Source organism: Carassius gibelio, chromosome B16 (assembly GCF_023724105.1).
Source record: "Carassius gibelio isolate Cgi1373 ecotype wild population from Czech Republic chromosome B16, carGib1.2-hapl.c, whole genome shotgun sequence".
NCBI lineage: Eukaryota > Metazoa > Chordata > Actinopteri > Cypriniformes > Cyprinidae > Carassius > Carassius gibelio.
Genome location: NC_068411.1, coordinates 8,027,354 through 8,159,726, shown reverse-complemented (window position 1 = coordinate 8,159,726; position 132,373 = coordinate 8,027,354). Strand labels below are relative to the sequence as shown.

Here is a 132,373-nt window from a genome sequence, read left to right as displayed (position 1 = left end):
CAGTAATGTACCCAAAACTATGTAGACTATAAACAATTAAAAAAATTATAAAAATACTGATTTACTGTGCTATTTATTATCAAAAATCTTTTTTTAGGGACAGTTTTTCCTCAGTAGGGTAATGCATGTAGAACCATATTCCAGTGTTTACAGAACAACATTCTTCATCTTTAAAGTTTTGCAAAGTTACGAGGATTCAGATTACGATAATGCGTTACTGGCTAGATTTCCTGCAGTCTCCACAAATAATTTGTTTGTTCAAAAAGCGTCTTAACAGATCATTTGATCATATTATCCACATTTTATCATTGCTATCATCTACCTGTTGTGTTCTGAGGAAGGATAATGATAAATATGACAAAATACTGCTACTTATAAAGCACTTAGTACGTCTAGTTTCTCACTGTTTGATCTTCTATCATGCCAGAATCTGGTACACTCATAGTTACAAAATCTTCTCTGGAACAATCTGGAAATGTCTGGGACTCACACTTACTTTCCAGACTCTAGATTATTTTTTTCTTTTTTTTTTTCTTAATCTTGTAGTTAGATTCCATTAGATCTGAGGAATCACTATAAAAATAATTATCACTCCTGCAACATTCACATCTCTTTTCTTCTTATGCCTTTGAATATCCATACCAATATTCATAATACTGTGTTAGCCAGGTGTGCACAAACACACAAGGAATTTTTTAAGGTGCTCCTGGAACATACATACATGCATACACATCTGACATGAGGACAGACAAAAACAACAACAACATTTACATAGTAAGACTTAACAATAAATTATGTGTACGAATCTGGAACAGTAGTAGGTCCATATATTAATTTTTTTTAATGTGAAGTAAAAGCATGTACTGTATGAAACCTGTTAGAAAATAGAATAATTTGTATATATTAACATATCTTGAACATACAAATACTTGTGTAATATGTACATGTATATCCATCTTAAAACCCAGTAAAACATGTTGATTTATAAATGATAAACATTTGTATTTAAAAATGATTTAAAAATATAATATAATAGTAGAAGAATTCATTGTGTAGCATATTGTCGATTATTAACATATAGGCTTACAATGTATGTTATAAACTTATATCTCTTCAACTTTCCAGAGAATATGCGTATGCAAAAATTATATATCATCTTAAAGGTAACATACATGCAACTCCACTCCAGATATAGTTATTATTATTAAAATGTTTTTAACTTAGTTTATTTATTATTTGTAAACCCCTATTAGATAAATTATTTTAAAACCTATGGGTAGATCTTACGGCACCCATAGCAAATCAGCCTTTTGGGGTTTGACATAATGGCTGCAGCATTCTACATTTGCAAGAATGTATTTTAAAGTAAACTGGTCTGATTAGGGAATGTTTTTGAGTTGAACAAACTAGTCCTCCTAACCCATTTAATGTAAGCAGAGCTGTACGGTTGGCACAAATGGCACAAGAGCCCTCAACCCACTGTCAAGTACTGCACTGATAGCAACATGCTCTGGCCACATTTCTAGGGTCCTGTGCGTCATGTCATGTATTTAAGATTTCTATTTTAAATTGAACTTGACTGCATGAGACCAACACATTAACCTTTAAAGTGTGATAGTACAGTACATGGCGTTTCAGCGAGAATCAGATCCTGTGGAGGTGCATTTATAAAAAAACACTGCCTTTTGTCTTTAATTTACAAAATTGAGCTACAGTCTTTAAGTATACATGATATGACGCGTTACCAGGTTTTGAAGAATTGTGCGTCACCTCTGTCTTTTATTGTTAATGCACAGCACCAAGGCAAGTTGTAGTCTGATTACCATGTATATGAGCCTACAATCACATTATTCCTGTGAAGTGCTGTCAAACAATTATTTGTGATTAATCTCATCTAAAATAAATATTTTTGTTTAAATAATGTGTGTCTACTGTGTATATTAATTCCGTGTATGTATGTGTGTGTGTGTGTGTGTGTGTGTGTGTGTGTGCTGGTCATATAATTAGAATATCATCAAAATGTTGATTTATTTCACTAATTCCATTCAGAAAGTAAAACTGTTATATTATATTAATTCATTACACACAGAATGATATATTTCAAATGTTTATTTCTTTAAATTATCTTTATAACTAACAACTAAGGAAAATCCCAAATTCAGTATCTCAGAAAATTAGAATATTGTGAAAAGGTTGAAGATTGAAGACACCTGGTGCCACACTCTAATCAGCTAATTAACTCAAAACACCTGCAAAGCCTTTAAATGGTCTCTCAGTCTCGTTCTGTAGGCTACACAATCATGGGGAAGACTGCTGACTTGACAGTTGTCCAAAAGACGACCATTGACACCTTGCACAAGGAGGGCAAGACACAAAAGGACTTTGCAAAAGAGGCTGGCTGTTCACAGAGCTCAGTGTCCAAGCACATGAATAGAGGCGAAGGGAAGGAAAAGTGTACAAGCAATAGGGATAACCGCACCCTGGAGAGGATTGTGAAACAAAACCCATTCAAAAATGTGGGGGAGATTCACAAAGAGTGGACTGCAGTTGGAGTCAGTGCTTCAAGAACCACTACACACAGACGTGTGAAAGACATGGGTTTCAGCTTCGCACTCCTTGTGTCAATCCACTCTTGAACAACAGACAGCGTCAGAAACGTCTCTCTTGCTGGACTGGACTGCTGCTGAGTGGTCCACAGTTGTGTTCTCTGATGAAAGTAAATTTTGCATTTCCTTTGCAAGTCAGGTTCCCAGAGTCTGAAGGAAGAGAGGAGAGGCACACAATCCACGTTGCTTGAGGTCCAGTGTAAAGTTTCCACAGTCAGTGATGGTTTGCGGTGCCATGTCATCTGCTGGTGTTGTTCCACTGTGTTTTCTGAGGTCCAAGGTCAACACAGCCCTATACCAGGAAGCTTTAGAGCACTTCATGCTTCCTGCTGCTGACCAACTTTATGGAGATGAAGATTTCATTTTCACACCGCACACAGTGCCAAATCTTTCAGTATCTGGTTTAAGGACAATGGTATCCCTGTTCTTAATTGGCCAGCAAACTCAGCTGACCTTAACCCCATAGAAAATCTATGCGGTATTGTGAAGATACCGTCAGACCCAAGAATGCAGAAGAGCTGAAGGCCACTATCAGAGCAACCTGGGCTCTCACAACACCTGAACAGTGCCACAGACTGATCGACTCCATGCCACGCCGCATTGCTGCAGTAATTCAGACAAAAGGAGCCCAAATTATGTATTGAGTGCTGTGCATTCTCATACTTTTCATTTTTATACTTTTTAGTTGGCCAAGATTTCTAAAAATCATTTCTTAAGTTATATTGTAATTTTCTGAGATACTGAATTTGGTATTTTCCTTAATTGTCAGTTATAATCATCAAAATTTAAAAGAAATAAACATTTGAAATATACCAGTCTGTGTGTAATGAATTTATATAATATGTTTACATTTTTGAATGGAATTGGTGAAATAAAAATCAACTTTTTGATGATATTATAATTATATGACCAGTACCTGTATTATGTAAACAAAACTTTTTTTTGGATGCGATTAATCTTTTGACAGCACTACATGTTAGTTAGACAGTGACTGATATCATTTCAGTATAAAAGGGTAAATGTTTACCAATTAAATTGTCTTCACACAAAGCTATTGTATGACTCAGAAAACATGAAATATAGCGATGAGGACAAATTTAAAGTCTGATTTGGAGTTTGACAAAATAAATCAGGATCCACTTTCTTTAAATGAAAAAAAGCAGCTCTAACTCTGTCATGAAACAGTAACTTCTCTTGCATTAGACTTTGTCCGTATTTCCCCACTGCCGCAACAGTAACTTCTCTTTCATTAGACTTTGTCCATATTTCCCCACTGCCCAACAGTAACTTCTCTTGCATTAGACTTTGTCCATATTTCCCCACTGCCACAGCAGTGACTGCTCCCAAAGGAGCCTTTGTCTGTATTTCCCCACTGGCACAACAGTGTCTGCTCCCGCAGGATACTTTTTCTGTATTTCCCCACTGCCACAGCAGTGACTGCTCCCAAAGGAGCCTTTGTCTCTATTTCCCCACTGCTGCAAAAGTAACTTCTCCCACAGGAGCCTTTGTCTGTATTTCCGCACTGACACAACAGTGTCTGCTCCCGCAGGAGACTTTGTCTGTGTTTCCGCACTGGCACAACAGTGTCTGCTCCCGCAGGAGACTTTGTCTGTATTTCCGCACTGGCACAACAGTGTCTGCTCCCGCAGGAGACTTTTTCTGTATTTCCCCACTGCCACAGCAGTGACTGCTCCCACAGGAGCCTTTGTCTGTATTTCCGCACTGGCACAGCAGTGACTGCTCCCACAGGAGCCTTTGTCTGTATTTCCGCACTGGCACAGCAGTGACTGCTCCCACAGGAGCCTTTGTCTGTATTTACCCACTGCCGCAAAAGTAACTTCTCCCACAGGAGCCTTTGTCTGTATTTCCGCACTGGCACAACAGTGTCTGTTCCCGCAACAGCCATCAATCACTTAATTAACGCTCGCATTGAGTTCCTCAATGGGGTTCAAATTATATTAGATACACCAGCACAACAAATATCTGGGAATACATTGCCTTGGTTTTCTGTGAAAGGGACTCCCGTTGAAAGGGGTATCCCGGTGTCGCTGATTGGGTGGAAGTTCAGTGGTCGCTTAAGTGACGTCTTGGGAAGCCCGTGGTTGTTGGGCGTTGGCTGAATCTGAGTTGTGTGGCTGGTTGGCGTTGAAACGCGCAGACGAGGTCGACGTTACAAAACTTAACTCCGAACACGAAACTCTCAAACGGAAAAGAAAAGAAATAAAGTTTTACGAGACAAGGTTGTGTTCCTTCTCATCGTGGCTAAGTAGCAGCAGGCTTGCAGACCAAAGCACGCTGGAACCGCACTCAAAGAACAGTGATGACTAAACAGCATGGCTAGAAGCTACAAGCTAGCAGCAGCATAGCTAGAGACTAAAAGCCAGATTTTATGGTGTCCAAAGTATTTAAGTGGCCTGTTGGCCACACCTCAAATGTTGTCTTGACCAATCAGATATTGTCTTGGCTCGGGGGTATCATAAAGCATATGTTTATCTTACCAAGCATGTGGTCCGAATTTTCCTGCTCTTGCAGGGTATAATTTTGGACATGATTCCTTTAACACGAATATGATACATGTGACAAATAAATGATTGTCAGGGCTATTTCAATCAAGTAGATTCAATCACACACATACCAGACATGACTATGTATCCTTCAGCTATCCTATAGTTATTAAAAAAACATACACAAAAAGTGATTATAACATGATAGTCAAATGTGTGGGTTACACATACATGAATATGGAGTGATGCGATGGACTGATTCATTTATAAGTCTTTTTGAATTCATTCTGGTCCATATGTATGTACAAAAGCAGTTTCTTTGCCATTCTCATGACAAAGACTTTTCTGTGAAGACAGAGGTTTAAAGCCCTTCCCCCCTTAGGAATTTCAGTCTGGTTCTGCTAGGTGGGGGGGGAAGTCAATGGAAGTGTTTAACTCATGGGTTTCCATGTGATGTTCAGCCTTACATTTCAATTACGGACAACAAATTTGACACCAAATTTCTCTTCTTCGAATTGAAATTATAAATAATTGTTCTAGTGGTGTTAATGTTGAAAGTTGTTGTGTGAACAAGTTGGTTGGTCATATTGCTTGGTTCTTGTGGCACTAGAACTGATTTATGACTTCCTGAGGAATTCGGCTCGTGTTTCAACGCACAGCTTTGATAGACTCTTTAATTTGTCTGGTTCGACTCATTTCTGTTACAGTACAGTACAGTACAAACACAAACTAAAACCCAGGCCTGGTCCTCTCCCATCCGTCACTGTCATCGCTCCAGTTTATATCCTTCCATCTCCTCCGTGGGACTCTAGACCGGTGGGTCGAGCAGGTGTCACTCATTTCCAATCACTCCACCGGCCTCGCTCCTGATCCCACGGCTCTCGGCCCTGACCCACTCGTCACAGGGGCTTAATGTGGGCTTGGCTTTCAAACAAAAAAGCAGATGACATTGAGTGTTTGTATGTGTAACCATGACTATTCCGTAACCAGAGATGGCCATAAATACATGGAAATGTATTTAAAATGCAAATACAAAATACTGTGTGGAAAAATGTATTTAAATACAAATACAAAATACTGTGTGGGAAAATGTATTTAAATACAAATACAGTATTTTGTAGTTTGAAAATACACAAAATACATGTGAAATTGAAGATTCAGTGCAGGTATCCCTATTAGGCTGAAATCTATCTGAATGCCAAAAAGCATTTAGATGCCAAAAGGCATTTAGATGTCTGCAACTGCTTAGAAACTTTCATTTTAATTTTATATACCTCTATCCTTCCCCTGCAGTGTAAGAAATCAAAAACTACAAAAAAAAAAAACTACAAAAGCTAACTTATTATGTTTTATCACCATCATTAAAAGGCAATGTGACAGACTGGCGTTCCAATGTGGCCCAGTTCTGTTTGTTTCACAATCTTAAAGTATCTGATATTGCTGACCTAACCCGCCCAGTTGAACTAGTTGATGGAATTTCGATGGGTGATATGACCAAGATCTTAATTTTACTTTACTGTAACAATATATGGCATGGTTTCACAATTATCAATATCAGTTTTGATACCACAGCAAAAACTGAATTTCATACTCTTTTGATGCTTTTTTTTTACGCAAGTCGTATAGTAACTTTTATATTTGTTTAATGTAAAGTTTATTTGTTTCTATATACATAATTAGAAAATATAAAGTTTATCTAAAATATATCTTTTTTTAAATTAGAAATCATTTGGCACAATTTTTTGGTGAACAATAAAACTAAAAGTGTGGTGTATCTTTCATCATTGTCCTCACAAATGCACACAATCACTACACTAAACTGATGTAGACAGACAATGATTAACCTAATTATTTCATCTCTACATAAACAAACATTTGCATAGGTAAACACAATCACAATTTGGAAATGTGTCCAGTTACATTTTCATAAAGCACCATGTTTGTAAAATGTACAATGATTACATTTACAAAATTAGCCTGCATAGCAGAAATAATGAATAAAGTAATGGTAGATGTTTAATACAATCGTTAATTGAAATAAAATAATAAATGAATTAAAAAACATATAACACAGTATTGTTTAATTTAGTGTTATACATATGTTATCATATTAATATGTTTTGTTCTAATGTCACAAATCAAAATTCAAGTTTACCGGTCTTAACTTGATTATTTGTTTAGGTTTAAGAAGTGTATTAAAAAACTTTTTATAAGAGTATAAGAGATGTTTGACAAATTATTCGGCAAACTGCTTCCTATCATCGCTGCTTTTTGGTGGTTTGGAGAACAATTACTCAGAGTCGCCTTGTGTCGTTTCACATAATTATACAGCGGAGAGCACGCCAAGCATAAATGCCTTGTAGGTTTGCTGAGGAGCGCACGCAGTAAGCAGGTTCATGGCTTAGAGCCATGCGAATTGCGAAATTATAAACAAGGCTTCAGCTGCACAAAGCTAAAGAGAAAGCGGAAAGTCCTATGTAAAAGATTTAGAAAAAGTTCCATCGATTCACAATTTATACCATCGCTACGAATCTACGATATTGTCATATGATATCACCCATCCCTAACAAGCAGTAACGTTAATGATTCAAACACATTTGACAAGCTACTTTAATCAACAAGTAGCACATCCTCACTTTATTCCAGAAAAGTTGCCGAATCAAGGCTGGGTTGTACAGCTGCGACGTGGATGAATGTTGGGGTTGGGGGGGAGGGGGGTGGGCGTGTCGGGTCTGAACTAGTTGATGCATGAAAACAGCACCCTGATAAAGAGGTTGACTGGCTCAAAGTATTTTATGTATTTTGAAAATACAAAAATACTCGTCTTAAATGTATTTAATTACAAATTACATTAGATTTTTTCCAAAGGCTTCAAAATACTAAATAATATTTTGTATTTCAAATACGTATTTTATATACATGTATCTGAAATACTGCCCATCCCTGTCCGTAACACTTGCATCCAAACAACTGCCATTTTAGTAAAACTGCAGAGATCCTAATCCCGTCCCAATCAGGACATCCGATGACAGGTTTCGTATGTTAACAATAAGCAAATGATTGTAAGTCAGGAGTTGAGTTGTGCTGAGTCAGTCTGTGGCAGCTGTGTTTTGTTGTGTTGGAGGAAGACTGATGCGCTGTGAAGTGTAACAACCGATAGTGACTGTGTGCTGGAGGAGAGAGAACATTGCCATCAATCTGTCCACTTACTGGCTGATTGAGGGTCTGTGATAGAAAGGGGATTCAGTGGGAGTTTTAGGGGATGTATTTCCAAACTAAGCCTCTGTTCCAAGATGTAGTGAGCTACACCTTTAGAGTCAGCATCTGACATAAAACCTCACAAGCGACTGATTTGATCACTGCAACAGCGTCATGCTAATAGCACTCTTCATGTCAAGGTTACTCGATTCGATTGATTTCAAGAGCATGTTGCTTAATGATGCAATACTATAATACGCATAAAAATACACAGCACACACAAATATTGAGAAAAAAAATTGGGTTTTATGTGGTTGCATTCTGCAATCGCCTTTGTAAACCATATATATGCTGCTGCATAATATCCTTTCAAACACCTGTGGAAACTTGTCTTACTGTTTAAATCACTAAATTATTATGACGCAATCCTGAGTATTTTCAAATCTTTATTCATTCATTCTGCGGCAGAAAACGGTTTCCATACACACACCCTTTAAAAAAAAAAGGAATTTGTTCTGCTAGAGATTTAACTTCTTTCTTCGTCAGTAAGAATTTAATTGAAACGGCTGAAAAAAGTGCTGGAAAAAATATTGAAAAACTTAACTAGAAACTTTACAGTTTTAGAGTGGTTTGAAATATTTTACACTAAAGACTTCCATCTTTTTTTCTTTTTTTTTTAAGCTTTGGGCAAAATAAATGTTGGCAGGGGACAAGTCAGGGGGAAAAGAAAGTCAATTTCATGCCTCATTATGCTAAAGCATGAAAGGATGATAAACACTGAATATTGCTTTTTCCATAAAAGTGAAAAACTATACAAATAATCACATTTAGGAGCAGCCCTGTGTGGCAATCCTGAGCCCACATTCACCATCGTCACACACATTCACAGTGCTGACAGGCTCAGAGAGACAGATAAGTCCTCCCTGCAAATACTTTCCTTTCATGTCCAAAGAAAAGCAGCTTATTTTACAATCTGGAAGTCACAGAAAGCCAAAATTAACAGTTAGGGTCATTAAACCTGGTCACAGTAAACAAAAAACAAAATATGTAAAATGTATGTATATGAAAAAGTATTGACCAGAAAACAAATAATGATTTAGTTTTTCTAGATAAGTTCCAAAATTTAGTTTTAGCCCCTGAATGCTGAGTGAATCTACTGGACATGAAAGTACACTGTATTTGCTTCTGTAGCAAACAAGGCCATACAGTAAACTTTGCACATGGGCACACAGCTCTCATTTTGAGCTCATTACTAGAGATGTAAATATCATGTATGGAGTGGGACCTACAGGTAAATGATGCCCTGACATGCTAACAGTTACTGATTTGTATACAGCAACAAAGAGCAAAATTCCAGATTTCATTATGTAATATTTTCCGTCTTTGCCTTTTAAAAAAAAATCACCATTCTGAGATTATAGTATTGTTCATAAGTGCAGTGCTTTGTGTAACTGCTGTATTTCTGCTTTTCCAAAAGAGTGAATTAGTATTTATTCCCATAATCAAACAGACGACAAACAATATTAACAGCAATTATTATGTTGCAATCAAACTTATAGCAAAATTTGGTAGTTTGGTGTGTTGTTTCAGGGTTGGCATCATCTGAGGTCCTCTGAGAGGTTGGCATCATCTCTTCTGAGGTGTTATGGATCCAGACTGGAGCTTGTGTAAATCCTAGCAAAACAGTGAAACAAATAGAGACATAATTAGTGTAGCTGCTCCAACCAAAATTAAAATTAATTTGTTTAACCCAAGATAAAGAATAATAATGTGCATTTGAACAAATACAACTGCAGTATAAGATTATGAGATTCATTATTTGAATGCTTGGCCAAAGAGATGTCTTTAAAGTAGATTTATACAGAGAGAGTGTGTCTGAACCCCCAACATTATCAGGAAGGCTATTCCAGAGTTTGGGAGCCAAATGCGAAAAAGCTCTACATTTAGTGGACTTTGCTATCCTAGGAACTACCAAAAGTCCAGAGTTTTGTGAACTTAGGGAGCATGATGGGTTGTAACGTGGATGAAAACTAGTTAGGTACACAGGAGCTAAACCATTTAGGGCCTTATAGGTAATTAACAATATTTTGTAACTGATACTATGTAGCCAGTGCAGAGACCGTAATATTGGGCTAATATGATATTATTTTATTATTATATTATTATATTTTCTTGACCTGGTAAAGACTCTAGCTGCTGCATTTTGGACTACCTGTAGCTTGTTTATTGGAGATGCAGGACAATCACCTAAAAGTGCATTACAATAGTCCAGTCTAGAGGTCATGAATGCATGAATTAGCTTTTCTGCATAAGAAACAGTTAACATGTTTCTAAGATGGAAGAATGCCGTTTTTGTAACTTGGGAAATATGGTTTTCAAAAGACAAGTTGCTGTCTAATATAACACCCAGATTTTTGACTGTAGGGGAAGTAACAGTACATCCATCTAGTTGCAAATTGTAATCTACGAGATTCTGTGTACAGTTTTTTGGTCCAATAAGTAATATCTCTGTCTTATCGGAAATTAATTGGAGAAAATTATTGGTCTTCCAATCTTCAAATTTTTTTACACACTCTGTTAGTTCAGATAATTTAGAAATTTCATCTGGTCTTGTTGATATATATATATATTGAAGTATCATCAGCATAACAGTGGAAAATAAACCCGTATTTTCTAATAATATTACCAAGAGGCAACATGTTTATTGAAAATAGCAGAGGACCTAGGATAGATCCTTGTGGCACTCCATATTTTACTGGTGTTAAATGAGATGACTCCCCATTTAAATAAACAAAATGGTAGCGATCGGACAGGTATGATCTAAACCATCTTAGAGCCTGCCCTTGAATACCTGTATAGTTTTGTAATCTATCTATGAGTTTCGGACAATTCGAAAAACTTCCAAGTTAGTTTTTCTCCATTTGCACTCAAGACTAGAGTTTCTTTCGTGAAAGAGTGAGTATTACTGTTGTACCATGGCACAGTACGTTTTTGTCTAACCTTTTTCAATTTGATGGGGGCAACCGCATCTAAAGTATTAGAGAAGATAGTGCCCATGTTGATAATCATTTAATCTAGTTCTTGTGTATTTATTGTTACACACAGCAGTTGAGATAAATCAGGCAGGTTATTTGTGAATCTCTCTTTGGTGGCTGGAACAATAGTTCTGCCTGGATGATAACACGGAGACATATAGTTAATATCAGTAATATGCAGCATGCTGCATACAAGGAAATGGTCAGTAACATCATCAGTTCTAGGTACGCTATCTATATCAGTAAGATCCATTCCATGAGATATAATTAAGTGTAGTCTAGCGTATGATTTAAACGATAAGTGGGCCTGGTGACATTTTGATTGACTTCAAAAGAGTTTATTAGGTCAGTAAATGCAAGTCCTAATGCATCATTTGTATTATCAACGTGAATGTTAAAATCTCTGACAATAAGCACTTTATCAACGATAACCAAAAAGTCTTAAAGGAAATCTGAAAAATCATTTACTAAGCTAAAATGTGAGATTTACACTTCATAAAACCTTTTTATTAGAACTGTGAAGTTGCTTATATCAGAGTTTTTACTTGAATGTAACTATTTTACGAGGTGAAAATTTATACTAAACAAAAATATAAATGCAACACTTTTGTTTTTGTCGCCATTTTTCATGAGCTAAACCCAAAAATCTAAGACTTTTTCTATTTACACAAAATTCCTATTTTTCTCAAATCTGTCTAAATCTCTGTTAGTGAGCACTTCTCCTTTTCCAAGATAATCCATCCACCTCACAGGTGTGGCATATCAAGATGCTGATTAGACAGCATGATTATTTCACAGGTGTGCCTTAGGCTGGCCACAATAAAAGGCCATTATAATTTTGTTCAGTGTAGAATGAATTTGTATGAGCTGAATTGTCCCTTACCTCTATACATAACCATCATTGGGATGTAGCAGATTGTATGGAAATTACAGATAAATTACAGATCAAACAAAGTAGCTACTAGTTCATAAAAACAAACAAATTGCAACGAGATTGAGTTGTTTTTACAGTCACTTTATAGTTCAGCATGATAGGTGGTGTTGTAGATAGCAAGTATGTTGCTATCTTAACAGCATTTAGTTATATTCTAATATCAGAATTTGCAACAGCTGATTCCAATATATTTTTTAAAGAAAAATTAAGTTTTGTAATGTTTGTTTGCTAACCATTTTAAACATAGTCAAAATATTGTAGTAGTAGTAAAGTCTGTCGCAACGTTTCATGCTGACTTCAAACAGTCTGTTTGCTGTTGTGCCTTTGATGGGCCTACTATTTTTAGATATATGTAGAAATTGCCATGCATTAATCACTTTCATGTGTGAACAGCTGTTAATTAAACTTCAAAGATAAGACCTTCCCTGACTTCCTATGTTTCCTATGAATGACTGTACACTGGATGTGAAGGACATTTTCTTAATCAAAAGGATGAGACATTTAGGTGTGCTATTCTGTGCTGTAATGTCAGCATGTTATGCAAAGAAAAGGGATTCATTTAAATTATAGTCTAAATATACATAACAATCAAACTATCACAATATGTGTGTACACTGCATGATGCCGGTGGATTGCAGAGGTGGTGCAAACATGATCAGGTGCTTTCTTAATGACTGCCTTCTCACCGATGTCATTTTTGTTGTGTTTATTTTGTTTTTGAGACGAAAGCATGCTGCACATATTTACAAATTTAATGGACAGCATCTAGATGTTCGTTAACAGTATATAGCTTTAAAAAGAATGTCATGAGTATATCAGTGCCTTGAATCACATTCAATCTCTCTTGTAAGTTACGTGCATGAGTGCACAAGCAACAACAGCCAGTGGTGTCGCTTATAACAAGGGTTTCTGATTTCTACATATAGTGTCTTTTAAGTCAAGTGCACTCTACAAGACTCAGCCTTTGATGTTTTCAGCTGCTGACTTGTGTGTTGTAGTGTGCACACTTATATAGTTAACTAATGGCAGATGTCATGACAGATTTCACCTGTTTGACGAATGCATGTTGCACAAGAGCACCAATGAACAGCAGCCAATAGGTGCAGGAGAAGAATTAATATAATTTACCATAATTGGAGGCTCACAGTCTGTGATTAGTAGTGTAGCATTTGCACCGACACAAAGATTTACAGGAGACTGTGAGTCTTTATATTTGTGCATGTGTTTTGGAATAACACTAGCAGTGTCTTATGTATCCACGTCCTCCTCACTATGACACATGGGCCACATTACTAAACGTGTAAATCTGGGTGCTCTATAGGTTAAAGTTTTAGATTTCTTATGTCAGAAAACAAAGAATGAGCCATAAAGTCACAATACATTTTTTTGGACTGTTCTGCGCTCTGAAAGTTGTTATTTTAAGGGGGACCTATTATGCCCCTTTTCACAAGATGTAAAATAAGTCTCTGAATTCCCCAGAGTGTGTATGTGAACTTTTTACTCAAAATACTTTACAGATATTTTTTTTTATAGCTTGTTAAAATTTACACTTTTATATTGTATGAGGCAAAACGCATCATTTTTGTGTCTTCATTTTAAATGCAAATGAGCTGGTGCTCTGGGCAAGAGGGCGGAGCTTCGAGAGCTCAACTCCAGCCATTCCAGTGCAAGCCTTTTCTAATAAACACTCTATTAGTACAAGCCTGTTAACTTTACAGAAAATGTGCTCGGTTTAAAAGTCAGTCATCTGATCGTACTGTGCATAAAAAAATTCACTTTATGGATATCACATATGGTAGTATGGTGCGATTAAGAAAAATAACTCATGGTGCGATTGCATGCTGTTACAAACTTAGACATAAACAAAATTCAGTAGTTGAGGGAGCATCTTCTTCAAAAACTAAATAAATCCACTTCAGATTTCGGGAGTAAATGGAGAGAGCTATGTGGACTCAAACATCCAGCTACAGAACAACTAAAGCACTTGGGAGATATTTCTCCTTAGTGCATCAATGACGGACTGTGTACAGCTCGCCGTGAACTTATGGAGGACTAAACCTGCAGAAATTAAAAATAAATAAATTAATATATAGATAAATACATGTAATAAAAGGAAAATAAATAAATAAATGATGTGATTTAAAAACAAAAATAGTTCATTTAGAATAAAATGTTATCCTGAATTTATATTTTAAATGACCTTTTTCCTTTATGTATTTATTTTACATTTATTTTAATTCTTTGTAACTTTTACTTATACTTTTTATATGTAATTTATTCATTTATTTATTATATGTATTTATTTATTCCCACATGTATTTATTTCCAGATTTATTTATTCATTTATTTATTTTTATTTATTGTGCAACATGGAAATGAGGGTTAAATAAATGGGAATCTGTGAAAATATATTGGATCTCTCCAGTCGATCTGGTACATCCAACTCTCAAACTCCGATCTTAGTTTAAAGGGTGGTGAAATGCTATTTCATGCATACTGAGTTTTTTTACGCTGTTAAAGAGTTGGATTCCCATGCTAAACAAGGACAAAGTTAAGTTGTACGTTTGAAGGTTTGTCACAAGTTTCGGAAAGTTTTTTTCGAGTATGGCTCTGTGTGACGTTAGATGGAGCGGAATTTCCTTATATGGGTCCTGAGGCACTTCTGCCGGAAGAGCGCGCGCTCCCGTATAGCAGAGCACTGAGAGCACAACAGACTTCACTGATCAGAGCGAGAGCGTCGCGAAAAGTCACAAAAGGAGTGTGTTTTTGGTTGCCAGGGCAAGACAACCCTGCACAGATTACCAAAAGAGAAACAGCATTAAGGGACCAGTGGATGGAGTTTATTTTTACAGAGCATCAACGGAGTTGTGCAAGTGTTTTTGTTTGTTCCCTGCATTTCGAAGATGCTTGTTTTACAAACAAGGCCCAGTTTGACACCGGATTTGCACATCCTTTATTTCTTAAGGATAATGCAGTCCCAACGAAAAAGGGTCACGATCGTGTGTTGGAACCGCAGGCGGTGAGTAAAACTGCTAAGTTGTTAACTTAGCTATCGGCGTGTAAGCACATCAAGTAAACAACATGCGATGTTGGCATCAAACTGCACTTTCCACATGTACAGCTTAAAAAAAAAAAAAAAAAAAAAAAGACGACATAAAGTGGAACTTAGTCATTTTCCAAAACCGCTAAGCAAATATATACAGTTTCAGTACATACCACATAGAGACGTCGTTTGCTGATGCTGCTCTTGTTAAATTTCAGCCTCTGGATCTGATTCTGGATCATAAATATACGCTGAATCTGACTGTTAGCCATGGTTTGTTTTGGATGATGATTTTTCCTCACGGTAATGTCACAGCTTCCACATGCTCTCAACGCAAAAGCCTACTGGCGCTCGTGATTCTTTAGCTCCGCCCACACGTCACGCCTCCAGCCGCTCGTGTTTTTCCGGGAAAAATCGGTACAGACTATCTTTCTCTTATAAATATAATAAAACTAAAGACTTTTTGGAGTTATGAAGGATGCAGTACTCAGTGGTGGACAGTAACGGAGTAGCTTTACTTCGTTACTGTACTTAAGTACATTTTTCAAGTATCTGAACTTTACTGGAGTAGTTTTATTTTGAGTAACTTTTACTTTTACTTCACTACATTCCAAAGCATAAGATCGTACTTTTAACTTCACTACATTTCATAAAACATATCGTTACTCCCTATAATATATCACGTGCTCCGACACGCAGAAGCGGTGTCTGATTCATCATGAATGAACTGAGTCTTTTCAAAATAAACTTTACTCAGATCGCGAATCGCACTAAACGATTCGTTTACGAATTAGAATGATCCGATTGCAGCTGTTCTGGAGTCGACCCCTCACTGATTCAAATGAACCGTGAAACTCATGCTTGTCCAAATTCCCCGCAACCGTAATATCAACAGTTTGGAAATGGAGTTATTTCTTACATTCTTTGGTCGAAGTTTTCAGATCGGCAATTCGGAGCCTGTTCGCGACTCCGTTGATTCAGATCGGCACTTCGGAGCCTGTTCGCGACTCGGTTGATTCAGATCGGGACTTCGGAGCCTGTTCGCGACTCGGTTGATTCAGATCGGGACTTCGGAGCCTGTTCGCGACTCGGTTGATTCAGATCGGGACTACGGAGACTGTTCGCGACTCGGTTGATTCAGATCGGCACTTCGGAGCCTGTTCGCGACTCGGTTGATTCAGATCGGGACTTCGGAGCCTGTTCGCGACTCGGTTGATTCAGATCGGCACTTCGGAGCCTGTTCGCGACTCGGTTGATTCAGATCGGCACTTCGGAGCCTGTTCGCGACTCGGTTGATTCAGATCGGGACTACGGAGACTGTTCGCGACTCGGTTGATTCAGATCGACACTTCGGAGCATGTTCGCGACTCGGTTGATTCTGATCGGGATATCGGAGCATGTTTGAGATTTTTTTTTATTCAGATCTGGACATCGAAGCAAGTTTGTCAAACGGTTAATTGGTGATAAATGAATATTTGGACTTGAGGCTTTTTTTACCTGTCGATTCAGCATGAACATGGACCCACACACAAAGGTGGACACACTCTAGACTTAACGTTAATCATCAGTAAAGCTCTAACTTTTTCATCCATTGTTATTAAGGACGTTATTCATAACCGCACTGAAAATAAGCAAATATTGTTAGCTGATGCTAACTGTCTAGCTAACAAGCTTGCTGGTGCTAACTTGAGGTAATTTTTATAAATAATGTCCAAATATTTTTATTCAACCACCTATATGTAGGGGACGTAGTCCATATCAACGTAGTCCATATCAACAACAAAAATATATCTTCACTCCATATAGTGGTTATTTTGGAAAAAATCCCAGGTATTTTGATCGGTAGGATTATAAAAAAAAGTGCTAATATAAAATTAAATTAGCCTATATAAAATTGCAAACATCTCTTTTTCAGTACTTTTTTACTTAAGTACATAAAGAATTTAGTACTTTTGTACTTTCACTTGAGTAAAATTGAAAAAGGAGTACTTTTACTTTTACTGGAGTAATATTTTATTATACGTATCTGTACTTTTACTCAAGTACTTGATTTGGGTACTTCGTCCACCACTGGCAGTACTACTCTATAGGTACTCAAGATTAACAGGATATTGAGTGAAAACGAGCATTTCACCCCCCCCCCCCCTTTAATCATAGGCTTCTGCGTGAGCTCTCAACCAATGATTCACCAGCGCTCCACAAGCACCGCCTCCCTCATTTCCAAGTTGCACACGGAAAAGTAAAAAGAAATAAATGAATCTAGAAATGAATACATGATAAATAAATGCATGAATAAATACATTTAAAATTAAATAAATGAATTAAATATAAAAATGAATGAAGGTATAAGTAAATAAATGTTAAAAATAAATGTTAAATAAATACAAAAAGAAAAAAATAGTAATTAAAATATAATTCAGGATTACATTTTATTTGAAATGAAATATTTTAGTTTTTATTACATTTATTTATTTATTTTTGTTTTATTAAATTTATGTGTTAATCTTTTATTTATTTATTTACTTTATTTACTCGCTCAGGGCAGTTCTATGTATGAATTGCAGTGTCTGTCAACTTTTGTGGGTGGGGCCTGTGACTAATGTGACGTCATATTAACAATTCAGAAAATTATTTACAGGGATTTAAAAAAGGGGGTAGGGTGTTGTGTACACACTGCCAACACACATTTGTCAACAGGTCCCCTTTAAAGAATGTAGTGTTATTTTAGTATCAATGAGATAGTAGTAAATTTTTAGTTTTTAGTAGTATTTGAATACGTTTTTATTTAATGTACTCCGTAATTTTAGCAGCTTATTTTGCTGTTTTTGTCTTTTTTTTTTTAGTTTTAGTTTTTTTAGTACATCAGTGTTGCTTTTGCAACTAGCTGAAATAAAACGTTTTTATTTTAGTCCATGTTAAGTAACATTTTTTGTATGGTTTTAGTTAACTGTACAACCCTGCTTTAAGTTAAACTTAAAAAAACGAGCTCTTAAAATGAAGCAGTTATTACATTGCAAGAGATGTTACATGCAAACAGACCAGTTATTACTATATTTGCTAGGCAAGTGCAAGTTAAAATTTTTGCCCTGCCTATAATGAATAACTACTAAGTGTAAAGGACAAATGTTTTGCACAAGAACAAATGAGCGTTGGTTGAACTCATAAAGAAAAGAGCATCTTTGGAGCGTCACGACACACATTATTAAACTTCTGGTAATAAGATGTGCATCAATGGTGCATGAGAGAGAGAGAATAATGATCACACACGGCCTGCACAAAGACACACACTTTTACATTACCACCACATATTAGACTTATTTTTCAAGATAGGTATGAGCTCTCAATGATGTTAACAGTGTGTGCTGCTCTCCCGCGTCTCTGTGCCCTCGAGACACACAGGTTTACTCAGCCTGACCCTGTCGATGGGGAAATAAAACAGTGTTCTTTGGGACACACAGTATGTGGGAGATTTATAACGAACTGCTTTTAATTACTTCATTGTACTGTTTACCTTCTGTTCTCAGGAGGAATGAACAAACAAGTTCCACTGTGCCACTTTACAGAGAAGAATACACACACTTGAATACCTGCTTACAGGTGTATCTCAATAAATTAGACTGTCGTGGACAATTTCATTTCAGTAATTCTACTCAAATTGTGAAACTTGTGTATGAAAGTCTTTGGTTCTTTTAATTGTGATGATTTTGGCTCACGTTTAACAAAAACCCTCCAAGTCACCATCTCAACAAATTAGAATACTTCATAAAACCAATAAAAAAATTTTTTTTTAGTGAATTGTTGGCCTTCTGGAAATTATGTTCATTTACTGTACATGTACTCAATACTTGGTAGTGGCTCCTTTTGCTTTAATTACTGCCTCAATTCGGTGTGGCATGGAGGTGATCAGTTTGAGGCACTGCTGAGGTGGTATGGAAGCCCATTTTTTGGTCTCTTGTTTCTCATTTTCCTCTTGACAATAGCCCATAGATTCTCTTTGGGGTTCAGGTCTGGTGAGTTTGCTGGCCAGTCAAGCACATCAACACCGTGGTCATTTAACCAACTTTTGCTGCTTTTGGCAGTGTGGCCAGGTGCCAAATCCTGCTGGAAAATTAAACCAGCATCTTCAAAAAGCTGGTCAGCAGAGGGAAGCATGAGCCCCTGCCTCAGTCCATTACTTGTGAAGTTCACTCAAATTCTTGAATCTATTTTTTTTTTTTTGACAATCCTCATAAGGCTGCAGTTCTCTTTGTTGGTTGTGAATCTTTTTCTTCCATACTTTTTCCTTTCACTCATCTTTCTCAGGGTTTCTGCTGGGCCATAAAAAGTCATAAATTTAACAATAAGAATTTAAGCCCAAAAAAAGTTATAAAAACATCCAGATTTTCCATACAAGGTCATAAAAAAGATTTAGCCACGTCTTAAATTGATATGCTAGTCCATTAATTTGTTCTTCCATCAAAATGCGCTCGCAGCGGCAATGGCATTCATTTGTTTCACCTGTTGTAGTTCTGTATGAGGAATCTGGGTGGTAACACACTGGTATCACAGCATTCCAGAACTACGAGGTCCATGCGGCAGCATGTTAGAAGGACTTTCACAGAAACCAGCGCGAACTTCGAACATACTGTATTATACTGAGTCACTGCTTAGCTTAATTGAAATCATCCTGGCTAGCACAATGGGAAAATTTACCTTTAACGATCTATGGCTCGGAGACGGTGCGCTCAAGCCCGTCGCTAACAATCGGTATCAAGCATCCAAACACGAGACACGGAAAAGCTGAACAGAGTAGCTGGTTACTCGCGAGCTGTGTTCAGTGCGGAGAGAGAGCCGCATGTAAGAATTGAAATGGGAAGGTTTAACTAAAGTTAGATAGTACGCAAGATCTCGCAAGCGTGAGGAAAAGAAAAAAAAGGGAAGACAGGGAGAGGGGAGGAGAAAGGATAGGAAGAGAAAAAAAAGAGCACGAGAAAATGTTAAAATAAACACTGAGTTCTGAGAAAAGAAGACTTGTCCTGACCCCTCTATCAAATGACCACGACAGATACAGCAAATAGCCAAGAACCCACGCGTAATACTCTGTAAGAACGAATTCCTCAAGACCCGCAAATCCGAGTATTACACTGGTGGCAACGGTGGTTGGCTATTTTTATCTTCCTGGGTTTTTTTTTTTTTTTGATATGGACATTTGCTGTTTGACTCGAACAATGTAAAATAACCACATCAACCTGCAGGCACGTTAGTATTACCCAAACATATTAGAATGCCCGTCCCCGCAAGCCTCAGGAGCCTCTCGAACTTTATGCAGCTGAGCTCACCAGTTTAGTGACAGAATCATTTCCTCAGTATGACGTCACTGCTTGAAATTGTGAAATTTTTCGTCAATTTGTTACTGGTTTAGATCCTGCACTTCAATTAAAAATACATGAGCATGGAGCTGTGGCCTTGGACAATGCTTTAAAAATAGCCAGTCAATGTGAACGTGCACAGTTGGCCATCAGCATAGCCAATCCAGCGGCTATAATGCCAGTGACTGTGCATCAGCAGCCTTTACCTGCCACAGCGGTAGAAGCCGCTTGTTTCCTTCCTCCGTCCTCACTACCCTCAATTCCCCAGCAGGAGAGTGAGATTGCAGTGCACTTGTGTCCGCAAAACGCTGCCACTGGGAGGAATAGACCGCATCTCCCATCCAAGGCCTGTAAGCTGTTGGCCACTCTCACTGCCAAGGCTTACAGTGCTGCAGACCAAACTGCCTCTGCCCTGCATGCCATGGCTATCCTGCAAACTCACCAAGCCAAGTCTTTAACAAATGCACAAGGGTAGAACCAACCCGAGGATGATACAGGAGCTGCGCACGGTGACTGACCTCACCCTTCCGGGCTACAGAAGTCACGACGCAGTCCCTTGAGAAGGCGATGTCCACTCTGGTGGTCCAGTAGTGCAGTCTCTGGTTAAGGCTGGTTGGTATGAGAGACGTTGACAAAGTGCACTTTCTCGACGCTCCCATCTCCCAGGCTGTCCTGTGCAGTGATGCTGTCGATGGCTGTGCCCAGCAGTCACTGACAGAACAACAGCAGGCTGAGGCCATACAGTGCATCTTGCCCCGACGTGATCCTCTGGCTGCCGCTGATCCAACGTGGGCCGTGCCTCAGCCTGTTCGTTGCGGTGGGCCCCCCCTTCGTTGTCCATATCAGCTGCGCCCTGTGGGAAATCCTCGGTTTACTTTTCTTTCTGTTCCGCCGCTGGTTGGCCGGCAGCACCCACTTTTTCAATAGAGGAGTTGTGCAGTCACAGCCTCCAGCACCTCAGTCAGTTGGGGCTTCAGGGCAACTAAGAGAAGAGCAAGCTCTCCCCAGTGAAGAGAATATCTTATCTTGGTATGGAGTTAGACTCGGTGAGTATGATGCCACATCTCACCAACGAGCGTTCCCAGTCAGTGCTGAACTGCCGGAGTTCCTTCAGAGGCATATGGCATCTGGGGCATATGTCATCTGCAGCCACAGTCACGCCGCTCGGATTGCTTCATATGAGGCCACTTCAGCACTGGTTGCACCCCCGAGTCCCGAGATGGGCATGGCGCCGCAGTACACATCGTGTCACCATCACACCGATGGGTCGTCACCTATTCAGCCGCTGGTCAGACCTTGCCTTTCTACGGGCTGGCGTGCCCTTAGAACAAGTGTCCCGACAGATGCCTCCAACACGGGCTGGGGTGCGACATGCAACGGGTAGGTAGCTTCAGGGTCCTGGACAGGACCTCGACTGCTTTGGCACATCAACTGTCTGGAGTTGCTGGCAGTGCATCTAGCATCTAGCTAGACAAGCATGTGTTGGTCAGCACGGACAACACTGCGGCTGTTTCGTACATCAACCGCCTGAGCAGTCTATGATCACGTCGCATGTCTGCATGACTGACCATACAAAAACAAGTCTTTAAGGCAGGTCCTCCTGGGAGTAAGGAAGGAACTACTGCCAGCAGAGACTGACAGATCAGGTCTGCTGAGGGAAGACATGGGTTCATGAATGGGAAACCTTACCATGGAAGAATACACATATGTGATTGTCCACAGGGAATCAAACATATGGACACCTAGACCTGAACATGGGCTGACCAGGACTACTGGGATGTTAACACAAGTTACTTGGCCTGGTGTCAGACAGCTCTGCCTAGTCTGACTGCCAAGGGTGCTGGAGGATACTTGACCCCAGGGTTCACCGTCCCAGTAACTCCACTGAGAGAAGAAAGGCACTTTCATCCCCATGTGAGAGGAAATGGTGCCACAAGCATGACACTGAGCCATTTGCCACTTACCTGTTACCTAACACACTGGAAGAGACTGGTTATACACAAATGTTGTAAAACCTTGCAAAGGTATTAGGTGTTGCCCAGGACAATGTGAGAGTAGGCTAGCCTGAACACAAGACACTCTTCTCTTGATGGAGGGGTGAGCACAATCAGGATCGCTGTCTTAATAGACAGATACTGTATTTCAGCTCAACTGATTCCAGCAGCTCAAAGGGACCCCTCTGAAGTCCAGCCAGGATGACAGAGAGATCCCAGGAGGGCCTAGGAGGATTTAACCTTCTGGAACCCCTTTGGAACCTAATTATCAAGTCATGTTTTCAGCAGTCCACTGAACTGTGATGTGCTGCGATAGCAGCAACATACATTATAAAGGTGGAGGGTGACGGCCTATGCTTCAAAGTCTTCTGCAAGACAGAAAGCATGAATCTAAGTGGGCATCTTTAGGGGTCTTTTCTGCGAAAAGAACACCAGTTTGCAAACATACTTCACTTCAAAGCAAACTCTATTCTGAGTTATAGTGTCTGCCACCGCCGATCACTTAGGTCTGCCACATCCCGTCCAATAGTCACACATGGATGTTCCAAAGATCTGGACGAGGGTGCCATGTGGTGCCCATCCCCAGAGAAAGAACACAGATGAAAATATACATAAATATAGCTATGTAAGAATGAAATAAAGGTATACAATAAAAATATATGAATAAAATATAAAAAAGATATTTATATATATATTTTATAATTAAATATAGAACGCAAAATAATGTGCATGAAAGTAAACTGTAGTCTTAAATATTAAGATACACAGGTATGTACAATATGCATATGTGAATTATACTGTAGTCTCAAATATTAAGATACACAGGAATGTACAAGAGGCAAATGTGCTACTGTCAGTATGTCAATGTGAGGTAGAGAATGATGAATATCTCTCCTTCACAGAGGGGAAAGCAGACCCGGAGATGCGCTCAACTAAGTTTACAACTCTCTGCAGGGCTTTGCAGTCTTGACTGGAGCTGTTCCCATACCACACTGAGATACACGGAGTCAATACACTTTCTATGGCCCCTGAATAGAAAGTTTTCAGGATTGCTGGTGAGACCCTGAATTTCCTCAGCTGTCGCAGATGGTACAGTCGTTGCCTGGCTTTATTTACCTGTGTTTGAATGTGAGTAGTCCAAGTCAGGTCCTCGGAGATGTTTACACCAAGGTACTTGAAGCTGCTCACCCTCTCCACAGGGGTCCCGCTGATCATAAGAGGAGTATAGGGCTGCTGCTGTCTCTTCCTGAAGTCCACAATCAGTTCTTTAGTTTTGCTCACATTCAGAGAGAGACAGTTGTCCTGGCACCATGATGTTAATTTCTCTACCTCATCCAAGTATGCGGTCTCATTGTTGTTGTGAATGAGGCCCAGAACCACAGTATCATCAGCAAATTTGATTATAGATGTGGAGCTGTGCGAAGACACGCAGTCATGTTCTTCTCAGAGTGAAGAATTCAGGCCGGGGTCTATGAGTTTAGAAGCTAGCTTTAAGGGGACTATAGTATTAAAATCTGAGCTATAGTCACTAAATAGCAGCCTTACGTAGTTTCTGTTATTGCTGTCAATGTGTGTGAGAGAAGAGTGCAGGATGTGAGAGATGGCATCATCAGTGGATCTGTTTGGGCGATAGGCAAACTGAAGAGGGTCCAAAGTATCTGGTATGGAGGAGCAGATGACGTTTTTAACCAGTCCCTCAAAGACCTTCATGACTATTGATGTGAGGGCAACTGGACGATAGTTATCCAGACAAGAGGGTTTATTATTCTTAGGCACAGAGATGATGACAGAGTTTTTGAATGAGGTGGAAACCACCGATGTAGCAAGAGACTCATTAAAAATGGATGTAAACAAACCAGCGAGCTGATCAGTGCAGGACCGCAGAACACGGCCAGAAATCCCATCAGGTCCAGCTGCTTTCCTTACATTCACTCGCTTTAGAGCCCTCCGAACCTCATCCTGCGACACGGTGATCACATGATGATCGCTGCTCTGACTGCAGAGGATTTATGTCCAAAGGCACAGATAGTCCTTAGTCCTTGCCACATGCGTCGGGAGTCATTTAGCTGGAAATGTGACTCTATGCATTCCCTGTATCTGTGTTTGGCGGTGCTTTGTACTCGCTCATGTTTCCTGACAGAAGACTGCCGTTGTAAGCAGCAGTGCATTTGTTTACTGCTGCACGGATTGATCTGTCCACCCACGGTCTCTGATTTGAGAATGTCCTTATAGTTATTGTATCCGTAGCTTGTTCGGCTAGCGTGTTTACAAAGATTAATGCTACATCCTTGAACTCGCTGACGTCAGATAAACTTGCGTGAAACATTTCCCAGTCTGCGTCATCAAGAGCAGCCTGTAGAGTTGCTTCTGATTGGGGGACCATCGCGTCACCACCCTCTGCACCGGGGGATCTTGAACGAGCCTTTGTTTATAATCCGGTTTGAGGAAAATGGCGGCATGGTCTGATTTGCCGAAAGGCGGTAGTGAGCGAGCTTTGTAGGCATTTTTAAACTGTGTGTAGCAATGATCCAGTGTATTCGGTCCTCTGGTTGGACAGGATATACATGTTGATAAAAAATTAAGCATAACTTGCCTGAGTTTTGCTTTATTAAAGTCCCCAGCGATGATAATAGCAGCGTCAGGATGTTTGTTGATGTAACCGCTGAGTAGGGATGTGCATCTCCATAACTGAGGCCGATGCGATACGCATCTCGATGCATAGCCAACGATACGATACATTAAAGATACATGAAGCAGCTAGCGATGCGATACGATACGATACACCTCTGTTACAATGCAGTGCGATCCGATTTCGATTCGATTCAACACGATTCGATGCGGTATGATGCAATGAAACAAATCATGATATGCATTTCATTATGTTACAGACATTATGTTTTATTTCTTTGTTTCAGACAACAAATCATAAATTAACTTAAGTGCCTTCTGATTTGTAGTGCATGACCCTTATACAAATAGGCTTTGGTAGTGCAAAAAAATATTAAATAAAACCAAATTTTTTTTCCTGTTTTGTCCCTACTTAAACTTTTAAAAGCTCAAACATTTAACAGTGAAACAATTTAAGGATGCTGCTCAGAGGTAAACTGAAGAAAAGTTCCATAACATGCTAGCAGATGAATGTGCTTTCAGCAGACAGGCTTACTCAGTGAACAGAAAACAGGTGCTATTTTGACATAACCAATAATAATATGAAGTACCAAAAAAAAAAAATTTGTCAGTTATTTCATAACTGTATTCAAATGTAAAAAAAAAAATAATGAAAATAAAATAAACTAGTATAGGCAGTCACAGGCTGCTGTAAACCAGACTCATCAGATTAAATTTAACTTAAATATGCTCTTTTAAGGTTTTTCTTAAGAAATATCAGTTGATCCGAGCAGAACTGTTAGGCAACTTCGATTGAAAAAAAGTTTTGATCGTTTGCTCACCCGGCGTCCCGCTAGCAGTGGCAGGTTCGGCTAAATCCGAGTGAGAGGAGGAGGAGGAGGAGGAGGCGGCCGGCGTCTCCAAACTCACACCGTGTCGGCGCTTCAGGTGTGTTGTCAGATTTGTCGTGCTGTATATTTTATAGCGGCACGACATATTTTACAAATTGCATGGGTTTTATCAAGATTTCCAGCTTTCTTATAAAAGCCAAAGTGTTTCCACACACTGGATTTGTAACTACTTGGTGGAGGATGCAACTGCTCTACCTCTGCCATGTTAATCTATGTGACTTTCTTGACACGCCCCGGTCTCTGTAGTGTTGTGAAAGGCTTACGTCATCACGCAACAGTGAAGAGAGACGTGCTTGAAAAACAGTTTAGAAGGGTGAAAACAATCTAAAAATATTATTCCTTTTCTAAATAATGAAAGTATAGTTATCTACTAATAATTATAAAGAAATAAATCTGGGTTTACCGATGCAGATATGTTAGAAACGATGCATCGCGATACAAAAGCCAATTTGAATCCGATGCACACTTTTTAAACCGATGCATCGCATCTTTAACTTTTTAAGCCGATGCACCGAGCGAATCGGGGAATCTTCCCATCCCTACCGCTGAGCGCATCGTGAAGCTCAGACAAAGCCAAACCAGTGTCTGCTTGTGGTGGGATGTAAACAGCAGTTATGATGATCGATGAAAACTCCCGTGGCAGATAGCATTGGCGGCAAATAATGGATAAATGTTCCAGATGAGGCGAGAAGGAGCGCGACAGTGTGGAGATATTCCTGGGGTTACACCATTTCTTGTTAATCATGAAGCACACTCCTCCGCCTTTGGATTTGCCGGCCTCGGCTGTTCTGTCCATCCGTAAAACAGAAGTTTTCAGACGGCCTTACAGCAGCGTCCGGGACCAAGGGCGTCAGCCATGTTTCAGACAAACAAAGGATGTTACAGTCCCTAATGTCTGGTTAGAAACTTATCCTGGCTCTAAGATCGTCCATCTTATTCTCCAGAGACTGGACATTGGCGAGCAGAATGCTTGGTAGAGGAGGACTGTGTGCTCTTTTCCTCAGTCTGTTGCGAATCCCAGCACGTTTCCCGCAATGTTTCTTGATCCATCGCCTCGGGTGGTTATTCAGGTGGCCATTGTTCATCTCGGCGTTCCGGAGAATCTCAGACTGCCACGATGGGTTGGAGGATAAAGTGTCCTGAAACAGGTCAGTGAAGCGGTGTCTAATGTCCAAAAGTGTTTCTTTGCTGTATATGATCAGTGCAGAGGTAATGTGTGTAAAAAGAGAAAGCAAAAGTAGGTAAAAAATTTTTTAAATAAAAACATAATCTAAGCGGAGCGACCTGGACGGCGACCGGACTCAGCGGCGCCATCTTGATAAAAAAAGATTAAAGAAACATCTCTTTGGCCAAGCATTCAAATAATGCATCTCATAATCTTATACTGCAGTTGTATCTGATCAAATACGCATTATTATTCTTTAGCTTGGGTTAAACTAATTAATTTTACTTTGTTGGAACAGCAGCTATGCTAATTATGTCTCTATTTGATCTTTGTTTTTACAACTAGGATTTAAACAAGCTTCAGTCTGGATCCAGAACATCTGAGAAGAGATGATGTCAACCCTTCAGAAGACCTCAGATGATGCCAACCTTGAAACAACAGAAGTGTGAACTGATGGCGTTAAAAGTTTCTGTATGACAATTTCAGTACATGCGATTGTTGTGTGTTGCCAGTGTGTAGGCAGGAGCTTTGGCTTTACAAGCTCCGCCCTCTTCTGAAAAGGGGGATTGGAGCATTTGCATTTAAAAGGACAAGGACAAAAACCACGCATTTTGGCTCAAACCCTAAAAGTGGCAACTTAAGCTATAGAAAATGACTTGTGGGGTATTTTGAGCCAATGCTTTACATACACACTCTGGGGACCTCAGTGACCTATTTTACATCTTGTAAAAAGGGGCATAATGGGTCCTCTTTAAGTTTCCAAGAAAATGATGACAGGATGGTCATTTTAGTTGAACGAGTCCATTAAAATGCTTTAGCAGTAAGTTCCCATCTCACGCTGATATAGGGACTGATAAAACGAGGGGCTCCAAAATGGTTTGCAACATAATCTTGTTAGGATGCTTTTAAGCGGGACTTGCGCTAAATGTAATGGAGTGTGTAGTACACGCCTGAGCTGTGGCATTACGATTAATGACTTCTGTCAAAATAAATCATGAGCTAGACTCATTCATTACTTTGCACTTGTTCAAGATGCTGTATTGAGTAAATGGATACCACTCTCTAAAAACCTCATTTATTTGTCATTGGATTTGATGGGGAGACTCCATGCAATCAGCATCTCTTCATTCAAGCTCTTTGCTTTTAACCATATAAAGCCAACTGTGTCATATTTGTTACGCATAGGCCACAAAATGATTGGCATGATCAAAACCGTGTCTACTGCATGCCTTCTGTCGTCTGATTGATAGTTTAGACTTTTAATTTAATTTAACAGACGCTTTTATCCAAAGCGACTTACAGTTCATTCAGGCTATCAATTTTTACCTATCATGTGTTCCCGGGGAATCGAACCCCCAACGCTTGATAGCACAATGCTCTACCAATTGAGCTACAGGAACACTTTTATCAGGTAAAAAGTTTTTTAGTATTATTGTACAAACATTCACCTTCAGCTTGTGCCTGTTTGCTGTCAAATCTTTACAGATTTTTATAAATTAAATGTATAACTTTGATATAGTTAGACATATTTCCAGATGGACACTTAATGGACTACTGAAGCAGCTTGGCTTTACTTCATTCTCCAGACATCAGTTTTTAGAAATATCATGTTCAAATGTATCAAGACAAAAATAGATATAGAGTGTCGACTGATGTATAATTTCGTGTAAGCATCTGCTCTATACCGCATCTATATGGTTTATAAAGATCTCATTGATTTATATTACAAGCCTCAGAATTTCTTTATGTAAATACAGTTTTAGCATCTGTAGCAAATTGTATATTAAAATAAAATGGTGGTGTTTTCCTCCATATTCTCACTATATCATATGAGCGATAAAAGCAAATATGATTAAAAAAATATGACATTCAAAAAATTAAATTATTGAAATAAATAGTGAGCAGATCTCCATTTTAAATCAGTGGATGTTTTTTTTATGAAGACAGCAAAGCTGTTCTCTACGGTTTGAAAAACAGTTAACTTAAACATAAAAACTTTGACATTTCTTCAGATGATAAAAACCCTAATTCCCCGTCCTGTTTGCACAGCATGTCATATTGATGTTTTAAAATGTTCTGGGTCTATAAAGCTCACAATCATCTGACAGGCATGTGTTTGATCAGGTGAGCCAATCCCCAGACTGCAGCTGAATGCATTTAAACTGTGTTTTGATATATTACCAGCCATCACCTGTTACAATCACACTGCCCTGCTGTAAATTGCTTCTTTTCAACACGTCTTGTTCAACACGTCCTGTGTGGCACAAAATAGTCTGTACTGAAGTGGTTCATTCTGTACGCTGATGTTAGAAACCCATATTCATTGACATGACTTCTACATGTCAACAACAACTAATCTTTGTGCTGAAACTATAGATTCTTTTATTAAAGGGGTGACTCACTGCTGGCAAGATGGACTTTTAATAAAACAGGAATAATTGGTGAACATGAGTAGAGAAAACAGAGAAAAAGGACTTTTGCCAAAAACTTCAATACCCATCATGCATTTAAGATGTTGATACTGCCCCCTGTCAATTTCCTGGTGTGGGAAAACAAAACCAGTTTGATCTATAGTTTTTCAAACCACTGGGACTGTCAAATATCCAACTGGATGACACAAAATGGATGCAAATAAGTGAGTAGATCTGTGTGCAGGTTACTCCGAGAGAAAGCAGACATACACTTGGTTGAAAAATCAGCAGACTTTTATTTTCTTCTGAAAATGCTAGTTATACAGACTTTGTTCACACAGGGCATAACAACTTCCCCCATAAAAAGAGATAATCAGAAGTTAAATCCGCAACTTTGGATGGAAACCCAGCTATATTGACAGTGTTGGGGGTAACATTACAAGCAATGTGAGTTACACAATCAGATTCCTTTTTCATAGCAAGTAGTAAAATATTACATTACTTTGAAACTTACAAGACTAAACTTGACTGAAGGATTGAACCTATCAAAAGACTAGAGAAAAATATCCTGATAAATAAAAAGAAAGAAAGAAAGAAACAAGGAGCTGGACTAAACAGGAAGATCCAAAGATTTGTTTGTATTTCTTAACGCGCCGATGTGCCATTTTCAAAAACATGCTGACATTTAAATACCTATATAATAAATTATATTATCATTAAATGGTAAACCACCATATTTGGGTCGTGCCGACAAATTAATATTTTGTGAAATTTGAACAGCCAAACACACACAAAAACTTCCTTGTTGCATGAATCATATAAGCTACATTTTGACTTCAAAATGACAAAATTGCTCCAAAAGGCAATTAATTTTAATAATGTTAATGCACAAAGAACCACTCAATGCAAAACAACCTGTTTAACTCTTGAGAAAGTGTGTAAAATTTTAAAAATCTAAATTATGGACTAGCATACAAAACTTTATTAACTTTTCATGTTGTCCTCAGGGGGGAGATCATCAGATAAGACTCCATTAATGAACATGCAGCAGTGTAATGTGTGCTTACAGAGAGCGGCCCGTCTGAAGCTTGCTCTAATTAAACAGTACATGCTGTCCTGTAACACACAATGTAATACTGCTGAAGTGTGCAGTAGAGATAGCAGATGTGTGGCGCTCAACCGGGACTCTTCCCTTCATCACGCCGCTGATGGAGACCATTACTACTTCTCTGGTTACACTGCCTTTCTGAGTGGAGGGGTGATTTTGATAAGAGCTCACTGATAAATGTAATGAGTGACCTGACAAAGTAATGGTACCAAAAGGGCAAGAAAGCAAGAAGCTCCACAAAAGTTGTCAATATGACTCTTGCACCGTACCTGTAGTCATATGATGACTTTGAGTGTGAAACAGACCCACTTTAAAGTCATTATTCACTGAGAGTCCCCCTCTGCTTTGAAAGGTCTGAAATAAATGTTGCACCCAGATTTAATCTATGTGATTTAAGAATTAATAATTTGGTTCCTTCTCGTACATGCATGTGAATGGAGCACTGAATCTACAGTGGAAAACATACAAGCTTAGTCTGATTCAGTGACAGATGAGTCTTATGATCCAGTTCTTTATTTGGTTTTGTTTCGTACTGCTGTTTAATTGATAAGGCCAATTACCGAATAACATTTTTGCCACCACTAAAAATTCTGTTTGTGTAAAATCACCTTTTACACTTCTACATATTTACATATTTTTAAACGATAACATCATTTGACAATTTAATTGTATTAATTTATTTCCAATATGTATTCCTTTAAAGCACTAAAAGAATCATGGAACAGTGAAGGAACTAGAATCATTACGATTCAAGTATCTCCAGATAGAAAGGGAAAGCTGTGATGGTGTTAATAGGGCCGTTTTCTCTTGTTTCCATTATTCTCCATTGTGCTGTTTTCCCCCTCCTCACCTTCAGCAGTTCACTGTGACGAGAGGATATGGACCATTTTACATACAAAGAGGAAAGAAAACCTTTCTTTGGCAAATGTGACAGGTGAACGGTCTAATTAGTGAATGCAGCAGAGAGAGAGAGAAAGAAAAGAGAGCTACAGAAGAATGGAGAGAGGGAGACACATCTGCTGTGTGTTAAATGCTTCGGTGTGCATAGAAATAAAACAGTGATGTCAGGAGGTGACAGAGGTTATTATAGTTAAATAAACCACAACCTAGAAACTAAACTAAAAAATAAAAATGGAGTTATCTCTATACTATTAACATTAATGGAAATAAACAATACGAACAAATATAAAAATGAACTGATTTTATTTAAATTAAAGGCCAAGACAACATTTTTAATTTCTCATGTACTAAAATAAATACATCTAAAACAAACTGACTAAAACTAAATTACTAAAACTTTAACAATATTTATACTGAAAACAGAAAAATGTAAAAAATTAAAACAAATTCAAAATATTACTAGAAACTGAAGAGTATCTCACTGTGTATAAAACTGTGCAGTGATGTAAGTGTACATCTAACACTAATAATTATTAATAATAATTTATGAAGAAATCTTTCATGTGTTTTATCTATGTCAGATTGTTTCTGCCTTGGGATATTATATATATTTAAAAATAAAATAGAAACTGAGTAATTGCAACTTCATACTTTGAACTTGTAATCCATATCCCAATTTCTAAAGTTAACACGACAATTGCATTGAGTTACTACAAATTCATATTTAAAGAAATTCATTAAACACAGATATTTGCATTTAAATTACATGCAATATTAAGTAAATGTAACGATCACCATTATTATATCGACAGAACTGCCACTTTATTTTAATATGTCCTAATTAATATGTCCCTAATCCTAAGAAGTTAATTGATATTACTCAGAACTTAAATGTATAATTACACTGTAACAAGGACACCTTAAAAATAGTGTAACCAAATATTCAATAAAAGAAAAATAATAATAAAAGAGATTATATATATATATATATATTATATTATATTATTTGCAACCATGCATTTATTTACGTGGGGGTAAAAGATCCCCTAAATCATTTTACAATCAGTTTTTCACTAAAAGACTTTTTAGCAACTATAAAATTAAAGTTAAGAAGAGCAGAATCTCTCAGTGAAGGCTTGGAAAATCATGACCATCACAACGAAGCAAAGACAACACTTTCAGTCTCTAGTCTCGTGTTTCATTAATAACTTCATATTTGTTGTTGATGAAACCCACGTACATGCAGAAATACAGAAAGAGAGGGAGAAAACTAGCTCACGGCCGCAGCTGAATCTTATCTGATGCAGAGCTCTCATGAAATAATCAAATGAGGGAGATATTGCTGCTGAGTCCTCGGGCTCTGTGTTCAACACAAAACAACTAATAATTCAGAGCTGAACTGTGGGGACAAACTCATTTTTCTGAAGATATTAAATCACACACAGCCGCTCGCAGAAAGCACTCAGGCCCTTAACTGTTTCCCTCATTTAATGAATTACAGATCCGTGTGTGAATCTCTCAGAGATGTTCACATTTCAAAGCTGAAACTCTGAATGATGTTAGTCTGACCTGAGTTCATCTGATGTTGTGTATCATCACTGCAGGGCTCACGTCTCTGTAGCATCCTCTGTTCAGGTGTGCTTTGTGTGACTGGGTGATTGCTCTCATGTCTTGGTCTGTGGGTGGGCTGCTGGCTGGGGGGTCTCCTGCTTAAATTGGGCTGTTTATCTTGTCCTGCCTTACTGTCCATCTATTATTCCCAGCTCCCCTGTGGAGGTCACCACAGCATGTTGTATAATTCTACTGACCCCTTGAGTACTGAAGAAAGCATGGTCTTTTTTGGAAATAGGTACACTATTATAATACTGCAGGTGTGCTGAATTATTGAAAAGCATCAATGCATGGAAGTCTGGATTACAGATGGGATTTATTTGTGTTGTTTTGTTTACAATCAAACCTGTTTATGCTCTTAACATGTCTACTAGAAAGGGTGCGTGAAATGGTGATTTTAAAGAAAATTGTGATGTCAATTTAACACATTCAATTATTTAAAAAACAATAAAACTCATAAAAAAGCACTAATGTGCAGTATCTCTCTCTATATAGGATTCCTTAATGTTTTTAAAAGAAGTCTATTCATCAAGACAATTATTCATTCATTATTTAATCAAAAATACAGTAAAATTCATAGGAAATGATTTCTATGTGAATACCACAGCTGAGTTTTTATTCATCATGCATGATTCCTCCAGTCTTCAATCAATCAATCACCTTTATTTATATTGCGCTTTAAACAAAATGCATTGCGTCAAAGCACTGAACAACATTCATTTGGAAAACAGTGTCTCAATAATGCAAAATGACAGTTAAAGACAGTTCATCATTAAATTCAGTTATCATTTATCATTGAATTCAGTTCAGTGTCACATGATCTTCAGAAATCAGAATAATATGATGATTTACTGCTCAAGAAACATTTCTGATTGTTATCAATGCTGAAAACAGTTGTGCCAGATTTTTTTTTTTTTTTCCTGGAAACCATGATACATTACATTTTCCAGGATTCACAGTTGAATAGAATCTTCAGCATTTATTTGAAATAGAAATAATTTGTAACATTATAAATGTCTTTACTGTCACTTTTGATCAATTTATTGCATCCTTGCTGAATTAAAGAATGAATTCAAAGCTAATCTCACTGACCCTGAAATATTTGTAGTGAATTTAATATGATTTTAATTAATTACTGTAATATTTTTTTTAATAAGGGTTTACTCAGCTGAAGGCCCTAAATTGTATTGCTCATGTGTTTCTGGGATGTGTCAGTGTGCTTCGTTTAAAAACCTGAAGATCTTCGCTTGTTACATTTCAATGCAAAATAAAGTCCTCTTCTTCAGACTGGTAAAAGCATAGAGTACAACAGAATTAGCTGAGGTCTGAGGGACTCTAGTATTATAGAAATCACTCTTTCTGCAGGTAGGTTTTATAAACTTTGTAAATCATTATTTGATCTTTCTTCACTGACAGTTCTTTCATTTTCTTTCCAAGCCGTTTTCTCTGGATGCACCGCAGACACCCGAAAGGCCTTTTACAGACAGATCACTGAAGCGCCCAGAGACAAAAACTTCTGCAAACTCATTCACATTATTTGCTGAAGTAAGAAAGAGGAAAGTTCTCACTACGGTGCTTCTGCGACCCGACCAGGACGACCGCTTCCACCGCAGGTTTGTTTCACTATCATATCTGTTAAAGAAACCATATCAAAACCTATGAGCTGCCCAGACAGCGTGATAAAACATCCAACATCACACAATACACGTCATACGTCTGCTAGATTAGAAGCCTTCTGCTCACCAAGGCTGTATTTATTTAATCAAAAATACAGTAAAGTCAGTAAAACTGTGAAATATTATTACAATCCTAAAGTGTCATCATTGTATTGCATTGCATTATGTGTTTTGATTATTTAATTATCATGAACGACATTATTAGCAATATAGAGTTATGACTGATGTTTCTATAATTTTATGGTAAGTATCTGCTATACTGTTATAAAGATCTCATTGATTTACATTACAGGCATCAGAAATTCATCTGACTTTTTCCATATAAATATCAGAATTTGTATCAAATTGCATATTTTTGCTCAGTTTAAGTCTCTGAATAAAAGAGACGTGTTTTTTCCTCACTGAGAATGAGCTCCAAATTCTCACTATATCATACTAAACAATAAAAGCCTGATGTAAGGTTCATTACATGCTCCCACTGTGTGTGTTTGTGTGTGTGTGTGTGTGACCACGGACCACAAAACTAGTCTTAAGTGTCAACATTTTTTAATAGAGATTTATACATCACATGAAATCTGGATTAATAATCTTTCCATCGATGTATGGTTTGTTGGGAGGACAATATTTTTCTGAGATGCAACTATTTGAAAATCTGGAATCTGAGGGAGCGAAAAAATTACATATTGAGAAAATCATCTTTAAATTTGTCCAAATGAAGTTTTTAGCAATGCATATCACTAATCAAAAATTAGGTTTTGATATATTTAAGGTAGGAAATTAACAAAATATGTTGATGGAATATGATCTTTACTTAATATCCTAATGATTTTTGGCATAAAAGAAAAAAAAGGTTTTATACTACTACCTCCAGCAAATAAGAGAGAAACATGCACACTGTTGTTTCTGAATCCAGTTGTTCTGTGCAGAGATGTACAGAGCAGCGGTCAGGTTTTTCTTTTTAATATGCTTTTACACATTTTATCAGAAGTAACACATCTGGTGGATGCATGTGAAAACTGAAACCAGGAGCAAACAAACCTGCTGTGGAGTGATATTCGTGAAGATTACATCACAATACACACTTACAGAGTATTGCAGGGATGATGTGTTTTTGTAATCCAAAACCCAGAAATGAGTTTCATTTGAACACTTCTTCTTGTGTTTATAACGACACTCTTGAAGCTATTCCAACTCAAACTTTCAGGAAAATAAAAAAACAATTACTGTAAACTAGTTCCCCGTGTATTTTGCAGGCGTCTGTTGGAAGCAGTAGGTTTGGCTCCAGGCTGTTATTTGTCAAACACAGTGAGGATGAGGACTAACTGTGTTCCTCTGTGGACCTGAAGCTTGTCCGGCTCCCGGCGGCCCACAGACAGCAGAGCGCGGTGATGGACTGCAGTCTGCTGGAAAATACAGTTTCCTCTAAATTAGGTGCTGAGTGAAGCGCTGCGGTGCCTTTGTGCAAGCGCTGGAAAAGGCCGGGGTGACAGTGGTCAACCAAAAATACAATAACCAGCACCAGAAATACATTTTTATGCCATTTTGCACTGCTCTGCACGATTCTAATGAGACGTTCATGCATTCTTCTGACATGTCTGAATGATGCGCAACACCTGGAATATAGCGCACTTGCAGAAAGACCTACTTTTGTGATAGTTTCATGCGGATTTGATCTTTTTTGAGCCTGATGATACAAATCAGCATCCACTGTCAATTTAAGGAAAGAAACTGCTCAGACATTCTGTAAAAAATAATTCATAACATGATTACCATTTTAGTAGCATGTTGCTAGCATGTTGCTAGCATGATTCTAGCACGATTAGCATGTTACAAAAAAAAAAAAAACCTGAATACCGCAAATAAACTTTTTTTTTTTTGAGGTAACGGTTTACAATAAGGTCTCATTTGTTAATCGTTTATATAAACTAATGATGAGCGTCACATTTTTTTTTTTAGAAATTATTAACCTTTCTTAACGTTAATCAAATATTTGTGTTTAAAAATGTTAAAAAGCTATTTTTTTTTGTTTACCGTATGTTCTGGACTATAAGTCGCACTATTTTTCATAGTTTGGCTGGTCCTGTGACTTATAGTCAGGTGCGACTTATTTATCAAAATTTATTTGACATGAACCGAGAGAAATGAACTAAGAGAAAACATTACCGTCTCCAGCCGCCAGAGGGCGCTCTATGCTGCTCAGTTCTCCTGTAGTCTACACTGTAATGTTTTCTCTTGGTTCTAAATAAATGCGACTTATAGTCCAGTGCAACTTATATATTTTTTTATTTTTTTTCTCATCATGAAGTATTTATGGGCTGATACTCAGGTGCGACTTATAGTCCGAAAAATACAGTATTTTGATTGATGACGTTAACATGTTGAGATTAAAATAAACTAAGATTAGTAAATGCATTAGAAGTAGTTTTCATTGCAAGTTCATAACTAATGTAGGTAACTCAAATTTACAAATGGAACAGTATTGTAGAGTAATACTAAATCAGACTTCAATTTTATTCTGTTTTCGGTTTAATTTTAATATATGTGTGTGTGTGTGTGTGTTTCTTTTTGCAAGAACAATTTACAATTATAAACTGTAAACTGACATTTCCAGAATCCCTTTGATGATATTTAATTTCTATAATTGCTTTTCTTCTTAATAGTTATTTTCTCTTTACCTCCCATGTTATTAATGGTGTTGTTAGCAAATGTTAAAGACACAAATCATGTTTGTAGCAGCAGAGTGTAAGTAAATAATCCAGATTTTCATTTCAACACTTAAAGATCATGGAAGCATCTGAAAGAAGAGTGACCGATCGATGCTATTTTCCTCATGTTCCTCAAGTTTCCTCATGTGAGTGTTCACCAGTGCGAATCAGAGTTCATCCATCTCCATCTTCAGACTGAAGGATCTACTTGAAGAAAGATGATCTTTAAGGATTGAGAGCTATGAAAGCGCTCAAGAAGAACCGAGCCAAACGCTTCCATTAAGTTCCTGATGTTTAATATCATCTTCTGGGGTCCTCCCATAATTTTATCCACTCTGTTTTTATTATGCTATATATTATGTCTTAATAAAATGTCAAAGAATAGTTTGTGCCATTTCTCCTACAATTAGTGAAGTAGGTCTGTTCACAGTTCACCAGCTCATGTGTTTATGAGCTTATTCATCCCTTCAGTGCCACAGCAGCCCTGTCCAAAATATCCCCTCACTGTACTTATAAATACACACACACACACACTCTCGGCTATCAGAAACATGTTTTAAGAGTGACTGGAGTTATATTTAATGTGCTTGATGGCTATTTAACCTTTTACAGATGGCTAGACAACACCTGTCATCAAAACCCCAGTTAGAAAGATACATGAGCCACTTCGTATAATATCCTGCAGACCTTGGTATACGGAGAAGAAGAAGAAAAAAACTCTTTCAGGCTTTTATATAAAAGTGTTTAATGTTTTCATATCTGACTTCTGTGCTGATGAACTGCTCCAGTGGTGTCTGAGCGCATCACATCGTCATGTAGGCCACCTGCAGAGAGAAGATGAACAGACTGTGTTTAGATCACTCTCACAAAGTCTGCAGTCAAATACAATATGTACACTGTGCAAAAAACCCATAGAAGATCTGTAGGACTTACTACATGTCAAAATATGAAGTATATAATATTAATATGCATGAAATACCGCAGTGCAATGTTCTCAACTAGGGTTTAGAATGAACTGGAATTAGTGTAACTCATTATTTCTCCTAATCCTTCATCTCAGTGGACTATTAAATGTTTTTTGTTTTTCCAAAATTGGTTTGAAAATGCATTGAAATGCAGTTATTGTCATGACAGTAGGTCTAAACCAGGGGTGTCAAGCCCAGCAGAGTTTAGATCCAAGCCTAATTAAACGCAGCTGATCCAGCGAATCAAGTCCGTCAGGCTCAACTGAAAGCATGGTTTGTGTGTTGGAGCAGGGTTGGAGCGAACTCTGCAGGGCTTCAGGACACCCCCGGTCTAAATTAGTGTACTACTGTTTGTCATGCAATGCACTGCATTGTTTCACACTAAGGTTGACAATAACATTAAGTATTTTTCATGCTTTTGAGGAGTCGTGTCACATACACTACCATTTAAATGTTTAAGATCAATAGGATTTTTTAAAATCTGCATTTGACAAAAAAATTAAAAAAAACTCATATTGTGAAATATTATTACAATTTAAAATAACTGATTCCCATTTCTATGTGAAAATATATTAAAATGTCATTTATTCCAGTGATCAAAGCTGTATCCAGTCTTCAGTGTCACATGATCTTCAGAAATCTATTTTTGTGGAAACCGTGATGCATTTTATTCTTTGATGAACAAAGTTCAAAAGAACAGCATTTATTTGCTAAATGCATACATTTAATTTTTTTTATTTTATTTAATTTGAAAAAGAAATGTAACATTATAAATGTCTTTACTGTCACTTTTGATCAATTTGATGCATCCTAGCTAAATCATAGCATACATTTCCATAAAAAATGAACCATTTCAAAATCTTACTGACCCCGAAGTCACCTCTCAGATGAGTTACATTTCACAAACAGCAGCATTATCATGTCCAACTGCTGAAGGATTGCTAATTCTGGGATCTTTTCATTTACAATAACAACCTGAAAATTAAAACAATAGCCACTTAACTTTAAAAATATAATGTAAAAATTGTGGCAAACAGACAGCAGCGACATTAACCAAATCAGCCTGGAGTCCTGTGACGGATGATAAACTCTGGCTCAAGGACTCGTCCCTGCTGTGATTCCTCACGGTCTTCAGTGAGCTCACTTCCACTAACTCATGCACAGCATCAAACAGACTGTCAGCCAGCAGTATTTCAATTACATACATTAGAGCTACTGATGAGAGGGTCCTACATCACTGGAGTTTATATACCCTAGCGTTCAAAGGTGCATGATCAGGATTTCCTTTCTTCTTTTTTTGGCAAGAAATTTATACTTTTATTCAGCAAGGATGCACTACACTACTCAAGAGTGACAGTAAAGACATTCATAATGTGACAAAAGACTTCTACTTCCATTCCAATAGGCTAAATGCAGTTCTTTTGAATCCTAAAACAATTAAATTTATGTATTTAACAATAGAATATTTTGTGGTACAATGGTTTCTAGCATTGATAATAATCAGAAATGTTTCTTGAGCAGCAAATCAATATATAACAATGATTTCTGACACTGAAGACTGGAGGAATGATGCTGAAAAATTGAATTACTATTTCACAGTAATATTGTTTTTAAAGTATTTGTAATGAAATAAATGCAGCGTGGTGAGCAGAATTTTTTTTTTTTCAAAAACATTTAATTAGGTTTAATTGGTTTAATTTGATGCAAACCAAACACTGTAACATATGTCAATTCTTCCATTACTTCTAAAACGGATCTCTATGCTCCGATTCGTTCAGATATTAGCTAGATCAACCTCCCACAAAACACTGGAAAACATCTGTTCATGTAAACCTGATCAACGATAACCTTTTATATCTATATAGGTCAGTTGTTTGCGTGTGTCTGCTTGCTCTCAGCACAATAAAGGCATAGAACGAGATGTACACAGCATTCCCAGAGGCATGTGTGCTTGACGATGCCTGTCTGCCCTTTTATCATCAGAGCACTACAAAAACTGGCAGGATGAGTGATAGTTTTCCACTTGATGGAGAAAGTTGCCTGCAACAGCAACGGCAGAGCAAACACATGTTGCTAGCGAGAAACAAGGTCAAAACAAACCACGACAACAAAAGAAGGACCAAAAAAGACGTTTGTTTAATGTGACGCAAAGCTTGCAGCATGTAAATCTCCTTATTAATGACCTGAGATGAACAGGCTTGCATTGTTAATTGAGTTGCTGCCTTTGTAGAGTGCTCCCAATTTATTAGGTTCTGTTTCAGTTAGAATGTTCTCTGTTACACTGTGTTGTTTTTTTGGTTTGTTTGTTTATGTATTTAATCATTCATATATATATATATATATATACACCCAGCAACATTCTTAATGAAAAATAACATAATAAGCGCTAATATATAAATAAAATAAAAAACTCCACGTGTAACACATAATTATTGATTATTAACAACTGTTGTCAGACTTGTTCCCTCACACCTCAAGTTTTGCAGACCCTACAGAAATCCAAGGAATTTCTGCACACCACTTGTAAAAGTTTCCTCTTTATCAGCTTATTTTTCTCTCAGTAATAATGTAAATGGAAATCTAGATTCTTTTGAAGAGGATAAAGCTGCACATCAGCATCAGCATTGGGTCAAGTCCTGAAACTCTTCACAGGGAGGTGGGGGGGGGGGGGAAGACTGCCAGGAGACAGCCGTTTTGCTTCCTTAATTGGGAGCAAATATGCTGGAGAAACAACAGAAACTGAGGCAAGAGTTTCAACCAGGCTATCTGCCTGATACCAATGCACATCTGCTTCAAAGAGATTCTTTTGCATGCAAAGGCATTTCAGTTTAAGCAATACGGAGAAGAGCTACTGATGTCAGCTTAGCTGAAGGTGGGCAATTAAAAATGCTGTCAAATAGGGTGATGGGAAACAAAACTTTCAGAAAAAAACATATGAAATATATAGAAGGTAGTAAGAAGAGCCTTGTTATAATCCATCCTTATTCTGCTGGATTCTTTAACATTGCAAACCACCAGATGTTTCTGTCTATCCTCCTGTCCATATCTTCACCATTATGGTCACAGCACTTGCTGGATGAAGTCTTGCCTCATAGTGAGATAATTCATAGTATTTTACTAGGAAGAGGCGTTTAAGTCAAATCAACTAGCCACTGAGGTACCTCAGGGCTCGGTATGTGGCCCCCTTTTTTTTCCTCAATGTTAATTTATGGGACATTCAGGAACATGGAATTGTCTACTGCTCTTACGCCAATGAAACACAGCTATACATCTTTACTGAGGCAACCAGTGACTGTATGGATCGCAGTTTAACAACTTAACCAGAATATTTGCTTTACTCTTACATCATTTAAGGACAACATGATCAAACTCACCTTTATCCACATTTTCCACTGTGGGAGTAATCTATTTTCTGCGAATGACTATTCACCATTTCCTGTGCAAGACTTTATATTAATTAGCAGCAGTAGGTTACTAAATAGAAACATTTTGTGTTCATTTTTTTTTTATTCTCAAAGACGGGCAGACGCTGACTTTAATTTTATGATTCACCAAGCACCACGGTTTCAGCTAACCTACATCCTGGATAGCCTACCTACATCTTTGATAGCCTGGGGGTGCGTAAATGAACAGCAAAATTTTATTTTGAGGTGAACTATCACTTTAAAATAAGGTGGATGGAATGCTTCGGTGATGGTATATTTTTTGAGGACCAAAACTCAGAAACAAGTTTGCATTTTTGAACTTCTGTTTAGTTAAACTTCTGGTTCTTTCAGAAGTCTATAGGTTTTTTAATGGTTTGTTTTTAAATACCTGAAATTATGAACGGGATTAACACAAGCTCACAATAATTTCATGCTGATTTGATGGCATAAAATACATCAGTATAAAATAGAAAAGTATCTTAATAAAGGTGGTTGCTATCAAATGTCTAAATGGGACTACAGAGGTTGCTGGACATTAAAAATCACACACTGAGCAGTTGCTTTTATAGCCTTATTGTGTTAAACATTGTGTTCATTTGTAAAGATTATCATAATAAACAAACCGTTTAACATTCATTAACCTTTGTTGGCTTCAGAGCTTATTTTCTGCAATAGGCTACTATAAAACTACTACAGCAATCACTACAGCACTCTATTATAGGGTTTCTTTACTGTGTCACACTTATAGTACATTTGTACCCTAGTCTGTTCTTTTCTAGACAATTTTGGAATTTTGTATCGTTTCTCATATTATTGTTGTATTAGATTTGGATGAAAGCATCTCCTAAATGAATAAATATAACTGAAAGAACAAGGAATAAAGAAGTCTAATGACTAAGCAGTCACATGTTCTGGCATGCGTGTGGTCAGAGCGGTATGTGACCTGATATGACTTCATGAAGCGCAGGAATGTAGGCAGTCTGGAGGTGCTGGACATCAGGAGCTTCTGGAGCTCCTCACATGAGCTCTGAGGGAGCGGCAGAGGATGAACACCAATGTCCTTCTCCCAGACATCCACCACACTAGAAACAGAGGAAGATGAATGAGAGAGGGAAATGAAGGCACACATTTCTCATACTGCTCTTGCCAGAATCATTTCTCAAATCTGAGCTGAATGAAGCTGGAGGCCATTTACATGTACATGGATTTTTAGGAAACAAACAAAGAGAGGGTTTCACTTGCATTATCATCAGAACAGTAAAATTAGCAATATCACTAATTCACTTATTATTACTCAATTAGTGATCTGAAATAGTCCACCATCTTAAATCGTTTTTATTTACCTGTTGTTTATTTTCAAGTTTAAAGAAGAAGAAAAATCCACATTTTCAAACTGGTTTCAAATTTTTAGGCACCATTGGATCATTTATTTATATTTTATATAAAAAAAGGAATAAATAAAAAACAAATGCATATCGTATAAACAATATTAATTACACACACACACACACACACACACACGTTTGTTTTTGTGTAAAGTGTGTTCATCCCATAGGTGTAATGGTTTTTATACTATACAAACTGTATATTCTATGTCCCTTCACCAACCCTACACCTAACCCTAACCCTCACAGGAAACTTTGTGCATTTTTACTTTCTCAAAAAAACTCATTCTGTATGATCAAAATCATACAGTCATTGTTGGAAAGGGTTCAAATACACAAAAATGCAGGAAAAACTAAGATTTTTGTGGGAGCTGAAGGATTTTTCTGAAGAACAGCAGACAGTTTAACTGACAAAAAGGTACTAAACAAACGAAACAAAAAAACCCCGCTGTGGATCATTCAGGTAACAACACACTGTTAAGAATCAACTTTTTGAATGGGGTCATTTTTTTAATAAATTTAATTATTATTTTACCTTGTGGACTATTTGTAAACATCTTTATGTGAAATATCTTATTCATGTCAGTACTAAATAAACAATAACATGATTTTGTATGACATTAAAAAAGTTAACAGCTTAAGTCATTTGTGGATTAATGCGTATTAGAGACGCAAACCGTTTAAAATGATTTAGTTTGATTTGGTGAACTGGTTCAAAAAGATCCGGTTACATCGAATGATTCGTTCATGAACCGGATATCCAGACTGCTTTGATTTGAACTCTCTCTCACACAGACACAGAAGAGAAGACAATGCTGAATAAAGTCATAGTTTTTGCTATTTTTGGACCAAAATGTATTTTCGATGCTTCAAAAAATTGTCACATGGACTACTTTGATGATGTTTTTCTTACCTTTCTGGACATGGACAGTAGACCGTACACACAGCTTCAATGGAGGGACAGAAAGCTCTCGGACTAAATCTAAAATATCTTAAACTGTGGAGGACTTACATGTTTGGAACGACATGAGGGTGAGTCATTAATGACATAATTTAGATTTTTGGATGAACTAACCCTTTAATAAAGGAATAAACTGTTCTGTATTATATTAGTTGACATTTTCTTTGCCCAAATGGCACAGTGAACAGCTCTGGTGTTTCTGTTCAGGCAGCTAAAGCCTCTGAACCAATAAAATTAGGTTTTGGTGAGCTAGAACAAATATTCTCAGGAACACGGACTGAAGGTGCAAACAGAAAGCGTTACTTCCTCTGTGCCACAACTCTGCACCCGCAGAAGCAGCTGGACCCGAACTGACAGTTTGAAACATTACTGTATTAATCATGTCACAGTAATCTGTCAATACGCTGCACTGCAGACAGCCGAGCGAGCGGAGAAACGGAGAGACTTATGTCCTGACACACATTATGGAGATGATCTATTCAGGACACTTCACTGACATTTACCCATCTGTGCTGCGACTCCACAGAAAGCGCACATGCAGCACAAACGCTGGAGAAGCCCAGAGAGACAAGCATCTTACACTACCACAAGCAGCGTTTTCCCTCAGTCAGACACTCTTTACTGTCAGTTGGTCAATTACACAACAGTAATTAATTCTGATGAGTACTTTTGATATCAGACACAATGTTCTACTTCAAAGTGCAATGGGAAGTCTGAGCTAAGACTGTGCCTCCAATGAAACGGTTGCTCGTTTACAAGATCTTCATGATTTAAGTCAGTCATCTCTTAAAGGATTAGTTCTCCCAAAAATGGAAATGAGCTTAAATTAAAATGCTTCTGGCTAAATCAAGTTCTCGGTTCCCTTCCTGAGAGAAATCTGCACAGACCAAGGACTTTTACAAGCAAAAACAGTCCAAAACAGCTCTAAACAAATATGCTGGGTGGATTTTGATGTTTGATCACAACATGGACTTATTCACTGGAGGAAACTTATTAGGATATTAGAGACGGATTGAAGTTAAAACATCCTGATGATGGATTGGTTTCTTACGAACATGCAGCTTTTGTCTTCTCCAGATGTTAACTGGAGGATCCAGTGCGGTGGATTATTGTGATGTTTTTATCAGCTGTTTGGATTCTGACGGCACCCATTCACTCCAGAGCATCCATTGATGCAATGCTACATTTCTCCAAATCTGATGAAGAATTTGGACAGCTTCTTCGATGGTAAATATCTGAAGCCAAACAATGACAAGGTTTCCCCCAAAATATCTGAACAGAGCAGTGTTCACACCAAAGGACAAATTTCTATTTCTAGCTTGGATCATAATTTATAAAGGTCCAGGCTCAGTCATGGCACAGAAGTGATGAAAAATCACACTGGAAGGACAGGAAAAATAAAATAAACATAAGTTAAATCACCTGTAAGGAAAACAACTAGCAAACTAAGCCTCAACCGTGCACTGTTTGTTGATTGGATGACGAGCTTGAAGTCAACTGTAAGAAAGGGGCGGAGTCAAAGTGCACTAAATTATTGGATATGTCCCATAGTCTTCACTAGAGAGAAGCCTGCCATTTCACATGAATTAAAATTTACATGCACAGATTAACTGTTTACAACAGCATGCAACAGCATACAGAGATAATATAGTGAATTTAGTGAATTTCCATTTCATATTAACTTCAAAATTTCCCAGGCTAATTACAATGAACAACTAGTCATTAAATTTCCCAAATTTCCCAAGGTCCATAGCATTAAATCTTTCACGGTTAGAGTAACTTAAATATTTAAATACATAACAGTGAAAGCTATAGTGGAAACTGTGCGATGTTTGTCAGAAAGTAGTGATTCTGCTTTACTTCTGATGTTATATAGTTCATAATCCGACACCAATTAGCTTTAAAAACCTGACAGCAATCAGCAAACTTGAACTTAACCGCCAAGCTGTGTCACGGATGAGCGTAAAGAGCTCTGCTGATTATAATGGGGGTAATTTAGTGTTTGTTGTGTTGTGATGTACTGCTGACATCCTGAACAGACGTTATGTGACTGTAGGTCGTTTGTGGTTGCTGTCCAATGTTGCAACTTGCTTTATATTTACACTGTTCAACTCACTGTGCTCATATGTGTGTTTCAGGTCCCACTTTAGATTGGGGACCAGTGCTCACTATTAACTTAACTATGACTTTTGCTTTAATAAACTCTTAATTTGCTGCTTAATTTGTAAAATAAAGAGATAAAGAGATCTAAAATATGGTTGTGCAGAATAAGGCATTAATATGTGCTTTATAAGTACTTACAAATAGTCTATATGCTAGTAATGCGCATGCTAAGTGTTACATATTTAATTTACTGGATGTTTTGCATCTTAAAAAACAGAAATTCTGCTGAGTTCCAAAAAAAGGCCTGATATTATCACGTTTGATTATACTGATGATAACAACTTTCAATCGTGTACAGTTTTTCACAAAATAAGAATGAACATATTTTATAATTACATTCATTAGCTTTAACATGGTTCAAAAATATCAAAACCAAAAATAAGTATTTAAAAATATATTATTCAACTTTTCAAAATAAGCTTTTGGTCCACAAAATATATAATTTTCTGTCATGCAGATGCAGCAGAACACATCTGGCTCATTTGTGCATTTTCTTCTGTCACTGGCCAACGTTTGAGTTTTGAAACCAGGATTAAGCATATAACATGGTATTATTTCATTCCTAATCCTGACATGTGAAAATGGGCAGTATTCTGGTTTAGATGAAGACAGGAACCATGTCTTTGTAGCCGTTCTTTCTGCTGATTAAGGTAGAATACAAGACTTCACCTTACAAATGACTGTCAAAAATGCTACGAAATGCATCATGTTTTCTGTGAAAGTGCGACTTGCTTTAGCAAAACAGAAACTATGTTTGGATTTTAAAATTCATTCAGCAAATATGATGCAGGTTGGTGTTATTTATTGCTGGATTATATACCATTAATATGGCATAAAAATGCTCTATTAGTTCATTTTTGTACATCAGTCAGTCACTTGCTGTCTAAATGAGCAGCTTCTGGTCAGACTGAACTGCAACGCCGAGCAGACATTATGTAAGCAGTCAAAAGTCTGGTTCCTGTAAGACTATCGTCTATTTAGCATAAAGGCTCGGGGCCTGTATATGAGCATCATGAATCATGTTTGATCCGCACCTCTACTTACAGCGAGGAGGAGAGACGATTCAGCGCAGGGAAGGAAAACAGCAGAATTAATGTACACTTGAAATAAAGGTGAGCGAGACGAGGTAAGAGGAGTAGAGAGTCGTGACGACCTTCTGGTGTCAGACACACAGTGAAGTGCAGAGCGCACACCCACAATCCCTCTGTGATCACAGCATCCTCAAGCTCTTAGCATGGGAACATTACACATCTCCAGGAGGGATCAGAGCACTTCTCTCAGCTTGTGCATTTACAGATCAACACTTTTTACAGCTGTACTTCCTTCAGTTTATTATTAATACTTCTTTCTGGTATTTTAAACATTTCTGTAAAGGCAAAAACAAAAACTATTTGTCTCAGATGCAACTATTTGAAAATCTGGAATCTGTGGTTGCAAAAAATCTAAATACTGAGAAAATCATCTTTAAAGTTGTCCAAATAAAGTTTTTAGCAATGCATATTGCTAATCAAAAATTAAGTTTTGATATATTTACAGTAGGAAATTTACAAAATATCTTCATGAAACATGATCTCTACTTAATATCCTAATGATTTTTGGCATAAAAGAAAAATCTATAATTTTGACCCATTCAATTTTTGGCTAATGCTACAAATATACTGATTTAAATATAAATATGCTCCAAGGTCACAAATAAGTATACTAGAGTTGTTCCGATTCCGATACTAGTATCGGAAATATCTCCGATACCACAACAAATTCTGGCATCGGCATCGGCGAGTACATGAACCCATATACCGATCCGATACCATTTTCTTAAAAAAGACCTAGTTATGACCGCAAGCTTTGCCTAACCGCTGCACGGTTCTTCTTCGCTGCTCAAAATGCATTGAAAACACAGGAAGTTGTGCTGTGTTGCCACAAGCAACCCCTGTTTAGAGCAGCGAAGAAGAAATGAAAACGCGTTAGCAGCCCTGATCTATATATGACTGGATCACTCATCACATTCTAAACTGCCAAAAGACAGTGAAGCCGCTTCTATATTATAGATCAGTGGTTAGCAGTATGTCTCTGTAGTACCGGTAGTTACAGACTCTCGAGTATATTCAGTACCGGCAACTGCGTTCAGTCGCTTCCGTGTAAGTCAAAACGCAGGGCTCCAGACAGTAGCCGAATATATACTAGTGTCTGTGAATATTAAACTGCAAAATACTATTTAAATATTACTCCCGCAAAATCTACATCTCTGTGGGTGACTGGCACAGATGCGCGAGAGCTCGCTGTTTTGTAGTCTCTGCTGTGTGTCATGAGGACACGAACGCATAAACCGTCACTTCATGAGAATTTACCGTTTCATTTGAGAATACTGTCATATCATAAACACAGACACTCAAAGATCTTCATGGCAGCCCATTAAAATAAATGTTTGGTTTACATGAGTAAATTGACAATATATAAAGCTACTGTTGTAGCCTACAGTAATAATAATACATCTCTATAATAATAATAATTATGCCTAGATGGTTGCTTGTTTTTTACTTGTTAGAGATTATCTGATTAATAGATCTTTTTTTATATTCCTAGACTTATTTGTTGCAGTTTTTTTATACAGTTATATTGTAAAACTTAAATACCTTTTTTAGTTTGCGGTGTTAGATTTTTGGCTGCATTTGAAGTTCTTTTTTGCATAAGAAAATAAATAATACTGTCAAATTCATGTTAGATAATAAAAATACTGTAATAAATACAGTAGTTCACCATGTATTTGTTCATGTTTTATTGAGGGATCTGTCTGAAGCACACCATAAAAAAATTCTAGCAATTTACACAGGGCTAGTAGTATATACAGCTGTATATACAGATATACACCCAGGTATCGGATCAGTACTCGGTATCGGCCGAAACCCTGAGCCCAGGTATCGGAATCGGTATCGGGAAGAGAAAAAGGGTATCGGAACATCTCTAAAGTATACCTTCATTTTTTTTATTCCATTGTGCAAACAGGCTTTCATACTACTCCAATACACTCTGATAAACCTAATAATGATTTTTATTTTATTTTAGATTGGATAGGAGTTACTTCTTTTATTCTCTAAAAAAAGACACTGAAAAAATATGTATTTTTCTTGTTTAAAGGCTAACTAACTTTAGAGGTGTTTATGCTTTATGTTGTCCCAGTATTATTTTACCAAGGTTTAAAAGTGGTCTACAAATATATTAACACAGGGCACATCTATTTCTAAATTAGACTACAACACCCATGAGATTTAATTTACATCCTGTGATGGAGTCTGATTAGATATGGACATTAATATGAGTGATAAGCGCAGATGTCAGGGTGAACTATGACTTACTCTTGGAGTTTGCTGTCAGAGCAGAGGATGTACAGCACTTTGACTGCTTGAGCGGCCCGACATGACTGATGCTCTCCGGGATGATCCTTGTCTGCGGATATGAAGCTGTCGCCCCCTGGAAATGAGGCGACCAGGGTGTCCGTGTTCAGAAGCCACAGCTGATAATTAAAAGAGAAAAGAAATTACCTGAAGAGCCGATTTGAAGGGGACATAATGAGTAAAATAAGTCTCCTGGTTTCAGAGTTTTCTCTTTTGGATCGACTGCTGTCGTGGCAGAGAAACGGTTCAGTTAAAGGTTAACAACAAACTTTGACGTCGGCTTGACAAAGCTGTTAGTAATAACTCCCGTTTGAAGATTTTACTTTAAGTCAATAAATTGTTATTAACGTGGTCTTACACAATGCAAAACTGTTTAAGAAAATTGCTAGCATTATTCAGCATGCTGCTAACATGTTTTAGCACAATTGCTAGCATAATTGAACATGGTATAACAAGTTTGGTGGCATGTTTCAACACATTGCAAGTATGTTTTAGCACACTGCTAGCATGTTTTTGCACATTAGTAGCATGTTTTAGCACATTGCTAACATGGAATAGCATGTTGCTACCCAGTTTTAACAGTTTGGTAGCATGTTTCAACACAATGCAAGCATGTTTTTAGCACACTGCTAGCATGATTTAGCACATTGCTAGCATGTTTTAACATTCTGTTAGCACATTTTATGTTTTAGCCCACTGCTAGCATGATTTTGCACATGAGTAGCATGTTTTAGCACATTGCTAACATGAAGTAGCATGTTGCTAGCCAGTTTTAACAGTTTGGTAGCATGTTTCAACACAATGCAAGTATGTTTTAGCACATTGCTAGCATGATTTAACTTGGCTTTGTCAAACCAACGTAAAGTTAGTTGACGTGCTGACACAGAGGGAAGGAAACTCCAGTATATTATTTAGCTGAAGCTCAAAAATATGGCGCAAAATGTTTAGCAAGGGATCCAGAATAACTCCGACTACGTTTACATGCACCTTAATACAATAACAATATTATAACATTAACCTCATGTCAATGCAATACTTTGATCAAATTGATAAGATTTAACTCCTATAGCAATCATAACTGCAGTTAAACAAGTAGTGTTTGCTGATTTTAACAGGCATGTTAACACTTTAATCGCTTCTATTCCACTGTGACAAAGTGTGCATGTGTTTGTAAGGTACACAGTACAAATTAGGCATTTTTTTATTTAATGCAGTAAACTGATCAAAACGGTTGCATTGGGATTTGTGAATACTAGCGGTAGAATAATGAAAGTTGCATGCAACAGGATGCTAAACATCTGTTAAGTCCCTGCTCTAATTATTGGAAATAATCACATTATTTTACACATGTAACAAAATTAACCTTTTTGTACATATACACGGAAACATTTTGAAAGGATTCACAGAAAAAAAAAGCTAGAAAACCATTTTTCATGAAGAAAATGGCTTGTAAATTTAAAAGATGCAAGACTGAAAAGGTATCTTCTAATTTATTATTATTATTATTATTTTATAAAGTGTATGAGGTTTTAATGTCTGTACCAAAATCACAGCTCTGTCATCTGGGTTCTGGATGGAAAAGCGAAATGTATTCTGTGCGGATGACAGCTCGACCAGCCGGGACGCTAGCGTTCGCTCCAGGAATCTCTGCCTGCATGAGACACAATCAAAACCTCTCTGACTCGATATGATCTACAGATGACAAAAACACCAATGAATCAAATGAACCCGCTTACCTTTCTGAATTAGGCTGGGACACTAAACTGAGCCGTGTTAGATCACACTTTCCATCTTCACGTGGCTTTACTAATATTTCAGTTATGTAAATCTTCAGCACCTCTGAAACACAAAAGACAGTCAAATATATTAAACACAGAAAATTGCACATTATCAACAGCTGGAGGTGCGAGATTATGAGAAATTACCTCTCGGATAGAAACACGTATTGCTTTCTTGTAATAAAGAACAAAGTTAAAATGTAATTCTGAGCTCAAGAATAGTTTTCCAGGCCAAATACTGTAGTCTGAATACATACAGTAAAGACAATGTTCTGATCTCAAGACAATTATTAATAGCCTACACAATAATAATTCTCTTCATTCACTCCTGTTTTGTCTAAACACAAGTATAAGTGTGTAACTAATCTACAATGCGGAGCTCAATTAACCTGATTTAACGTTCCTGATGTGGGTTTGTGAAGTGGTATCATTGCTCTTTTGTTGTATTTGATTACTTCCACTGTTCTCATCTGTAAGTCTCTTTGGATAAAAGCTTCTGCTAAATGAATAAATGTAATGTAAAATAATCAGACTATTTTTGCTTCAAAAGCACACACTTTTATAAATACCCAAGGTTCAATAACATAACGTTACGGAGCATATTAAAGCTGCTAATGTAAAAAAAGAATGGCCAATATACATCATGGTTAATGGACGACATCATGATTTATATATAGATAAGCTGTGGTTTTCTCCGTGTAGAGTGACTCAATGGTGTGTTCCCACATCATCGCTCACCTGCGGTCACTTCCTGTCCCAGCACCGCAGAGCAGCTCCTGCAGGACACCATCACACGCTTGCTGCTGCGCCCATGCTGCGGACACACACACACACACACACACACACACACACACACACACACACACGCACACACACACACACACACACGTGTCACAGGCTGCTCTATACAGCAGTGGTTACATGCTAACACATGACAGATGGAGTCAGTTCACTCCAGAGGCATATTCATAACACACTCAGCTATCTGAAGTGTGATTTAAACCTTTTCTATCGTCAGCTTCAGATGAAAACTTCAATGGAGTTATATCAACTTTTTCACCATTTGTAATTGTTTACTAGATTCCTACCATTCCAACATATTATGAAAGTTATTCTGAAAAAAAAAAAATTGTCTTTAAATTTACAGGAAATATAAACTATGGTTCAAAAGTTTGGGTTTCAGTAGGATATTTTGAACAAAATTACCATATTTTCCGGACTATAAGTCGCACTTTTTTTAATTTTTTGGCTGGTCCTGCGACTTATAGTCAGGTGCAACTTATTTATCAAAATTAATTTGACATGAACCAACAGAAATGAACCAATAGAAAACACTACTCTCTACAGCCGCCAGAGGGCGCTCTATGCTGCTCAGTGCTCCTGTAGTCTACACTGAAGACATAGAGCGCCCTCTCGCGGCTGGAGACGGTAATGTTTTATCTTGTTTCTAAATAAATGCGACTTATACTCAGGTGCGACTTATAGTCCGAAAAATATGGTAATTATTTTATTCACCAATGATGAATTTAAGGACATTTATAATCTTATATTAAAAAGATGTTCCAAAAGCAGAAAGCTGTTTTCAACATTGATAATATTTAGAAATGTTTCTTGAGCAGTAAATCATCATATTATTCTGATTTCTGAAGATCATGTGACACTGAAGACTGGAGAAATGATGCTGAAAATACAGCGGAGCATCACAGAAATAAATTACACTTTAACAGATATTCACAGAGAAAATAGTTATTTTTAACAGTAATAATATTTCTCAATATTGCTGTTTTTATTCAATTTTTGATCAAATAAATGCAGCCTTATGAGCAGAAGAGACTTAATTAAAAATTAAATAATCAATCTTACCGATTCTAAACTTTGAAATAAATAAAAGCTTAATTCGAAATGTCATTGGTTAGTTTATGAAGAACTGCAAACCCATTTTTGGGTGACAAAATAACTAGCCCAGCTTATTTTTTTTAAGTTAAATCTGCAGTCGTGTGACTTGCTATTTTGGAAAATTGCAGACCTCATGTAACACGAGCAGAAAATAAAACATTCTCATGTAATGCTTATTCTGACCTCCTGAGACTGAACGCTTCTTTTCACTAAGCATTTGTTTTAAAAACATGTTTCACACTCCTGCACAAAAACTGCAAGTCATTTTTCAACTTGTTTTCAAACTTCTGCTTCGACTGTAATATGCACTTTTTTTTAATGTTTTGATTAGATCAACAGGAAAGCCGACAACTGAAGTGGTGCTGAAGTCATTAAGGTTTGAGAAGTGCTGGAAAGTGTGTTTTTATCTCCTCGGCATGGCCTTGAGAAAGAGAATCAGTCCCTGTTAAAGACATGAGCGCTTCTCCTCCACAGCTCGACCGAGCGTAATGTTTTTAAGAGTGGATTTCCTCCCGCCTCTTCAGCCTTTATTGTGATGAAAGGAAGCCGTCCTCCTCCTCTGTCCCCCTCAGGCTGTGTAAGTCAGATCTGTGCACTTCTACAACTGTGTGAGTCTTCGTGTGAAGAGCTCAGGTGTTTAGCACCTAATTGAATCATGCATCTCTAAACCCCCACAGCTCACCTCTGCAGAGGCTTTCTGAAGCGTGCTCTCTTCCCGTACGAGGGTCTGCTCACAGCTGCTGTCCCGAGCCAGCAGAAGAAACGTGTCCCCGAGCAGACAGTCTCCGTCTCGCGGGAGCAGCTTCCTGTTGGCGAAGGGATCCGGGTGGCAGCACCAGTCGTCCACTAATGCATTCCAGTTTCCATTGGGCAGAGGAAGCACTCGCCCAAAAGCCCTGTAGGAGTCAGAAGATAGTCTGATGATAGCTGAACACCGTGCATCACTATCCTTCGATGCATTACTTCACCAAATCAATGGAAATAAGAAGGCATGAATAGTAACCTGTCTTGAAGCACCATGGAGCCACAAGACTGGCACAGGAAGGAGTACGTCTCAGCGACCCGCAGCTGTCCAATCACACTGCACGGAGCTTCTGCAGAGGAAACACACAACACACTGAACTGAACACATGATGCTGGTTTGGATCACCAATGATTCATCTGATGATACGGATTAGATCTGTAGAGAGCACAGTGTTCATTCAAATTAAAATATTTCTATTTGTACTCACTGATAATATAATTTTTGTAAATATTTATATTTAGCTTTAATTTGTTTTTATTTCATCTTCAGTAATGTTGGCACTCCCACTTAAAGGGTGCCTTCACACCTGCCTCATTTAGCCCGTGAATTCGTGTTGTTACGTGTGGTTTGCTGGTTTTTACTCTTATATTGGATATTCCCACACGTAAATTCTGACCAATTGAAAAGCAGTTAAGGAAATACGTCATGGCCAATGAGTGATGTGGATGTTGTCATGTGACTGCATTTTGGTTCGTTTAAACTAGATCGGACCAAAGCAATCAGTGTGGTGTGAAAAGGAACCAAAAAAAGCTGAAAAATGCTGCAATGTATAATTGTTTGCCCTTGGTTTGGACCAAATGAACCGAACTAGAGATGTGGAAGCACCCTAACACTGTATTTCAGTTACTAGCCAAGGCAACATTATTAATCTCTGTTTAGAAGCTTTTAGTGTTTTATCGGAAATGTATATTTAGTCTTATTTGAGCTTTATTTCAATTAACAATCAGTTTTGGTTAACAATAATAATAATAACGCTGTTATAGAGTATTGTAAAGATTGTCAGATATAATATAAACCATAAGGGAAAAAATGTTCTGACATAATATAATTTTTTTTCACATTTTAAATTAAAATAATTCTATTTAGCTTTATTTTCAGTTTTATTAATTTTAGTACTTCAACTTACACTTTTTTTTGTATACTGATCAATTCCTTGCATCATCATATGACAAAAACAGTATAAATAATGCTAAAACAGTCAGCTCATTTATTTTAATTTCAGTTTTAGCTTTAGTAATTTTAATACTTTCAGTGATTTGCCAAACACAATGTCAACATTTCTCATTTCCAGTGTTTTAGGTTTTCCATCTAATATCCATATTTTATTTTATGCAAGCTTCATTTAAACTAACATTTAGTTTCAGTTAACAATAACAACATTGCAGAGACTGTCAAATATAACACAGATAGTATTCCTGATAAAGTAAGTTGTAACTTAAACTGGTTTTCTGGGATCAAGAGGTTTGAGTCAGCTGACTCTGAGTTGTTCTGACATGAAGTAAAGCTCAGGCTCAGAGCATCAGCTCACGCTACTGGAGTTCACTTTGTTCTTCATTGTTCTCGGTGTGTGTGTGTGTGTGTGTGTGTCTGTCTGTGCATGCTTCATTAATACTTACATTCCTGAAGGAAATCCAATGAGAATCAAATAAGAGTGCAGTGCACACACACACACACAGAAAGTTTGGGAACAGAATGATTTTTAAATGTTTTTACAGGAGTTTCTTCTGCTCATCAAGGCTGCATTAATTTGTTAAAAAATGCAAGAATAAATGTAATATTGTGAAATATTATTATGATGTAAAATAATGTTTTTCTCTTTTAATATATATAAAAATGTAATTTATTTCTGTGATGTGCAGCTGTATTTTCAGCATCATTCCTCCAGTCTTCAGTGTCACATGATCTTCAGAAATCATTCTGATATGAGGATTTATTTATTATTAGTGTTGAAACTTTTGTGCTGCTTCAGGTTTTTGGGAACTGGTGATACTTTTTCCAGGATTCTTTTATGAATAAAAAGATAAAAAGGAGCATTTATTTAAAAAATAAATATTTTCTAACAATACACACTACGGTTCAAAAGTTTGGGGTCAGTAAATTTTTATTCTTTCTTTTTTCTGAAAGAAATTAAAACTTTTATTCAGCAAGGATGTGTTAAATTAAGAAGATGTCATAGCGGAGATTTATATTGTTAGAAAAGATTTCTATTTTGAATAAATTCTGTCTTTTTTAACTTTTTATTCATCAAACAATCCTAAAAAAAAGTATCACGGTTTCCAAATAAATATTTGTCAGCACTGTTTCCAACATTGATAACTCTAATAATAAATCATCATATTTTCATGATTTCTGAAGATCATGTGACACTGAAGACTGGAGGAATGATGCTGAAAATACAGCTGCACATCACATGAATAAATTACAGTTTACAGTATATTAAAAAAGAAACCATTATTTCATATTGTAAAAACATTTTGCAAGATTACAGTTTTATTTCTGTATTTTTGAGCAGAAGAGACTTCTTTAAAAACATTCCAAGTCTTACCGATCACAAACTTTTGAGCGGTGGTGTATATATACATTACTTGTATCATATCACAAAGCACAGTGTAGATCTTGTGTTAGAGCGGACTAAAGAGATCAGGATGTGGTTGTGGGTAACGATGCGTGTGTACCTGTGAGGCGCTCCACCCTGAGCCTCAGTCTGAACTGGGACTCGTGCTGAGTTTGTTCTGGACTCCTCTGACTCCACGTCTCCTCCAGACGCACAGCAGACGGCAGATGCACCTCGTAGCTCCTGGCAGGGGTCTGGACGCTCAGGAGCGAGTCTGCTTTACCCTCCACCCTCACATCTGCATCATCCCTGACTGCGTCACTGCTGAGGAGCACAGAGAGGACCACAGCGCTCAAACACTCATGATCAGAAGTCTGTCTCGATTCTGGGGAGAGGACAAGTGTCCACGCAAGCCTCTGTGATATTCTTCAGTCAACATTTAATTTAAGGTCTCCTTTAATAAGCGGGTATGCGTGTTTCTGTAACAATCAAACACTACCAGAAAAGATTCAGCATGAAAAAAAAAAAAAAGAAGAAGAAAAATTAACAAAAAATGGCTAATTTAAAAAGATACATTTCAACTGTACCACCTAATTGTCCACATTATTATATAATTATGCATGCACAGTTAAAAGGTTCATTTTAATGGGCAAATTACACAAAGCATTTATGTGTCTATAAATCTAGTTCTGACACGAGGACTTCTGGCAAAACAGAAAAACTAAAAAGTGAGCTGTGGCCAAAACAACTTTTTATTTGAACATTGTCCAACAGTGACATCTGCTGCTATACTCCTGCACTGCTGATTGAGTGTTCAACAGGACTGTAGTGAATACTCCTCCGATTATATGTTAACAAGGACAGTAAACCAGACATGATTATATTCATATTATTCTATTGCTGTTGTTGTTATGTGATCAATCTTAGCGTGCGCTCGGAACATATACATTACTGCCTAATTACCAGTGCAAAGACAGTAATCAGGCTTCGCTGCTAATCAATGTCCTGTCAGTAGTTTATGGCTGCTTCACTCATATTCTGTGATGAACCGCTGAAATCAACATTAATAACTGAACGAGTATGAATAGAGACATAAACCCGCACTTTACCGGATGAACAAGAGGCCGCTCTGCAGTTTCTGTCTGAGCTCCAAAAAGACGAGGTCTTGTTGCGCAGTCTTTTCCATTATATCCCTTACCAGAAAATAAATCTATATTACAGAACTAATTCATGTATCGACTCTACTGAAGAATCCCACGCGACACGAAAAAACAACGTGACATTAAATATCCGCGACACCGTCGTGACGTCAGGAGAAATACATTATTTCAAATTAAAAGTCTTCCATAAACCGTTTTCCAAAATACTGCGAAAACACTGTACGGTGTTATTTTATCTGTGTAAATAATACTAGATACAGAGTACATTATTATTAAATTAGTCATTTTATTGACATTTATTTAAAAATCACTGTCTACTCAGTATTTATCAAGAAAGACATATTAACTAACTAAATAAATAACAAAAAAATTGTCTAGAACACACAAGAAGGAGCATGAATACGTTTTATGTAATATAATAAAATATAATATAATATAACAAACGTATATAGTTAAAGAGTTCACGGAATTAAAGCGCTTAAACAAATCACCATACATTTTAGGCGTCTTTTATTAGTTTTAAAATATTTAAAGGGGTCAGAATATGTCTTTTGTTGAGGGAAAAAAGTTTTAGTTTTAAAAGAAAAAAGTAAATCTGTAATCTTCTGAAGGACTTTCGCGGTACTGCTGGTACGCGCGTGCGCACTTTCAGCGCGCGGACTTACTCGTGACGTCAAGCAGTGCGCGATCGGCAGTGGCGGGAGATTTTCCAGTGTGTTATCGATCAAGTTCGTGTTCCGGAGAAAAACATTAACGAATAAAATGTGGAACCAAGGTATTTGTTTCAGTAATGATCTGTGTTTATGTTTAACAAACGGTGGCTCCTAGCTTGCTGAGTTTTGCTAACTGCTAATTCAACTCTCTTGCATCGTGTTGTTGTCTGTTACTCGAGCTACAGTCCTGCTTCACTGTGAACATGTCGATGTCGGTTCACACATGCAGTGCTCTCGATGGAAATGTAAACTCTCTCTGTGTTTCTCAGGTAAATACGGTGAGGCCAATGTGTCTGGATACACTCAGTCTCCAGGAGGATTCGGGTCTCCAGCCGCCTCTCAGGGAGGAGACAAGAAAGGGGTCAGTATCTTCTGTCTCGACTGGATTATATATAACGTTAACTCAACAAAAGCAGAATAAGAATACAAATTATGAGTTCAGATATAAAAACCTCTAAGTGCCGTATGAAATGTTCTTCTAAAATGAGTTATTATTATTCTCATATTCAGTTATTTTACTTGAAGGGAAGACACTGCAGGTAAACAGTTTTTTCACGCACCTGTCAATTTTTTGATTTTGGGCTTTTTGGCTTTTCATAAAGTGTTTTTTCAGAGTAATGGAAAGAAACCCTACAAAAGACACCATCAAGTAGTTCTTATATAGCACTGTGTTGATAGATTTCAAGTACAATACATATTTTTAAAGACCGTCTTCTCAAAATGAGTTTTTTCTCCAACACTGAGCCATAAATCTCCACTTCAGTGGCACTTACACACACCAAACGTTACATATTTACTCCTTTCTGTAATCTAAAATTTTTTACAAAGGCATGTTCATATACATGTTCATATATAATTTTCTTGATCAAATACAACATTCTATTCCCCCCAAAATTGTGAAAATATATAGTTTTGCGGCTGTTCAAAGTAGTTTCTGAATTATAGAGTGACAAAAAGAGACACCCAGAACTCCCTCTGTAAAAACATTTGACTCTAATATCCAAAATAAAATTAGACGAGAATTTTTAAATAGACTTCACCCGGTGTTCAGATTTTTGTTCTAGAAATGTATGCAAATTAGGGCATATCTCCATTACTTATTTAAACATACCATTTTAGAAAACTGTTTGCAATTATCAATGTAATCAATCAACTTAGTAAGTAAGGTGATCACAATTAGCTTTTTCTTTTACCCTGTTCACCTGCAGTGTTTCGCCACAACGAAAATAACCTATTCAGTGCCATAAAATGTTTATTATATTTAGTCTGTCTCTTCAGAAAATAGACCAAAATACTGATGATGAGTTCTCTGGCTTGGGAACAGTGTTGTTTTTTGTTAACTCCGCCTAAAACTATTAAGATAGCTTGCAATAATTTGTAATGAAATATGAAAAAGTTAATATATGTAAAATATGAAACCTGAAAATCTGAGGTGTTGCAGCTACCTAAAGGAAATACTAATGACTGGTTAATTACTAAACAGAAATCAAAGTAAATCAAAGCTAAGAAAAAAAACAACAACGTATAAAGTTGACTAAAGCACTTGGGCAGGGTGAGAGTAAAGTGTGCTGTGTGTTGTGCAGAGAGCTCGAGCGCAGCAGATCGTTCCCTGCACCGTATCCCAGCTGATGTCTGCGGTGCAGGCCGAGGACGTCTTCAGAGTGGGAGAGGTCGAGATCGCACAGGTCAGTCTGATTACATGCATCTCCATCGAAGTCAGGGAACACAAGCTCAGTCACCCAATACACCTTTCTCACAGCGGAGGTGCTCGTCGAAGCCGTGCATCCATTCTTCCGGTTACAGTTATTTCTCAGTGTGCTGTAATCACCTGCTTGAATTAACACCTGTTAAAATGAGCATCTGCAGGAAGATTTTCAGAGATGCTTGAAGAGATGTTCTGATGATTACTGTGCACAGAATTTTCCAAATTTGACTGAACTTTATCTTTTTTTTTTCAGCCATTTTGACAGCCCTAGTGTACGCTGGTGTTAATCGAAATATGTGTTTCATTTTGTAAGGCTTCGGCCAAGAATATACATACAAATATATGACTCATTATTGTTTCTAATTATTCCTTCTACTTTCTCTTTCCTCTCTTTTTTCTTTTGTGATAATACCCATCACCAATGTATGGAAGAGGATTGGGGCCAAGCGATAATAATAAAATAATAAAACCATCTCGAGGATAAAGTCATCTTATTGCGGGATTAAAATTGTTAAATTTCTAGAATAAAGTCGTTGTATTTTGAGAAAAAAAAGTCGAAATGAAATGTAAAGAATAACGCATTTGATCAGTGTTCATTGCGTAGCTTACTGATAGAGGACATGGCAGAGTTGCATCACTTAGTCAAGGTATATTTTACTTTCAGTAACAAAGAAATACTATCAACTTTAGCTAATTATTAATCATTTAAAACGGCAGATTCTTGCCTTTTTCCAAAATGTTGTTATTGTTTTAAAAACTGTAATTCTCAGTGCTCTATATAATTATAACTCATCTTTAATAACAGCGGAAGCCCTATACCCCAAACTATCATTTGTACCTTTTATTATACATTTGATTTCTTAAAAATGTATTTTATTACCTGAATTACTTAAGTGCTCCGCAGTTTCTCCAACATGCTGAAGAGAAGTGATTATATTTGGAAGATATTTCTGGTGTTATAAAACACAGCATATTAATTTTCCAAGCATACTCTAGCCAATGTGGAGATTCTTACATTTTCTTTTAAACTTTGTTTCCAGTCTCCTTCTGTTATTTTATCATCTAATTCAGTTTCCCACTTTTGTTTTAATATTATATAAACCCATATACTTAATTGCTTTGAATATATTATTTATTCGACCCATCAAGTTATCTACTCTATTTTACTAACTTAAATCATAAAACACAACAGAGGGTGAATATCATCTATTTGTTTTATTTTAATCTCATCCTTTAATGTATTATTTGATAATATTTGTCAAATAATGTTTATTTTTATTTTTTCACCAATACTCTCAAATCTCGTTGTCTCCTTTTTTATTTTAGTTCTCAGACACCACTGCTTTAGTTCTCAGGGATCAATATCCTCATCTTTGACTTTGATTATTTTTTCTTTAAAACCAGGGCCTCGTTTATACTTGGTGTTAACTCTTTCCCCGCCTTTGACAGAATTTTCCGTCTTTCCATGTTATCATTGTTATACAGTAGGAGGCGCTATTGCAAATCTTATAAAAGAGTACTGAATCTCTGGATTGAAACACAGGTGAAGAAGAACCAGAAACAAGTGATCGCAGATGAAACGGTGCAATCATCAAACATTAAACCACATCTAAATGAAAACGGCCTTCTGTTACTGACTGAAATGTTGACCAAGGACGTGTTTTAGGACTGTGATCCACTCCATCTGTGCTTTCATCTTCATTCTGAATCCTATTCTGATTTAGTCCTGGGCTCCAGACAATACATACAAAACCCAATAATTACAATCACAATTACTCCTGAATATATCATATGTAAATACACATGAAAAAAAAAACAATACAAAAAGTACTAATTAAAACAATAATAAAATAATGAAAAACAACATAGCACATAATACAGCCTCACTCAACCAATCCAGATAATATTATGATGTTGAAAACAAATACAGTCTTAGTATTTTTTTTAGACCAGTTTTTCCCCTTGATTTCACGAACCCCAACTGGAAGATTGTTCCAAAACACAATTGACCTATAAAACACGGTCCTCTTCATAGAGTCAGATTTAGGTAGGGGTAAAGAGATCTATTCGCCTCTCTTGTGTAATGTGAATGCTTATCTGAATAGTAAATTATATTATCATAAAGAAATTTAGGAGTCCGACTAAACAGCTGTGAATTTAGAAACTGTGCACATGGACATAACTGCAACAGCTCTACCCATTTTAGCAACAACTGTGTTAATTTGATCAGACCATGACAATGTGGAATCAAGCCAAAGTCCAAGATGCTTCGCCTTTTTTACTTGCTGTATATTTTGACCATTTACTTGTATATTAATTTTATGATTATCAGATAATCTATACTTAGAACCAAATATTATACTCATAGTTTTTGAAATATTTAGAACAAGTTTATTTGTTTTGATCCAGTTATACAATTTGCTAATCTCACAAGACAGAACCTGATTAAGCTCTGAACATGTAGGGGCTGCATAATAAAGAGTAGTATCATCAGCAAACATAGTCAGTGTAGCCTTACTGAGTATATACGGCATATAATTTGTAAAAATTGAAAATAACAAAGGTCCGAGGCAACTTCCTTGAGGAACACCACAATCCAGGGACTTGCTACAAGATAATGCACCATTAAAATAAACTCTTTGCGACCTCTCCAACAAATAGCTCTTAAACCACTTGATTGCTCAGGAAGTAAACCATAACTAATAAGTTTGGAAATCAAAATGTCATGGTTGATCACATCGAAGGCAGCACTGAAGTCCAGTAGTAGTGTACCCACTAGCATTGAATTATCAATTGATGTTAGCCAGCTTTCTGACATTTGTGTCATTGCAGTGCAGGTGGAAAGACCATACCTATAAGCATGCTGAAACATTGTAGTCAAATCATCGTTAGAAAAGTAATCTTGCACTTGCTTAAATACAATATTTTACAATAATATACTTAGAATAGGCAAAAGGCAAAGTTGTCTGTACTAGCAGACCCAACAAACAGTCAAAGATCTCCGCAACATTTCCACCTGCACAACATTAACCTGATGAAATTCAAGACCACACAGTTTATCTTTGGGTTGTGATAAACTTTTGCATTAACAAATGAACCGACTGCACATTTTGTATTAACTTACCAAAAATGAAGTCTGTGAGTTTGGTTTACCAAAAGACAAGTTTATGTTGAATTAAGCTTCAATTATTTTTACTCAAACCGAGTCAGAAGCTGGCCACTCTTTAAGATCTCTTTTAGTAAATCAGTCTCACTGGCTTTAAAGCAAGAAAGACTGTCATTTTGTAGTAACTGTAATTATGTGGATAAAATGTTTTTTAAGACTGTGTTTTTCTGTGTACCGCTTGAGGACGCTGTTGGTGGCTTGTGTATCGTAGATCCACTTCTCTAAATAACTATCCTTGATATACCACAGTGCCACAGTATGTGTGAGTGTGTGATGATGCTCCGAACCGACCACACGTGAACAAACTCACCCCTTTATCATCTCAATTAAATGTTTCAAAGGGGTCATATAAAGTTGCTAAAAAAAAAAAAAGAACATCATTTTGTGTATTTGGTGTTATGCAATGTATTTATGTGGTTTAATGTTAAAAAAACACATTGTCCACATACTGTACGATATTGTTTATCCCAACCTTATGCCCCATCTTTCTGAAACAGGTTGTTTTTTTTTTTTAAAGCGAGGTGTGCTCTGATTGGCCAGCGGTCTATCCAGTGCACTGTGATTGGCCGAATACCTCAAGCCTAATACCTAATGAATACCTAGTCACTTTTCTGTCATTTTCTTCAAAGTATTTTTGCATATTTTAAGAACAAGTTGGTAGGGTTGCACAATGTCAATATGCAGCAGTAATTGTGCACATGATTTCTGCTTTTCTCGTTGACGCATAATCGCCTTCAGTTATTTTCACACTGGCTATATCCTGAAAACGTTTCATTTCACATTTGTGTTATCTTGCAGTAAGCGTTCATGGTTGCGGTTTACAAATATCAAGAGTTGAAGTCCCCTAATAAGAGCTTTCTCTTAAAGGGGCAGTGTGTAATATTTAGGATGATATATTGACAGAAATGCAATAGAAAAGTGAAAGTCGTGACATTTGCCAACTGTGGTGACCCTTATTCAGAATTGATGCTCTGCATTTAACCCATCCAAAAGATTTAATGGGGGAAAACAGAATCCAGAAAAATTAAAATGGGGAGGGAAAAAAACAGAATTTGGTAAAAATAAGTGATTTCATAGGGTCCCACGGCAGGGTCATGATGAAACAGGAAAGTAGTTGTGCAAGCATTCGTGGCTGATGTACTTGTGCAAGCATATCCCTAATATGTTTACACACAGGCCCTTTATTTTTGTTTTTGTCTGGATTTGTGTAGGTAACTATTGTCGGTGTGATCAGAAGCACTGATAAATCCACCATCAACATCCAGTATAAGGTGGATGACATGACAGCGGCTCCCATGGATGTGAAGCAGTGGATCGACACCGAGGTATCGCTTCAGATGGCTTCCAGAGCTGCGATCATATTGAGATTCAGTTTGTAGTTAACTGAAACCATAAACAATCTCATTCGTTACTTGAAAGTTTAAATATACATTTATTTCAGCTAGTTTTCAGATTATATAGATGTATTTAAACAATCAAGAACCGTTAAACATGACAAACACAACTACTGAAAATGAAAATGTTAAAAATTAGTTCAAAAAACTAAAATAGTATCCCAATGATACAAAACTGGCACTGCAGTGAGTAAATAAAGTGATGGACATTTAGTGAATAGATTTGTCTGGTTATCCTCAGATGTGTTTGCTAGACAAGCTAGAAATGTGTCCTTTTTTAGTGCAACTTCTGTGGTTTCTGCAGGTCTTGAAATGGTCATAAGTTTTAATTCGCACTTTGTCTTTACACTAAAGGCCTTTAGAAAATCTTAATCTGAGCAGAAAGGCTTAAGTTATTGGCGTAGCAATAAATGTTTCATCCATTGTGAAAATATCTTCCTCAGTATTTAATTTTTGTAACAAAATCTCAACGTCCTAAAGTTCAGGTACTTTAATTCACTTGAGATGCATATTTATAACATCTCCACACAGTTGAGTTTATGCTTCAAACAAGAACAGATACCTGTCATTGGGGAATGAAACATTATTTTCTGATTGAATTAAGTGCGTTTTTCTAAGCTCATTGACAGACACTTGGTTAAATCAAGTTTCTCATAAAACAAGACTTCTGACTTTGTCTTTTATACTTCAAATAACTGTTCCTTCATAAAATGCGGAAACCCTGATGAAATTGTTTAAATCTATTTATTCAGAAACCTAAGTCATGGAAATTGACTTATTAAAGGAAGTTTGGGAATATTTATTCATAAGTCTTTTTGTTTTTCCAGGACATGGGTGTGGATAACTCAGTCATTCCTCCAGGCTCTTATGTGAAAGTCTCGGGCAACCTCCGCTCTTTTCAGGTGAGAACTTGTGTGCAATTGATGACAATCTTAATTAAAGTGCTGTTGGATATGGGCTTACATGTGTAAGTGTGAATGGAGTTGTTGCACAATGTCATTATATTATAATTTCCTGTGCTTTCTGCAGTTTGAGAAATGAAATATTTTTTTTACTTCATTCATTCAAGATCACCGTTTATATTCCTCTGCTGGGAGTTTTGGCAGGTTCATAACTCATAACTTGTGCACCATTTGTTTATCTTCAAATAGAGTACCCTACTTGCCCATTGGTCTCCATCCATCATGGCTCCCTGAACATGTTCAGTGATATATTTATATGTGAATGGTGTATGAACCACCAACCAGGAGTGTTTGGTCTCATTGCAGAATAACCGGTCTTTGGTGGCGTTCAGCGTCCGAGTGCTGGAGGACATGAATGAAGTCACCTCACACATGCTGGAGGTTGTAAACGCTCATATGCAGCAGAGCAAACCACAGAGCATGGTGAGATTAACATATCCTTCTCACCCTACCCTTCTGCTTTTCTCTCACTCTGCAGCTCATAGATCACATTTATGATATGCTTATTTGTGCATGTTGGGGTTGGTCGTGAATTAAACCGATGCAGGGTTACTATGTAAACAATATATCCGCGTACGTACATTGCATACGTTGTTTATGTATGTGATACTTTCCAAAATGGAGCGATCGGGTGATGCGGAGGAGACCAATTTTTGAAAAACGTCTCTCATGAAAAGTATTCTCGTAGCTTTGTAAAATTATGGTTGATTTAAGTTTTTGGGTGAACTATCCCTTTGAGCAGAATTAGGAGTGGCCGATCTTCCCAAAATATCATATCACCATCTTTTCACACCACATCACGGACCGAATCACGATCTTCCCAATTTTAAGAGGTACTATAAAGATTCCCCATCTGTTTGAACAATTTAAACACTGTATTGCATTAAACATCATCCAAAATGTTGACTAAAGCCAGAGTTAAACTTTAAAACGCTAAGCTACATCACTATATGAATCAGACATGCATGGATTCTTATTAAAGTTAAAAAGGGATTAAATCAGGAGCAGTGAGTGATCTTGTGTTTTGTTGTTTAATTAACATTAATGACACAGACAGTAGCAGGTATTTGCGTTACACTTGATGAAATTGATCTAATATACTGACACTCATCCATTTTCTTGCCTAGTTGTTACACTTAAAACATAACTGACTGTCTATACATGAATACTCGAGACGTATTTCTGTGTATTTGACCGTTAATGCACACATCTGAAAGCCCAAGGATACTTCTCTCGTCTGTGTTTAGCTGCGTGTCGGAGTGTGCACACAGAACGTTTCATTTGCAGTTCATGTGCTTTTAATAACTCTTATTGAAATAAAGCATGCCCCACAGTAGACTGCATTATTCGCTAGTCACATTACATGATTGGACTGAGTTGGACATTAGGTTTTGGGGAAGCGAAACACACCGATCTAAAGGAGTGGAACGGAGTGCTGCACAAATCGTAATCTGAAACTAAAATGTGATTCTTCGCACTATTACTGCTAGCTCACGTTGCGTTGTTTTTGAATGTGCCACCACGTGAGGAACAAACATGATGGAGACGTGACGTGATTTGACCAGCCACAGTCATCTAGTGGACAATCATTGCTCTTAACCTGAACCTTATAATGAAGATTATTAGTGAATATGATTCACTTGAAGTAGATCATAGACTTCAAACTCGTCCGTTCGCCCACCCCTGAGCACAATGTTAGAGATCAAGATGCTCTCTGGAAGATATTCAAATCTTATATAATGTAATATATGAAAAAAATACCCAACATTCTGTGCTTTGCATTTTAATATTTATGGTTTACGTTTGATAATAAAAGGCCATGTGGAAGTAATTTAATTCAGAAAACTTCAATTAAATATTTATTATAATGGCAATAATAATTGTACCCTGAGTTTGAATAGTCTAATTAGTTAAATTTATTACAATTATTTAACAATAATGCTCCTTTTTTTTCTAATTACATTTTTATTGGTTCTGTTTTTCACTTTTCTAACATTTATATTATTAAAAACAGTGGTAGTCAAACGCATAAATTTTTTAAAATGTAATATGATGTTTGATCAATGATTTCATTTTTGGGCAGGCAAAGTGCTGCACAACAGAGGTTTACTGTTTCCTTGAACACTGAGAACTGTAATACACTTGTTTCTGTCGTAAACTGAAATGTAAAACCAAAAGCAGAAAAACTGTCTTCAACATTGATAATAATCAGAAATTATAGAACTTAGAATGATTTGTGAAGATCATGTGACACTGAAGACTGGAGGAATGATGCTGAAAATACAGCTTTGATCACAGGAATAAATTACAGTTTAACAGATATTCACAGAGAAAATAGTTATTTTTAACTGTAATAATATTTCTCAATATTGCTGTTTTTATTCAATTTGATCAAATAAATGCAGCCATAATGAGCAGAAGAGACTTAATTAAAAATTAAATAATCAATCTTACCGATTCTAAACTTTGAAATAAATAAAAGCTTAATTCGAAATGTCATTGGTTAGTTTATGAAGAACTGCAAACCCATTTTTGGATGACAAAATAACTAGCCCAGCTTATTTTTTTAAGTTAAATCTGCAGTCGTGTGACTTGCTATTTTGGAAAATTGCAGACCTCATGTAACACGAGCAGAAAATAAAACATTCTCATGTAATGCTTATTCTGACCTCCTGAGACTGAACGCTTCTTTTCACTAAGCATTTGTTTTAAAAACGTGTTTCACACTCCTGCACAAAAACTGCAAGTCATTTTTCAACTTGTTTTCAAACTTCTGCTTCGACTGTAATATGCACTTTTTTTAAAATGTTTTGATTAGATCAACAGGAAAGCCGACAACTGAAGTGGTGCTGAAGTCATTAAGGTTTGAGAAGTGCTGGAAAGTGTGTTTTTATCTCCTCGGCATGGCCTTGAGAAAGAGAATCAGTCCCTGTTAAAGACATGAGCGCTTCTCCTCCACAGCTCGACCGAGCGTAATGTTTTTAAGAGTGGATTTCCTCCCGCCTCTTCAGCCTTTATTGTGATGAAAGGAAGCCGTCCTCCTCCTCTGTCCCCCTCAGGCTGTGTAAGTCAGATCTGTGCACTTCTACAACTGTGTGAGTCTTCGTGTGAAGAGCTCAGGTGTTTAGCACCTAATTGAATCATGCATCTCTAAACCCCACAGCTCACCTCTGCAGAGGCTTTCTGAAGCGTGCTCTCTTCCCGTACGAGGGTCTGCTCACAGCTGCTGTCCCGAGCCAGCAGAAGAAACGTGTCCCCGAGCAGACAGTCTCCGTCTCGCGGGAGCAGCTTCCTGTTGGCGAAGGGATCCGGGTGGCAGCACCAGTCGTCCACTAATGCATTCCAGTTTCCATTGGGCAGAGGAAGCACTCGCCCAAAAGCCCTGTAGGAGTCAGAAGATAGTCTGATGATAGCTGAACACCGTGCATCACTATCCTTCGATGCATTACTTCACCAAATCAATGGAAATAAGAAGGCATGAATAGTAACCTGTCTTGAAGCACCATGGAGCCACAAGACTGGCACAGGAAGGAGTACGTCTCAGCGACCCGCAGCTGTCCAATCACACTGCACGGAGCTTCTGCAGAGGAAACGCACAACACACTGAACTGAACACATGATGCTGGTTTGGATCACCAATGATTCATCTGATGATACTGATTAGATCTGTAGAGAGCACAGTGTTCATTCAAATTAAAATATTTCTATTTGTACTCACTGATAATATAATTTTGTAAATATTTATATTTAGCTTTAATTTGTTTTTATTTCATCTTCAGTAATGTTGGCACTCCCACTTAAAGGGTGCCTTCACACCTGCCTCATTTAGTTCGGTTGAATCGTACCAGAGTTCGTTTCCCCGTTGGGTGCGGTTCGTTTGGGCAGGTGTGAAAGCAGCGATCGCAAACCTGCTTGAAGAGGTGGTCTCTGTACGCTTTCAAACGAACTCTGGAGCGGATCGGTTGTGGTGAGAATGTGATCCGACTTCGAACAGACCCAACTGCAAAAAGTACTGATCATTTTTGGACTAAACCAGCTGCCGTAGTCAGCTGCGTTGTGCATTATGGGATGAGGAATTGTTTGTTGACAGTTTGCACTTTAGCATGGCAGCTCGTGGACAAACTGGTGCGGAGCCTCATAGAAATTTGGTCAGATGACCATGAGCATGTCAGAGTCAAGAAGAATTAATGCATGCCTCCACTTGAAGTGATTCCCGCTCGCCGTTTGCAGTGCATTAGAACGTTGTTTTCAAGCCGCATCCGCGCTTCATTATAGAAATGTATTTTTTGCATATTGTGGTGTATACAAACAATGTATTAGATTATGTCCAGGGACAAAACCAGCCCGCGCAGTCGTGTTGTGACCGTGTTGTTTGCTGGTTTTTACTCTTATTTTGGATATTCCCACACGTAAATTCTGACCAATTGAAAAGCAGTTAAGGAAATACGTCATGGCCAATGAGTGATGTGGATGTTGTCATGTGACTGCATTTTGGTTCGTTTAAACTAGTTCGGACCAAAGCAATCAGTGTGGTGTGAAAAGGAACCAAAAAAAGCTGAAAAATGCTGCAATGTATAATTGTTTGCCCTTGGTTTGGACCAAATGAACCGAACTAGAGATGTGGAAGCACCCTAACACTGTATTTCAGTTACTAGCCAAGGCAACATTATTAATCTCCGTTTAGAAGCTTTTAGTGTTTTATCGGAAATGTATATTTAGTCTTATTTGAGCTTTATTTCAATGAACAATCAGTTTTGGTTAACAATAATAATAATAACGCTGTTATAGAGTATTGTAAAGATTGTCAGATATAATATAAACCATAAGGGAAAAAATGTTCTGACATAATATTCATATTTTATTTATTAATATAATTTTTTTTTTCACATTTTAAATTAAAATAATTCTATTTAGCTTTATTTTCAGTTTTATTAATTTTAGTACTTCAACTTACATTTTTTTTGTATACTGATCAATTCCTTGCATCATCATATGACAAAAACAGAATAAATAATGCTAAAACAGTCAGCATATTTATTTTAATTTCAGTTTTAGCTTTAGTAATTTTAATACTTTCAGTGATTTGCCAAACACAATGTCAACATTTCTCATTTCCAGTGTTTTAGGTTTTCCATCTAATATCCATATTTTATTTTATGCAAGCTTCATTTAAACTAATATTTAGTTTCAGTTAACAATAACAACATTGCAAAGACTGTTAAATATAACACAGATAGTATACCTGATAAAGTAAGTTGTAACTTAAACTGGTTTTCTGGGATCAAGAGGTTTGAGTCAGCTGACTCGGAGTTGTTCTGACATGAAGTAAAGCTCAGGCTCAGAGCATCAGCTCACGCTACTGGAGTTCACTTTGTTCTTCATTGTTCTCGGTTAATCTGGTGTGTGTGTGTGTGTGTGTGTCTGTGCATGCTTCATTAATACTTACATTGCTGAAGGAAATCCAATGAGAATCAAATAAGAGTGCAGTGCACACACACACACACACACACACACACACACACACACAGAAAGTTTGGGAACAGAATGATTTTTAAATGTTTTTACAGGAGTTTCTTCTGCTCATCAAGGCTGCATTAATTTGTTAAAAAATGCAAGAATAAATGTAATATTGTGAAATATTATTATGATGTAAAATAATGTTTTTCTCTTTTAATATATATAAAAATGTAATTTATTTCTGTGATGTGCAGCTGTATTTTCAGCATCATTCCTCCAGTCTTCAGTGTCACATGATCTTCAGAAATCATTCTGATATGAGGATTTATTTATTATTAGTGTTGAAACTTTTGTGCTGCTTCAGGTTTTTGGGAACCTGTGATACTTTTTCCAGGATTCTTTTATGAATAAAAAGATAAAAAGGAGCATTTATTTAAAAAATAAATATTTTCTAACAATACACACTACGGTTCAAAAGTTTGGGGTCAGTAAATTTTTATTCTTTCTTTTTTCTGAAAGAAATTAAAACTTTTATTCAGCAAGGATGTGTTAAATTAAGAAGATGTCATAGCGGAGATTTATATTGTTAGAAACTATTTCTATTTTGAATAAATTCTGTTCTTTTTAACTTTTCATTCATCAAACAATCCTAAAAAAAAAAGTATCACGGTTTCCAAATAAATATTTGTCAGCACTGTTTCCAACATTGATAACTCTAATAATAAATCATCATAATTTCATGATTTCTGAAGATCATGTGACACTGAAGACTGGAGGAAGGATGCTGAAAATACAGCGGTGCATCAGAGAAATAAATTACAGTTTACAGTATATTAAAAAAGAAACCATTATTTTATCTTGTAAAAACATTTAGCAAGATTACAGTTTTATTTCTGTATTTTTGAGCAGAAGAGACTTCTTTAAAAACATTCCAAGTCTTACCGATCCCAAACTTTTGAGCGGTGGTGTATATATACATTACTTGTATCATATCACAAAGCACAGTGTAGATCTTGTGTTAGAGCGGACTAAAGAGATCAGGATGTGTTTGTGGGTAACGATGCGTGTGTACCTGTGAGGCGCTCCACCCTGAGCCTCAGTCTGAACTGGGACTCGTGCTGAGTTTGATCTGGACTCCTCTGACTCCACGTCTCCTCCAGACTCACACCAGACGGCAGATGCACCTCGTAGCTCCTGGCAGGGGTCTGGACGCTCAGGAGCGAGTCTGCTTTACCCTCCACCCTCACATCTGCATCATCCCTGACTGCGTCACTGCTGAGGAGCACAGAGAGGACCACAGCGCTCAAACACTCATGATCAGAAGTCTGTCTCGATTCTGGGGGGAGGACAAGTGTCCATGCAAGCCTCTGTGATATTCTTCAGTCAACATTTAATTTAAGGTCTCCTTTAATAAGCGGGTATGTGTGTTTCTGTAACAATCAAACACTACCAGAAAAGATTCAGCATGAACAGCTGTAAAAAAAAAAAAAAAATTAAAAAAAAAGAAGAAGAAAAATGAACAAAAAATGGCTAATTTAAAAAGATACATTTCAACTGTACCACCTAATTGTCCACATTATTATATAATTATGCATGCACAGTTAAAAGGTTCATTTTAATGGGCAAATTACACAAAGCATTTATGTGTCTATAAATCTAGTTCTGACACGAGGACTTCTGGCAAAACAGAAAAACTAAAAAGTGAGCTGTGGCCAAAACAACTTTTTATTTGAACATTGTCCAACAGTGACATCTGCTGCTATACTCCTGCACTGCTGATTGAGTGTTCAGCAGGACTGTGGTGAATACTCCTCCGATTATATGTTAACAAGGACAGTAAACCAGACATGATTATATTCATATTATTCTATTGCTGTTGTTGTTATGTGATCAATCTTAGCGTGCGCTCTGAACATATACATTTCTGGCTAATTACCAGTGCAAAGACAGTAATCAGGCTTCGCTGCTAATCAATGTCCTGTCAGTAGTTTATGGCTGCTTCACTCATATTCTGTGATGAACCGCTGAAATCAACATTAATAACTGAACGAGTATGAATAGAGACATAAACCCGCACTTTACCGGATGAACAAGAGGCCGCTCTGCAGTTTCTGTCTGAGCTCCAAAAAGACGAGGTCTTTTTGCGCAGTCTTTTCCATTATATCCCTTACCAGAAAATAAATCTATATTACAGAACTAATTCATGTATCGACTCTACTGAAGAATCCCACGCGACACGAAAAAACAACGTGACATTAAATATCCGCGACACCGTCGTGACGTCAGGAGAAATACATTATTTCAAATTAAAAGTCTTCCATAAACCGTTTTCCAAAATACTGCGAAAACACTGTACGGTGTTATTTTATCTGTGTAAATAATACTAGATACAGAGTACATTATTATTAAATTAGTCATTTTATTGACATTTATTTAAAAATCACTGTCTACTCAGTATTTATCAAGAAAGACATATTAACTAACTAAATAAATAACTAAAAAATTGTCTAGAACACACAAGAAGGAGCATGAATACGTTTTATGTAATATAATAAAATATAATATAATATAACAAACGTATATAGTTAAAGAGTTCACGGAATTAAAGCGCTTAAACAAATCACCATACATTTTAGGCGTCTTTTATTAGTTTTAAAATATTTAAAGGGGTCAGAATATGTCTTTTGTTGAGGGAAAAAAGTTTTAGTTTTAAAAGAAAAAAGTAAATCTGTAATCTTCTGAAGGACTTTCGCGGTACTGCTGGTACGCGCGTGCGCACTTTCAGCGCGCGGACTTACTCGTGACGTCAAGCAGTGCGCGATCGGCAGTGGCGGGAGATTTTCCAGTGTGTTATCGATCAAGTTCGTGTTCCGGAGAAAAACATTAACGAATAAAATGTGGAACCAAGGTATTTGTTTCAGTAATGATCTGTGTTTATGTTTAACAAACGGTGGCTCCTAGCTTGCTGAGTTTTGCTAACTGCTAATTCAACTCTCTTGCATCGTGTTGTTGTCTGTTACTCGAGCTACAGTCCTGCTTCACTGTGAACATGTCGATGTCGGTTCACACATGCAGTGCTCTCGATGGAAATATAAATTCTCTCTGTGTTTCTCAGGTAAATACGGTGAGGCCAATGTGTCTGGATACACTCAGTCTCCAGGAGGATTCGGGTCTCCAGCCGCCTCTCAGGGAGGAGACAAGAAAGGGGTCAGTATCTTCTGTCTCGACTGGATTATATATAACGTTAACTCAACAAAAGCAGAATAAGAATACAAATTATGAGTTCAGATATAAAAACCTCTAAGTGCCGTATGAAATGTTCTTCTAAAATGAGTTATTATTATTCTCATATTCAGTTATTTTACTTGAAGGGAAGACACTGCAGGTAAACAGTTTTTTCACGCACCTGTCAATTTTTTGATTTTGGGCTTTTTGGCTTTTCATAAAGTGTTTTTTCAGAGTAATGGAAAGAAACCCTACAAAAGACACCATCAAGTAGTTCTTATATAGCACTGTGTTGATAGATTTCAAGTACAATACATATTTTTAAAGACCGTCTTCTCAAAATGAGTTTTTTCTCCAACACTGAGCCATAAATCTCCACTTCAGTGGCACTTACACACACCAAACGTTACATATTTACTCCTTTCTGTAATCTAACATTTTTTACAAAGGCATGTTCATATATAATTTTCTTGATCAAATACAACATTCTATTCCCCCCAAAATTTTGAAAATATATAGTTTTGCGGCTGTTCAAAGTAGTTTCTGAATTATGGAGTGACAAAAAGAGACACCCAGAACTCCCTCTGTAAAAACTTTTGACTCTAATATGCCAAAAAACTTCAACCAGTGTTCAGATTTTTGTTCTAGAAATTTATGCAAATTAGGGCATATCTCAATTGCTTATTTAAACATACCATTTTTAGAAAACTGTATGAAATTATCAATGTAATCAATCATCTTAGTAAGTAAGGTGTTAACAATTAGTTTTTTCTTTTACCCTGTTCACCTGCAGTGTTTCGCCACAACGAAAATAACCTATTCAGTGCCATTACATGTTTATTATATTTAGTCTGTCTCTTCAAGAAACCTGAAAATCTGAGGTGTTGCAGCTACCTAAAGGAAATACTAATGACTGGTTAATTACTAAACAGAAATCAAAGTAAATCAAAGCTAAGAAAAAAAAAACTGTATAAAGTTGACAAAAGCACTGGGGCAGGGTGAGAGTAAAGTGTGCTGTGTGTTGTGCAGAGAGCTCGAGCGCAGCAGATCGTTCCCTGCACCGTATCCCAGCTGATGTCTGCGGTGCAGGCCGAGGACGTCTTCAGAGTGGGAGAGGTCGAGATCGCACAGGTCAGTCTGATTACATGCATCTCCATCGAAGTCAGGGAACACAAGCTCAGTCACCCAATACACCTTTATCACAGCGGAGGTGCTCGTCGAAGCCATGATGCTCGTCCATGTGCTGTAATCACCTGCTTGAATTAACACCTGTTAAAATGAGCATCTGCAGGAAGATTTTCAGAGATGGGTGAAGAGATGTTCTGATGATTACTGTGCACAGAATTTTCCAAATTTGACTGAACTTTATCTTTTTTTTTTCAGCCATTTTGACAGCCCTAGTGTACGCTGGTGTTAATCGAAATATGCGTTTCATTTTGTAAGGCTTCGGCCAAGAATATACATACAAATATATGACTCATTATTGTTTCTAATTATTCCTTCTACTTTCTCTTTCCTCTCTTTTTTCTTTTGTGATAATACCCATCACCAATGTACGGAAGAGGATTGGGGCCAAGCGATAATAATAAAATAATAAAACCATCTCGAGATTAAAGTCATCATATTGCGAGATTAAACTCGTTAAATTTCGAGAATAAAGTCGTTGTGTTTTGAGAAAAAAAAGTCGAAATGAAATGTAAAGAATAACGCATTTGATCAGTGTTCATTGCGTAGCTTACTGATAGAGGACATGGCAAAGTTGCATCACTTAGTCAAGGTATATTTTACTTTCTTTCAGTAACAAAGAAATACTATCAACTTTAGCTAATTATTAATCATTTAAAACGGCAGATTCTTGCCTTTTTCCAAAATGTTGTTATTGTTTTAAAAACTGTAATTCTCAGTGCTCTTTATAATTATAAATCATCTTTAATAACAGCGGAAGCCCTATACCCCAAACTATCATTTGTACCTTTTATTATACATTTGATTTCTTAAAAATGTATTTTATTACCTGAATTACTTCTGTCCAAAATAATTCTGTTAATTTGCAATATTTGAGTATAATGGGCTTTAAGTGCTCCGCAGTTTCTCCAACATGCTGAAGAGAAGTGATTATATTTGGAAGATATATTAATTTTCCAAGCATACTCTTGCCAATGTGGAGATTCTTACGTTTTCTTTTAAACTTTGTTTCCAGTCTCCTTCTGTTATTTTATCATCTAATTCAGTTTCCCACTTTGTTTTAATATTATATAAACCCATATACTTAATTGCTTTGAATATATTATTTATTCGACCCATCAAGTTATCTACTCTATTTTACTAACTTTAATAATAAAACACAACAGAGGGTGAATATCATCTATTTGTTTTATTTTAATCTCATCCTTTAACGTATTATTTGATAATATTTGTCAAATAATGTTTATTTTTATTTTTTCACCAATACTCTCAAATGTCTCCATCTCGTTGTCTCCTTTTTTATTTTAGTTCTCAGACACCACTGCTTTAGTTCTCAGGGATCAATATCCTCATCTTTGACTTTGATTATTTTTTCTTTAAAACCAGGGCCTCGTTTATACTTGGTGTTAACTCTTTCCCCGCCTTTGACAGAATTTTCCGTCTTTCCATGTTATCATTGTTATACAGTAGGAGGCGCTATTGCAAATCTTATAAAAGAGTACTGAATCTCTGGATTGAAACACAGGTGAAGAAGAACCAGAAACAAGCAATCGCAGATGTAACTGTGCAATCATCAAACATTAAACCACATCTAAATGAAAACGGCCTTCTGTTACTGACTGAAATGTTGACCAAGGACGTGTTTTAGGACTGTGATCCACTCCATCTGTGTTTTCATCTTCATTCTGAATCCTATTCTGATTTAGTCCTGGGGTCCAAACAATACATACAAAACCCAATAATTACAATCACAATTACTCCTGAATATATCATATGTAAATACACATGAAAAAAAAAACAATACAAAAAGTACTAATTAAAAGAATAATAAAATAATGAAAAACAACATAGCACATAATACAGCCTCACTCAACCAATCCAGACAATATTATGATATTGAAAACAAATACAGTCTTAGTCTTTTTTTAAAACCAGTTTTTCCCCTTGATTTCACGAACCCCAACTGGAAGATTGTTCCAAAACACAATTGACCTATAAAACACGGTCCTCTTCATAGAGTCAGATTTAGGTAGGGGTAAAGAGATCTATTCGCCTCTCTTGTGTAATGTGAATGCTTATCTGAATAGTAAATTATATTATCATAAAGAAATTTAGGAGTCCGACTAAACAGCTGTGAATTTAGAAACTGTGCACATGGACATAACTGCAACAGCTCTACCCATTTTAGCAACAACTGTGTTAATTTGATCAGACCATGACAATGTGGAATCAAGCCAAAGTCCAAGATGCTTCGCCTTTTTTACTTGCTGTATATTTTGACCATTTACTTGTATATTAATTTTATGATTATCAGATAATCTATACTTAGAACCAAATATTATACTCATAGTTTTTGAAATATTTAGAACAAGTTTATTTGTTTTGATCCAGTTATACAATTTGCTAATCTCACAAGACAGAACCTGATTAAGCTCTGAACATGTAGGGGCTGCATAATAAAGAGTAGTATCATCAGCAAACATAGTCAGTGTAGCCTCACTGAGTATATACGGCATATCATTTGTAAAAATTGAAAATAACAAAGGTCCGAGGCAACTTCCTTGAGGAACACCACAATCCAGGGACTTGCTACAAGATAATGCACCATTAAAAAAAAACTCTTTGCGACCTCTCCAACAAATAGCTCTTAAACCACTTGATTGCTCAGGAAGTAAACCATAACTAATAAGTTAGGAAATCAAAATGTCATGGTCGATCACATCGAAGGCAGCACTGAAGTCCAGTAGTAGTGTACCCACTAGCATTGAATTATCAATTGATGTTAGCCAGCTTTCCGACATTTGTGTCATTGCAGTGCAAGTGGAAAGACCATACCTAGAAGCATGCTGAAACATCGTAGTCAAATCATCGTTAGAAAAGTAATCTTGCACTTGCTTAAATACAATATTTTACAATAATTTACTTAGAATAGGGAAAAGGCCAAGTTGTCTGTACCAGCAGACCTCCGAACAGTCAAAGATCTCAGCAACATTTCCACCTGCACGACATTAACCTGATGAAATTCAAAACTACACAGTTTATCTTTGGGTTGTGATAAACTTTAGGCTTTATTTTGCATTAACAAATGAACCGACTGTACATTTTGTATTAACTTACCAAAAATGAAGTCTGTGCATTTGGTTTACCAAAAGACAAGATTATGTTGAATTAAGCTTCAATTATTTTTGCCCAAACCGAGTCAGAAGCTGTCCACTCTTTAAGATCTCTTTTAGTAAATCAATCTCACTGGCTTTAAAGCAAGAAAGACCGTCATTTTGTAGTAACTGTAACTATGTGGATAAAATGTTTTTTAAGACTGTGTTTTTCTGTGTACCGCTTGAGGACGCTGTTGGTGGCTTGTGTATCGTAGATCCACTTCTCTAAATAACTAACTATCCTTGATATACCACAGTGCCACAGTATGTGTGAGTGTGTGATGATGCTCCGAACCGACCACACGTGAACAAACTCACCCCTTTATCATCTCAATTAAATGTTTCAAAGGGGTCATATAAAGTTGCAAAAAAAAAAAGAACATCATTTTGTGTATTTGGTGTTATGCGATGTGTTTATGTGGTTTAATGTAAAAAAAAACACATTGTCCACATACTGTACGATATTGTTTATCCCAACCTTATGCCCCATCTTTCTGAAACAGGTTGTTTTTTTTTAAAGCGAGGTGTGCTCTGATTGGCCAGCGGTCTATCCAGTGCACTGTGATTGGCCGAATACCTCAAGTCTAATACCTAATGAATACCTAGTCACTTTTCTGTCATTTTCTTCAAAGTATTTTTGCATATTTTAAGAACAAGTTGGTAGGGTTGCACAATGTCAATATGCAGCAGTAATTGTGCACATGATTTCTGCTTTTCTCGTTGACGCATAATCGCCTTCAGTTATTTTCACACTGGCTATATCCTGAAAACGTTTCATTTCACATTTGTGTTATCTTGCAGTAAGCGTTCATGGTTGCGGTTTACAAATATCAAGAGTTGAAGTCCCCTAATAAGAGCTTTCTCTTAAAGGGGCAGTATGTAATATTTAGGATGATATATTGACAGAAATGCAATAGAAAAGTGAAAGTCGTGACATTTGCCAATTGTGGTGACCCTTATTCAGAATTGATGCTCTGCATTTAACCCATCCAAAAGATTTAATGGGGGAAAACAGAATCCAGAAAAATTAAAATGAGGAGGAAAAAAAACAGAATTTGGTAAAAATAAGTGATTTCATAGGGTCCCACGGCAGGGTCATGATGAAACAGGAAAGTAGTTGTGTAAGCATTCGTGGCTGATGTACTTGTGCAAGCATATCCCTAATATGTTTACACACAGGCCCTTTATTTTTGTTTTCGTCTGGATTTGTGTAGGTAACTATTGTTGGTGTGATCAGAAGCACTGATAAATCCACCATCAACATCCAGTATAAGGTGGATGACATGACGGCGGCTCCCATGGATGTGAAGCAGTGGATCGACACCGAGGTATCGCTTCAGATGGCTTCCAGAGCTGCGATCATATTGAGATTCAGTTTGTAGTTAACTGAAACCATAAACAATCTCATTCATTACTTGAAAGTTTAAATATACATTTATTTCAGCTAGTTTTCAGATTATATAGATGTATTTAAACAATCAAGAACCGTTAAACATGACAAACACAACTACTGAAAATGAAAATGTTAAAAATTAGTTCAAAAAACTAAAATAGTATCCCAATGATACAAAACTGGCACTGCAGTGAGTAAATAAAGTGATGGACATTTAGTGAATAGATTTGTCTGGTTATCCTCAGATGTGTTTGCTAGACAAGCTAGAAATGTGTCCTTTTTTAGTGCAACTTCTGTGGTTTCTGCAGGTCTTAAAATGGTCATAAGTTTTAATTCGCACTTTGTCTTTACACTAAAGGCCTTTAGAAAATCTTAATCTGAGCAGAAAGGCTTAAGTTAATGGCGTAGCAATAAATGTTTCATCCATTGTGAAAATATCTTCCTCAGTATTAAATTTTTGTAACAAAATCTCAACGTCCTAAAGTTCAGGTACTTTAATTCACTTGAGATGCAAATTTATAACATCTCCACACAGTTGAGTTTATGCTTCAAATAAGAACAGATACCTGTCATTGGGGAATGAAACATTATTTTCTGATTGAATTAAGTGCATTTTTCTAAGCTCATTGACAGACACTTGGTTAAATCAAGTTTCTCATAAAAACTTTGTCTTTTATACTTCAAGTAACTGTTCCTTCATAAAATGCAGAAACCCTGATGAAATTGTTTAAATCTATTTATTCAGAAACCTAAGTCATGGAAATTGACTGATTAAAGGAAGTTTGGGAATATTTATTCATAAGTCTTTTTGTTTTCCAGGACATGGGTGTGGATAACTCAGTCATTCCTCCAGGCTCTTATGTCAAAGTCTCGGGCAACCTCCGCTCTTTTCAGGTGAGAACTTGTGTGCAATTGATGACAATCTTAATTAAAGTGCTGTTGGATATGTGCTTACATGTGTAAGTGTGAATGGAGTTGTTGCACAATGTCATTATATTATAATTTCCTGTGCTTTCTGCAGTTTGAGAAATGAAATATTTTTTTTACTTCATTCATTCAAGATCACCGTTTATATTCCTCTGCTGGGAGTTTTGGCAGGTTCATAACTCATAACTTGTGCACCATTTGTTTATCTTCAAATAGAGTACCCTACTTGCCCATTGGTCTCCATCCATCATGGCTCCCTGAACATGTTCAGTGATATATTTATATGTGAATGGTGTATGAACCACCAACCAGGAGTGTTTGGTCTCATTGCAGAATAACCGGTCTTTGGTGGCGTTCAGCGTCCGAGTGCTGGAGGACATGAATGAAGTCACCTCACACATGCTGGAGGTTGTAAACGCTCATATGCAGCAGAGCAAACCACAGAGCATGGTGAGATTAACATATCCTTCTCACCCTACCCTTCTGCTTTTCTCTCACTCTGCAGCTCATAGATCACATTTATGATATGCTTATTTGTGCATGTTGGGCTTGGTCGTGAATTAAGCCGATGCAGGGTTACTATGTAAACAATATATCCGCGTACGTACATTGCATACGTTGTTTATGTATGTGATACTTTCCAAAATGGAGCGATAGGGTGACGCGGAGCAGACGAATTGTTGAAAAAAGTCTTGCATGAAAAGTATTCTCGTAGCTTTGTAAAATTATGGTTGATTTAAGTTTTTGGGTGAACTATCCCTTTGAGCAGAATTAGGAGTGACCGATCTTCCCAAAATATCATATCACCATCTTTTCACACCATATCACTGTCCGTATCATGATCTTCCCAATTTTAAGAGGTACTATAAAGATTCCCCAGACTGGAACAAGCCTTTGCTTCATCTGTTTGAACAATTTAAACACTGTATTGCATTAAACATCATCCAAAATGTTGACTAAAGCCAGAGTTAAACTTTAAAACGCTAAGCTACATCACTATATGAATCAGACATGCATGGATTCTTATTAAAGTTAAAAAGGGATTAAATCAGGAGCAGTGAGTGATCTTGTGTTCTGTTGTTTAATTAACATTAATGACACAGACAGTAGCAGGTATTTGCGTTACACTTGATGAAATTGATCTAATATACTGACACTCATCCATTTTCTTGCCTAGTTGTTACACTTAAAACATAACTGACTGTCTATACATAAATACTCAAGACGTATTTCTGTGTATTTGACCGTTAATGCACGCATCTGAAAGCCCAAGGATACTTCTCTCGTCTGTGTTTAGCTGCGTGTCGGAGTGTGCACACAGAACATGTTTCATTTGCAGTTCATGTGCTTTTAATAACTCCTATTGAAATAAAGCATGCCCCACAGTAGACTGCATTATACGCTAGTCACATTACATGATTGGACTGATTTGGACATTAGGTTTTGGGGAAGCGAAACACACCGATCTAAAGGAGTGGAACGGAGTGCTGCACAAATCGTAATCTGAAACTAAAATGTGATTCTTCGCACTATTACTGCTAGCTCACGTTTCGTTGTTTTTGAATGTGCCACCACGTGATGAACAAACATGATGGAGACGTGACGTGATTTGACCAGCCACAGTCATCTAGTGGACAATCATTGCTCTTAACCTGAACCTTATAATGAAGATTATTAGTGAATATGATTCACTTGAAGTAGATCATAGACTTCAAACTCGTCCGTTCGCCCACCCCTGAGCACAATGTTAGAGATCAAGATGCTCTCTGGAAGATATTAAAATCTTATATAATGTAATATATGAAAAAATGACCCAACATTCTGTGCTTTGCATTTTAATATTTATGGTTTACGTTTGATAATAAAAGGCCTTGTGGAAGTAATTTAATTCAGAAAACTTCAATTAAATATTTATTATAATGGCAATAATAATTGTACCCTGAGTTTGAATAGTCTAATTAGTTAAATTTATTACAATTATTTAACAATAATGCTCCTTTTTTTTCTAATTAAATTTTTATTGGTTCTGTTTTTCACTTTTCTAACATTTATTTATATTATTAAAAACAGTGGTAGTCAAACGCATACATTTTTTAAAATGTAATTATATGATGTTTGATCAATCCTTTCATTTTTGGGCAGGCAAAGTGCTGCACAACAGAGGTTTACTGTTTCCTTGAACACTGAGAACTGTAATATACTTGTTTCTGTTGTAAACTGAAAAGTAAAACCAAACGTTTACTTTGATGGGTTGTTGAGTTGATATGTATTCCTTTTTTTTGTTTTTGACAAAACTCATCGTTCTGAAAAGCGAGGTGTGCTCTGATTGGCCAGCGGTCTATCCAGTGCACTGTGATTGGCCGAATACCTCAAGCCTAATACCTAATGAATACCTAGTCACTTTTCTGTCATTTTCTTCAAAGTATTTTTGCATATTTTAAGAACAAGTTGGTAGGGTTGCACAATGTCAATATGCAGCAGTAATTGTGCACATGATTTCTGCTTTTCTCGTTGACGCATAATCGCCTTCAGTTATTTTCACACTGGCTATATCCTGGAAATGTTTCATTTCACCTTTGTGTTATCTTGCAGTTAGCGTTCATGGTTGCGGTTTACAAATATCAAGAGTTGAAGTCCCCTAATAAGAGCTTTCTCTTAACCCTAAAACCGTATTCTGGACAAATGTGGGCAAAATAATTTTGATTTATTTTAAAAAAATACTTCCCTTGATCTGAGCGGTACAAGACTTGGTTACTTTTCCTAAGTTTGACTCCTGAACACACACAATTTTTTTTGACTCAATTCTACGATGTTAAGTGGGTGGAAAAAAAAAAACTCCTTAATCTTGTATTTGGGTCAAAAATGGGCACCCATAGAAATGAATGAGAAAAACTGTAATTTAGAGCATTCTTGTTTTTTTGTAAAAATAAATTAATAGATCCAATACAATGCATATCTAACATACACACAAATGAAGGGCTGATCCTGTACAACATTCTCATCATGGCAAAAACTCACACTCATACACACACACACACAAACAATGCATTCAATGAGCTTATGACACAGCTGGGCTAATGTCTGACCATGTTTTTTGGTATGATCCAATCATCCACCTGGCTCATCACCCTCTCTCTCTCACACACACACACACACACCCACTCACTCACACACACTCACACAGACACACAGACACAGACACACACACACAATGATCTACATTAGAGCATAATTTACATAGAAAATATGGTACTTTTTGAGGTAAATAAATTCAAAAATTTTAAATGGATAGACAAAACTTTATCGAAGACAGTGATATAACATTTATAATAAATAAATCACACCTGAGTCCTCTGTGCCCACATTTGTCCACAATTACAGGATTAAGGGCTATAAAGTGAATACGGTTTGAGGGTTAAAGGGGCAGTGTAATATTTATGATAATATGATATATTGACCGAAATGCAATAGAAAATTGAAAGTCGTGACATCTGTGCTTTGCATTTTAATATTTCTGGTTTACGTTTGATAATAAATATAATATTTTTTAAAGGTTTTAATTTAATTTAAAAAAAAAAAAAGTAAGGTCTCAGTGTTCAAGGTTTACTGTTTCCTTGAACACTGAGAACTGCATTCTACTGTGCAACTGTAATATACTTATTTCTGTCGTAAACTGAAAAGTAAAACCAAACTTTTACTTTGGGTTGTTGAGTTGATATGTATTCTGGTAGTTGTTCTCAAATGAGATGCTGGATCAGGATTCTTGAGGCCGATCACCAAAAGCAGTATTTGCCGATACAATCAAAGATGTGATCTTTTTAAAGCCTTCTTTTATCATCTAGAATTATTTATTCTAAGACTCCATTCAGGAATTTTAGACATTTATTCAGGACCTTAATTTAATTTTTTAATGAATTCCCCTCTTAGGTGACTCTTGTAAGAGGGGATTTTTTAATTTGAGGGGTGGAGGGGATTTTTTTTAGACATCATCTCACATAAATGTTAAATCATGCACTGCATTTTTTGTTTTTACAACAGGGTTTCCTTGGGGTCTTAAGTCTTAAATTGTACAAGAAAGTCTTAATTATGATTTCAAGACATCTTTAAATTTATGGACGGTATTGCGATATGGCTGAATGTGACGATTAAACTCCAAAAGGCTGTGATTTAATAAAATAAAAATGAGCACTGCACGAGGAAACAGTTTTATTTCTACCAAACGCTACACCTGCTGCAGAGAATGAATGAGCATTTTCAGTACAACTGTTGTTTTGTTCAGAGTTCAGACTAATGCTAAAATCGCCCCATGTTTTTACCCTGCAAACACGCAGAGCTTTAAATGTGAACCGGTGGATCGATAAGAAGACAACGCATTATAAATATCTAAACATAGGGTTGTGTGATTTGTAGGGTCTGCGATAATATCGTAATTGTTGTTTTAACAATTTGTGATTTTAATATTAGTATATCGTGAAAAGCAAACACGAAACAGGACCATTTTATTCCTGAATGAATCAAACGTTTAAATGATTAGTTTTAATCGTAATGACTTATTAACAGTGACTTGCTGCTGCTTACTGTTTGAATAATTTCAAACATCGGTTTTCAGTGTTTTAAGTTTAAAATATCAAAACAATATTTATGCATTTGTAACGGCAGGTTAAAGTATATTCCATGTCCCACAGAGTGCATTAAACAGTGTGTAAATGACTCTTCTAATGCAGCCTCTGTGTTTCCTCTGCATGAGAATATAAATTCTGTTGATGCTGATTTAATTTGCTTGGTAACAACCAGTGTTGGGAGTAACAGCGTTTAAGTATAACGGCGTTAGTAAAATTTTCAGTAACGGAGTAATCTAATTAATTACTTTTCCCATTGTTGCAACGGCGTCATCGTTACTGAGAATGTAAAGTGTCGCGTTACTACAGTTTGGTTGAATAAAGCGCAAGGTGTCATGCTTTGGCTAGTGGCTACACATCAGCTGCCTGACACCGTTGCAAATCCGATGATGATTGGCTGGGTGGGCTGTGCCTCCCTGCACCTCACATCAACACATGCTAACATGTTACTGTAATGAATATTTAATGCTGTGTTCACACCAGACGCGACTTGTGTGAATAAATTAATTTTAAAAGTATTTCATGTAGTTGAATGTAGTTGTTTTAAACTCAAATATGCGGTTTATTTATAAAGACAGCGTCTATTTAAGAATGCGTTTCGCTGATATTCGGAGGTTGTCCATTCACGTCTTTGCATTGACTTAACATTGAAATCACTCGCGACAGACGCTCTATTTGCGTCTGGTGTGAACGCATCATGAGAGTTGGATAGTGTTCTGTTCATTGTGCAGTAACGTTAGGCCTAATATACAGTTACAGAGATTTGCACTAATGGCCAGCTTTCCCTTTGTTTCTTTTTACCCAAGTTTAAATTTGTTTGTCTTAATTTTGCACTTGAATTTTATTTGCAATATTTATTTTTATGTTTTATTTCTATGCATATCATATGGCAAGGTGCAATCTATTGAGTTCAAATAAATAAAACATTTCTAAAATACTTAGTGTTTTCATCATCCAATCAGTTAATATTAACATCTTGTATATTAAAGATGTTATATGACATAATAGCATTATGGATTGGAACATAAAACATAACGTCACAGTTACTTTGCTGAGTAACTAATTACTTTTACTGAGTGTTAACTGAGTTACTAACTCGGTTACATTTTAGGAGAAGTAATTTGTAACTGTAACTAATTACTTTTTTAAAGTATGATGACCAACACTGGTAACAACCCAAATGTAAGAATTTGACCGAGAAGATGGTGCAAACTTTTCGAAAAAAAATGGCTTAAAAGTTAAAAGGCCCATTAAGACTTGTAGGAAATTATTAATTTCTATTACTGCTGTAAACTGAGCGCACACAATATGAAGAATATCAAAAGATTCATGAGTCCACAGCAGTCCCTAAGATATCAGCACAATAACACACTTGTGTAATCATCGTTATTGATAAAATCACAGAATATTAGCAGAATATATTTTGGTCAATATCGCACGATCCTAATTTAATTAATTGATATATTAATTTATTGATAATTACGTTTAAGTAAAGTTTATAAAAAAAATATATATTTTTATAGGCATTGCCCTATACCCCGCTCACATGGTATTCATTTTATTTGTGCAGGTCTTAAAGTCTTATATTTTAGCTTAAAATCCTGCAGAAGCTCTGTACAGTCGTGCAGTTGTTGTACAATAGTTTACACACAGCGCAAGCCTGATATTGTGAGCTGTATGTGAGGCGGTCTTTAACACCGGGTTCTCACACACACACACACACACAGTGCAGTGCAGTCCATGTGTGGTACATTAGCATCTTTCACACAGGAGTCTGCTCCTGATCCAAGGCTTTATACTACAAACAGAGCTTTTATCCATTATTTAGTTTTAAAGTCTAAACATTGTTGCTGGAAATGCTCTTTCAGTTCTGGTTTTACACCGTGCAGTAGCTAATATAATCTTTTATGTGTTTAAACACAGTAAATGGAAGAAACATTTTTTTCCTTTGCATGTACTTCTAGATTGATGTATCAAGTTACTCACCACATTCTACATTAAATCTCACCATTGACAGAATCCACTCTTCCGTCTGTCTTAAGCATTGAACTCTTTATTACAAGCAATCCTGCAGTTCATAAAGAACTTTGTTTTTCATCCTCCACGAGTGCAATCTGTTATTGCCTTGTTTATCTAAAAGTGCTCTTCATTATTATGTGTGTGTGCTGCGAGTGAGCATGAGTCTCCAGGAGAGCACACGATGCTGAATGGTTCAAACACAGGCAAGAATTCAAAAGAAATGCAGTTTATAAACTTAAGTGAGGATGCAACACTGCCTCGAGAGTACAAGTGATAATTCCTGTGTGGACCGTGCAGCTCGCTTACAACGCCTCGCTCTCACAACATCAGCTGGAGATCGGCCTTTACACAGACCGCCGATCCTAAAGACTGGTGTGTGCAGCAGACCGAACAGAGACACACAGACTACAGAGTGCACTTTACTGTGTAGTGTTCACACACACTCGTCCACATCATTTTAGTCATCCACAATCATAGAGCCCTAGATAATCAAATATGTTAAATAATATAATCTCTTACACCATTTCATTGTGTTTGCATGAATGATTTTTTTTTCTCTGTTGTGACTAGTGTTTGCTAATCAAAGCTGTTTCTGTTGTAGATGGGAGGAGGTGCAGGAACGAACATGATGCCCGCGGTGCACACTAGCATGAGCTCCACAGGAAGTTACTCTGGCGCTAATATGATGTTAGTCAATGGTTTAAGTGCCAACCAGAATCAGGCGAGTCAATAATGCTTCATTCTACAAGAGTTGAACTGTGTGTGTGCACGTGTGTGTGCACGTGTGTGTGTGTGCACGTGTGTGTGTGTGCGTGTGCGATGCCATTCAAAAGTGCAGGATCAGTAATATTTTCTACTTTTTTTTTTTTTTCTGCTCATCAAGGCTGCATTTAATTTGTTCAAACTGTGATATTGTGAAATATCATTGCAATTTAAAATAATGTTTCTGTTTTAACATGCTGTAAAATAATTAATTCCTGTGATGCAACGCTGAATTTTCTTTCACTGCTGGTTCAGGGTTACTTTATTTTTTAATTTCAGCAAGGATGTTAAATCGATAGAAAGTGATCCTAAATTGCTTGTTTTCTAAATGCGGTTCTTTTTAACATTAGTATTCCTCAAAGAGAGTGTTTTAGTTTTTCTGATGTGTGCTCTGGTGTCTGCAGGTTCTGGGTCTGATCAAGAGCTGTCACGAGCCTCAAGGCATCAGCATGCAGGACCTGAAGCAGAAGCTGAGCAGCATGAGCGTCACGGTCATCAGGTACAGACCTCTCCTCCTGGGACGCCACTCTTACCAGGAAGGGCTTCTGTGGTGGGCCTTTGACGTGGCTCTTCCTCTTTCTTAGTTTCAGTTTCTCTTCTTTGAAGCCAAGTGAGCTTTGAGAAAACATGTCCTTTATTTCCCTGAAGGGCTTCCTCTATTTTCTGTCTGTGTTCATGTGAGCTTCATCTGAATCTCGGTGGTTTGTTTCCCAGTTTATGAGGCTATTTCTGTCCTAATTTAGAAATGGTATTTCATCATCTTTCTGCTTTTAGTTCGGTCTTTAACAAAGATATCACAGTTTTGTATTTAATTTACTTTTGATATTTTTTTTCCGTTTTCAAATTGACTTGTATTTTCAGTTTAGCCTTTGTACCTTTCAAATCCGTAGCAAATTCTATCCGTTTCATTCTTTTAATGCACATTTTTATTTTGTTGTTAACCCTCATGTCAAGTTCCACGAGAGGATTTTCATTTTCCTAAAAATGCTAGTTATCGCAGTGGACATCAACTTACTGAGTTTCCTCAAAGGGTATAACAACTTCCCCAAAAAATATATATGTACTTGGTTGCAGTTAAAAATGACCGGCGTACCAAAATTTCTTCTGCATATTTCATTCTATTTTGTCACCAAATCATGATTACATTTTTTCTCAACTTGTTTTCTTTGAGTCCGCACAGGTTTTTTTATTTCCTTAAGGAACTGTTTGATCTTAGGCTTCATTGATCTGAATGTATGCATCTCAGCTTGAGTGAACATTGCCAAAATAATCTAGAAATAATGCTTTTTTTACTCAGAAACTGGGGTGCATGAGCTCAGATCAATGAGGCCTACTATTAGCCACAAAGCAGCGCAATACCAAAGCTAACTGAAAGAACATTGAATCCAGGATTAAGCGATAAAACAACATAATGAGAGATGTACAAGCAGTTTTTCAAAGGCTGGTCATTTGTGCCTGGAAACAGTAAATTAGTAAAAAGATTTAAGTTTAATAGGGTTCAATAATCACTTGAAGAACAGCATGAAGTTAGATGTCAAAAGTAACAGAAACCTTTAAAATGTATAGTCCTCTTTGAACCACAACAGATGTACGTGCACATCAGGAAGGAGCTTTTATTAAAAAAAAAACCTGACCACAAATAACCATCTCCGTAGATAACAATGCTGATGAACGGCAACAGTTAAAATTAATATAAGTTACTAAGCCGTCTATCTGGCTGTTTTTGTAGTTATGATGAAGCAACAGTACAGAGAAATTCAGCAATGTGACAAATGTGCAACAACACAAAAAAAGTGCTATGTGCAGTCCGCATTTCTGACCATTAGAATTAGTAACACGTAACAAGTGTGAGATGATCTTGACAGCAGATATGAGTGCTAAACTGATGATAAAGTCTCACCTGCGTGAGAAAACGACCAGCCTAAGCAACTATTGAGATGTTAGCGACTCATAACCGCTCAGTGTTTCTCATTATTCACAGACATGTGCTCTTAGACATACACAAGTGACATTTTTAGCAAACCTAAAGTGGCAAAAACAGTAATAAATCAGTAAAGCTGAGCTGATAACTCATTACCGTTTAAGTTTTAAAAAAATCACGTTTTTGTTTTTGAAAGAAGTCTCTTATGCTCACCAAACTGCATTTAATTATTCATAAACGGCAAAAACAGTGATCTTGTAAAATATTCTTACAGGTTAAAGTAACTTCCATTTTAATTTCAGTGTCATTAGTCTTTGCCAATCATAATTGATGATAATTGAGCAGTAGCTACTAATAATGGTTCTTATTATAAATGTTAAGTTTCTTGGCTGCCTTAAATTTGTGTGCAAACCATGATGATAGTTTTTCTTTTTGTTGTTGGTTTTTTTAGAATTCTTTGAATAGAAAGTTCAAAGGAACTGCTTTTATTTGAAACTGCGTTTAATTTTTAACCACCAGATGTTTCGCAGATTGCAATATGCAAATGATTGTCAAACTCTTTCTATGTAATGCTGAACCAAGTCAACTGTGTGAAAAGGCGTCTAAAAACACAAGCCCAGGCCCGAGTCTAATATCTGTCGACTGCACCTCATCACCTAACACCAGTTCTTTTCACTCCGGCTTGATTCTCACTTCTCCTTCCGTTTTTACAGGCAAATTGTGGATTTTCTCAGCAACGAAGGACACATTTTCTCCACTATTGATGAGGACCACTTCAGATCAACAGACAATGAAGCCTAATCACCTTTGTGGTCAGATCTACATAGTGTTCATGAAAAAAATAAAAAATTCAATTAGTTTTGGTCATTTTAATAAAAGCACACTCATATAAAGCTATTTTCGTTCAAGTTCAGCATACTGTAATAAAAAGCAGTGAAAAGGACATGATTTACAATAAATGTTCTGTTTGTTAAACCTTGTGTCGTCTGAAGTATTTTATATTAGCATAATGTTTCGGTGCAGAGGAGACTCGTATTAGCTGGTGCTTCTTTCTTTTTTTATTCTCTGGTTTCTTTGGCACGCCTTGCTAAGAAGACCGCAGAATACAAGTGTCCTTGAACTAATAAAACAAGCTTTCGTGTGGGTTTTTAAATGAATCTTCGATAGACTCATAGTCATGTTCAGAGTCGAGGTCAGCGTCCGAGAGTCCCTGTGCTGTTATTGGAGGAAGAAAAGGGAAGAATAGATTAGTATACACTATTTCAGCTCCCTGATGGGCCGTTCCAAATATATAGCTAGCAACAAACATCTTAAAATGCAAAACGAACCTGATTTGTATGCTGTTGTGGGGCTTTTCACATACGTGTTGTGCACCGTGACGCTGTGAGCTGCTGAAGAGGCTTTCCGGGGCAACAGTGGAGGGGGCAGCTCTAGAGTCTAATGGAGTTGCAGAAAATTAAAAAAAAAAATCATAAGCTGCTGAGCCAGCTAAACAAATAAGAAAAGAGGAACGTGATGATGGTTTGTGTTTCTGTTCAGTAATACTGGCATGCATGGTTACCATCCCACACGGTGCTTGCAAAAGACTTTATAGTGATGGTGAGTTATGCATGTATCAATAATTCCCCCAAAAACTCACCCATGATGAATGACATGCTCTTGCTCACACAGTGAAATTGAAGGAAACCGTCAAGCTTCAAAGATAAAGTGCAACTAGTTCATGCAACTAGTGCGATGCTGTCCGAATCTGTACCTTAAGTTGGCACTAAACATTTGACCACAGTGCTGTAAATCTGCAGTGAAAGTTTTAACAATTCACTATGAATTACGCCAGTGGGGTTTTTATTCTTCAGTGCATCTGCATGTGAATGATTTATTGACTTCAAGACCGTCTTGTTTTATTCCTGAATTATCTGTACTTCTTTTCATCATTTATTATTTGTGTATTCAAAATGTTATTTTTTTATGCAGTTGTAATTGCTGTGATAATCTTCCGACGCAGCACTACAGTGTGCATATGGATTGTGTTGATAAACTGATTTAATTTAATTGGTAACAGTCCTATAGTGTCTTATTACTCGAAATTAATTCATTGCATAGAGGTAAAAGTTATTTCTGTCACAAATTGTAAAAAAAAAATCGTATTTGTCTTTTATTGCATTTGTTATTACCTTTAGAAATACCTTTTATAGATCAATTATGCTTTCTAGACATTTATTTATGGATAACAGTTTGTATGTTTAAACAAGCAATAAAGGAGTATTAGTGCTTCATATTGACCCAAAACCAAAAACAGACTACGTGATATTTTGTCAGTATTGGAGGTTGAACGCATCTATCCTGAGTCACTCTCATTGTAAAGCAAAGAGCATGTTAGAAATTTTGCTAAACATCTTCTGTTTCACAGAGCAAGCTGTGTGGATTGGGAACAGGATGATCATATTTTTGGATGAGCCATACTTTTAACGGTTTCATGTAAATATATCAGCAATTTTTCCATCACTAATTAACATGAACCACAGAGGGGAATTTCAGAAAATGTAGTAATAGATAAAACTAATAGCCCATCTAAGAATGACTCGTTATGAAACCTTGGTATTGGTGTTTGAACGCTGCATTTCTGTTGTAGTGGGTGAAATAAAAAGTGCATGCTTACATCTTCAGGCAGAGGCGGAGCAGGAGCTCGTTTTTCCTTTTTCTCACCCAGCGAAAGGTTGTCAAGCTGTTTGGTCACGGCGCTCCTTAGTTTTGATGATTTCGGTTTAGATTTGGACTTCTTTGGCACTTCTGCAGTGGATGGCTTCCTCTTTGGCGGACGAGGAGGTGGTTCCTCAATTTTGCTCACGAGTTTATGATATTCATAGTAGAATTTCTCAGTAACCTCTGTGACTGTCTCTACATGACGTTCTGGGGACGTGGACCACGGCAGATGATCGGAGGTGAAGCACAGAGACATTTGTATCCAGCGTACTGGCAGCTCAAAGCAGCGGTCTGGTTGATTTGGTAGACTTGTCAACACTATAGTCTCTGTGAAAGTCTCCTCAAGCTGAAGTGCTGGTAACCCCATCAGCGGATCTTTTTCTAGCTCTTTGTCCCGAGTCACCACTTTAACATCCAGAGGCAAAGTGCTGCTTATTAATTCTGTTAATTTGTACTTCTTGTTGTCTGAAAGCTTTTCCACAAAGTGACCTGCCATAAACAGTGGCAGAGAGATTTCCTCGCTGTCGTCTTCATCTTCCTCATCCTCGTCCTCATCCACCTCCGTAGTCCGCTTGCAAATTAAACATTCAGCTTTCTGAGCAGCTCCATCCATCGGCGCCTTTCCCAAAACCTCCAGCTGTTCTCCGACACTGAGCGCAGGGATTCCCTCTTCCTCCACCGCCTCGCAGTGACGGGTCACGCTCACTTTCAGTCCTGGAGTCTGAGAGGATGCCAAGTATAGCTCATACACTGATTCAAATTCCCGGGCCCTTCTTCTCATTCGTCCATTATAGCTCTTGGAGATGACGAAGTACTGTTTTCCCTTCCTCCCCTTTGGAGTCGAGGCTAATATCATTGTTGTTGTGCTACACGCATGTAACACGAGCTGCCTGCCACTTTGCAGTTCATGGAACCAGCTGCAATTAAAAAACTGATTGCCTTCTGGGGCATCAAGGATCTCTGCCATAGTCGGGAAGGACTGCGCTGGCTGACTCGCAACTTCAGTCATTGATAGCGGGGTTATGAAAACTAAATCTGGGAACTGTTCTGTCACATCCTCGACGTCCACTTCCAGGCTGGATGGGAACTTGACTACATTCTTCCTCACTATATGTAAAAAGAAGGACAGAAAGAAAATCATTAACAAACATGTATTCCATATATCAAGCTTTTATGATTAGAGCGTCCATTCCTGCTGCTGGAGAGCCAGTGTCCTGCAGAGTTTAGCTCCATACACACCTGCCTGGATCTTTCTAGTAATCCTCAATTAGGATGTGTTTAATTAGGATGGAGCATGATAATTGCCCTCCAGGAGCATGACTGGACACCTCTGTTCTATGACAGGTGTACTTAGTCCCAATCATGGAGGACTCCAAATCTGCTCCAACACTTTGGCCTGTATTTTTCAGGTAAACCCCAAGACCTTGATTAGTCCAAGTGTGTTAGTTACAGCTAAACTCTACTGGTAGGTATTGAGTGAAGACTGATAGCCCTATTCAACCAACATAGTGCTTGACTGGGGGATCTGCAAACCATTCTTTGAGCTCGCCAAAAAAGTAATTTTATTTAATTTACATGCTGCTTTTGATGCAATGTTCAGAAGTTATTAATTTCAACTTCAGACTGCTTTGCTGATTATATTATAAAGTTGCTTTCGAGGAAAGTCGGTTAAGTCTTCTGGTAGTTTCTCCAGGCATGCAAAACCAACTCCTATCTTCTTAAATAGGAAAATACTAGAATCTTAAACATTGCTTGGATCATTACAAATCACAGGAAAAAAAAAATATATATATATATGGAATATTTTATCAAAGGGCAAGATGAACCAGCCAATGGACACCCAATGCATTTCAGGACAAGGATGGTTTCTATGAGAAGTGGAGCTTCGTTACTAGTTGGCAATTTACTCTTTTTATATATATAAGGTGAAAAGTAACAATGTATTTTTGCAGGCCAAATTTTTCTGGGTGGTGTTGGCGCAGTGGATAAGACACATGCCTTTGGTGTGAGATACCAATGTGTCCCTGAGCAAGACACTTAACCCCTAGTTGCTCCAGAGGCGTGCGACCTTTGACATATATAGCAATTGTAAGTCGCTTTGGATAAAAACGTCAGCTAAATGAATAAATGTGAATGTAAAACCTGGAAACTATTTCACATTTTAGCAGATTCAGACTCCTTTTATTTGTCATTTTTATGCTTCACATAAAAACTGAATTGCATTCACACGTCAGTAATTAAGAGCAAAAATATAATACAAATAGCTAATAGATAAGAATCCTAATAAATGAAGTAAAATTCACCAAACTAGAATTAAAAATTAGAGTCTTTTAAGTGCACTTCACATTCTCAGATCAAGCAGCCTAGAAGTGCAGCTCTTCTGGTTCCATTGTTTGGAAGTCAATGGGTCTCTGAAGGGGTTTTTGGGTAAACGGCTGAAATAAGGACTGTGGCTCACACAAGTCGTGCAAGATATTTTCACGTTTCATTCTAAACATTTTACTTGGCTTTAAAATGGCAATTGCTAACAAGTGGCTAAATGGGCATATCTTAATTTCTGCAATAATCCAGAAACCAATGAAGGAACCAGGGTGATGCTAACTCCCAGTGCTAAAAAATGCATCATCTGTGCTGAACAATTATGGATCTGGCTTTGGCACCAGCAACCTGTCAACGGGACAAAGACTTGACAAATATTTAAAGAGGGACACTGTTGTACTTACTATGCATGATGGCACTAATTTCATACACTGGGCTAAAAATCAACGTGCTTCCACTGTTCTTCTCTGCTTTACTGCGGAAGTGACGACAGCTCAGTCTGGATGATGACATGATTTCCTGTAGAGAGTAGCCACGGTCACTCTGGCACTCGTAAAACTCTCCTCTGAGGTCCAGGGGAAGCAGGATCTCTGCAGAGGCCATGTTCTGCCCAAACACCTGACACCGCGCCAGTCTTTCTCCATTCCTGGCCTCCTCCACTGACAGCAGGGTCAGCTGTTTTCCTGCAGATAGCGTGAAGTTGTCTATAGTCAGCTCGGTTTGGCATATGAAGGTGAAGGAGCCACAGGCATCCACTCCAACAGGACACAAACCCACAATTTCCTCTATTGTATTGTACGGTAGGTCCTCAGCGATGAGACTGAAGTGACCTAGAGAGATGCACAGTGTGTTAATAAACTTCCCCAGTTAGCTTTCAGTCTACAAATTAATTTCCTTGAACAACTTCCTCCTTGAAGACTTAAGTTCTGTCTTGTTTATGGATAGACAACTGCTTTGGGTAAAAAAATGGATTTAAAGTGCTGTATTTTAATGCATGCATTTTCTTTCATATTTAAGATCATCTAAGTGTTCTCAACTGCTATTTTGGGAAATAAAATAACTAAAATATTGATTGTACTACAAGTGGTAACTAAATCCAATTTTTAAATAGAGATAGTATGTTAAATCCACATTTTTAGTTCATATTTATGGTGTCCCAAAATACCAGTTAAGAAGACTTAAATGACCTTAGGTTTATCTTAAGAAGCATTTTAAGTACATTATGAAAGTACACTTTTTCACCTGGAGATTTAATACTTAAATATTTACAAGTATTAAATATTTAATTGTTTTTAGTAATAATTTCTTCTTTCCCTATTATTTGATTTTAAATGCATGATCTCAACTTAAAGCGTTGCTTGTTTTGAACATCTATGCACGATATAATGATGTATGGATAGGATAAGAAAGATCTGTATGTCTGTCCGATGGCTGGGAAACCTGTTTGAAAACAATCTTTATTTCTTTGAAAATTCCGTTTGGTGACATTAGAACACTTCAATAACACATTTTGCCATTTCAACAATGCTTTACTCTAAATCTATGTGAATCCTGTCCCAGCTTTTTACTCAATAATGTAAGAAGAGGTTTCACTAGGTCCAAATCCTCAACTCTAGGTTATATTCATTTACTTGGCAACGCCTTGCTGTTGTTTAAGGGCTCACCTGTATATCCAGTCGGCAGTTCAAAGGAAGTTCCAGTGTCGATCTCCTCACATGACACAGACAGGAGCTCTAGACCAATGATCTTCACAAAATCTCCAGTAGATAAACACACCTCACTCCCTGAAAGCTCATACACGGACCCTGAAAACAATAACACTTCATCATGGCCTAGTTGCATAATATCCTGGGTTCATTTTATACGAATTTCCTGTAATGTTAAGATTAACTTTGATCATAAAGTAAAACATGCCATAGCCTCCTGACTGCAATAAAATGAAAGTTGTAAAATTTTATTTATTTAAAAAAAAATGTTTTTACATAGTTACATTGTTTTGAGGATAAGAAAAAAAAACAAATATATATATATATATATTCAGTACTAGTACATTTTTAGTTTGCAGACCATTTATTTTTCTATAATTCTAGGTTCCTCTGTAAAACAAACGAAAAAAAACCCGAAAATGTTGGAAAAAGATTTTGTATTTTGTATGCTTGCATTTAATAGAAATCAGATTCCCAGGACTTTGTCAGCTCCAGGACACTTGCACCTGAACCAAACTTTGCACAAAGATTCTCCTTCATGGCATGAAAGAGATTAGAGAAAGATTTGATATGTTATAAACCGTTTTCTGCTTAAAGTCTCTTAATATTTCCATATTAATGTGTTCTTTAGGCAACATGTAATGAAAAAATAAGCATAATAATGAGAGTAATACCCTAGCAACATTTTCATATAAAAGCTCATATTTCATAGGAATATTGATATATAATTAATTTTTTATGTCTACCTAAAATGCCTGATAACTTTGTCCTCCACAGTAGACGTGTATATGTACGCTCCGAAAGCCTTAAAGATGTCCGGAGATATTCTTTTAAGAGAAACTATTTGAAAATGAGTCTGAATATGATACGACCTTCCTCTGTGAAGAGGCATAGTTCCTATTATCGTACGCAGCCTTTGTTTTATTTGTACTTCAATGTTGTATTTAATCAAATGAAGAACACTGTGTTTATTTGAAGCAGTCTTGGGTCGGGTCACAGAGAGTGTAGGACGAGACTAAACTCGACTGCTCGTCCGCTTTCACATCAGCTTGCACTGAAGGTTTCATATGCGCATTGTTTATTTTTATTTTTCACTCTGTTTTCAATGTAGAAATGAGTCAGATCTAAACTAAACAGAAACAGCATCATATACTTGACAAGTCACATAGGTTTCTAAAAAGTGCATGCCTGTTTAATACAGGGTCAAAGCTCCATATAAAGAACTAATAATAGAGTTAAGCTTCAAAATGTCATTATTTCTACATCATTGTACATCTATGGGGCTAAAATCAAAGTCTCAACAAATATTCTTGTTCCTTATTTAAAAAAAATGGTTGGAAGATACATACAACTGGGAGAATTATTAACAAACACAATGCAAAATATATACATGGACATAGTGGAACACACACACACAAACAAAACAAGACAAAAAACTGGTGAAGACCAGTATTATCTTGCTTCTTGTTTTGTGTTTTTATGCCTTGAGGAAGTCTCATACAGAATGCACAGGAATAGAGAGTATGTAAATCATAAGAACCTACCCTGGAAATAGACCCCAGAGCAGATCTGCAGGATGCGGGGTAGAGACCGCTGATCCAGACCGCTGATGAAGAATCGCAGAGACTGGAGGTCTCCCATCTCTCACAGCTAACAGACAAGCACACACTGAGCTGCTCTTCTGTGTGCACACACTAGAACTAGAAGACAGGTCAGACTCAGAGAGGAAGTCTCAGAGGAACTCACCCAGAACCACCAACGCTGCACAAGACTTTCGTTTGCATATGTTTATTGATTGATTTAAATAGATACACTTCAATTCAATCTCAATACATGTAACTTTAAATAATTTTAATAATGCATTAATAATTAATGTTTATACGGTTACACTTGTCATTCAGCCTTATGTATAACTACAACTGTCTCCCGGGAATTTAAGTCCGAGTCTTCCTTATATGGCGAAGGCTAAGCTCATTAATATTAATCGAGCATTACTGCTATAGGTTAGTCTCCGCAAAGGGGCGTTGACTTGCGTCCGTCATTCACCGCCGAGTGATTCGCTGATTCGCTAATTAAGTGACGCCCACTGTCTCACGTCTGCTTTTAAGCCAATCAATCGCGAGTTTTAAAGGAACGTAGCGTCATTTTAATATTTATGATCCGGAAGACGTTCCGTTTGAGAAGATTACCCAAGATGCTCGGCGTGCTTGTAGCAGGGGGGAATGTATGACAATGGCAACAAATACTACAGAAAATAACCCACCTTTCGACTGTCCATCATGGTAAAAAAAAAAAAAAAAAAAAAAAAAATGCTCCAGTAACTTACTTGCAGGATTTAGTGCGTGAATAAGGCTTTATTGTATCCTGCATAAAAACAACAATCAGTCTCACAGCGAACTGTTAGCTCTTGTGCTCTTTAGCAGATATGCCGCCACACTCTGGAACTCAAACTTGTTTTACAAACTGCATTGTTTGTGTATATTGCGTTTATTTAATCGGGGTAGACTTTTACAGAGAGCACCACAGATGCTATGTGCTTTATTTATGAGCATATGTTTAGTAAACGCACGTTGCTCATGAGTTCATTCATGCCTTGGTTTTATTTCTCAGGGCAGGGAAGCCTCCAGCAGGACTGCATCTGGACGTGGTGAAAGGAGACAAACTCGTTGAGGTATTATATTGAGATTTAAAAATATCTGATAATAATTTGACCGGTTTGCAGGTTTAGTAAGATCTTCCATGTACTGTCTCTCGTGTTGTTCCAAACCTGTATGCTGTTATTGTTTTCCACACAACACAAAAGTGTAGAGTTTTTAAAGAAACTCTTTTTCTATGCAAAGTCAGTAATCACAACTCCGTTTTCTGAGACATTTAAATGCACAAATGAGGCATTGCTGAATAAAAAAAATTCACTTTGTATAAATTCACGTGTATTTCGGATGTTTTCTTTACACTATTCTGGAAGATATTGTTTTAAAATCCCAAAAATTCAAATTTCACTATTGTACAGTAGAAAATAAAAAATCCTGTAGTATCTTGCAGTAACTTTGCTTCAGATTTTAGAGTATTCAAATAAAATGTGTACTAGTGATGTTTTAATGTAAATAAATACTGGGGAATGCAAAGTACAAGTATTTTCATCAGTAGGCTCAGGTTTACGGCAAATAGAAGTGAATCAAGTTATTAGATAAACAAATTATTCCTACTATCCCATTTTCTTTACGGTCCCCACTTGTATGTGATTGTGTGTGTGTTAGTAGTATTGTTGACTGCACACAGTCTACTGAAGTGCTCTCTCTACAGAAACTGATCATTGATGAAAAGAAGTATTATCTGTTCGGGAGGAACCCAGACATCTGTGACTTCACCATCGATCATCAGTCGTGTTCTCGCGTGCATGCGGCGCTCGTCTACCACAGGCATCTGAAAAGAGTGTTTCTCATCGACCTCAACAGCAGTAAGTGCATCAGACCAATGACAAACGTGCCACATCACACAGATGACAGACAAGTAAACCAGCGTGTGTGTTGACTTCCTGTAGCACATGGGACGTTCCTGGGACACATTCGCCTGGAGCCCCACAAGCCCCAGCAGGTTCCCATCGACTCCACCATGTCGTTTGGTGCATCCACTCGTGTTTACACCATCCGGGAGAAACCTCAGGGTCAGCCGGGCTCCGGCGTCGGGGACAGTAAAACCGGGGACGAGGAGGAGCTGAAGGGTCTTCTGGGACTCCCACAGGAAGAGACTGAACTGGAGGTACATGTGTGCTCTACTAATTTGCACTAGGGGTTAAAGATCTAACGATTAACCATGAGCCGGTTGAAAATCGATTCAAATATGTGACTATTGAACGATCCGTTGAGATCCTTAACAAATCACAGTTCATTTAAGGGCAGGAGTTTATATGAACACATATCTGAGGGGAACTTACTCTCTATAGAAGAGTTTAGATGGTATTTTTTCTTTTTCTCTTGCTTCTGTATAAGGCATATTAAAGTTCATAAGTGCAGCGCTGTTTTGTTTACAGCGGTAACCAAGGAAACGCTTTAAGCTCCACCTGCCGCAGTGTTCTAAGTGCTTTGTTTACAGCGGTAACCAAGGAAACACTTTAAGCTCCACCTGCTCGTTCAACTCGTCTTCTGTTTCATTAAGATATTTCTTATGTATAGTATTTACAAAACTGAAGTCAAATCACTGAATGTTAAATGTTAAAATTTTTAAATGATACAATCTACTTTAGATTAAAATCTACTCGTGTTGCATGTATGCAGCATCTTTGTTTGGATCACGATTAAAATGCAGCTGTCATTTTAAATGTTAAGAGCACAGACAAATAATTATTTGTTTATATGAAGATATTTTATTTATTTGATTTTGGGCTTGTTTTAAAATTTGTTTAGTTTTTTTATTTACATTTACACTACACCATGTTCCAGATTAATAAAGGATTTCGGTACAATAAAGAGTAAGATTTCGCTGGTGTTGTTTCACATCATTTCAGGTATCTGAATCAATCTCAGACTGGTTTGGTCAATAGTTTGCCAGGTCTTAGGTGAATGGAAACCCTACTTAAAGAGGTTGTTTCACATTAGTAAGCAAGCCACCGTTCTCATGAAATATGAGGAAGAAAGACCTTTCTGAAGATTAAAAGTATGAAAAAATGCAATGTCTTGCAAAAGGTATCAAAACAAACCATATTTTCCAAAAAGTAAATAGAGATTATTGAACCGTTTAAAGTTTTGTGAGTGAGTTCGAGCACAGAAGATCTTGGTCAGATGAAGATTTATTCTTTAACTATTCAGTAACTTTCCTTCATCTGAGCAAGATCTTCATACTTTTCATATCTTCAGAAAAATCTTTCTTTCTCATCATATTTCATAAGAACTGTGACTTGCTTAATAATGTGAAACAACCTCTTTAAGTAGGGTTTCCATTTACCTAGACTATTGACCAAACCAGTCTGAGATTGATTGTTACCTGAAATAATGTGAAACACAACACAAATGAAAACACTCTTTATTGTACTGAAATACTATTGATATGTCTCTTGCATAATAATTTGGAAAATGGTGTATATATAAACTTAGTTATTAAGCAGACACTATTATCCAAAGCCACTTACAAATGAGGACAATAGAAGCAATCAGAAACAACAAAGAGAAATAACATGCAAGGGATATATTAGTATATTATAGTTATTTCAATCTCACAAAGAAACGCACAGCATTTTGTCCAAGCAATAATAAATGGACACATTTAATTTATAACTTGTCTTAAATATAACTTTCATGAGGCACGACAGGCCTTTCAGAAGTTACAGCAATATAAACGACAAGCCAAAACGAATTAATTTAAGCTAAAACAAAACTGAAAACAATGTTGGGTCTCTCATTTGAAACCAATTCAAATGTTTCCGTATTCACAATGTATTTGAATGCTAAAAATTATGTAGTTCACTCGAGTTCCAATATCCAATATGTTTTGCATAACATTACGGCGGTACGGAGATAACATTTATTATGATAATGAACAGGCTGCGTTGTCAAAGTAGCAAATCTTAACTCTGTGTGCATCCAGTGCCGGTGCATTCACTTGAGTTTTTCCTTCTAAGTCATAAAGATAATCAGAATTGTAAATGGTTTGGCCTTTATTTGTTTACATTCACAATAAAAACAAATCTTTGTGTGTAAAATAAGCCTAAAGAAAAATAGGATGCAGTTTTCTGTCGTTGTTTCCTTTCATGCAGCACAAAAATGAACCGAAACTCTGCGATTTTCGTATTTAAGTGAAAACGCATTTCTCTTATTATCTAGCTTTATGATGTTTTTTTCTGCAGGTGCGTGATGTGATATGAAGACCATGTGAATCCTCCTGTTCTGTTGTTTGCGCATGTAAAATTAATTCTCAGAAAACAAATGTTAGTATTTTTAACGGGTAATCGACACTGATGCTTTCTTCTAATCTTGTCTGTTAACGGTCAATAATCGGTTAATGAGCATTGGTTGTTGGTTAGGAAAAATAACCAAAATAAACATCCCTAATGTGAAAGAAACATGAATTAACATCGCTTGCCTCATGTAGTCGCACAATCAGTGTTTCAGTCACAGAAATTAACAGTGATTTAAACGGCTTGTAAAAAAAATGTGGTCATAATTAGAATATCATCAAAAAGTTGATGTATTTCACTAATTCCATTCAAAAAGTGAAACTTGTATATTATATTTATTCATTACACACAGACTGATATATTTCAAATGTTTATTTCTTTTAATTTTGATGATACCTGACAACTAAGGAAAATCCCAAATTCTGTATGAAAAAAAAATGTACACATTTAATACGACTGAATTTGCATTTAATGTCAATTTTAATAACAAAATTGTAATTTAGTTATTTTAACACTTTAATTTTACAGAGAGTAAAGAACATTTACATGATCAAAGAACAGTTTCATTCAGTCTAGCCAGAGTTCAGGCACTCTCAAAAACTCCCATTAAAATCACTGAAGCACTTTACATTATGAAATGAATATCTTACGTTCGTATGCACATCAACACGTTTTGTTGTTTCTGTTGAGAGAATTCGCTAAATAATTCAGTCCGCGAGCAAGTGAACAAAACACAAAGTTTCAGTGACTTTTCTGCATGTCTCTTGATTGGCCATTGCATTCATAAGCGCAACAGAATCGTTTCGGATAGATTATCATGAAGCGTTGTACGAACGCATCTGTCTCCTGCTCAGCGCCAGCCAGCGAACGCAGATTTGAATTTAGCAGCTGATGCTGTGCACTGAACAATCTAATCTCACCAGTGTAATTGTATTAAATATATAAATAATACTATTCGGCTATTTTTTTTTTGTCATTTGGAATCTGCATTTTAAAATCTATTTGGCTCAGAAATCTGTGGGGGCTTGTGCCCCATTACTTTGAATGGGCATGACGCTTCTGTGTGACACTGCTCAGGTGTTGTGAGAGCCCAGGTTGCTCTGATAGTGGCCTTCAGCTCTTCTGCATTCTTGGGTCTGACATATCGCATCTTCCTCTTCACAATACCCCATAGATTTTTTTTAAGGTCAGGCGAGTTTGTTGGCCAATTAAGTCAAGTCCTGTTGGAAAATGAAATCTGCATCTCCATAAAGTTGGTCAGCAGCAGGAAGCATGAAGTGCTCTAAAACTTCCTGTTATATGGCTGTTTTGACATTGGACCTCAGAAAACACAGTGGACCAACACCAGCAGATGACATGGCACCCCAAACCATCACTGACTGTGGAAACTTTACACTGGACCTCAAGCAACGTGGATTGTGTGCCTCTCCTCTCTTCCCGCAGACTCTGAGAACCTGACTTGCAAAGGAAATGCAAAATTTACTTTCATCAGAGAACACAACTGTGGACCACTCAGCAGCAGTCCAGTCCAGCAAGAGAGACGCTTCTGACGTGGTCTGTTGTTCAAGAGTGGCTTGACACAAGGAATGCGAAGCTGAAACCCATGTCTTGCACACGTCTGTGTGTAGTGGTTCTTGAAGCACTGACTCCAGCTGCAGTCCACTCTTTGTGAATCTCCCCCACATCTTTGACTGGGTTTTCTTTCACAGTCCTCTCCAGGGTGCGGTTATCCCTATTGCTTGTAAACTTTTTTTTTCCTACCACATCTTTTCCTTCCCTTCACCTCTATTAATATGCTTGGACACAGATCTCTGTGAACAGCCAGCCTCTTTTGCAATGACCTTTTGTGTCTTGCCCTCCTTGTGCAAGGTGTCAATCTTCCCTATGATTGTGTAGTCTACAAAACTAGACTGGGAGACCATTTAAAGGTTTTGCAGGTGTTTTGAGTTAATTAGCTGATTAGAGTGTGGCACCAGGTGTCTTCAAAATTGAACCTTTTCACAATATTCTAATTTTCTAAGATACTGAATTTGGGATTTTCCTTATTTGTCAGTTATGAACATAAAAATTTAAAAGAAATAAACAATTGAAATATATCAGTCATATGTAAGTCCGGGCTCTGTTTTATTTTGTATTTCATGAGGTAGATGTATGGAATTTTGTACTCCTATGTACTCCTATACATACATCTATACATATACACACACAGACACAATTTTTGTCAATATTGAAATTTCAATTATTTAACATAAGAAATAATTGTATGTGATATTTTTATATACTAGTGAAATTCAAATGTTCTCAATAGCAATTTTGGTGGCACAGCAAAAACAACTGCTAGGCTAGCTAATGTGAATAAATACTAATTAAAGAATTGTTTAAACTTTTCATGCTTTTTCAACAAGGGAAGGAGAAAATTTACTCAAGTAACAGAGCCATACAACCAGTTTTTTTTTTTTTTTAATAGAAGAGCCACAACAAGCCCTTGGTATATCCCACGACACAGCTGTTGGACCAGATATCATCCACTGACTATTTAGAAAGAGTCTGAAAATGCTTGTTATAATTTTCAACTGTGGACATCAGGACAAATCCCATTCTCTTGGAAAGCAGCAGATATAATACCCATTCTGAAACCAGGAAATAACCTTAATGAAACTATTAGTCATCCCCCTAGAGCTTTAACCAGTTGCTTATGCAAAACAGTGGAGAGGATGGTTAATGATCTCTTGGTCTGTGATCTGAACACTAATCACGTAACTAATGCCCAGTGTGGAAACGTCGATGCACCTACGTACATATTTTCAGTATTAAAATAGACAAGATTGCAAATGTCAATGGTTCTGAACTTCACTGTGCTTTTTATGCATATGACATCTGTATTAGTTACGGAAGCATGTACATGCATGGTACTATAGTGCAAAAAGTAAGAAAAATAATTATTGAAGCTGAAATGAAAATTGGGAATTCTATAGTATCAAAGTAATAACCCTACAGGAAATGAGTAAATTAATGTAATATAAAACGGTCTGTATGAATTAGCCTCACAATCTCAGTCAAGAGAAGTGACTGATTTTCTCTTTCCTTTAGGACACAGGTGTCATTTTAAGACCTAATGCATAGACCCAGGGCACACATCCAGCTGCTTTTGTTCTTTGACTGCATCTGCCGTGTTTGTGGGTAGCACCACTGTGAAACTGAATCAACATTTACAGGATAATCTTGGTTTTCTTGTTCATAATTGTTCAAAATCAAATTTGAATTTGATCGATTGCCTTAGTTGATGATTACACTTCCCATATTGCCCCATGTATCCATGCCACGTGTTTTAGGGTTTTAAGGAGATTTTCACAAGGCACAATTGGTCTGCAAAAATGATTTCAGGACGTTGCAATGAATGAACGAACAGATCTCAAATTATTTATTTTTTTGGGTTCTTTTGGCAGAACCTGACCGAGTTCAACACCGCTCATAACAAGCGCATCTCCACCCTCACCATAGAGGAGGGCAACCTGGATATTCAGAGACCCAAGAGGAAAAGGAAGAACTCCAGAGTGAGCTTCAGTGAAGAGGATGAGATCATTAACCCAGGTGGAGTGATGAGCCTTAAAAAAACTGCACCTCAGTCAACCACTGGTTCATCCTCAACAGACCATAAGCAATTCATTTATGTGAACTACTCTGAAACCACAAGCTTGTGGAACATGCAACAATGCCATGCTTCGACATTGAACATGCAGTGATCACATTTATATCAGTTAATTACTTTTGAAGTGTAACAATTACAGATAAGATGTTCTGCATTTGCTGCTTTTCTGTCCCATCATTTATTTACCTCCTATAATTATAATTAAGACTTTTCTTACTACCTTGGAAGAGATATATTATATTATATTTTAACACTATATGAATATTTATTTAAAATTGTAACATTATTTAAATGCTATTATAATTTATATCAACATTCTGAATTAATGTAATATTTTCAGTTGATTTAAGTTTCAGTGTAATTTATTATGTTCATTTTAAATATTAAGATTTAAGATTTAATTTGGTTCTGACAATGACTCACTACTTTTGTGACTCGAGGCTTTAAACAGTGTTTGTGTTGTTGGCTTTTTTAGAGGACATCGACCCCTCTGTTGGACGTTTCAGAAACATGGTCTCAACAGCTGTGGTTCCTATTAAGGTAATTTCTAAAATCTCAAGTCATTCAGTCGAGATTGATTTAAATGTTTACATGCTTCCGTTTGTTTACCAACAGAAGAAGAAACTGGGCGGAGGCAATGCGCTGGGAATCGAGGAAACCGTGACCCGACACATGCACATGTTCCCTCTGCAGGGTGGACTCTACAGAGACCTCCCCCCGGCCAGTCATGAAGCCCAATCCACAGGAGCGCCCGGCGGGGCCACAATAATGGGAGGACTGCCGTTACCCCTGCCCAACCCGGCCCCAGACGTAGACCTGGCCCAGCAGGCCCCGCCCCCTCCGCTCGTGCTCAACCCCACGCCGTTACCCGGCCCCTACGCCTCCGACCCGCTCAGCGAACCCCGCAAGAAGAAGTACGCTAAAGAGGCATGGCCTGGCAAGAAGCCCACGCCGTCTCTTCTCATTTAGCTGGGTATTACTAATACAAGACACTTCTTTACCCATGAACTCTATCTTGAAGAATCTGGCAAACAGACTTTGATTTCGACTGCGCTACAAGAATCTGATTGATTGCAAGAATTTTGTAGTTTTTTTAAAGAAGATCTTTCCTCCTAAATGAGCATTGGCTCACTCTCGTGTCATTCCAGACCCATGGTACATTCTAAGTTCACTGAGATGCAAAAGGCCGATTTCCTCTTTTGCACAGTTCAGTGAAAGAACCGTAAAAGTGCATTTTGACTTATTTTGCTCTGTTCCTCACAGAATAATCTGGTTTTAATCATTCATTTTTGTTTTGTCGAAAGAGCTCCCTGGACGTTTAGGATGCATTAGATCTTTTGTGTTTCATAGGAATGTTGCAATGACATGAGGCTGAGTAGATGATGTAATTGAATGCATTTTGATTGATCTATTTCTTTAAAATGCCAGCTTGAACGTGAGCCCCTAATGAAAAGCAGACACAAGTACATAGGCTAAACATGACATTTTGCTGTTTGTATCAGGTTAAGATGTCTTTTTTTTTCTTCTTCATATTACTATTTATGTGAAATTATTGAAAACGTACTACTAGACGAACCACAAACCCTGTTTTTGGTTTCAAAACTGATGAAATGTCTGTAATATTGCAACATTACCTTGTGAAGATCTTTTTACTCTGCTGTTCCACACTGTATTAGTTTCATACACTATTTCCCCCTTCATATATACACACTGAGAGCAGCAGGGTTTCAAATGAACTGTTCGCTGATGGTTCATCAGGAGTCAATGTCTACAGTCTTCACTGTTAAAAAGAGAAAGAAAAAATGTTTATACTCTTGTTCTGTTTGGTACATTTGATGTTTGTACATATCCTTCACAATAAAAGCCAGTGTATTTTTATATATTTAAACGGATTCCAGAAGTCTTTACCTTCGAATAGACGATGGCTGCTCATTTTATTTTATATTCGTGACTGAGCTGTTAATTTTCTGCCTTTACTTTACAAAAGCACCTTCATGACAGGAACAGACACTATTATTTTTACATATACAGCTGCAAGCAGCAATTATGGGCCTTGTACAAAACGATGCACGTACACCAGAAAGAGTAGGTTGCAATGCCAGTGATGAATTTAGGTAGTTATCTATGTCAGTTAAACTGTGTTCAGAGTGTCAGTAAATAAAACCTTTGCTGTCTCACTTCCTGTTCTTCATCAGCATACTTTATTTCTGGATACTGATATCAAACCCCAAACCTGCATTTGGTGGCTTTGAGGCTTTGGTTTGTCTGAAAGGAGACACTTTCAATTAGACATGTTTTGCCAAATAAAATATACAAGAATTAAAATGCTTATTTTTCTTTTCTGTGTTAAATTCTGTATTCTTGTGTATTACAATACACACAAAAAATGATTCCTTAAGGACAAAAAAAACCTTTTAACTCGTTCATTGTCGTCTATATGATATCCATAACTTCTCTGATTGGTGCATCTCTCTTAAGGATTGTGAGAAGTGTGTTTCTTCACCAGAAATGTAATAATACAGAATAAAATAAGTTAAAATCACTAACTTCTGCATGGGCATATACCATCTCTTAAACCTCAGAGGTCATCTAGTACTGAAGGTTTACTGAAAGATTATATTTCTTTGAGGGCAGAATCAATTGGATTTTTACATCCGGATTCTTTCTGCTGTGCTTCACTGACAGGAAATGATTTGTATTTTTTCGTTTCACTCTGCAGAGCATGCTGCCCACTTCTGTTTCTTATTCTGTCCTATGAGACATGATATTAGAAATGCCAAATTTATCTATTTTAACCAGTCTTTAAATCCTTGTAACATCCTACTCCAGATGTGTTTTTTATATATGAATCACACACACACCCACATACATATATATATTTATATATAAATGATTCATGCCCAAGGGTGACGTTAATTTACAGAGAATACATGATGAGGGTGAGATTAAAATACATTTATGAATCTCACCAAATCTGTCATGAATCACACAGTCATATTGTCCCCAAAATAAAATACTAAATAAATTAGTTAAAAGAGAGGGAAACATTTAAGAAAAAAATATAAGTTAAAGCAAAAAGACAGAAGTAGATGCTTACTGAACAGTTTATGATGTGTATTTGAACTGTAGGTAAATTATGTTTCTGATCTTTGAAAGATGAGGTTTAGTTCAAGAGTAAATTCAGGTAAACTGAAACACATTTGGTCATTGAGATGACAGGGAAAAATGTCACAAACTAGTTCACCCCTATATATCTCATTATAAAGCCAAATTGTAATTGTTATACTAGTTTTTAAGTTTGTCTGATTTATGGCATGTAATAAATGAATTTCTTGGTTATTGTTTTACATAGTGGAAATATTTGAAGAGAGTGTAAAGCATGTGTTTAGGAGTCCACAGGTCCAAAACTTTCTGAAAGATTCATAAACACATCCCAGTGTTTAAAAAAAGTTTAATCAGCACCGATCAAAATGCAGTTTTGAGTGAGGGTTACACATAAACTGCATCATGTGTAAATTACAGCATAGTCTCCACATGCCGATGTAACTTTTTCCCCTCCACTAATGGCTATAAAAGTTAAATGGGAAGTTTTCTGTCATCATTTACTCACCTTCGCGTCGAAAACCCTCATTTCAAAATCTGTGGCTTCTTTTCTTCTGTGGAAAACAAAAGGAGATATGTTTATGTTGATGCAATGAAAGTCAGTGGGGTCCAAACAACACTGAGTGCACACTTAAGCATGTACAATATTCGTTGCTTATTTAATCAATTATTGCAATTCCTCATGGTAATTTGCATAAATGGCTAAAATTTTTAATAGTTGTGCTCTACATAATGACTGCAGGTCTGATTGCAGGAGCGGAGTAGATGGACAGTTTTTACAAATTCTGCAATAGCACTCAATATAATTATATAAAAAAACTAGTGCACCTTGGTTCCTCTACTCACAGCTCTATTTTAGTTGGTTTTAAAGCACGGATTCTCTGCTATTTCAAAGGTGTTATAAATGTGCAAAGAAGGCTTATATATAGTTTACTAGACTATCACAAGACAAAATCAGAAGAATTTTAACTACTGTTAGATAGTCCTACTGCACCGCTCAATAATCTGTATTTCTGTAATAATCTTTAATCTGTATTCGGTAAATGGACTGCATTTATATAGCGCTTTCAACAGACCACATGGCCAACCAAAGCGCTTTACAATTTGCCTCACACTCACCCATTCACACACCGACTGCAGTGTCAGCCATTCAAGGCGCCATCCAGCTCATCAGGAGCAGCTGGGTGTCTTGCTCAAGGTGTCTTGCTCAAGGACACCTTGACACTTGGTCAGGTGGAGCCGGGGATTGAACCACCAACCTTCCGGTTTGTAGATAACCTACATGAACCACTGAGCCACTGCCGCCCCTGACAATGCAGTCTGGTAAACAGTGCAATGGACTATAAATATAAAATATTGCCTGTATGTTTTGTATGTAAACTGTATGTTTTGCATTTCTATGTACCAATAAACATAACATAAATATATATATATATATTTATAGTTAATGGCTTTTACAGTGTATTTTTGGATTGCTTTCAAACTGCTGTAAATGTCTCAGGTTACGAATGTAACCATGGTTCCCTGAGTAGGGAACGAGACACTGCGTCCTCTAGGGGCGCTATGGGGAACACCTCGATGTGACCCGTGTCTGAAACATACGTTGAAAAAACACCAACGAGTTGGCCGGTGACAGCCTCTGATGTCACTACTGGCGCGACTATAAACAGGCACTGGGAGAACACGTCATTCACTTCTCGGTCTGAAGCTTGCGTCCGAAGCATGGCAGGGAGCTTGCTGAAGGAGCTGTCTCAACAGATCCCTAGTAGCAACACCCTGTTTAAATAGGTATCCGATGCTAGTGGCTGTAGCCATTTAGCCTCCTTGTTAGTGTGTCCGCCTCCCATGCCGGAGACCCGGGTTCAAGCCCCACTCAGAGCGAGTGCGAGGAGCGTCATAGAGGACCCGGGTGAGAGGGGTTACATTGGTGCCGTGACCTGGATGGGAGTGAGGTTTAGGGGGGTGAGTGTAACGGAGGCCAGTGAGTAGTGCTGTGCAGGTAAACCTCACTCCCCGATCTGAAGAGACGCACTAGTGGCTGTAGCCATTTAGCCTCCTTGTTAGTGCGTCCGCCTCCTATGCCGGAAGACCCGGGTTCGAGGAGCGTCAGAGAGGACCCGGGTGAGAGGGGTTACATAAATACCTAGGTATCACTCTGATTCGGATGAGAACGCTGCCTTGCCTGGATCACATCCCTTAGTTTCTGCTTACCTCCTAGTGACCCACGATTCATCTTATCCCCTGCCCGCAGGTGGGGGAGGAACACGAGTCGCAACACTAGCTGTCTGTGCCTGTTTTTGATCCTCAGATCGAGACAGGCCAGGACCCCTATGTTGTTTGGGCTCAGAACTGGTCCTTCGTGGAATGAAGGATCTGAAAGCAGCAGAGCACGCCTTCGTCTCCCTGAACTTCTCGATCACCGCCTCAACGGAAATAGCGAAAAGTTCAGAAGGCAAAACCTGAGCATTGAGAAGAAAGAAAGCTAGGGATGCACCGAAATGAAAATTCTTGGCCGATACCGAAAACCGAAAAAGAGAAAACCAAGGCCGAAAACCGAAACCGAAACACCGAAAGAAATTATTCCAACATTTTGGCCGTGTTGTTTCGGTGATAAAAGTCTATCGGCCGAAAACCGAAAAGGCCATTTTCGGCCGAAAATTTTCGGTGGCCGAAATTTCGGTGCATCCCTAAAGAAAGCCTTTTCTTTCTTCTCGGTGTCTGCCAGGTTCGTCCACAGATGTCTCTCCGCTACCACCATGGCCACCATAGTCGGCCTGCTTGGTAGCATGGAAAGAGATCCGCCTCATTGGTGTTTTTTCAAACTATGCTTCAGACATGGGTCACGACAAGGTGTTCCCCATAGCGCCGTTCGAAGTTCCCTTGAAAAGGAATTAAAACAGACACCGAAAATGCTCTGGTTACTGATGCAACCTCAGTTCCTTGAGATAAGGGAAAGACCGTTGTGTATGGGTAAACATCTGTTTACCCTGTTACTGCAGCCTGATTTGTTCACATTTGTGTAGATGCACAAACCAATGGCACTTACGCCCACCAGAAAGGGCAGAGCCAATTTGTAAATTGGCTTGCAGCACCATTTCATCAGAATAATTAGACTGAAGCGATAGTCATCGACTCGTGTACAGTTTATTGCATGGCAAATGACACAACACTCATTACCTTATCTCTGGGAACCGAGGTTATGTCAGTAACTGGAGCATTCTCTTTCAAATGTTTACTTAACATTGTGAACAAAAAGCTGCTCTGACTGTCTGAACAGGCTCATGGCTCTAGTGCCAGAAGCAGAGCAGTTTTCAGTGACAATGGGCGTAGTTCAGCTGAATGTAGTGGCTTGAAAGGGCACTAGTGGCTTGAAGGTCCTAAGGACTGATGACAAGTCCCAGATCGGTACGGTCTGAAGACGAGGAGGGTTTAATCTCTGGGTGCCCTTCAAGAACTTAATGATTAGATCGTTTCTGTCAATTGAATTGCCAGCTTCGAGGTAATGATTCGCTGAGATAGCAGCCACGTAAACTTTGAGTGTGTAAGGGGCGTGCCCATTGTCCAACAACTCTTGTAGAAAGTATAGCCCTTGGGACACATCACAAGATACTGGGTTCAGACACTTTGTGCAGTTCACCAGTCACGAAAGACTGACCATTTGATGCCATAAGTGTGTAGATGGTTCTCTAGTCTCTAAAATGGTATAACACACTCTCGCTGGGAGCTGCGTAAGCTCCCGTTGAGGATCCATATGTTAAAGGGGTGGTTGACTTGGTTTTTTCTAGGCTTGATTGAGTTTATGGGGTGCAGCCTAACATGTGCTCATGCTTTGTTTTTTTAAAAACACATTATTTTTCACATAATTTACCTTTATTCAACACCGATCTGTCCCTTTTCTCAAAGATGCCTCAATTATTTCCTGTTTTTATGAAGCCCCTGCCTCAGAAATATGCTGGCCTGAGACTGGTCGGATGGCTCAGTGTGTTATGATTCGCTAAACTGCCTCAACCGCATCTGAACATCCCACCCCTCAAGCTCAGAATGTGCTCCAGTTGTCCTCTTTATTGCTTATAATTTTGAGCCCAATTGAGACACAGATAATATTAATGAAAAGGATCGTGAAGAACCTGCGGAAGCATGGCTCTTAATGGTATGTTTGTTTGTTGTCGTCTCAAACTTTTAGATACACTGTTGTTTGTAAATGCTACTGCTTCTGTTAGCTTTTAAAATATGGTTTTACTCTGATTACAGCATCCATGTATAGCGCTTCTCATTGCTATGTGAAAATAAGTGTTAAGTTTGTTGGAGCTGAGAGAGAGAGAGAGAGAGGAACAGGATTGAGAACAGCTGCTTTAGAACATTTAGACATGAATCAATTACAGTCATTAGAAGACAGAACTGCGATTCATATATGCACCCATAGTTTTCTCTTCCCCTTCTCTAAAGCAACACAACATGGCTTCACCCTCTGTGTTGCATGTTCCCTGGGAGCGGGGTTTATCTAGGTTCATGACATAACAGACCCAGGAAGCTTGTTGTAGTCCCTTACCAGCCAAACCGCAAGTTATTACGATCGATTAATCAATTAATAGTTAACCTTAATGCTGCAAAATGCACCTATTGCAGCCACCGATGACAGGATGTGCAAAAGCCACACACACACACACACACACACCCAAAACGCTTTCTCACTTGAATTAAAGGAGTTTTCAATTAAATGCTAGTAGCAGGATTATAAAATGAATAGATGTGATTATGATTATTTGATCAAATTAAGAGAGCGCTCCATACATTTGAGGTCATTTTAATTTGTTGACTGTTGACCTGAACGCACCTCTTTAAATGGTTTTGTGGTGCTCATTGTTGTATTTTAAAGCACAATTGCAGTGTTTTCAACTGACATTATGGCATTTAATGTGGCACGTGTGGTTGTGCTGCGCAGTAAGTGAACCGTTTCCATCAAACACACTGTTGCTCACATAAAATCTTTTTATGTGATTATGATGACAGGGCTTTGGCTAGATTTATTTGTGTAATGTGGAGACAAATATGTTCGGATCCATATGCAGAAATTTGAATGTAAGAAGGGTCAGACAGGTAGTAATCAGGAACGGTGTCAGGTATGTCAGAGATATCCAGAATCGGTAACAATAATCATGCAGAGATCGGGGCAGGCAGCAAAGAATCACAGTCTGTATAACAATCCAAAAGTCAGACACGGAAGGAAGAAACACAGGGAAACCACTCAGAAATGTAAGACAAGCTAAACAAGACTTCTCACTTAATGAGAGTCCAAACACAGTTTATATAGGGGAGTGGTAATGGGAGACACCTGGTGGTGATTAGCCCTTAGCATGGGATTCTGGGAAATGGAGTTGAGAATGGACACAAAATGTAAAAGTCCTGAGTGGAGTGCCCTCTGCTGGAGTTCATTGGCACTCCTGCTGATGATCGTGACAATGTGGAGGTTATTGCTCATGTCTCATTCTGCACAACTCCAAATGTTTCCATATTCACAATGTATTTGAATGTTAAACTATTAATTATAATGTAATAATGGCTTGTATTTTACACACATTCGCATAGACGAAAAAGATCATCCTCTTCATATGAGCAAAAACGTCCTTGGCATAACAGCACAGTGAATCGGTATATTATGAACTATTTAAACTGACTAGTGTAACCTTTCAAATGTTTAGTTGACTCTTTTATTTTGATAATGAACAGACTGTGATGTAAGTTTGAATTGCTGGAATACGTGTGCGCCAGGGACATTATTCTAAAACCCTTAACGTGAAAAACGCTTAACATGGCTTAATGTACTAAGACAGTGATATTAACAGACCAAACTCACTAAACTTCATGCTAATAAAGTACACTATAAAAAAAACATAAAAAAAACAGATGAGCCCTGAATATGAAAGCAACTTGTTTAATAACACGTTAAGCCTTTTCCTCCCATAGAAACACGTTATAAGAAAACCCTTAACTGGCTTAATGTACTAACATGTTATTAAATGCGTTACATTCATATTCAGGGCTCATTTGATTTTTTTGTACATACTAGTATACTTTATTAGTATGATGCTTAGTGAGTTTGGTTTTATAAAATCACTGTCCTAGTAGATTAAGCCACCTTAAGTGTTTTCTTATAATGGTTTTCTATGGGAGGAAAAGGCTTAACGTGTTATTAAAAGCGTTACTTTCATATTCAGGGCTCATCAGACTTTTGTAGATAGTATAATTTATTAGTATGATTTTTAGTGAGTTTGGTATCACTATCTTGGTACATTAAGCCAGGCTCTGGTGCGATCAAAATGCCATCTCGCTTCGCTCAGGGACGACAGGATGAACCCTTCCCGGGGGTAGGCAAGGTGGGCTTTCTTCTTTTGTTAGAAAGGAAGAGGTCTGTGGTGAAGCCTGGCAATGCTTTGATTTGAGAGAAAACTTTTTTCAATTGTGTAGCAATTCTCGGATGGGGGACTCCTTTCACAGCGGTGGTGATGATGATGGGGTACGGGCTGCACCTGCAGGACGTGACCCGTGGGAAACAAAACTCCATCGCTCAGAGGTGTGAGGTGAAAGTGAGCTGAGGGAGTTCTGGCCGAGACGAGAACTGACCTTTTCCTCTTCCTTTCTGATGGATCAGGATGGCTTCTGGGTCTCAGGGTCCAGCACTAGTCGAGGGTATACTCTAATTTACTCTTTTAGAAAGCGCCGGATGGCCACAGGGGAGATTTGTCCTCTGCTGTGGCTCTTTCAACAGCAGCGAGTAGGTTGAGTTTCTTTCCATCTTCCTTCTTCTTCTTCTTGCACAGTGTAAAGAAAATGATCCTCGTTGCTGAAGGAGAAGGTTATGATGAAATGCCACTGCGAGCCAACTTTTATACATGTCGCTCTGCCCTTTCTAGCAGGCTAATGTGGCATTGGTTTGTGCAGCTACACAAACATGAACAAATCAGGCTTCATTAACAGAGTAAACAGGATTTTTACCCATACACAACGTGAAGTAAACATTTGAAAGGGAAACAGGACTGAGCAATCCTGCTCTCTATTATAGACAAAGATAATATACCCTAGACAAGTCACTCGTATAGTTTTGAATGGGGAAAAATGCTACACTCAATATAGCTGTTCAATCACAGTAAGCCCCGCCTTCTGAATGAAAGAGCCAATCACTAATCGGTAAAGTGAGCGGGTCACTGCAGCTGCTGTTAGAAGTGTCCCGCTTGCTATAGAAACAGTCAGCACTCGGAGACGTGCTTTTAGGACTGTGCACACTGCCTGATCTAGCCTGAGGAATAAGCTTTTTTATAACACTATTTGAGCAAAAGTAGCAACATTTATGACACAGCTGTTGTCATATTGCTTTGGTGATTTTAAATATGAAATTTAATAGTAAGCTTACTGAACAGTTTTGGAGAATTTGATGTTCCCCGAGCTGCACTTGCATGACAGAGGCATTTCAAAGATGGCCACTGAGTTACATGACCTGTCTTGATAGGACTTTGCTATAGATCAGTAGTTGGTGCACATTTGAGTCTGTAGCAGACTTCTACCCGAAATTCTACAAGGGTTTAGGTTGCCATTTGGGACAGGGCTTTAATCAAAGAGATAATAGTTTAAATCAGTGATGCTCAAAGTGGTACTAGAGTGACTAGTGGTACTCAGGCTCGCTCTATTGATACGCAGATGAATCACTTAATTTAACGAGTCGCAAAAATGACTGTTCATGCCTTTTCAGCGATAATGTCCCAGGTGTCTTTAGTAAATCCTGACAGTAGATTTTTAACACCAAATGAGGGTTTTGCGCTGGCCCAAGAAGATAACAAATCTGATCCTTTCTTGTTTCATAACTGAGTGAATCAGTGTTTTTGAACGAATCTCTTGAATGAATGATTCAAATATAAATAAATTTTTAAAAGCCTCATTTTGCCACCTAAAAAAAGATGAGCACACAGGAATTTATAGGCATAATGGAAATTTTAATTATACAACAAGTATCCGATTCTGGAATTGGAATAGATTTTACCAACCCCATGTTTGTGTTTGCTTAAGTTTGACTTTTTCTATATTAATTTCCTTTGTCTTTATTCGTTAGTCACTATGGTTTCTTATGGGCTAATTAGTGTTGTGCCCAGGGTGCAATTTGCCAGAAGGCAAATCTTCCTTATGACAAGAGCTGCATGCTGGTTTAGGCTCAGTCTGGAGCGGATCTCTGTAGCATCAGGACTCTGGTTTGAGCCGGCGCTGCGTGTCCAGCTCCTCCAGCATCCACACAGAGCCCTCAGTCACGCTCCAGAGTGAAGCACAGCATTACAAAACACATGAAACGCCTGCTGTCCACTCGTCCTCACTGCAGGTGTCCAGCTGTCTCTGCTGCTCCTGTGTCCTGCACTCCTGCTCACACTATGTTCACAATTACAGACAGTTACCTACATTGATCCTGACAGGACAATCCAACTGTCCAATCAACACGGAGTCATTGAGATGAGTGTGCTGTGATTGGCCACCTGTGGAGCGTAACCAGGGATGCTGTTCAATGTCCTGTAAGCTGGGACGCTCGTCCGCTGCTGCTCTAAGACACCATCTAATCAACTGACGGCAGTCTGTCACATACAACACAGTACTTGAGCAACACAACATCAACTTCTGCTCGCTCCGGCCCTGATTTCTGACTGTGAACAGCTGCATGTTTGCCATCTCTTGCCTGCAGACAGGTGACTCGGGAAGCGCAGTCTGCGAACCCTCTGTGCGCTTTGGAAAGGTAGAGAGCCGCACAGGAGCTTGTAGAGCGTCACACCCAGCGACCAAGCAGTGGCTGCTCCGGCACGATAGCTGTGGGAACGAAACCACTCCGGAGGGGCGTATGAAAGAGTGCCTGAGAGACCCCAGAAGAGCAAGAGATCAGCTCAAACGCTTCCAGTCCAAAACACACACTTCCACAGAGATCTCCTCCTGACCAACCTGCAAACTCTTCATACTGCGAGTCCTTCAGGAGGTGTCCGCAGCCAAAGTCCAGCAGCTTGATCTCGCTGGTATCGGTGCAAATGAGCAGGTTCTGTGGCTTGACGTCCCGGTGGAAGACGCCGCGGCTCTCGCAGTGTTTGAGAGCGTCGATGAGCTGCAGCAGCACCTTCTTGGCCTGGCTCTCATCCAGACAGCCGTTCTCCTCACAGAAACTGTGGAGATCCTGGCAAGGATCCGGCCGTTCCAGGATCATGACGTAGCATTCGGGATGGTCAAACCACTCCAGCAGCTTCAGGACACTGGGACAGACAGGAGCTGAATTGACTCGGGTCATCAACGCGACCTCCAGCGGCAGCAGACCCTGACCTTCCTGCAGCGGCAGAGACAGCAGACCCTTGAGTCATCGCTAGAGGCCTGAGTGTGGCTTTATGTGTGTATCAAACCCTACATGTGACTGAACTTACAACTTCCACGTCCTCGTGCTCCTCGTCTTTAGTCACGTACTTGATGGCCACCTGCAGACAGATGAACCACAGTATTTTACACCTGCTAATGATGACAATAACCTCAAGCTCCGTACAGATTAAATACAGTTTATGTCACGAGTGTCGTGAATGAGGGCTGTTTGAATGAATCGAGGAGGAAAGAAAATGTCTTACTGGCAATCCATCAGAGCTGCGGGTCCCAGCAAACACAGAGCCGAATCCACCTTGACCCAGCATTGGGCCCTTTATATACGCATCTGCAACAATCACACGATCACAAGAAATGAGAAAACAGGCGACTACAAGACTGTTCCTGTAATCATCATCAGTGAATGAACATGTCAATGGCAAATCACTTAATTCAGCCATGTCTTGAGAATCAGCCTGACCTTCAGCAGAGCGTTTGGTGGGTCTGGGATCTTCATCCTCCGAGCTCTGTCTCTTCCTCTTCCTTTGAGTCGACTCAGAAGGCACAGGACAGATATAGCCAGGCCGGGTCGGGGTTGACAGTGCTTTCTGAATGTGGTCTCCACACTGTCTCCCAGCCTCCTGACCAGCAGCCATCTGGGTTAAAACAGCAGTGGATCTGGAGCGACCCAAAGCTGAGAGAGCACCACTTCACTGTTTCACACTGTTTGACTTTCTTCTGCTTTTAATGAATATCTTCAAATAAATCAGCTCAACAATGTCTTGAGGTTTGTTAACCGTGGTATAAGTGGAATAATCGACTCTGGTCAGATTATTATTGAAAATAATGCACATCCGAGATGAAAACAATCTTGTGAAGTGACACATTATACACTTTTTATAAAAAATGTACAATATATGCTTATTTCACTAGTGTTTGAGATAAATCTGCTAAACTGCACAACGTTATTAATGTAAGGGTAATCTAACAATACAACTTCAAACCAAACCAACAACAAATATGAAAAATTAAAACACTCACCTTGTCTTTCGCCCATGTGAGCCATCGAAAATATCCTTAATATCTCTCCTTCACAATGAGAAAAGAAATAATAGATAAGAAAAAGAAATAACACCTGAAACCAAATAAAAACAAATAAATCAAATAAAACTCTCCTCAGAATAATCTAAACTCAGAAATGCTCCGAACTCCTTCAGACATAAAAGTGTGTCTCGAGAGTCTCGTCTTCAAACACACAACAATCAGAAACAGAAGACTTCAGACTTTTATAGCTGCAGATGGAACTTACAGGTTGCTATAGCAACTCAGATTCGATTCACGCACAATCGAGCTCGCGCTGCAGACTGTAGCATGACGTCGTGTAACGTTACTTTCGTGACGTAGTGTGCGCCGACTGGTGAGATATCTGTAAAATAAAACCTTTACAAAGTTGCTTTTTTTAAGGGCTGGAAAAAAAAACATGTCCACTGAGATAATGATTATTATATCATACGATTAATTTATGATTAGATTGTGATTATTTTCACCAGCAGAGAGCGCTGTGAGCTAGTCCTAGAGATTATGAACAACGAAGAGCAGAGCGCTATTATCATCATCATCATCATCATCAGTTATCAAGAGAGACACAGGGTAGACACACACTAAACATGTTAAAACATAGTTGTTTGTGTGCACTGTATAAAAAAAGCATGATAATGTAACAGGACTGATTTGCAAAAAATATTAAACATCCTGAAAACTTATACTTTCACAGCTCCGATATTAATATTATGAGAAATAATAAACAAATTACACTTGCACAATTACATTTGCAGGCAGCGCATACTTTGTGTTCAAAATGAACCTAAAATACAAAATATTAAGCCTGATTATTGAATTGAAAAGATTCAGATCCAAAAGCATAAACAATAGGCCTAATTGAAAAAGTCTTTGCTACTGTAGACTCCTCACAGCTTGTGGAGATGTTCAAGTTCCCTTTCATAGGTCACTTCAATGCTGCGGTGACGTCACCACTATGGGAACACTTTCGGTGTGACGAATGTCTGAAGCCCTAAACAATCCCGCCAATCCTATTGGTCAAATGGCGCTTGTCACCGCTCTACACATGCGCACGAATCGTATACCTGGGTGCCGTGCGCCATTTCGCTCAGATTTCATTCCTTCAGGGAAGCGAATCATCTGTGCCCTAAGAATCATCTCGCGTTCTCCAGCGGTTTCTGCAGTGTTTAACTCCTTAACTCCTCCGCGATGAGTCAACGAAAGGTAAGAGCCGTATAATGGGTTTATCACAAAGAGGCACTCATGAGAGATTTGTTAGCAGCCTCTCTACATGTTCTCTCTGTGATAGCCTACGCCTATGGTAAAAAAATAAAATAAAAAAAAATAAAGGTATCCGCGCTCTGTAGTGTATTTCTTAAGTCGCCTCGTGTCTAACCCCCACCGTTCGCTTCTGCGGTCGCCGAGGCCCAGCACGAGGTGTTGTTTGGGGCGATATGTGCGGCTTGACTATGAATACAGTGATGCACTGGAGTTTTTCCACTTGCTCGCTCTCCCCCACTCGAGCGTGTTAATCAGAGCAGATTAGCTTTTTCTACTATGTTTGTCTAACTGCGGCTTCGAACTCAGAGTAGGCTCTGGCCGGCATACGCGGTTCTCTCCCTCCGAGTGGACAGGAGAAACGCGCCTCCCCTTCCTCAGTGAGCTATTTATGTGGCTATCCGCGTGGTGGATAAACTATCGCCACCCCCAACACCCCACCCCCCCGCCCCCATGAGCCGCTACCCTTCTCACGGACCTCCACCAAGAGTTTTTGAGGTCCTGGAAGCAACCTTAATCAACACATGTCACGAATGCCGCCATGTCAGTGACATGACTGCTATTATACAGCGATGCCGTGTTGACTACCTCTCTAGCCGAACGGATCACGCTGAACTCGGCCGCGGCCTAAGTCTCGTCGAAGGCGTATCGAGTCGTGTCTAATTTCGGCAAATTTACTTCTCTTATGGCGGTTCTTAACGAAAAGCCTCTCGTTCTCAACCCCCACGCTCTAACATTGACTGTCTTGCAGCAAAGGCACCTCGAGCGTCATTGAACTGAGCTTTCATTTGAGCTCCCCCTCAGACACTCTTCAGAGTTTGAGGGACGGCACAAGAGGCTGGCAAAGATGGCCAGTTTATGACGGCTCACACAGCTGCCGCGTTCTCGCTAGCGGCGTGGCCCGATGTTTATCTTGTTGGATTAAATCCTGCCGTGGACATGCTTCAGGATTAAACACAACGAAACGTAGTGAGAAAAAAAAATCAGATTGCCCTGCTCTGCCTCTGATTGGCTAGTACTGGGTCAGAGCCAATTAGAAGCAGGACGTGGGTAGGAAAAAAAACTCTGCTGTCTACTGTGTGTATGGGGAAAAGGGAGGGACAGAGAGAACAGGCTAGAACTACGTTTAAATAACATATAGAAACTATCTGCTTCATAACTTATTATGGAGCTGGAAACAAGCCCAAATAAGTAACTACACATTAGAAACAACCCCCCCAACCCCCATTTTTAGCGTTTTTTTAGCACTTCGGTTTCTGAAGTGCAGACTCAAACTGCCATCATTAATCTTGCAGAGACGGCGAGCTTGAGCGGGGAGTTCTTTGGCGTGAGTGAGCAGGAGTAAGTATTCTGATTAATTATTCTGTATAGTATTTTAAAATGTAACGCCAGTACGCCATATTAAGTTAATTGCCTGCGAGCTTCTCCTCCTGTCTGTACGGTAATGCGACAGAGAGTCGAGTGGTTATGACACAATCGTTAGCCTATTTTTACAAAAACTGTTTCTACAGGGCCATAATGTAACAAAGAAGGTAATGGAGCACTTTATACATTGTCGTGTATCTTTAGAAATAAAAAATGGACAAACGGAGTCTTTAAACGCCTCAGATGTAAAGTTATTCGCTGTCAAAGTGACGCCAAAATGAATGGGAGTCAATGGGATGCTAACTCAAGTGAAGTTCTGCTACAAGATGGCGGCACGCAGCCGACTTCAACTTCCGGTCGACTTCCTTGCCGCCTGTGTATAACAAGCGGACTTGGCATCACTGGTTTTGAAGCGCCTACTGATCGCTAGTGACGCCTGCTGGTCAAAACTGTGTACATGCAAACAAATAAAACTCAGGCTAAACCATGCTTACACCGCTTCATAAGCACATTTTATTGAAAGTTAAATACATTAAATGCAATAAAAATAATAAAATACCAATATGAAGTGCCTGTATAGTATGTGGTTTTAAAAATGTTTTATATTCATTAGCAGGGCTTGCTTTATATGTTTATAAAGAGGCCAGTTAGAGGCTATTAACTACTTCTCATCCTTTTAATTTCTCAGATGTCTCATTAAAATGTCTAAAAATTGATGAAACTGATCCGAGATCAGGTAAACTCATAGACTATAAAAACACTCATAGACACTGGTTCAGTGGTTCTCAATGTACTCGCCTGATTGACGGATTCACAGAGATCACCCCCAGAGCCGAACCATTGAAATTTCAGCTACATTCTTAAAGGGGGGGGGGGGGGTGTTTTTTACACTGTTAAAGAGTTGGATTCCCATGCTAAACATGGACAAAGTTTCAAAAATTAAGTTGTACGTTTGAAGGAGTTTGTCATCTACCAGTTTGTCACAAGTTTCGGAAAGTTTTTTTCGAGTATGGCTCTGTGTGACGTTAGATGGAGCGGAATTTCCTTATATGGGTCCTGAGGCACTTCTGCCGGAAGAGTGCGCGCTCCCGTATAGCAGAGCGGAGCAGAGACATTCACTGATCAGAGCGAGAGCGAAATGTCACAAAAGAAGTGTGTTTTTGGTTGCCAGGGCAAGACAACCCTGCACAGATTACCAAAAAAAACAGCATTAAGGGACCAGTGGATGGAGTTTATTTTTACAGAGCATCAACGGAGTTGTGCAAGTGTTTTTGTTTGTTCCCTGCATTTCGAAGATGCTTGTTTTACAAACAAGGCCCAGTTTGACGACGGATTTGCACATCCTTTATTTCTTAAGGATAATGCAATCCCAACGAAAAAGGGTTACGATCGTGTGTTGGAACAGCAGGCGGTGAGTAAAACTGCTTCAAATATCTCTGTGTTGTTAACTTAGCTATCGGCGCGTAAGCACATCAAGTAAACAACATGCAATGTTGTCATCAAACTGCACTTTCCACATGTACAGCTTAAAAAAAAAAAGAAAAAAAAAAAAAAAAGACGACATAAAGTGGAACTTAGTCATTTTCCAAAACTGCTAAGCAAATATATACAGTTTCAGTACATACCACATAGAGACGTCATTTCTGATGCTGCTCTTGTTAAATTTCAGCCTCTGTATCTGATTCTGGATCATAAATATACGCTGAATCTGACTGTTAGCCATGGTTTGTTTTGGATGTGTTTTTCCCTCACGGTAATGTCACAGCTTCCAGACGCTCTCAACGCAAAAGCCTACTGGCGCTCGTCATTCTTTAGCTCCGCCCACACGTCACACCTCCAGGCGCTCGTGTTTTTCCAGGAAAAATCGGTACAGACTATCTTTCTCTTATGAATAAAGACTTTTTGGAGTTATGAAGGATGCAGTACTACTCTATAGGTACTCAAGATTAACAGGATATTGAGTGAAAACGAGCATTTCACCCCCCTTTAAACTCAAAAATGCTGTCTTTAGAGGACACACTCCAAGGAAGGCATCAAGGCACTTCTGTATCTTCATCTAAGAGCTGGGCGATATGGCCAAAAAAAAAATTCACGATTTTTTTTTTTCATATCAGTTGATATCGATAATTATCACAATATAAGTCAAATCTTTATTTTTCTCCAGTTTAAAGCTAAATTTATGTTCTAAAGTTAAAGTTGTAGAAACCAGACCATTAATGTTTCTTTACAAAATACATATCTAAATAGAAAAATGTATTTCTTGGTCTTCTGCATGTTCTAATGAGTGATATTGTTTAAAATCCAGAAATAGGTTTGGGTTGCCTGATAATATTAATAATAAAACCACTTCTTTGTCTCTTAGAAATGCACATTAGGATGCAGTGGTAACATTTTTGTTTATTAAAATCAGTAGCATCCATAAAAATAATACCAACCTTTTATAAGGTTTTTATATTTATTCTGAAAAAGTTTTTTTTTTTTTACTTAATGGAATTCAGTGTGAATATCCCACATTTCTGTCACAATCCCATGGTAAATGATGGCAATGTTTAGATTGAAAAGTCTTCTGGCTGTCTCGTTTGTTGCACAGTGTTTCTCCTATTTGGCTTTAAACTAGTTTAAATAACACAGTCATTTATGAAGGTAAAGCAATGACTACAATATTTGCATATATTTATATTTATATTTGCAGGGCTGGAGTTGTGGAAGTGTACATAAGACTGTGAGTTTAAATTAAATTTGCATGCACAAGAGAAGATTTGTAAAGGTGTAAATCGTGTTTCAAGCGTAAGAAAAAATGATTTGCAGCATTTTACTCTCACTCGTAAGTGTAATTCATGTTTTGTGAAACTGCAGCTTCATGCTAACGCAAAATAAATCTGATCTGCATTCTTCTGACGACTGCGACATCTTTATTTTTAACAAGCTGTGACAATGAGATGCTATTATGGTTTTTATTAAGATTTCGATTTTTAGATTCAGTTAAAGGTTATTTTATTTCAAATAACAGAAATGTTTTCTGTAGGTTTCAGTTAAGTAATTAAATAATTCCTAAGGTTTTGATGTTTTTGTCTCTGCATGCTGGTTTAGGCTCAGTCTGGAGCGGATCTCTGTAGCTTCAGGACTCTGGTTTGAGCCGGCACTGCGTGTCCAGCTCCTCCAGCATCCACACAGAGCCCTCAGTCACGCTCCAGAGTGAAGCACAGCATTACAAAACACATGAAACGCCTGCTGTCCACTCGTCCTCACTGCAGGTGTCCAGCTGTCTCTGCTGCTCCTGTGTCCTGCACTCCTGCTCACACTATGTTCACAATTACAGACAGTTACCTACATTGATCCTGACAGGACAATCCAACTGCCAAATCAACACGGAGTCATTGAGATGAGTGTGCTGTGATTGGCCACCTGTGGAGCATAACCAGGGATGCTGTTCAATGTCCTGTAAGCTGGGACGCTCGTCCGCTGCTGCTCTAAGACACCATCTAATCAACTGACGGCAGTCTGTCACATACAACACAGTACTTGAGCAACACAACATCAACTTCTGCTCGCTCCGGCCCTGATTTCTGACTGTGAACAGCTGCATGTTTGCCATCTCTTGCCTGCAGACAGGTGACTCGGGAAGCGCAGTCTGCGAACCCTCCGTGCGCTTTGGAAAGGTAGAGAGCCGCACAGGAGCTTGTAGAGCGTCAAACCCAGCGACCAAGCAGTGGCTGCTCCGGCACGATAGCTGTGGGAACGAAACCACTCCGGAGGGGCGTATGAAAGAGTGCCTGAGAGACCCCAGAAGAGCAAGAGATCAGCTCAAACGCTTCCAGTCCAAAACACACACTTCCACAGAGATCTCCTCCTGACCAACCTGCAAACTCTTCATACTGCGAGTCCTTCAGGAGGTGTCCGCAGCCAAAGTCCAGCAGCTTGATCTCGCTGGTATCGGTGCAAATGAGCAGGTTCTGTGGCTTGACGTCCCGGTGGAAGACGCCGCGGCTCTCGCAGTGTTTGAGAGCGTCGATGAGCTGCAGCAGCACCTTCTTGGCCTGGCTCTCATCCAGACAGCCATTCTCCTCACAGAAACTGTGGAGATCCTGGCAAGGATCCGGCCGTTCCAGGATCATGACGTAGCGTTCGGGATGGTCAAACCACTCCAGCAGCTTCAGGACACTGGGACAGACAGGAGCTGAATTGACTCGGGTCATCAACGCGACCTCCAGCGGCAGCAGACCCTGACCTTCCTGCAGCGGCAGAGACAGCAGACCCTTGAGTCATCGCTAGAGGCCTGAGTGTGGCTTTATGTGTGTATCAAACCCTACATGTGACTGAACTTACAACTTCCACGTCCTCGTGCTCCTCGTCTTTAGTCACGTACTTGATGGCCACCTGCAGACAGATGAACCACAGTATTTTACACCTGCTAATGATGACAATAACCTCAAGCTCTGTACAGATTAAATACAGTTTATGTCACGAGTGTCGTGAATGAGGGCTGTTTGAATGAATCGAGGAGGAAAGAAAATGTCTTACTGGCAATCCATCAGAGCTGCGGGTCCCAGCAAACACAGAGCCGAATCCACCTTGACCCAGCATTGGGCCCTTTATATACGCATCTGCAACAATCACACGATCACAAGAAATGAGAAAACAGGCGACTACAAGACTGTTCCTGTAATCATCATCAGTGAATGAACATGTCAATGGCAAATCACTTAATTCAGCCATGTCTTGAGAATCAGCCTGACCTTCAGCAGAGCGTTTGGTGGGTCTGGGATCTTCATCCTCCGAGCTCTGTCTCTTCCTCTTCCTTTGAGTCGACTCAGAAGGCACAGGACAGATATAGCCAGGCCGGGTCGGGGTTGACAGTGCTTTCTGAATGTGGTCTCCACACTGTCTCCCAGCCTCCTGACCAGCAGCCATCTGGGTTAAAACAGCAGTGGATCTGGAGCGACCCAAAGCTGAGAGAGCACCACTTCACTGTTTCACACTGTTTGACTTTCTTCTGCTTTTAATGAATTTCTTCAAATAAATCAGCTCAACAATGTCTTGAGATTTGTTAACCGTGGTATAAGTGGAATAATCGACTCTGGTCAGATTATTATTGAAAATAATGCACATCCGAGATGAAACCAATCATGTGAAGTGACACACAATACACTTTTTATAAAAAATGTACAATATATGCTTGTTTCACTAGTGTTCGAGATAAATCTGCTGAACTGCACAGCGTTATTAATGTAAGGGTAATCTAACAATACAACTTCAAACCAAACCAACAACAAATATGAAAAATTAAAACACTCACCTTGTCTTTCGCCCATGTGAGCCATCGAAAATATCCTTAATATCTCTCCTTCACAATGAGAAAAGAAATAATAGATAAGAAAAAGAAATAACACCTGAAACCAAATAAAAACAAATAAATCAAATAAAACTCTCCTCAGAATAATCTAAACTCAGAAATGCTCCGAACTCCTTCAGACAATAAAGTGTGTCTCGAGTCTCGTCTTCAAACACACAACAATCAGAAACAGAAGACTTCAGACTTTTATAGCTGCAGATGGAACTTACAGGTTGCTATAGCAACTCAGATTCGATTCACGCACAATCGAGCTCGCGCTGCAGACTGTAGCATGACGTCGTGTAACGTTACTTTCGTGACGTAATGTGCGCCGACTGGTGAAATATCTGTAAAATAAAACCTTTACAAAGTTGCTTTTTTAAGAGCTGGAAAAAATATGTTCACTGAGATAATGATTATTATAAGGTTATTATAGCGTTAGGGGTGGGCTAAGGGGGCTGGAGCCCCGAATGTTTTCAGTAAAGCCCCGAATATTTTTATTACCACCATGCCATCAATGAGTTTTCATGCCCAATAAAGTAATTTATATTAGAATTTAAGTAAATATCTCTCGACTCTCACGTCCACAGTGTCTGTACTTGTAAATTTACCCAAGTAAGTAACGCGTTGTCATTCAAACCCGACGAAAACCGCCCACTGAGTCTAGTGCTTCTGACTGACATGTAAACTGGCCAACCAGCGATGAGCGTCTGTACGATCCAGCCAATGAAATGAGATCTTTTGGAGCCAGGCGGTTTGATTGCGTGTAGTATTTTACTAGATCAATTTATTTGAAAATTAAAATGGATATTTCAAAATTAATCTTCTTCTTCTTCAAAAAAGGAAGTAACCCCTCCCCCCAGCCAAAACACTTGAACACCAAGATACATCAGCTTCAGGTATCTGTAACTTTTAATCATAGTATTATATTTATTTTTAGGTTTTAAATTGTGTCTGATTTAACGTTACATTTTGAACATCTAACAGTTAACGGTTGCGCAGCACAGTCTTTAGGACACACACAGACACACACACGCACACACACACTTTTTCTGAATGAATCATCCGTTTCTAACGAATCCATTGATTAAATGACTGACCGACTCACTGTCTCACTCATTAAGGCAGTGGCATGCCGCCACCTAGTGGCAAAGTACCATTCAATTTTTTTTTTTTTTTCATAATTTCATATTTCTGTATTCCAAATTTTATATTTGATACATTAGCATCATAAAATTATTTATGCAATTTGTAAGTGCTGTGTAAGTGCTCCTTCAAAAATATAAGTGTATAGAGCCCTGCGTTTATAATTATACTTGGCTTTAAGTGTACATAAACACAGAGATAAAGTCCTTTGACCAGATATCTTTGTAGAGTAAGAGTGTGTCAGTGCACTGCTTAATGTTTGCTTCTTATTCCTTTTCTACCAGGACGAGTGTAGCCAGTCAGGCTTGATTGGAAAATAAAATAAAACAGAGACAGAGACAAAAAAAAAGTGAGATAGAGACACAGCATCAGCATATGTGTCAGGATACAAGAGATAAACTTTAAATAAAATGTTTTAAATTTGTTTTTTTGTTTTTATTGTTTTTGTATATTTTAAACAAAGTAAATCTTTCTGATTTATTAAAATAAAAAGTCACATTCATGTATTTTTCTGGGCTAAGCGCAGGATCTCCACTCACCCTAGAACCACCCCTGCTGAAACTTATACTTTCACAGCTCCGATATTAATATTATGAGAAATAATAAACAAATTACATTTGCACAATTACATTTGCAGGCAGCGCATACTTTGTGATCAAAATGAACCTAAAATACAAAATATTAAGCCTGATTATTGATAGAAAAGATTCAGATCCAAAAGCATAAACAATAGGCCTAATTGAAAAAGTCTTTGCTACTGTAGACTCCTCACAGCTTGTGGAGATGTTCAAGTTCCCTTTCATAGGTCACTTCAATGCTGCGGTGACGTCACCACTATGGGAACACCTTCGGTGTGACGAATGTCTGAAGCCCTATACAATCCCGCCAATCCTATTGGACAAATGGCGCTTGTCACAGCTCTATGCATGCGCACGAATCGTATACCTGGGTGCCGTGCGCCATTTCGCTCAGATTTCATTCCTTCAGGGAAGCGAATCATCTGTGCCCTAAGAATCATCTCGCGTTCTCCAGCGGTTTCTACGAGCAGTGTTTAACTCCTTAACTCCTCCGCGATGAGTCAACGAAAGGTAAGAGCCGTATAATGGGTTTATCACAAAGAGGCACTCATGAGAGATTTGTTAGCAGCCTCTCTACATGTTCTCTCTGTGATAGCCTACGGCTATGGTAAAAAAAAAAAAGAATAAAAAATAAAGGTATCCGCGATCTGTAGTGTATTTCTTATGTCGCCTCGTGTCTAACCCCCACCGTTCGCTTCTGCGGTCGCCGAGGCCCAGCACGAGGTGTTGTTTGGGGCGATATGTGCGGCTTGACTATGAATACAGTGATGCACTGGAGTTTTTCCACTTGCTCGCTCTCCCCCACTCGAGCGTGTTAATCAGAGCAGATTAGCTTTTTCTACTATGTTTGTCTAACTGCGGCTTCGAACTCAGAGTAGGCTCTGGCCGGCATACGCGGTTCTCTCCCTCCGAGTGGACAGGAGAAAAGCGCCTCCCCTTCCTCAGTGAGCTATTTATGTGGCTATCCGCGTGGTGGATAAACTATCGCCACCCCCAACCCCCCCGCCCCCATGAGCCACTACCCTTCTCACGGACCTCCACCAAGAGTTTTTGAGGTCCTGGAAGCAACCTTAATCAACACATGTCACGAACGCCGCCATGTCAGTGACATGACTGCTATTATACAGCGATGCCGTGTTGACTACCTCTCTAGCCGAACGGATCACGCCGAACTCGGCCGCGTCCTAAGTCTCGTCGAAGGCGTATCGAGTCGTGTCTAATTTCGGCAAATTTACTTCTCTTATGGCGGTTCTTAATGAAAAGCCTCTCGTTCTCAACCCCCACGCTCTAACATTGACTGTCTTGCAGCAAAGGCACCTCGAGCGTCATTGAACTGAGCTTTCATTTGAGCTCCCCCTCAGACACTCTTCAGAGTTTGAGGGACGGCACAAGAGGCTGGCAAAGATGGCCAGTTTATGACGGCTCACACAGCTGCCGCGTTCTCGCTAGCGGCGTGGCCCGATGTTTATCTTGTTGGATTAAATCCTGCCGTGGACACGCTTCAGGATTAAACACAACGAAACGTAGCGAGTTTGGAGCATGCGCTTTCCTTCATGTTTAATTTAAAGTTTACGTCACTCACTGACTGACATTTTCCTAACCAGAAAAAAAAAATCAGATTGCCCTGCTCTGCCTCTGATTGGCTAGTACTGGGTCAGAGCCAATTAGAAGCAGGACGTGGCTGGGAAAAAACTCTGCTGTCTCCTGTGTGTATGGGGAAAAGGGAGGGACAGAGAGAACAGGCTAGAACTACGTTTTAATAACTTATAGAAACTATCTGCTTCATAACTTATTATGGAGCTGGAAACAAGCCCAAATAAGTAACTACACATTAGAAACAAGCACCTCCCCCATTTTTAAGCACTTCCGTTTCTGATGCGCAGACTCAAACTGCCATCGTTAATCTTGCAGAGACGGCGAGCTTGAGCGGGGAGTTCTTTGGCGTTAGTGAGCAGGAGTAAGTATTCTGATTAATTATTTTGTATATAGGGCTGGGTACCAAACTTCGATACCTTTATGGTATCGAACGAAAAACTTCGATAC

The 132,373-nt window shown here is 38.0% G+C and overlaps 4 protein-coding genes, 2 long non-coding RNA genes and 2 pseudogenes across 23 annotated transcripts; 4 read left to right on the top strand and 4 right to left on the bottom strand.

Annotated features, from left to right (window-relative positions):
• The first annotated feature begins 23,360 nt into the window (after positions 1 to 23,360).
• LOC127974910 (uncharacterized) lies at positions 23,361 to 38,160 on the top strand. Its single transcript, XR_008157408.1, has 3 exons — positions 23,361 to 27,790; positions 34,813 to 34,988; positions 36,305 to 38,160. It is a non-coding gene; the product is annotated as an uncharacterized LOC127974910 (long non-coding RNA).
• A 316-nt stretch (positions 38,161 to 38,476) lies between these two features.
• On the bottom strand, positions 38,477 to 73,907 carry ube3d (ubiquitin protein ligase E3D). Of its 11 annotated transcripts, none has more exons than XM_052578466.1 (10): positions 73,720 to 73,907; positions 72,710 to 72,912; positions 69,670 to 69,760; positions 69,349 to 69,562; positions 52,564 to 52,639; positions 51,784 to 51,886; positions 51,590 to 51,698; positions 50,009 to 50,166; positions 43,090 to 43,228; positions 38,477 to 38,580 (listed from the first exon to the last, which is right to left on the bottom strand). In XM_052578466.1, exons 1-10 carry the CDS (start codon positions 73,794 to 73,796, stop codon positions 38,560 to 38,562), a joined length of 1,191 nt encoding a protein of 396 aa, XP_052434426.1. In that variant the 5' UTR covers positions 73,797 to 73,907; the 3' UTR covers positions 38,477 to 38,559. The 11 variants fall into 11 exon arrangements, with proteins under 11 accessions (XP_052434426.1, XP_052434431.1, XP_052434428.1 ...); XM_052578471.1 differs by lacking the exons at positions 69,349 to 69,562; positions 69,670 to 69,760 and adding exons at positions 54,404 to 54,617; positions 54,725 to 54,815 and having other exon boundaries at positions 72,710 to 72,909; XM_052578468.1 differs by lacking the exon at positions 69,349 to 69,562 and adding an exon at positions 54,404 to 54,617 and having other exon boundaries at positions 73,720 to 73,906.
• On the top strand, positions 58,849 to 91,818 carry rpa2 (replication protein A2). Of its 8 annotated transcripts, XM_052578486.1 has the most exons (10): positions 58,849 to 59,015; positions 59,223 to 59,314; positions 60,537 to 60,638; positions 65,036 to 65,095; positions 80,477 to 80,530; positions 81,415 to 81,489; positions 81,856 to 81,972; positions 88,762 to 88,881; positions 89,327 to 89,421; positions 91,557 to 91,818. In XM_052578486.1, the coding sequence occupies exons 1-10, from the start codon at positions 59,003 to 59,005 to the stop codon at positions 91,642 to 91,644; spliced, it is 816 nt and encodes a 271-aa protein (XP_052434446.1). In that variant the 5' UTR covers positions 58,849 to 59,002; the 3' UTR covers positions 91,645 to 91,818. The 8 variants fall into 8 exon arrangements, with proteins under 8 accessions (XP_052434446.1, XP_052434441.1, XP_052434445.1 ...); XM_052578481.1 differs by lacking the exons at positions 60,537 to 60,638; positions 65,036 to 65,095 and adding an exon at positions 75,892 to 75,993 and having other exon boundaries at positions 80,417 to 80,530; XM_052578485.1 differs by lacking the exon at positions 65,036 to 65,095 and having other exon boundaries at positions 80,417 to 80,530.
• On the top strand, positions 68,158 to 69,893 carry LOC127974909 (uncharacterized). Its single transcript, XR_008157407.1, has 2 exons — positions 68,158 to 69,244; positions 69,344 to 69,893. It is a non-coding gene; the product is annotated as an uncharacterized LOC127974909 (long non-coding RNA).
• themis2 (thymocyte selection associated family member 2) lies at positions 91,698 to 99,493 on the bottom strand. The gene is made up of 6 exons (XM_052578464.1): positions 99,113 to 99,493; positions 97,527 to 97,667; positions 96,267 to 96,692; positions 93,500 to 94,650; positions 92,172 to 92,280; positions 91,698 to 92,058 (listed from the first exon to the last, which is right to left on the bottom strand). Exons 1-6 carry the CDS (start codon positions 99,207 to 99,209, stop codon positions 91,964 to 91,966), a joined length of 2,019 nt encoding a protein of 672 aa, XP_052434424.1. The 5' UTR covers positions 99,210 to 99,493; the 3' UTR covers positions 91,698 to 91,963.
• A 204-nt stretch (positions 99,494 to 99,697) lies between these two features.
• Positions 99,698 to 108,995, top strand: ppp1r8b (protein phosphatase 1, regulatory subunit 8b). Its single transcript, XM_052579431.1, has 7 exons — positions 99,698 to 99,850; positions 100,179 to 100,239; positions 100,872 to 101,025; positions 101,110 to 101,327; positions 106,905 to 107,049; positions 107,583 to 107,647; positions 107,723 to 108,995. Exons 1-7 carry the CDS (start codon positions 99,795 to 99,797, stop codon positions 108,074 to 108,076), a joined length of 1,053 nt encoding a protein of 350 aa, XP_052435391.1. The 5' UTR covers positions 99,698 to 99,794; the 3' UTR covers positions 108,077 to 108,995.
• Positions 108,996 to 118,403: 9,408 nt separating this feature from the next.
• LOC127975098 (serine/threonine-protein kinase pim-3-like) lies at positions 118,404 to 119,513 on the bottom strand (annotated as a pseudogene).
• Positions 119,514 to 126,392: 6,879 nt separating this feature from the next.
• Positions 126,393 to 127,486, bottom strand: LOC127974299 (serine/threonine-protein kinase pim-3-like; annotated as a pseudogene).
• Between the last annotated feature and the right edge of the window lie 4,887 nt (positions 127,487 to 132,373).

Coding starts and splice junctions, on each gene's coding strand:
- rpa2 (XM_052578481.1), top strand. Junction 59,315..75,891: donor AGGGAGGAGACAAGAAAGGG/GTCAGTATCTTC, acceptor TGTGTTGTGCAG/AGAGCTCGAGCGCAGCAGAT. Junction 89,422..91,556: donor ATGAGCGTCACGGTCATCAG/GTACAGACCTCT, acceptor CCGTTTTTACAG/GCAAATTGTGGATTTTCTCA.
- ube3d (XM_052578466.1), bottom strand. CDS start 73,796: ATGGAAAAGACTGCGCAAAAAGACCTCGTCTTTTTGGAGCTCAGACAG. Junction 69,761..72,709: donor CAGGGTGGAGCGCCTCACAG/GTACACACGCAT, acceptor TTTCCTCTGCAG/AAGCTCCGTGCAGTGTGATT. Junction 69,563..69,669: donor TCCATGGTGCTTCAAGACAG/GTTACTATTCAT, acceptor TGACTCCTACAG/GGCTTTTGGGCGAGTGCTTC.
- themis2 (XM_052578464.1), bottom strand. CDS start 99,209: ATGGGAGACCTCCAGTCTCTGCGATTCTTCATCAGCGGTCTGGATCAG. Junction 94,651..96,266: donor AATTAGTGCCATCATGCATA/GTAAGTACAACA, acceptor TTTTACATATAG/TGAGGAAGAATGTAGTCAAG. Junction 92,281..93,499: donor CTCCGCCTCTGCCTGAAGAT/GTAAGCATGCAC, acceptor CAACTCCATTAG/ACTCTAGAGCTGCCCCCTCC.
- ppp1r8b (XM_052579431.1), top strand. CDS start 99,795: ATGACAATGGCAACAAATACTACAGAAAATAACCCACCTTTCGACTGT. Junction 100,240..100,871: donor AAGGAGACAAACTCGTTGAG/GTATTATATTGA, acceptor CTCTCTCTACAG/AAACTGATCATTGATGAAAA. Junction 107,648..107,722: donor CAGCTGTGGTTCCTATTAAG/GTAATTTCTAAA, acceptor GTTTACCAACAG/AAGAAGAAACTGGGCGGAGG.